This window comes from Corvus hawaiiensis, chromosome 2 (genome assembly GCF_020740725.1).
Source record: "Corvus hawaiiensis isolate bCorHaw1 chromosome 2, bCorHaw1.pri.cur, whole genome shotgun sequence".
Classification (NCBI taxonomy): Eukaryota; Metazoa; Chordata; class Aves; order Passeriformes; family Corvidae; genus Corvus; species Corvus hawaiiensis.
In genome coordinates this window covers 122983078-123118053 of record NC_063214.1, presented here as the reverse complement: position 1 = coordinate 123118053, position 134976 = coordinate 122983078, and the positions used below count along the sequence as shown (strand labels likewise).

General features: G+C 55.8%; 9 protein-coding genes across 24 annotated transcripts; 5 read left to right on the top strand and 4 right to left on the bottom strand.

Annotated features, from left to right (window-relative positions):
• Positions 1-11132: 11132 nt before the first annotated feature.
• Positions 11133-14744, bottom strand: LOC125321732. Its single transcript, XM_048294978.1, has 2 exons — positions 13949-14744; positions 11133-13810 (listed from the first exon to the last, which is right to left on the bottom strand). The coding sequence occupies exons 1-2, from the start codon at positions 14051-14053 to the stop codon at positions 13109-13111; spliced, it is 807 nt and encodes a 268-aa protein (XP_048150935.1). The 5' UTR covers positions 14054-14744; the 3' UTR covers positions 11133-13108.
• A 1954-nt stretch (positions 14745-16698) lies between these two features.
• On the bottom strand, positions 16699-35473 carry LCMT2 (leucine carboxyl methyltransferase 2). Its single transcript, XM_048293006.1, has 13 exons — positions 35203-35473; positions 33383-33464; positions 32892-33072; positions 30443-30599; positions 29817-30006; positions 29305-29412; positions 27194-27284; positions 24692-24949; positions 22433-22663; positions 21346-21443; positions 19449-19636; positions 19113-19248; positions 16699-17160 (listed from the first exon to the last, which is right to left on the bottom strand). Exons 1-13 carry the CDS (start codon positions 35370-35372, stop codon positions 16993-16995), a joined length of 2058 nt encoding a protein of 685 aa, XP_048148963.1. The 5' UTR covers positions 35373-35473; the 3' UTR covers positions 16699-16992.
• Positions 35474-53786: 18313 nt separating this feature from the next.
• DCHS1 (dachsous cadherin-related 1) lies at positions 53787-113241 on the top strand. 2 transcript variants are annotated; one of them, XR_007201216.1, is made up of 23 exons: positions 53787-54008; positions 58124-59938; positions 74083-74271; positions 74370-74601; positions 75599-75835; positions 76129-77148; positions 77529-77716; positions 82387-82483; positions 82651-82808; positions 84364-85198; positions 85451-85690; positions 86139-86264; positions 86537-86746; positions 87271-88134; positions 88610-88723; positions 89736-89947; positions 90090-90244; positions 92082-92212; positions 92678-92964; positions 93531-93669; positions 93892-98511; positions 101610-101621; positions 113230-113241. XR_007201216.1 is itself a non-coding variant. In XM_048293001.1 (21 exons), the coding sequence occupies exons 2-21, from the start codon at positions 58187-58189 to the stop codon at positions 96504-96506; spliced, it is 9801 nt and encodes a 3266-aa protein (XP_048148958.1). In that variant the 5' UTR covers positions 53787-54008; positions 58124-58186; the 3' UTR covers positions 96507-98909. The 2 variants fall into 2 exon arrangements, 1 of the variants encoding a protein (XP_048148958.1); XM_048293001.1 differs by lacking the exons at positions 101610-101621; positions 113230-113241 and having other exon boundaries at positions 93892-98909.
• On the top strand, positions 102055-107793 carry TPP1 (tripeptidyl peptidase 1). Of its 3 annotated transcripts, none has more exons than XM_048293015.1 (13): positions 102055-102149; positions 102634-102729; positions 102806-102945; positions 103019-103169; positions 103383-103504; positions 103843-104027; positions 104238-104436; positions 105665-105853; positions 105964-106036; positions 106293-106413; positions 106511-106669; positions 106740-106877; positions 107525-107793. In XM_048293015.1, exons 1-13 carry the CDS (start codon positions 102139-102141, stop codon positions 107663-107665), a joined length of 1725 nt encoding a protein of 574 aa, XP_048148972.1. In that variant the 5' UTR covers positions 102055-102138; the 3' UTR covers positions 107666-107793. The 3 variants fall into 3 exon arrangements, with proteins under 3 accessions (XP_048148972.1, XP_048148979.1, XP_048148988.1); XM_048293022.1 differs by having other exon boundaries at positions 107444-107533; XM_048293031.1 differs by lacking the exons at positions 103843-104027; positions 104238-104436.
• On the top strand, positions 107969-109665 carry TAF10 (TATA-box binding protein associated factor 10). The gene is made up of 5 exons (XM_048293053.1): positions 107969-108164; positions 108366-108517; positions 108681-108745; positions 108849-108963; positions 109503-109665. Exons 1-5 carry the CDS (start codon positions 107984-107986, stop codon positions 109590-109592), a joined length of 603 nt encoding a protein of 200 aa, XP_048149010.1. The 5' UTR covers positions 107969-107983; the 3' UTR covers positions 109593-109665.
• On the bottom strand, positions 110562-116223 carry ILK (integrin linked kinase). The gene is made up of 13 exons (XM_048293039.1): positions 116116-116223; positions 114582-114675; positions 113356-113521; positions 112953-113048; positions 112765-112861; positions 112586-112669; positions 112394-112479; positions 112039-112148; positions 111652-111779; positions 111427-111548; positions 111245-111344; positions 111038-111168; positions 110562-110806 (listed from the first exon to the last, which is right to left on the bottom strand). The coding sequence occupies exons 2-13, from the start codon at positions 114668-114670 to the stop codon at positions 110657-110659; spliced, it is 1359 nt and encodes a 452-aa protein (XP_048148996.1). The 5' UTR covers positions 114671-114675; positions 116116-116223; the 3' UTR covers positions 110562-110656.
• Positions 116224-116420: 197 nt separating this feature from the next.
• RRP8 (ribosomal RNA processing 8) lies at positions 116421-126603 on the top strand. 7 transcript variants are annotated; one of them, XM_048292881.1, is made up of 18 exons: positions 116421-116621; positions 116698-116863; positions 116942-117341; positions 117593-117722; positions 118032-118138; positions 118244-118340; positions 120598-120777; positions 121069-121404; positions 121800-121882; positions 122225-122363; positions 122680-122814; positions 122892-123015; positions 123096-123232; positions 123910-124023; positions 124624-124805; positions 124915-125140; positions 125709-125919; positions 126165-126603. In XM_048292881.1, exons 1-18 carry the CDS (start codon positions 116547-116549, stop codon positions 126431-126433), a joined length of 3111 nt encoding a protein of 1036 aa, XP_048148838.1. In that variant the 5' UTR covers positions 116421-116546; the 3' UTR covers positions 126434-126603. The 7 variants fall into 7 exon arrangements, with proteins under 7 accessions (XP_048148838.1, XP_048148830.1, XP_048148841.1 ...); XM_048292873.1 differs by having other exon boundaries at positions 120598-121404; XM_048292884.1 differs by lacking the exons at positions 124915-125140; positions 125709-125919; positions 126165-126603 and having other exon boundaries at positions 120598-121404; positions 124569-124797.
• Positions 126604-127026: 423 nt separating this feature from the next.
• Positions 127027-127998, bottom strand: TIMM10B (translocase of inner mitochondrial membrane 10B). The gene is made up of 3 exons (XM_048292997.1): positions 127871-127998; positions 127510-127605; positions 127027-127438 (listed from the first exon to the last, which is right to left on the bottom strand). The coding sequence occupies exons 1-3, from the start codon at positions 127907-127909 to the stop codon at positions 127232-127234; spliced, it is 342 nt and encodes a 113-aa protein (XP_048148954.1). The 5' UTR covers positions 127910-127998; the 3' UTR covers positions 127027-127231.
• Positions 127999-128045: 47 nt separating this feature from the next.
• ARFIP2 (ADP ribosylation factor interacting protein 2) lies at positions 128046-133780 on the top strand. 7 transcript variants are annotated; one of them, XM_048292973.1, is made up of 9 exons: positions 128046-128083; positions 129013-129120; positions 129216-129324; positions 130266-130361; positions 130904-131019; positions 131153-131374; positions 131738-131895; positions 131974-132148; positions 132522-133780. In XM_048292973.1, the coding sequence occupies exons 2-9, from the start codon at positions 129022-129024 to the stop codon at positions 132675-132677; spliced, it is 1131 nt and encodes a 376-aa protein (XP_048148930.1). In that variant the 5' UTR covers positions 128046-128083; positions 129013-129021; the 3' UTR covers positions 132678-133780. The 7 variants fall into 7 exon arrangements, with proteins under 7 accessions (XP_048148930.1, XP_048148908.1, XP_048148941.1 ...); XM_048292951.1 differs by having other exon boundaries at positions 130251-130361; XM_048292965.1 differs by lacking the exon at positions 128046-128083 and adding an exon at positions 128095-128118 and having other exon boundaries at positions 130251-130361.
• The last annotated feature ends 1196 nt before the right edge of the window (positions 133781-134976 follow it).

Sequence of the window (134976 nt, the reverse complement as noted above, 5' to 3'; positions counted from 1 at the left end):
AGGTGCTACTGACAACTGAGGCAGCGATCCGGGCCAAGGAGCGAGGGTGGATCCACGGCAGCAGAATCAAAGGACCCGTGCAGGAACCTAAGGAGTGGACTAGAACATCTAAGCCTGGGGATACCAAGGTAACTCTTAAGAGGGAACTGGGGGTTAATGCGCTGGGAAAACCCAAATGATTTAAGAGATACACCAAGAATCACACCTGACTGGGAAATAAGGCCAAGCTTATAGCAGTGGTTTCAAGTGTTGCCTGGACAAGTCCTGAGACACGTCCGATACCCTCCTTGGGGAGGAATCCTTCCACTCCAAACAGGAGGATCAGGACTATTTTGGGCTGAGGGTTCTCATATTCTGCCCTTAGCCTATGATTTATTCAAAAAGGAGGAGGAATTGCTACCTCCAACAGTGCCATACCACATACCCTGTCTAATTCATCCCATTACTGGACATGCTAGCTGGGTTAAATGTAAATGTCTAGACTGATAAAATATTGCTATTGTAGTTCACAGAAACGACACTCTCACTGCACAAAGTGTCGAACACCAAATCTATTCCCCAATCCAGGCAGAGCAAAGAACAGCTGAAACAGTAACCCTGCTTTGGGGATGGGAATTACTAGTGCCTGTTGAATGGGAGATACCTGAGGAACGGTGGGAAGCTACAATTAAGAAGTGTCAAAAGCAATTTGCCTGGAAATCAGCGAAAAGGAAGTGACGAGGAAATAGTGGGCAAGGCCCGATGCCCACTGTAGCTGCCACCAAGAAGATCACGTACCCCTGCTGTGGGCAGCAGCCCCATAGGCACGGGGGGAAGTGGAGGTATCGGCCATATGGGACCTCTGTTATTCCTTTATCTGTCACTCCTCTTTTGTCTCTGCCCTCTGGGGATACCGACACAGCCACGCCATGGGTGTTACCGAAAGCTGTACATGGAAAACACCCAGGTTCCTTTTTCATTGCACGTACCCATGTCAACAGTCTCTGTTACAACCCAGCCAAAGTAGAAAACTGGATGCAAAATGGGAAAAAGCACTGGACTGTAGAAAACCTAGGAATGAGTGGGAGCAGGTTGGGAAGTAAATGTCCAAAAGAGGAGAGGTGGGTTTGTTTCGCATCTATTGTTGGGAATAAAGTCTCAAGCTTAGTAAAAGAACAACTAGTAAATAAAGAAGCAAAGCCAGCACAACAATCTAACTCTGTATCGACCCCAGTTCAAGACATGTAGTTGAAACTCAAACAACAATTTAAAAAATGAAATCTCAAAATTGAGAAAAAAAATCTGTTTGTGGAATTAGGGGAAAGGATAGGTAAGGAGCCGAATGTAACCCACTGCTGGGTCTGTGGAGGGCCTCTGATGACAGAGGAATGGCCACGGAAAGGCAGGAGCTTGAGTCCAATAGAACTCCGTGTTTTTCACACCTCCGCGGCCGGACCTCCAGCTCCAGGACACGGACAGGATCGCGGCCGCCTCTCCCACATCCCTCAACCAGATCCAGCCTGGAACACTCACCCGGCACGAGCACAGCGCCAGCCTCTTCCACGGGGTGTCCCTCAACGGAGATTTTTCACCCACAACCGGAGACTCTTTCCTTTGACCCTCCTAAAGGCCACCAAAGACACCGCGTGGCCCCCGGGACCCCCCCGGCCCAAGTCCGGACCCCAAAAGCGCTCCCGGTTCCCGCGGCTCCTCTGCCCGGACCGAGGCCCCCTCACAGCCCCTGTGACGTCACCGCCGCGCCGCCGCCTGCCCTTGGTCGCTTCTGGCCCCGCGCATGCGCACTGCGCGCCCGGAGCAGCGCTGCTCCCGCCGCTCCCGGTGCTCCCCGTGCCCGCAGTGTTCCCGCTGCTCCCGCCGCTCCCGGTGCCCGCGGTGTTCCCGCTGCTCCTGCCGCTCCCGGTGCTCCCCGTGCCCGCGGTGTTCCCGCTGCTCCCGCCGCTCCCGGTGCCCGCGGTGTTCCCGCTGCTCCTGCCGCTCCCGGTGCTCCCCGTGCCCGCGGTGTTCCCGCTGCTCCCGCCGCTCCCGGTGCCCGCGGTGTTCCCGCTGCTCCCGCCGCTCCCGGTGCTCCCCGTGCCCGCGGTGTTCCCGCTGCTCCCGCCGCTCCCGGTGCCCGCGGTGTTCCCGCTGCTCCTGCCGCTCCCGGTGCTCCCTGTGCCCGCGGTGTTCCCGCTGCTCCCGCCGCTGCCGGTGCTCCCCATGCCCGCGGTGTTCCCGCTGCTCCCGGTGCCCGCGGTGTTCCCGCTGCTCCTGCCGCTCCCGGTGCTCCCCGTGCCCGCGGTGTTCCCGCTGCTCCCGCCGCTCCCGGTGCTCCCCGTGCCCGCGGTGTTCCCGCTGCTCCCGCCGCTCCCGGTGCTCCCCGTGCCCGCGGTGTTCCCGCTGCTCCCGCCGCTCCCGATGCTCCCCGTGCCCGCGGTGTTCCCGCTGCTCCTGCCGCTCCCCGTGCCCGCGGTGTTCCCGCTGCTCCCGCCGCTTCCGCTCGGGCAGCGCAGCCCTTCCGTGTCTGAGGCGGCGCGGCAGCTCCTGCCGAGCTTCTTCCTTCTGCTGCCCGCGCTCATTCCCGGCTTGGAAAAATCCCTTCCCGGAGCCAGCGACCTCCTCCCCGGCCTGATCCCTGCTGCTTTTCCCGGAGACAGGAACGGAAATTGTCCATTTTTGCCGTTCACTGCTGGTTCACTGGTTTTTAGTGAAAAAAACCCTTTTTCCGTGAGTCCCCAGGTGCTGCAGCGCTGGTTGTGTCCAATCCCACAGCCCAGAGCAGAGCAGTGGGACAGAGCTGAGGCAGGAACGCCTTGGAACATCCCAGGGCTGATTTAGTCTGGATTTTTTCCTCCTTCTGGAGGAGTTTCTGGGGGTATCAAGGGTCCCCTAAACTGCCTCCCTGCTCCATTATTTGATCCAGTTCATTTGGGATCACTCAGAAAATCCTGTTCCCCTCATGGCACCTGGCACCATTTGTTATCCTTGGTTCCATCTCTAGAGCAAACAGAAACTTCGAATTTAATTTAAATGAGATTCTATAACATTCAAGCATCACTTTTTACCACCTGCTCTTCCCTTTTCCTCTTCCTCACTTTTTTCTTTCCCTTTCTCTCTTCCACCTCTTTCTTTCCCTTTCCCTTCACACTCCCTTTCTCTTTCTCTTTTCCATCTCTTTCTTTCCCTGATTCCTGAATTTTTTTTGCCCCAGAATCCACAGCCCAAGCCACGTGCACACGCTGCAGATGTGAAGTGTATTTTTACTGCCAGCAAGCACCTGGGAATAAAAAAACCTCAGCCCCAAAGCTTGATGTCTAAACAGCAACACAGTTGTTCTAAACCAGCTGTCGAGAGAAACAAAACACAGCAAAAACAAAGCAGAAAGGAAGCAAAAACTTGTCACGCTGGCCGTGTTTCCGAGCGTGACAGGTTCTGCTGTGCTGGGAATGCAGCACAAAACACAAAAATCCTACTGCAACTCCTGGATCCCACAGCAGGAAGGAGATGGAGATTCCCAGTGGGAATCAGGGATGCAGGACTCGGCTGTGCTGCCATCACTCCCTCAGAATAGCCAGGTTTAGCTCATTCTGTCTGCCCAGAGAGGGGGGATTTGCCCCTGGATTCCCTGGAATGTTCCAGGCCAGGCTGGACACTGGGGCTGGGAGCAGCCCGGGACAGTGGGAGGTGTCCCTGCCCGTGGCAGGGGGCTGGCACTGGATGAGCTTTAAGGTCCTTCCAAGCCCAAATCGTTCTGTGAGTCTTAAGAGCCCTGAAATTCTCATGACAGAGGTGGAACTGCAAGAGCTTAAGGTCCCTTCCCAAAAAAACCCCATTGCACGACTCTGCAGCTTCTGGAGCCCTGGGTCCATGGAAATGCAGTTTCAGAGGAGCTCCGAGGAAATGGGTGTTTTGGGGAGAGCAGAGTGGCTGGAAGAGAGGAACAGGAACAGTCTCCTCGAGCAAGCCCTTGTGTCTCAGGGAGCGGGATCGGCTCGCTCCTAACGCACCTGGTGACTCCCAGAGCGGGGGATGGAAATGCAGCCCTGGTCCGAAAGAAACCCTGCCCGGGAAGGCGGGCTGGGATTGTGAGCTGGCTGCGGGAGCTCGCTGTTACAGCTTTTGGGTGTAAAGGTGCGCCTTTGTCTCTGTGCGAAGCACCCGGCCGTAGCGCCCTTTGTGCTGCTGTCTCCTGATTTCCTTAAGCTTTTATTAAACGGTCCCTTTTCTTCAACTTTCCTTCAAATTCTACAGAGCGAAGCTCGTTTTGGCAGCTGCGCGTGCGCGGATCCTTGTGCGTGCGCAGATGGCCGGGGGTGCGCGGATCAGTGCGCATGCGCGGGCGGGGACGCATCACCGCTGATCCCCCCGCGGGCAGGACCGCATCACAAATAGTCCCTCCTGGCGGATCACTCCGCCTGCGCATCAGCGCTGATCCCTCCGCGGGCGGGCCGCATCACCGCTGATCCCTCTGTTCTGAACGGGATTGTGATGTTGGCTTTTTTCACGTTCCATCATTGTTAGGAATGGATTGTGATGTTGGTTTTTTCACGGTCCTTAATGTGAGAGAAGCTTTGCCTGGGTTCTGTAATGTAATGCTGTAGAATGTCTGTAGTTTGGGTGCTCAGTTTGGGAAGAATGGGGGGGGGGGGGGTCTTCGCATTCCTGGAAAATCTTATCAGAAGAAAAGAACCCGAAAGCAGACGGAATGGAGCCAAGGAAAAAGATAAGACTGATAAGATGATACTCAGCAACTCCTTGGCTCTCTGCCGAAGCAGTGAGGGCACTGGGGCCTTACTAGGAGCACTGGGAGGGCACTGAGGCCATACTGGGATCACTGGGAGGGCACTGGGGCCATACTGGGAGTGCTGCAAGGGCACCGGGGCCATACTGTGAGCACTGGAGCCCATACTGGGAGCACTGTGAGGGTGCTGGGGCCTTACTGGGAGCACTGGGAGGGCGCTGGGGCCTTACTGGGAGCACCGGGGCCATACTGGGAGTGCTTGGAAGGCACTGAGGCCATACTGGGAGCACTGGGAGGGCACTGGGGCCATACTGGGAGCACCGTGGGTCCCTCAGTTCAGCTCTTTTAGTGACACGGGGCAGCGGCCACTCCTGCTGCAGTACCTTTACAATACTTCTTAGACCATTCTCAATATTTTATTCCGCTCACACTTCCCAGCCTTTCCCGTGCTGCTCTTTTTAACCAGCAGTGCTGCCCCGACGGTCTCGCGGTGCAGCTCTCTAAGTGACACAGGGCAGGGGCGGAGAGCCCTCTAGGTGCGGCTCCTCTCTGGCACTTTACCGCGTTCTATTTTATTTCATTGGCACCTCGCGCGTTGCGCCGGGCGGCTCATTCGGGGACATGCGCCGGCTCCCACAGCGCCCCGCCCGCCGCCGCTCCCCGGGGGCCTCCCCTGCTGCTCTCGGGAGATCGCACACCGCAGGCGGCCCAAGCCCCGTCTCGCCGACGGCACTCACCACTCACCACCCACCGCCCGCCGCCGCGTTCTCCCGCTCCCTACCGGCACGAAGCGGCGCTGCCGATGCCGGAGCCGATGCGCGGCTGCCACGCCGCTTTCCCCGCGCCTCAGGGCCGGCGCCTTCGGCCGCACAGGGCGGCGTCCCCGCACCCGGGCCAGCCCGCGGAGCTCCTGCCGCCGCCGCCCCCCGACTGAGGGGCCGCGACGCCGGCGCCCCCTTTTATACTCCGCACCCCCTTTTCCCGCCACTGCCGCGGTGGGCTCCCCCTGCCTCAAAACCGCCCAGAAGCGCCCGAGGCGGGATATCCCCCGCGCCGGAATCCCTCCTGTCCTGGAAAAGGGAAGCAAAAGAAAAAAAAAAAAGAACTCCGAGCTTTCCACAAATGTCCCAAAAAACGAAGCAGCTGTGAGGGGCTTCGAGCTTTGCCTGGTCCCTCAGGAAACGGCGCTTTCCATTGGCTGCCGGAGTAGCCAGGGCTCCTATTGGCTGCCGCACGCTGCAATGCTTCCGATTGGCTGCTGCCCGATCCGCAGCCCCCGGGCAGCTGCTGCTGGGGGTCTCGCCAGGCGGGCTGCAGCCGGAGCAGGACACACCGCAACGCCAGCAGGCGTCCAGCGGTGCTCGGTGTCTGTCGGCGTTTGCAGTTCAGACAGACAAATTGAATCCCAATTGCCGGCGATTTCCACCACCTGCTATTTCTCCTCTGTTTTCCTGGATGGATTTGACAGCGCTTTCTTTCTCCCCAGAGTTGGAAAGCAAAATGCTCAGCTGCCCCTTGGCCATCTCCGCTTCCTTCCACAGCTCCAGCCTTGTCCCTCTTTCTCTCCCCTTTACTTTGCACCAGGTTCTCCCTCCTCCTTTCCCAGGCAGGTCGCAGCAGAGACATTTCACCCACCGGCACCACCTGCTTCCTCTCACTCCGTCCCAGTTTGCCCACTTTGAACTACTGTAGCCGCCTGCCCGCGGAGCCGGACCCGCCGCGCGCCTGGGTAATGGTGGCGTGAATTATCGCAGGGATTATTGGGGTGGGCTGGGCCTGGCCAGGTGCCTGGTGGCAGCAAAACCGCTCTGTCCCTCTCCTCCTCACCCTGGGCAGGGAACAGAACACATCAGGAAAGACTTGAGGATCGGGAAAAGGGCCTAGACAAGTCACTCACGGGTCACTGGAGTAAGAGACACGACTGGGGGGAATAAATTGAATTTCTTGTCAAACAAATCAGAGCAAGAGAATGAGAGGTAAACCTGCAGGGGTTCAAGCCTAGGAACGAGGACTTTTTCCTCGGCAGCTCGCAGCTGCACGAGGGGGATAAAGGATCCCCCAGGGCCCCCGAGCAGCGGCTCTGCCCCCCTCAATGGGGATGTGTCCAGACCCACCGGTCCATCCCGGGCTTTGGGGGGCAAGAGTGGAGCAGGCGCTGAGCTGCTCCATGGAGCTTCCAGCCCCTGTTTGATCTGTCGGGGCGTGACACAGTCACTGCTGGGCGTCTGTCGGAGCTCGGTGTCTGTCGGAGTTTGCAATCCCGACAGATAAATTGAGTCCAAACCGGCAGCGCCAGCTCATCTTTACTGTTCTTTTTCAATTTCTTAATGAATTAAGGGAAAACTCCCTTTAGTCACCATTTCAAAGCCTTGAATCAAGGGGAAAACGGAGGTTCCCTCTCAATTTAGACCCGTAATTGATGCATAAGGAGGGTCTCCCCTAAATTTAAACCCAAATAAAAAGTGAATCAAGGGGGACTTTTGCTCAATTTAGCCTCCTAAAATGAGGGGAAATGCAGCTCCCTCTTCAATTTCCCTCAAGAAACACCATTTTGGGGTCTTTTGGACACATTTTTCCTCTATGAAGGTCCCTTCAAATGAGGGTCCCCCCTCGATGGAACTCTTATAATGGCACATAAAGAGGTTCTTCTCAAGGGAAGCCCTTTAAAACCAGAGACGGTGGTGTTTTGCCCTCAATTTTAACCTTAAGATGATGAAAACGGGGCGGTTTCCCTCAATTCAAATCCATCAAACAGCACCATAAAGGCTTCCTTCTTCCATTTAGATACGAAAATAATGGAAAACGGTGATTCCCTGCCAACTGAGATACAAAATCATGAAAACGTTGTGTGTTCCTTCAATTGAGACCCTCCAAATCGTAGATGAAGTGGGATCCTCCTAAGTTCAACCATTTAAATCCTTTTTTTTCTCGTACCCCCCCCCCCCTTTTTTTTTTTGGCGGGGGGGGCGGGGCACTGGGAGCACTTCCTCCTCCTCACTGGTCGCACTTGGGGCTGCTGCACGCTGGAGAGTGGTGGGAAGTTTCCTCCCAGTTCCCTCCCAGTGTTCCCAGTATCTCTTCCAGTGCTCCCACTGGCAAAACACTGGGGGACACTGCATGGTCTGATGATGGGGGGGTGCATTGTCGAGGATCACAGAGGAGCCCGGGGGGTCCCGGGCATCCTTGGGGGGGTTCCAGGTTCAGCAGTAGGATTTTTCTGACTATGAGTGAGCTGTGTGGCCTTTGGAGGTGTCCCTTCCTCTCCTGCTCACAACAGAGCAGCTCAGAGGTGATTTGGCTCCTGAGCGTTTCAATTTAGGCCCCCAAAGAGAGGAGGAGCTGCTGCCCACATTACACCTTACAGCTCTGCCAAGCGGCATCTAACCCTGTGTGTGCTCAGGAGGTGGGGATGCAAACCCCAAATCCCATCTCCACCTCCCTCTGCAGTCCTTTAAGGGGTTCCTCTAGTCTGGAAAACCAGTCCCATAACTACAGTAAACCCAGAGTCTCCTGAGTGAGAAACCACGTACTTGTAATTCCTCTGCAATAGCCTCATCCCACCTCCAGCAGCCCCTGGGAAGTTGCAGGCAAGAACACCTAACCTGGTAAGCAACTCCATTTCTTGGCAGATTTCCAGGGCAATGCAAAAACATTTCAAAGTATTTTTTCAAAACATCTGCTTATTGTCCTTTAATGCAAAATAGTGATTCCATACCAGTCCTAAGAAGAACAGGCCCAGAGAAGACCTTGCTCTCTACAACTCCCTGACAGGAGGGTGTAGCCAGGTGAGGATTGGCTGCTTCTCCCAGGCAACCAGGAACAGGACAAGAGGAAATGGCCTCAAGCCGCACCAGAGTTGGACAACAAGAGGACTTTCTTCCTGGAAAGGGTGGTCAGGCCTTGGCAGGGGCTGCCCAGGGAGGTTTGGAGTCCCCGTTCCTGGAGGTGTCCGAGGAACACCTGGCACTCAGTGCTCTGGGCTGGGTGACAAGGTAGGGATTGGGCACACGTTGGACTCGATGACCTTAGAGGGCTTTTCCAACCTCAGTGGTTCTATGATTCTCATTATTCCAAATTCATTTGCAAAAGCTCTCACACCTCTAGTCACACCTTAGCAGGTGTGTAGGCCCAAGCTCATACATTTGAGAGATTTACTGCCTCCAGTGGGATCTACACCGCAATTTCAGGGAGAGGCAAGACTTCAGCCGTTACGAGAGAAAACTTTGCAAAAGCATTCCCTGGAGAGACATCCTGAAGGAAGGTGTCTCCCCCTCTTCTGACCATAGAGGGAGCTGAATCTCCAGTGTTAATTCTAAAACATTCAGGCTCCGACCCCCAGAAATTCTTTTGACCTCACTTCTCAGTTCAGACCTCACACGTCAAGGAAAAAAAGCAGTGAAGATAAAATAATTAATGCTCCTGGGTACTGTTTTCCCTCTAAACTACACACAATCCCAAAGGAACTAAACCCTTAAAGAAGATGGATTGCTCTTGCTAGCATGAGAAGGAGAAATCTGACAGGGATATACTTCATCATTCTGCCAAGGCTTTGTCAAACACCTCAGCTCCTGCACTTCAGGAAATAAGAAGTGGCTTATAAGAAGTGACTTTTATGTCAGTGAGCATGTTATTATGGATTAATCTCGCACTGGAAAACAGTCTTCATACTCTACTGCATCACCCAAAGAGTTTGGAGGCTGCTGCCTAGTGAGCTCCTGAGTTGTATCTTCCTTGTCAATCTTATCAGCCCCTTGTTTGATTGTAAAAACGTAAGCAAAATGCAGCAAGCGTTGGCCCAACGGCTCAGGACTTGCATATCTCTTCCAAAGAGAGGGAGAAAAAAGAGTGTTTCTCCCAAATCACAGAGTTTAAAAGTTCATGTTATCTACATAAATTTTTAAAAGAAAAAGAGGAACAGTAAAATATCAGTTACTGTGCCAGTGGTGCTCCACTCTATTTCTGTTCTCTTCTTCCACTTGTAGCATCTCTAAGAATACTTTAAAACCAGCCAACCAACCAAAACAACAACAAAAAGCCAACGTTGAATTGAAGCTGAACAAGAAGCAATCTGGCTGCTGGCTTGTGAGCACTCCACCGCCTGAGTTCCAGTAAGGCAGTTTATCCTCTCCGCAGTTTTGAGCCAGATCCCAAAGTACTGAGCATCAGCTTTTAGCTTTTTATAAAAATTTAACTGTAAGAAAAGCTGCTGGGGAGGGCCATGCTCCAGGCACATCCATAGGATTTCACCTGTGCAGTTCTCTAAGCTGAACTTGTGTCTTTTCCTCTACCTTGCTGGGCTTGGCTCATGCATTTCTTGAGGGGAAGGCCCTGCACTGATCAAAGCATGTACTGACCTCAGATAAACAGCTTCTTTGAGCAATGCTGCAGGTACTCCCCAGCCCCTGTGAGATGCTCTCACCATCAGTCCTTGAGACTCCTTAAGAGACTCCCTGGAATCACGCCCTCGGCCACCTCCCTCCGGCAGCTCTTTGCAACAGGTGCGCCCAGGTGACCCACTGATCCCCCACCAGCAGCGTCTGCCCCCTCCTCATCCTCACTGGCGACACCTGAGGCCGCTGCACATCAGGAGGTGGAGGCTCCCCTGAGGCAAGGGGGGAGGGAAGAGGGGGGAGCAGTGTGAGAGGGGGTGGGACCACAAACCCAGGGTTGGAGCCAGAGGTGAGGGGCGGGGCCAAATGGCTTCCTAGGATGTAGATGAGGGAAGAAAGGTTTGTAGAATGGAGAAAGATCCACAGTTTTTTGTATTTTACACACACATACACTCATGATAAAAGTCACATTTTTAATAGTTAAAATATCAGTTGAAGTTACTGGCTAGTTATGGCAGTGAGCTTCATACAGCATCCCACCCTTATGGATTTTTCAGAAGAAGCAGTTTCAGGTTCTTTCATCTCCTCCAAACACTTGGGAAAGCCATTGTCGTGGGGTGACTGTATGATGCTGTATTCTCTATTGTCTGCCCTATGCCAGATATGAATCCTGTGCCTTTCTGTACCTTTAAGGGAGAGGGGGGAGAGCCGGTGGACTTCCTTCGGTGCTGTGTTCAAAACACAGATAAGCTCCGCTTCTGTAGCAGGGAAGAGAGCTACATTCCTTTTACTTTTTAGCTAGTTTTTTGTCCTGGGACTTTGGCTTCTTAATCTCTTCTGGAACTGTTCAGAACACCAGAACATCAGAACTTCACTGGGAGGCCTTTCCACAGAGGCCCGGAGGGGCCCACGCCAAACCCCAGCTCCGCAGAGGAGAAATCCACACCCTCAAAGGACTTGGAAATCTAGCCAGATTCTCTGCACAGCGAGAGGTTTTATTATTTAGCATTATTCTTTTCCCGTGCATGCATGCATTGTGTTTGTTAAATAAATAGGTTTTTTTCCTTTCGCTTTCCTCTGAGGAAAATTCTTTCTGAACCTGGTGGGGGAGGGCGGCTGTAACCTGCCTTCTATCAGAGGACATTTATTTTGGACGTTCCTCCAAATTTGTTTCAAACCGGGACACCCATTTTTAACCAAACTCCTTGGCAATTTTCTCATATAAATAAAAGCAAGCACTGGCAATGACCAACAAGTGAAAAGGAAAGCAGAATACCACAGAGACATGGTGGGATAGCTCCCATGACTAGAGCACTGGAATGGAAGGGTTTAGGCTTTTTAGGAAAGACAGGCTAGAGAGATGAGGAGGGGATGTAGCCCTCTATGGATATGGAACTCTGCCTCAGGAAGTACGAGGAGCCTGCTGAGAGCTTGTGGGTGAAGATTAAGGGGAAGGCAGGGACAGGGATATTAAGGATAACAGGAAGGGCTTCTATAGATATGTTGCAAGCAAGAGAGTAGGGATAATGTGGGCCCTCTTCAGAAGGAAACAGGAGACCTGACTACCCTGCACAAAGAGAAGACTGAGGTTCTCAAGGACTTCCGTGCCTCAGTCTTCAATGGCAAGTACTCCAGCCACACCACCCAAGTCGAGAAAGGCAAATGCAGGGACTGGGAGAATGAACACCCTGAGCCCCCTGTAGGAGAGGATCAGATTCAAGACCATCTAAGGAACCTGAATGTGCTCAAGTCCATGGGACCTGATGAGATACATCCCCAGGTCCTGCGGGAGCTGGCAGAAGAAGTTGCCAAGCCGTTATCCATCATTTTTTGAAAAATTGTGGCAGTTAGGTAAAGTCCCTGATGACTGGAAAAAGGGAAATATAACCCCCATTTTTAAAAAGGGGAAAGCAGAAGACCTGGGGAACCACTTCTACCCCGAGCAATGGTGACGGTGCTGCACAGCCCCATGGAGCTGCTTCTCCTGTCTGGCTTTACAAGGTCCTCCACTTCCATCACCCTCCTCCTCACGGGTTCCATAGGACAGCTGCTGCCCAGCTCTGGAGATTGATGGACATTTCCCAGACATTTCATGGGCAAAGGAGTGGTGAGGATGTGTTGTGATGGTGTGGGACCTGAGCAGGACATACACAACATGTAATAATAAAGGGTGGAGAACTTGCTGAGTTGGGGAGGAAGAGTTTCATTTCTTCCAGTGGGCCCATGGTTTGGATTTGTGCTGAAAAGACTGTTGATAACCCCAGGATGTTTCAATCAGTGCTGAGCATCAAGGCCTTTGCTGCTCCTCACACCACCCTGCCAGCTGGTGTTGCACAAGGAGTTGGGAGGAGACAAACTCTTCAGAAGGGCTCAGCAAAGAAGGAGAAGCAGTGGGGTAGCCCTGTATATGAGGGAATGTTCTGACTGTCTAGGAATTGACAGTGGTGATGAAAGGGTTGAGGGTTTATGGGTAAGAATCAGGGGAAGAGCAGATCTCAAAGTGGGAATCTTCCCAGACACAGAGGGAAGGCTGGTAGGCAGATTGGTAGTTCCCAGGGTCCTTCATTCTATCCTTAAAGCAGGGTGAAATGAAGTTTCCTGGATTGTCCACAGCTTTCCTTCTATGACAAAGTGACCTGCTTGGTGGGAGAGGGAAAGGCTAGGGACAGTGTTTACCTGGGCTTTTGTTAAGCCTTTGACACCGCTCCCCAAAGCATTCTTGTGGAGAAACTGGCTGCTCATGGCTTGGACAGGTCCACTGTTCACTGTAAAAAAGGGTCTGGATGGCCAGGTCCAGAGAGTGGTAGGGGACAGTTTGATTCAGCTGGTACCCAGTCACCAGTGGGGCTCCCCTGGGCAGCACTGAGACCAGTCCTGTTTCTACTGATGACTTGGAGGAGGGGACCCTCAGCCAATTTGTAGAGGACAGCAGGCTGGGTGGGAATGTGTGTATGCCAGAGGACAGGAAGCTCTACAGAGGGATCTGGAGAGGCCCAAGGACTGTCCCAGGCAGTTCCTGAAACTCCCTACTCCCCTACCCCTCTCTGACTACTCATGATTACTACACCCTTTTTCTCTTCTGGGTCCAGCACCGCCACCACCACTGAGACTTCAAGCGGATGGAGAAGCACCGGCGGCGCTGAACATAGCGTGTCTGCAAGGCTTCCAGGTGTCTCTGAAGCCGGGCAGTAAGCTGCCCCAGGAACCTTCCAGCAGCAGTGCTGGTGCTGTATTCCAGCTCCATTGAGCTGCTGCTGCTGCTGCTGCTGCTTTCCAATACAATGGGATTCATGATCACCACTAGTCTAGGGAGCAACCTGGCTATTGCCACAGATCTTCTGTGTTGCAGCATCATGGAGCTGTTGCTGCTACATTGTCTTATGTTCTTATGTTTGTCCTTTTCTATCACCTTGTTCATGTCTGGCCTCACCAACTCCACTCCAAGGCACTGGGGAGGCTCTCTGGCCCCCAGCAGCCTTGGCTTCCCCTGCACATCAGCATGGACCACCCTGGTGCTCCCCCTGCCCCATCGCCACTGGGCCAGCTGTGCCTCCAGCTCCTTGCGGTGCTCCTCGAAGAGCGCCTGGGAGTCCCGAGAGCTTCGGATGAACCTTGGGAAATGCCTCCTGGAGCTCATGGAACTGCGTGGGGTGCTGCCATGGGGCAGCTCAGTGTCTGCTGATCTCTGTGCCCTGTCCACGTTGCTCTGCCCCTCCAGCCGGCCTCTCGCTGTGCTTGGATGCTCTGAGTTCTGACGGATCCTCTGCAAGAACCACAGAGGGGTGAGACAAGAGGAGCTCCCCAGGATGCTTCACACTGTCCTGCCACGCATGCCACACCAACCCCAAACCCACATGGCCCAGCCCAGCCCAACCCACACAGCAGATCAGAGGCCGCCTACCCACAGACACTTGTCCCGTAGCATGGCAGTGACCAGGATGAGCTGCAGCACCACCATCGTGATTGCCACCAGCTCACCCATGGTGAAGATGTTGAGGAACCCCATGGCACCGTCCCTGGCAGTTCAGGTCACCAGCACAGGCTGGTGAAGATGTTCCCCAGTGACCTTCAGTGTCCCAGTGACGGGAATCCAACCCTGGTGGGGAGGCAGAGGCTGAGGCTGTTGTCTGCCAAGACACTGCCAGACTGCTGTGCCCAGCAACCACTGTCTGTTCCTGTGGGGCCCCTTTTATAGCCTGGCAGAGTCCCCTGTGTGACATCATGGGGCAGCCAGAACCCTCTTTGTGACAGTGTGGGGCAGGCAGAGCCCCCTGTGTGTCATCCTGGGGCAGTCAGAACTCCCTTTTGGGTACCTGGGAGTCCACAGGAGCCCAAGGGAGAGCCCTTGCTGCCTTGGGCACAATGACTGTCCATTCCACATTGCCCTGCTGAAACCTTCAGGATTCTTTAAGTCAGTCAGGTCGTAACAATTTCATTTGACATCAAGAATCTTGTTTTCAGTTGTTGTTGGATCTGTAATTGCTGGGAGTGGGGGGAGGTTAACTACTTCATAAAATAGAATCTCTTTTGAACAGATGATTTGTCTCGATTTCGTGAGCCTCCATGACACAAGGGCAGTGATCATGCCCCTGTGCTGGGCATTGGTGAGGTGAGACCTTGAATCCTGTATTCGGTTTTGGGTCCCACACAACAATAAAGACATTGAGGTGCTGGACTGTATCTAGAGAAGGGCAATGGAGCTGGGGAAGGGTCTTGTGTTTTAACCCCAGCTGGCAATTCAGTAAGGAAAAAAAGTGACAAAGAAACTCATAAGGTGAGATAATTTAATAAATAGAAACAAATTCCAAAAATACTGGATGAGAGAAAAGAAACAGAGAAGAAAATAAAGCAAAGTAAATGTTAACAATTTCTCTGCATCCAACAACCAATTTGCAGTCAGACTTTCATGGAATCACAGGCTGGTTTGGGTTAGAAGTACCAACCACCACCTTGCCATGGGCAGGGACACCTTCCACTGGACCAGGTTGCTCCAAGGCCCATCCAACCTGGCTATGAACACCTCCAGAGACAGGGCAGCCACAGCTTCTCCGGGGAACCTGTGCCAGGGCTTCACCACCCTCACAGCAAAGAATCTGTTCCCAATATCCCATCTAACCTTGCCCTCTGGCAGAGGGAAGCCATTCCCCCTTGTTCTGGCACCCCAGGCCCTTGTTCGAAGTCCATTTCCAGCTCTCTTGAAGTCAGGGGCTCTAAGGTCTCCCTGGAGCCTTCTCTTCCCCAGGCTGGAACATCTCCAGCTCTCTCAGCCTGTCTCCAGATCAGACAGGCTCCAGCCTTCGAGCATCTCTGTGGGGTCCTCTGGATTCATTCTAGCAGCTCCACATCCTGAAGGACCAAATGCCACCCAGAGGGACCTGGACAAGCTCAACAAGAGGGCCTGTGGGAATCTCATGAGGTTTAACAAGACCAAGTGTTTGCGCTGCATGTGGACCAGGAACACCCCCCTACATCAATCCAGGCTGGGGGATGAAGAGATCAAGAACAGCCCTGCCAAGAAGAATTTGGGGATGCTGGTGAATGAGAGCCTGGACATGCCCTGGCCCTGTGTGCTGGGCTGATCCAACAGTATGGGCAGCAGGGGAGGGGGAATTCTGCACTTCTGCCCTGCTCAGGTGAGACCAAACCTGCAGTGCTGCCTCCAGCTCTGGGGTCCCAGCACAGGAAGGATGTGGGGCTGTTCGAGCCAGTCCAGAGGAGACCCCAAGATGATCAAAAGGATGGAGCATCACTATGCTATGAGGAAAGGCTGAGGATTGGGATTGTTCAGCCTGGAGAAGCTTTGGCGTGACCTAACTGTGGCCTTGCAGGACTTGAAGGGAGCCAACAAAAAAGATGGAGAGAGGCTATTTACAAGGGCCTGGAGTGACAGGACAAGGGAGAACAGCTTCTCACTGAGACAAAACAGGTTTAGATTGGATATTGGGAAGAAATTCTTTCCTGTGAGGGTAGTGAGGCACCGGCACAGGTTGCCCCGAGAAGCTGTTGTTGCCCCATCCCTGGAAGTGTTCAAGGCCAGGTTGGATGGGGCTTGGAGAACCCTGATCTAGCGGTTTCCCTACCCATGGCAGGGGGTGGAACAGGATCATCTTTATGGTGCATTCCAACCCCAAACCACACTGCTCTTCACCTCTAAGGACTACTGCTGCCAGCTGCTTTTGAGGTACTTTATTTACAGAACACAAAGAGCTGTAAAAAAGCAAAGGCCAGTGAGGTGTTGTTCTGGGGTGACGTTATGAAGCTGCTTTATTCCTTACCCGTCCGCTCAGTGCCCAAGGACGCTGTTTCTTTACGATGGACCCGGGGGGCGGGGCCGGAGCCACGGGTCTCGGCAGGGCTCGGGAGGGGGTGTGCCGGGAGCACTGTGCTGCTTTTTGGTTTCCTTTATGTTCCAGCTAGCTGGGAAAAGGTTCTGTGGAGTTTTTTTCTTGTTCTTTTTTCCCTTTCCTTCCCCTTGCCTCACTGCCTCCCTTCCCTCCTCGCTGGTCCGGGGAGCCCGCGGGGTGGCCCCAGCTGGTCCAAGCCCGGGTGTCTGTTCCCTCTCCGGGAATTTGTTGTATTTTGAGGGTTTGGGTTTTTTTTAACCCTGTTCTACCCTGTTTTGCGTGTGTGTTAATAAACAGTTTGTTTGGGTTTTTTTTTTCCATTTTCACTTGCTGTGACCCACTTGTCTTATTGGTGGAGGAAAAGGGGAGGCCCTTTTCCCTTCGGAGGGGACACTCATTCCGGAGTGTTTTCTCCTGGAGGTTTGTCTCCAAAACCGAGACAGGTGTGAATCCCTTGCTGTAACTGTCCCTCCTGATCCCACCTTCACAAACGCATTCTGGATACAAAACCTTTGTGGAAACACTGTGCTGCTTTTGGACCTATAGTGAATAGATGTCTCCCCACAGCACAGTAGCATGGTTCAGCCCTGCTAGGTCCCACTCAGCAACTGATCAGGATGCTGCTGAGGCTCAGCGCGACAGGCTCTGGGTTCAAGTGTGTCCCAAAGGAGAAGCAGTTTCCACCACCACCAATAACCAACAACTCCTTCTCATTTGGCAGAAAGACACTGCTATGATTATGTAGCATTAATGGCCACTCCAGATGCTCCTGAAAAAGGAAAGGAGATGTTGAACATACAGGACTTCACATGGTCCACCGTACCACCCATGAATGTGGGCAAAACCAGATAGAGAATACAGGAACAAGTAACCCCTGAGGTGTACTGCTCTACTATACCCGCCCACCCACCAACTTGCAGTTCAGTGATTTTTTTTAATGAGAGAAAATGTCTTTGTACTCCCTGAATCTTAATGCTTTTCCTCCCAAGAAGGTAGCCAGTCACTTTTTGATTCAATGTAAATCTTTGGTATTCATGGCCTGTGGCAAGGAGTTCCACAGCTTACCTATGTAACTGGTAGGTTCAAAAGCCTAGAGAGTTTCACGTTAAGTCAAAACAAACAGCTCATAAGCAAAGGAAGATACCAATCAATCTGTATCCGCTTATTCAATGTAAACAAGAGAGTTATATTCTTTTAGATACAACTTCATTATCACTGCACCCATCCTCACTGCTGTCCAGCAAGGGCAGTCTATTTTATCTAAAGGATATGAGGCCACTTATAATTTCTGCTACAGACAATAATTGAAAACTAAGCTACAATTAAGCATGTTTCATGCTTTATACCCTCAGCAAAATGCTGCAAGGTCAACCAGATGCACACATCCACTATAAAAAACTGACCTGTCACAAATTCCAGTTTCACCAATGACAGGTTCAATGTATACAGTTATCAAAAGAATGTTGTTGCTTTACATAAAAGATAAATAAAAACTTGTCAAGCAACAGAAATGTTCTTATAGAATCACTGAATGGTTTGGGATGGAAGGACCTTAAAAAAGGCCACCTCACTCCACTCCCCTTGCCATGGGCAGGGACAACTTCCACTGGACCACACTGCTCCAAGCCCCATCTAACCTGGGCTTGAACATTTCTGTATGGGGCAGCCACAGCTTCTCTCGGCAGCCTTTGGCAGTGCCTCACCATACTCTTCATAAAAAATTCCTTCCATATACCTAGTTTGAAGCTACTGTCCTTTAGATGAAAACCATCACTCCTTGTCCTATCACACAGGCCCTGCTACAAAGTCTGTCCCTACCCTTCTTAAAAGCCCCCCTTTAAGTACTGAAAGAGGCTCTAAGGTCTCCGCAGAGCCCTCTCTCTCTCTCTTATGGCTGAACAACCCCAACTCTCTCAGTGCATCCTCACAGGAGATCAGCTCCAGCTCTCTGATGACCTTTGTGGCCCTTCTGTGGATTTACTCCAACAGATCCATGTCTTTCTTTTACTCCAGGTAGTATTACCTGAGATGAGAGCTACTCAGAGACGTAGACCAAGCTTTATCCAGAGTATGCCAAAACCTTGCTGTGTGACACCACCTGTATGACTGTTCTTCAGCGATTCATAGAAGAAAGCCACCAAATAGTTAAAAGTTGGAAGGGTTCTCCGAGCATCATCCAGTCCAACCACCCTGTTCAAAGCAGGCTCAACTCAAGCAGGCTTATCAGTACCTTGCCCAGTCAGGTTTCAAGTATCTCCAATAATGGAAACACGACAGCCTCTCTGAGCAATCTGGTTCAATCATCCTTACAGGAAGCTTTTATGTTACAGTGGAGTTTCCAGCATTTTCATGCTGTTTTTTTTTCTCATATTTCAGGCAGCAGCTATAGCACACTGCAGTTGCCACCAAGAAGTTCTCAATGAAATTATACCACAGACCTCCATAAACACTAACTTAGCCTCTGGTTTATCTATTCCCTTCCTCCACAGACATCCTGAAGTGACTATGCTTGCATCCACTTCAGTTCTGGTGCCCCTTGTCTGAAACAGAGCAGCTCCATGTGCTCCAGTCTTCTGCACATTCCATCTCTCCCTCTCTTAATGCTGCTATGTTCTCCGTGCTGGGTAAGAGCACTTTGGAATTAGATCCTTCTTCTATGTAAAGTTACCTCGTTCCTTCACAGGACACTGCTTACCCTGAAAGAAAACTTTCAGTACTTACCACATTAACCACATAGTCCAAGCAGAGACCAGTCATTAAGTCAATGACAGTGATGCCTGGCACAGAGGATGCATGAAACCATACTCCACCAACGAGCAGAAGCTTTCCTTCATGCACATGTGCAGTATGTGAATACCTATGAGTTCAAAATGAGATTGAACTCCATTAGCAAGGGAGGCTGGTAGACACAGGCTGAAGATTCTCTGCTGAATGCTCTGAGCAACCTGGTCTAGTTGAAGATGCCCCTATTCATGGCAGGAAGATTGGATCAGTTGGCCCTTAAGAGGTCGCTCCAAATCAAACTGTTTTATGATGCTATGAATGCCTTCTGCTTACCTTGGGACAAGAGGAGGGTGTGTCTCTATTGTCTGCCACTGAAAGCCATGTTCAAGCTCCCTCAGAAGGAAAACTGAACCCAAGGGCTGCTCAGCTGCTCCCAGACCTCCTGCGATCAGCACTCCTCCTTCCCAGCTGCAGGCACTGTGAGAGTGGCGGCTTTCTGGGACTGGACCCTCAACAGCAATCTAAAAAAAACACAAGGCTGAAGTTTGGCAAGGTAAGTGTCTGCTTAATGTCCAGGCTTTTAAATGACCTTTTCCTCTGTGATTGAGTTTTTTGACACCCAACCTTCTCCATATGTTCCTCTAGGGACTGCTAAGTGCTTCCATTTACACTATCTCTGGCCCTTAGTACATTTAATATAATCAGTCTTTAGAGGGTTTATTTCCACACATTTATTAGAGGTAACTTTATCTGTATTCTTGCATGCTGCTTTCTGCTCAAGACATACACCTGGGAACTACAAGTTTGTTTACAAACACATAGACTAATGCAGTGACCAGCAAAGCTGGTGATCAGTTGTTCAAACCACAGAGTGGGATAAAAGCTCAACTGCCGGACTAAAATCCAGACAGAAAACCTTTAGTGCAAGCACTGAAGGAAAAAAAGTGCAATCAGGCATTAAAGGAATATCACAGCAAGTAAGTGGTAGAGTTTTGAGGCCACTTGGCCCATACCTTCCCCTAAAAGAAATGAAACTGTATCTGTTATCACCTGGATGGATGGATGTTTATATAATAGTTTCCAAAAGTCTGCAGTGACAAGAATTTCTCACCTCTTTAGGCAGTCTATTGCAGACTCAGCTAGCTTCAAGATCAATAGCTTTCCTTAGTGTCCCGTTGATTCCCTGTACTACTCAAAGTTAAAATGGAGAACAATTTTTGTCTTCTCTGCAACAGTATTTTAGATATTAGAAGATTTATTTCTATCTTGAATATTCTCCAGATTCAATAGCTAGAAGTCCTTCAAAACCTTCCCCTGTGAGGTATGTGGCCTGGTCACTCTTGCTGCATACCTCTATACAGCTGTATGGCACCCTGTCCACCTCTTTTTCAGTAATCAGCTTTGGGTATTTTACAGTAGTTCTGCTGAGATAAGGAACATTGTAGAAAATAAAAGAAGCAATTCATGTGTCTACCAGATAGCATTTCTGGGTACGTATCTGAAGACACAGTGTTGGCCTCCCACAACAGTGGGATATTGCTTACTCATGTTTAGCTTGTGACCTCCTGCAACTATGCACCTCTCATCCTATAACTGTGCTATGTACAAGGTTGGGCTCAAAGAGTTATAATAAATAGGGTTACATCAGACTGGTGGCCAGTAAGGAACCAAGGGAGTAAGTCCTCTTTAGCTCAATTTCCTTTTATGATACATTCAGCAATCTAGTTGACTGAGGCAAACCAGCAGATATGGAGGTGGTTTTGATTTTAGCAAAGCTTTTTATACTGTCTCTAACAGTATCGTTCTGTAAAAATGGCCAGCACACAGCTGGACAGGTCCATGATGGGAGAGGTGAAAGAACACAGAGGCAGTATGTTCTCAGTAGCATCCAGCAACAGGGCAAGAGGCAATGGGCACAAACTGACATAGAAAAAAAATCCACTTAAACATAAAACCCCCTCATATTGTACTAACAGGGTGGTCAAGCACTGGAATAGGTTGTCCAAAGAGATTGTGGAGTCTCCATCTATGGAGATAATCCCACCTGGACAATATACTGAGCAACCTGCTCTAGTTAGACCTGTTTTAAGCAAGAGTGCTGGACTAATGACCTCCAGATGTCCCTTCCAACCTCCACTATTCTGTAGAGACTGTATTCTCCACAGAAGAATAAAAGGCTGGATGTTTAGAAGTCAGTTCTAACTCTAATCACCATGGAGTACATTCTCACCGCAGTGTAGGAGAGTTCTGGAGTGTGCAGGAAATACCAATCCCCGAGCACAGGCTCCAGAGCAGAGCGGCCACCATACACAAACAGGTACTGCTCACCTGTGGAAACAGACAACCAGGTTGTAAGAGAAGTTAGAATCTGGTATGTCACAAAAGCAAAAATTTCTGTTTGTATAGAAGGGAAGCTGACAAAAAGGGTGCAACAGTACTTTGGGTAGATGTCAAGGACATGCATTCACTGCACTATGCCCTGTCCTTTCACTGATTCAGGTAACACCAGTGTTGATCACTTTCTTCAGCTACAAAGCAGTATCAAGGCAAAAATAAGATGAAACAATACAGCCTGACGAAGACAAAACCCAATGTATTTATTAACAAAATTTTATTTACCCATTTAGTATTTGCTTTTTTTGATATAAAATTGTGACTGGAAGCTACAGTGTTAATTAAAGACTGCTCCACAAATGGAAAGTGTGCTCCAGACTAGACTAACAACTGCTTAACAATTCCCTTCTGCTCCCCTTGGAGGGTTGCTTGCCAGCTGCAGGAATGGCAACCTTAGCTTTCAGCTCCTGAATGCCACTGCTTAAGTTTTTGCCCCTTACAACCAGAGTCTTTTACTGGATCAACCTTCAGCTTGCTATTGCAGGACCTAATTCTAGAGCCGTTCATAACTACTGAGTGTTTGTCAATTGCTACTAGAAAAGTAACATTTCTTCTGAAGGACCTCTGGATAAAGAGCTAGGGATCCTACTCCCTAAAAAAATGTCCTTCAGAGAGAGCAAAACTTATTTCTGGCATGATCGAGTATGAAAAACTTCAGCCATAGATGATCTCCTAGAATCAGTCTTCCAGAACGGATTACAGCAGATTACAGCAGGTTTCAATCCTACTTGCCACTGGGGATGTAGATAGCGAAATTCAAAATTACCATATTTCAAGTGTCAAGAAGAGATCTCAAAGCCTCTTAATTTCTCTCCTACTGGCAGGCTTGAGGAGTGATCAGTATGAACTTCATGAAGTTCAACAAGGTCAAGTGCAAGATCCTGCATACCTACAGCCATTTCCACTCTTTCCAGGCTTTTTACCTTTAAATGTCATTTCAGTTGTGCTGTGTCTCCAACGTGAAGCTGCTGCTTCAGCAGCAGGCTGCAGACTTACAGGCTCCACTGAAACGTCATCTGGGTCTGAAGCATTACAAGTTTTGGGGAACTTTAGCCACAACATTCCCAAGCCTGCGCTCGATGGGGATGTTCGTCCTCCTACGACCAGGGCCAGAGTGTCTGAGAGACAAGACACAGTATGGTACAACCTCTCACCTGTGGAGATACAAAATGTCATGGTTCACATGGATGCTTTTTCCAAGAAATTTATAATAATTTTAGTTGGAAAAAACCCTTAAAGATTATCAAGTCCAACCATTCCTCCAGCACTCTCAAGGTCAAAACTACACCATGTCCCCAAGTGCCACTTTCACATGGCTTTTAAATCCTTCCAGGGATGTGGACTTCACCACTACCCTGGGTAGCCTGTGCCAGGCATGGACAACCCTTTACTTAGAGACATTTTTCTCAATATCCAACCTAAACCTCCCCTGGCATAGCTTGAAGCCATTTCCTCTTGTCCTGTCCTTTGTCCCCTGGGAGAAAAGGCCGACCTCCACCTGGCTACATACTCCTTTCAGGTAGTTGTAATGAGTGAGAAGCTTCCTCCTGAGCCTCTTTTTCTCCAGGTTGAGCCCTCCCCCCACCAGTTCCCTCAGCACTACTACAATGGGCTTACAGTAGTGGTGGATGAGGGAAGAGCAACAGATTTCATCTACCTGGACTTGTACAAAGCATTTGACACTATGCCACCCAGCAACCAGTCTCTAAACTGGAGAGACATGGATTTGACAGATGGACCATTTGGTGGATTAGGAATTGGCTGAATGGTCTCACTCAAAGAGCTGCAGTCACCAGCTCAGGGTCCAAGTGGAGACCAGTAATGAGTGCTGCTCTTCAGGTCTCCAGAGGGACCAGCACTACTTAATACCTTTGTAGGTGACACAGACAGTGGGATCGAGGGCACCCCCAGCACATTTGCCAATGACAAGGAGCTGTCTGGTGTGGTCATGCGCTGCAGGGAAAGGGAGGGGCATCCAGAGGGATCTGGACAGGAGAGGTGGGACTGTGCCAACCTCATGGAGTTCAGCAGGACCAAGGGCCAGGTCCTGCACCTAAACTGAGGCAATCCCAGCACAAATACAGACTGGTCAGAGAATCAAAAAGCAGCTCTGGGGAGAAGGACTTGGGGGCGTTTGTGGACAAGTTCAGTATGACTCAGCAGTACATGCTCACAGCACAAAAGTCAGCCATGTCCAAGGCTGCATCAAAAGACGTGTGGCCAGCACGTCAACGGAGATGATTCTCACCCTCTAAGCTGTTTTTCTGAGACCCCACCTGGAGTTCTGCATCCAGGTCTGGTGCCCCCAGCACAATAAAGACATGGAGCTGTTGAAAAAAGTTCAGTCTACTAGCTTGATCACAGGGCTGAAGCCCCTCTGTTCTGGAGCCAGGCTGAGAGAGTCTGGGCTGTCAGCCTGGAGAAGTAAAGGCTCCAGGGAGATCTCAGAGCCCCTTCCAGTGTCTAAAAGGGCTCCAAGAGAGCTGGAGAGGGACTTTGGAAAAGGGCCTGGAGTGACAGGACAAGGGGAACGGCTTCCCACTGCCAGAGGGCAGGGTTAGATGGGATATTGGGAACAAATTCTTCTCTGTGAAGGTGGTGAGGCCCTGACACAGTTTGCCCAGAGAAGTGGCTGCCCCATCCCTAGAAGTGTTCTACACCACGCTCTGATAAACCTGGTCTACTGGAAGGTGTCCCTGTCCATGGCAGAGGGTTGGAGTTAGAGGATCTTTAAAGTCCCTTCCAACCCAAACCATTTTATGATTCTATGACTCCAGCCCCTCAATGTCCCTCTTTCTGTGAGAGACCCAGAACTGGACAAGGCACTCGAGGTGTCTCTGCAGTGCCCAGCAGACAGGGACAATCACTGCCCTGGGCCTGTGGCCACACTAGACTGGTAGCAGCCAGGGGCCATTTGCCTTCTTGCCCACCTGGGCTCATGTTCAGCCACTGTCAAACAGAACCCCCAGGTCCTTTTCCAGCTTTCCAGTCACTCTGCCCCCAGCCTGGGGCGCTGCATGGAGCTGTGGTGACCAAAGGGCAGGATCCGGCATTTAGCAACCAGAACCTTCAGATCTCTGTGACTGCCAGCATCACTGTGCCATGACATCACTTTTTCACTAGACTTTCCTTCACTTTTAGCACAAAGATACCTTGTACTTGCCATCAGTATGGGAACTCACCCCATCTTTTATCAGGAATATTCTGTGTCACACAGACAGCTTTCCAGTAGCCTGCAAGCTTACTCAGCACATGGAAATTTCTCATGCGGCAGTGTTGTCCATTCTCCTCCCCAAAGCCTCCCGTGGTAAGAATCACGCCGGGTTTTATAAGAACGGAGTGGTGACCGTAACGTCTCAGGCCAGGACTTCCTGAGAGCCTTGCACATACTGCTGCAGGGACACTCCCAGCCATCCCAACAGGACCAGCATGACGAGGAACTGTAAGCCAAAGAGAACCAAAGAACTTATGCACAAATACAAACCAAGGACTACATTTTAAGTAAGAGATTAAGCACGCCATCTTTTCAAGATGACCATTCATCTTTTCAAGAAGAAAAAAACTGAGAAGTAAGTTGACAGTGCACACAGATAATCTGAAATGCCCTAGAAATCAGGATGTAATGGTTAAAACTACTACTTTACCAACTGTAACTTCTACCCTGCTCACTCAGCTCCTGGCAATTCTGAGACTGCTTTCATGAGGTGGACCTAAGACTGGCCAAGAGACTGCAGTGTCCTAAACTGCTGCAGCAAGATATAAACCACTGCACTACCTTCAAAAGGACCACCTGTCTGATTAAGACCATATCTGGCTACACAAACAACACAGAACAGCAGAAAAAGGAGAAACACCTGGAAGCTGATTTCAAAGTTTCTTGCCAGACTTTGATCCTATCTTCACAGACGCACTGAAATAACATTCTGAAGCATGATAAATAATCTGTTAATTTGAATGGTCCTACTATAGGACAGTATTTCCAGTTATCTAAATATTTTCTCTCTAAATATTGTATCTCTTAGCATGAAACAAACTTTTAGCACAGGACTCTGGCTCACCTACACACTGTACACATTGTTTTCTTTTAATCAGTTTGGAATCTGCACCTTCTGTTTAAATCAAGGTCTTTATTCTTGTGTTGTAAGAGATGATGAGGTGCAGGAGGAGCACACCTTCTTTGGAATCTGCACCTTCTGTTTAAATCAAGGTCTTTATTCTTGTGTTGTAAGAGATGATGAGGTGCAGGAGGAGCAGCTTGCAGTCCATTTTTTGTATGCCATAATCAGAAAAATTTCCTGTACTGATCGTTGCTTTGTACAAGACCCTACTTTATCATTTGATGAAGTAAGAAATTTCATCTCTTTGGGCTTAAATGTCTTTTTACAGACTGATCATTTAAAGACGGAGGAGTTTTTTCATGTCACAAAATATACTTACCACGATTTCTTTGGAAGATTTAGGACTTGCACTCTCTTGAACTGGAACCCAAGTCTGTCTGAGAGGATAACTGGGGCATTTATTGCTATTAGAGACATACATTTTGCATTCCCAGTAAAAAATATCTAAGCATGGACAATTTACCAGACTTTGAAGGCTTTTGCTATCAGTTTTGAATACAACAGAGACAGCAGCAGAAAGACCCTATTCCTGTCTCTAACGAATCAAATGTCTTCACTGTAATAAAAACCATGAAGCAAATGTCAGATTGTTTTTCTTAATTTAAGGACAGATACTACACCTTTAGGAGCCTTCAAGGATTTAACTTAAGGACCAGCAGCAATCACACAGTACATTAAACCACACCCGCATTCATTTAGCTTCAATTTCACTACATTTTCAAATGCAGCTAAGACACAACACATGGATTCAATGGCCATCCCGCCCTATCCTTTTTCAGCTGCTTTTCTTGCTCCCTAGAACACAGATTTCAACTTTCTCTTGAAGCTAGAACTACTTGTGGTGCTGTACTGTGATAGTAGATGATGTACTGAAGATAGATAGATGATGTACTGAAGACTAGTGGTATAAAACAGGTTATAAATAACCTTCTGCTTTCTATGCTGAAAAAGGAAACAAACAGACAAAACCAGGAATTTCTTGGACTGCTACTGCCACCAAATAATTTTTATCTCAGAAACACAATCTTGGTTTTGCCTTTTCCCCAGCTGTACCACTTTTCTCCCATCTAAAAGAAGTGACATACAGATTTAAATACTACAGGTACAATTGCACCCACAAGGGATAACAAAGCAAAGCACAGCTTCATGACAGACTTCCGAGTGGTCTGCTGGACAGGGCAGTAAAGAAAACTGAACAACCTTTTTGGAGCTGGAAGGAGAGAGTGGTTCAGAGAGCCATGTACGGAGGCAACCAGGAATAAATTTGAAAGGGAGATCCCAAAAACAGGAGGGTAGGCTGGCATTGCAGCCATGCACTGGAGGAGCTCATGTATGAAAAAATGACAAGCTGTTCAGACTGGGAGGTTCAATAAACTGAAAGAATGGAAGTGATCAGAACCACAGCTCTGGCCTTGCTTTAGACAGCAGAACCATTGTGGAGGAGTGAAGAAAGCTACCAGACAGCAGCACCCCATCCGCCCCTCCCAGGGTTTCAATGTCTCCTAAAACCTTTCAGAGAAGCCTGCATGAGATAAAAGAACACTGTGAAAACTACTTGGTGTGTACCTGTCATACTGGGTAACAACGGAGTCCAGGAAGGTTCCATCCCCTTTGATGCAGCCAACACAAAGTAATGAGAACATTTCAGATGCCATTCCTGTAGCAAGCCCAAAGGAAAAAACAAATAAACAAACAAACAAACCAAGAAAGGAAGACCCAAACAAAAAAACAATCCCCCTCAAAATCTAAGAGCAAACAGCAGAAACAGCCAGGGTGACCAAATCAAATACCAACCCAGCCTAGCACTGTTTCCAGCAATGGTCAAAATCAGAGGGGTGAATCAGAGAAAGAACAGGTGGGTAAACACCTTGCTCACTCCACCTTTCAAAAATTTACAGCCCAGGGATCTTCAAGAAGTTTTGTATTGTGTCTTTGTATTGAACAATCCTTGATGGATTTTTCATCCATGAACCTATCCAGTTGCTCTTTGAACTCACAAAAACTTTTAATGTGTCCAACATGCATCCCATAGCTTAACTATATGTTGCATGCGAAGGTTTTTCTTTTTGGAATCAACTTCCCTTTATGCTTCTCAGTTCTGCTCACAAAAAAGAGTGAGATCTTTATACCAGAGGGATTAAGGTTTCTTAAAGTTCATGGAATATAAGTGATTCCAAAGAAATCACAAATGTTCAGAGGTGCAACATGGTCCGTGCTGGACAATAATACATAATTTTCAGTCTGGCCTTGGAATCATTCTGAGGCAGAAGCACAAGCAAAAGGAACGTACAGGAAGCCAGTAGCAACGAGAGTTCACCCTGGCGTTTATGGACGTTAGGGAATTGAGCGTGTTCATTCCCATGCTAGGATATACTCAGCCAACTACGTGATTAGCAAGCATAAACACGAATTTAGGCACAAGAACTCATGTTATCAGCTTCACTGCCCCAACCCATATTAGAAGTAAAAAGCATCTTTTGAAAAGTGACATCCACAAATTAATGTAAATACTGAAAATGGAAGAATCCACTATTAGTCCCTAAGCAAATTACTCTAAAAATTGGTCTCCCTCCACACTGGGTGTCTATTTTACATTTCTTATCTAATTTGACCAAGCTTGTTTCCAATAAGACCTGGACCTTACTTAATCTTTCTCTCAGAGGCTAATTGTAGAGCTCTCTGTTATCACATCGTTTACTCCTGTGCACATTTCCAGCTCGGACTCATGCACATTAACCTCCTCTGTCTTCACCAAGTCTTTACCTTCTCACTATATGAGCAATGGCCTACAACAATTCTACCAGACATTTCTAAACCACTTAGCAAATCTGCCAGCACTTTCAGTCACCACTTTTGCATTCATATAGCAGAGCAGCTCCTACCATGTTGGCAAAATAAATTCAAGCACATTAAATTGTTTTCATACTACAGCTATTAGATTTCTAGAATTATAAACAGAGAACCATAAAATCAAACGGGAAACTTCTAGTAAGTATTCCACAGGATATTTAGCTCAAAGTTACTCACTATCTTGCACTTATCTTCACTTTTAGACTTCAAATAGTTGGAAATGTTGCCAGCAGTTAACATAAAAATGGCAAAGAATAGAGTCATAGTTGAATTTCAATCATTAATACAGGAATGGCTGTATAAAGTCAGACAAAAAAAAAATCAGAAATTAGTAACCTGTATCCAACAGTGACAAACAATGGAGTAGTCTATGGAAATGGAAGAGAGCAGGACAAGTGCATTTGCTTTCCCCAGGAATGCTCTCAACCAACTGCAGTCAGGAGCAGCACATCAGGAGTACATTTATGTATTCAGTAATCCTTCATGGACTTCTCTTTCATTAAAGTAATTGTCCCTTGAATCCATGCCAACTTTTACCATGTACAACTTCTTTTATACTACCAAGTAGTTTGCTATGACAAGCCTGTTTCCTTGAGAGACTGGAAGGAACACGCAGCTTTTCTAAGATCAAGGAGAGACTTCTTCCCATGCTGCTTCACCATGAGCTCCCCATGGCCTCTGTGTAAACTAAGCTGATCCAAGGTCCTTTCTGCCTCCATGAATACATGTGCCTCAGCAGCTCTGTACAGAATTGCAACTATAAGAAATTGCGGATACCTTATGATATCAAAGCCAGGTCCCTGATCTTCAGAATAAAGGAGGGTTACCTCATACTCATCAAAAGGCTCCAGAGTCTGCACTCTTTGCTGCTCATCTTCTGGAATACAACAGGTGAAAAACTCATTCATATCCATGACACTGCAGTCAGTCCAGCCCTAAAAGACAAATCCCTCAAAGTCATCACCTCTGGAAAGATAGAAACTCACTTCCCACAGGAAAACAAAGACCCTAAATTAAACACCTGCATAAGCCACTAAGACTGTCTAGATAAAGCAAGAGCAGCCCAAAAACTGGTGAAAATAGATCTCTCATCTGTAAAGTTCTTAAAAACTTAATTTAGTGCATCAAAAGTCACAGAGGAACCCATTAAGCCCACATGAGACAGTAGGGTGCAAGCCAATTGGAAGCACCTTCTAATGATGAGTCATGCTACCAGAAAAGGCAGTACCTCAGCCCTGTTTGCTTCAGGCTTCAGCCCATAACTGACCAAACACTTGGTGTTCCAATCTTCCTCAGATGAATCATGCTTCATGCATGCCCTTGAGCTGCAGGTGCGTACCTTTCCCAGAAAGCGCCTCTGCTGTGCCTCACAGTCAGGGTACTGTGCCAGGGAGCGCAGCGCACAGTTCAGCTGGCTGAAATGCTGCTGCATGACACATCCAAAAGGGTCCTCTGGGTGCACCTGCTCATACACCAGGAAGCATGCCTGAGGGAAATGCTCTGCTGCCCACTGAATCAAGGCATCTGACCTGTTGGGAGATTGTGCATAAGAAATTAAATTGAGGGCACACCCATCACAGGACAGATGCAGTGTATCTTCCTGCAACACCATAAAGGTGCTATTAAGGCATTCTGACAAGTGGCAATACACAAATGAGAGTGCTGTGCTGGGCACTCATGAACGTCTCCTCCCCATCTGCACACACAATCCAGGTCATGAGAAGAACAAAAACCTTAAAAATTGCTCATTTCAGATTTTCCTTCTTTTTTTCCTTCCTTTTAGGCTATCGTGTGGACATCAATTACATCATCATAATGATGATGTAAGGAGCTATTTGGGACTCCACAGAATTCCCAAGGCTTTAGTTTCAAGAGAACACATCTCCCAGCCCAAGGTGATGTACTCAGAAAGAAGCTCGTTGTTTTCCCTTTACCACCTGGGTAAGAGAGGAGAACCCAGCTGACCTGGTGTTCTCCATGTAGGTGAGCACCACCTCTGCGATGAAGAGGGTAGGGATTTCATTGTTCAGTCCCGCTTCCTCCAGGGTTCTCTCCAGCTCAGACAGCTCTGATAAATCCACTCCCAGTAATTTATAATCCTCTCCAGAAAAGGTAATGGCTGCTGGGAGACAAAAATGATACAACCTCACTATGGTGCTGCTGCAATACTGAGACCAAAAGGGACAAACATGAAAATCAAACCCACAGGCAATCACTCACAAGGCTACATCCATCAACTATATTTCTCTGAAACAGGTACAAGAAAATCCCCATCATTAAATAACCCATGAACGGATAGTGCTATGTGATCCATTAACTGCAAATCTAAAACTCCATTACTCCTAATGCAAATTTCACCTACAGATTTCTCATAGAATTACGAAAAATAATATAATTCTCATAGAACTACACTTACTATAACAAGAAAACTTTATTATATTTACTTTAAGAGAATTTTTTAGAACCACTGTAATTCAAAATCAAACCTAAAGGGCTCTTATTTATACACCTTTCACTTTAGGCTAAGAAAGCACCCTTGCTTTGGTATAATTTCAATGGTTTCCCTCACAATCAGAAAACTGTTCTCAGGTTTCTTAGGCTTGGTTTGTTTGTTTGTTAAACAGATTTCATTTCTGTATAATGGTACTGAGTCCTGAAACTGCACATGCTAGCTCTTGGCAAACACCAGGACCTGACTCACAGATCACCATCCTCAGAAATAAGTTCCAGTTTATGATCTGTAAGTATTATTATACCTCTGTACCCCATCAGAATATGGTAAGCTATGGCCTGTTGACCTTTTCAGCCAAAACCACATCATTAACAAAGCAAACTGTAAAGTACCTTTAGAAATCACCTACTCTGTCTCTGCAACCCAACAACTGTATCTGTCCTGAGGACAGTTAACCTACACTGTTCTCAAAGTACACTTCTGGAGCCAAAAAATGGCCTTTTGCAGAAGCCCATCAGAGTGTTCCCTTCTACTTTCTTCTAACTTGTCCATCCATTCCTTCCTGACCTCTGGACACAGGGAATAGGGTAATTCCAACTATCCGACACCTTCCCTTGAGTACTTGAAGATTCTTGGTATGGACAGAGTTCCTTGCCACAGGTCTCTGCCAATATTAAAAATGTGAATGGATTTAGGAAGAAAATGAAAAAGTTCATGGAAGAGCTACTCACTAAGACCTGGAAGTCAGGAACTCACACTCTATAGCTGTCTTCCATCTGTATTTAAATTGATTAATACCATCTAAATGCTGTGGTTTACATATGTCCCTACTGCATTTCATTCCATGTTTTCCAGACCATCCGTGTACTACGTCAAACTCCTACTCTCATTCATCTTATTGCAAGTCCCCATGTTTCCTGCAGGTTTATGACATTTCACCTTCTACAGCATTATCATCTAGAGCATTACAGGAAATCCTGGAGGAAAACAGATGCAGGAGAAACCTCTAGTGATCCAGATACTTTACATTCCTCCTTTTGCCCCTTAGCATTCAGCTTGCACAATATTCTGCAGTAGTTTCACAAGGCTCATTTTCTCCTGCCTTGGAGGGCAAAAAAAAAGTCAGGAAACAGAATGACTAATGTTTTACTACAGTCAAGATACTTAAGAGTCAAACCTTCTCTCTTACCCATCAAGGCCATAAATCATTGTATAATTTAGGGTGAAAGGGACATTTGAAAGTACTCTTGTACAAATACTTCCTCATGGCAATTATCTGTATCAGGTTGCTCAAAGCTTTGTCCAGTCAAGCTCTATCTCCAAGGCTGAAGATTCCATCCGCTTTCTAGGCAATCTGTTCCCATTTTTAACTACTCATGTGGTGCAACCTCCTCCCCAACATTTTCATTATACATCACCAGAATTTCCTTTTTTTTTTTTGCAACTTTCAACCATTGTCCCTTGACTATTTGTTTTATGCCTTCAAGAAAAGTGTGGCTCTGTCTTTTCTAACCTCTCTCAATAGGTAAGCTGAAGACTGCTGTTAAGACTCACCTCCCTCCCAAACTCCTCCCCATAAGGCTGAACAAACCCAGTTCTCTCAGCCTCCCCTCCTATATCACCTGCTCCATCACTTCATCATCCTCATCACCTCCCACTGGACATGCTACAGTTTGCCACTGTTTTTGGACCAGTGAACTCAAAGCTGGACACACCCTTTCAGAATTTGTAACAGAAAAAACCTGACTTTGGTTTGGTATAATCAGCTCCTGACAAATCCTGGCTTCTTGTTATCTCCCAATGCTTACAAATGATTTGTTTCAACTTTTTCATAAAATGAACGTGCTTTTTATCTACAATTTCATAGTCCCCCTACCATAATTTGTAACTTTTTTAAGGCTAAAGCTATGTTTACTTCTTCTAAACATTTTGTACAAAAGAAATCTTCCATGAATGCCATACCTAATCCTTCCCCTCCAGTGTCTCCCACCAGTGCTGACAACTCTTTCATTCTTTTGATCAGAGTGGCTTTTTGGCATGCCACATTTGGGAAGTCTACCTCATATACCACAGTGTGGCGCAGAAGACCCACATCCTTCAAACGGAAGTATAAGGAATCAAAACCAGCACCTAAAGATAGGATCTGCAGAGAAAGCATCAGAAAAAGTTATACTCAACTCTAGCAGCATCTTGAGCATCTAGGTGCGAAAAATATTAAATATCATCTGTAGAGTGACAAAATCAGGCAACCTCCTGCAAGAGGCAGAGGATATTGCCCCCTCCCAGATACTTCTGCCAAAGTGACACATGGACAGCCACAGTACTGACAGTCAGATTTCTGTGCCCTGATGGGAATGGATCTGAACAGATGCCAGTGCGAGTTACTGCCCAGATGCCAGAAAGACTTTACACACATTTAGTGGGAAATGCCAGTAGCCCCAGATAAAATGCACCTGTGTCCTGGGTAGGCTTTGTGTCTTCAGCAGGAAGTCCTGAACACAGTGATCTACAGCACGGGCACGGATGTAATAACCCCTGTAGGAACAAATTCAGTTGTAATCACTGTCCAGGGACTCGATTTCTCCAGCACTGGCAACTTTCATTTAAAAAAAATAAAGATCTTTTCCTCTCAGCTTCTACCCAACAACTCCCTGTTTATAGACCTGCACTGGGAGATGATTTTGTCATCTCTAGAGCTTGCTAATAAATACAGATCTCCTGCACTCAGTGCGCACATTACCCATCAGGACTATGGGTAACCCAGACAAAATGTGCAGATATCCTAGCTGGACCTGTTCTGTTTTGCATAAGTAAATATTTGCTGACTGAAAATGTATGAATCCAGACAGCAAGGATGCTCCCCTACAATGCAGATGGTTGATACCTGAGTTCCTGCCCCAAATCATATGCTGCAACAACAGAATTAATGACTGTGTGCTAATGTAGCGAGAAGGGAAGAAAAAAGGGAAGAAAAGCAAAGTTAGGAGAGGAATTCCGTTCTTTGGTTTTTGAATGAACAGAACTAAGTCAGTCTAACTCCTGGAAAGCATTTACCATTTCCGCAGTCTGGCATGGATTGCTGCCTCTTGTTTCTTGGCATTCTCTTTCAGTTAGTTTCATCCTCTATCCACCTGGCTATATCCCAGCTCCTATCACCCCTTTAACAAGCATGTTATCATCTTCATGCCTCATGGGGACAAAGTTTTCACCTGACAGTCTAAGATGTCCCAAAATTGATGACAGTGTTGATAAATGCAATACACAACCCTCCCTGTGAATTCAGCTTGGCATGCCAATGTTGTGTGACAAGCCAATGCAGGTTTCCTGATGAGCCACACTCATCTTCATAGGCCTGCAAGCTTCTGCTTGAACACCACTGTTTGATTTTCCCCTGAATGCAACTCCTTTGGCAATTCACAGTCATTTGGATTGCATTAAACTAGTCACCTCGAATTATGTAAATTCCAAAACGACATCAGCCTAGAGCCCTCTGCAAACACACATTAAAACATGCTTGTGTCATACAAAGCTCTGGAGAAGTCCTCCTGGTCAGACACCACTGATTCAAAACATATTGCTTCCCAGAGCCACCAAATACCTTATGGAAATTGTAACATTCTGGGGAATTAATGAAAAAACTATCGATGTTATTACATTAACAGTATGTTTTCAAATATTAATTAGTTTTCAGCAGCATTAAACACTGAAGTTAGGAACCAGTCTGGTGGCACATTTTACTCAGGACAAAGCATTCAGTTTTGGTCCAGAAGCCATGTAACATTATACTAACAGCCTAACAAGGTTACACGACTGTGAGACAGTGCACTGCACGTTGCCACTCTGCCACTCTGCGTAGTTTGCTTAAAATATGTTTGAGAATCTGTGCCTTGCACAACTGACAGCTCTGAGCATGGGGATTTGTGGTGGAAGGAACCTTAAGCTACTCTCGTTCCACCCCTCTGCCATGGGTGCTCCAAGCACCACGTTGCTCCAAGCCTCGTCAAACCTGGCCTTGGAAACTTCCAAAGAGGAAGCAGCCACAACTTCTCTGGGCAACCCGAGAGCCACGGCCTCGCCACCCTCACAGGGAAGATCTCCTTCCTAATACGTAACCTAAACCTACTCTCTTTCAGCTTGAAGCCATTCCTCCCCCTGTCCTGTCACTCCTGGCCCCCCGCAGTCCGAGATACCCTCCCACGCCCCCGGGGGACCGGGGGCACCGGGGCTCAGCAGCCGGAGCAGCGAAAGGTCCGGCGCAGTGCCCGCTCCTCACCGGTGGATAAGCGGCGCTCGCCGCCGCCGCCGCCGCCCCGCCAGAAGCCGCAGGAACCGGTCCTGGATGTAGCCCCGCGCTGCCGCCGAGCACTTGCTGACGGCGCTGCTGCCGCCGGTGCCCTGGATCTGCCGGGACAATGACACGGCGCTGCCGCTTCCGACCAACATCGTGTCCCGAGAAGTGCACAGGGCGCCCGGCGCGGGAGGGCGGGGCCGGGCAGCGCCAAGAGGGCTCCGAGGGGAGGGGACGGCAGTGCCCGCCGCCGACGAATCCCCCTCCGTCCCAGTCTCCGCTTCCCCTCGCTCTCCAAAGCAGCTGGGCCGAGGCTTCCCGGGCCGTTCCCCGCGCACTTGGGGCCCGGGATTCGCTCACAGTCCGGGGTTCGCTCACGGCTCAGGGGTCACTCACGGCCCGGGGGTCACTCGCGGTGCCGACGGCCCATCCCGCGCACGCCGCGCCGACCGGAAGTGGGAGCCCCGCGCCGGACGCAGAGCGCGCGGAGCGCGCGCCCCCTCGCGGGCCTGCCCCGCCACTGCCGGCGCCGCCGCGGGAGCCTCGAGCGCAGCCGCCCGTCGGGAGCGCCACGGAGGGGAGGGGGGGGAGGAGGAGGAGGAGGAGGAGGAGGAGCCGCCCGTCGGGAGCCTCACGGAGGGGAGGAGGAGGAGCCGCCCGTCGGGAGCGCCCGGAGCGCGGCGGCGGCCCCGGCGGGGGGAGCGGGCTCAGGGCTCTGTCCCGGGGTGCGCTGTTCCGTACAGCGCTCCGTGCGGGGCTCTGTGCTCTTTAGGACTTTTACTGGGAGTTATAGAGGAGCCGTGGTAGTCTGAGCTATGTGAGATGCCATGGGTGTTGCACGTGCTGTTCTATTCAGTGTCTCTACACATCTTGCAATCCACAAATTAGTGTATTTCACTTTAAGTTACAATCTCAGAATGTCAGTTTTAAAGAGAATGGTCAGTATGTATATTTATAAGTGGGACTATAAAGCTCAGTCCTCAGCCCAGTGCTCTACTTAATCAACAACCACATGAAAGTGTTTCTCTGACCTGTATTTTATTAGTGTTGCCTTCCAGGTGATTCCTGGCAGATTCTGAGGTAGCCAGCACAGCGACCACAGTTACAGCACGGGATGCAGAACAATACGGGAGCTCCCGTATTTCTGTTTGTATTCAAGATGTATGTTCAGCTTCTGCAGGCATGAAGGCTTCCCTTTGTTTCAAGTTCCCTTTTCTTAACTGTTCATCATTTTGTTGATCTTGTCGTAGTTCTGGGATCTGGAAATTATATTTTGCTTTAGTTGCAGGTTAAAACTTACAGGGAATGCTAGCCTGCCCTGCTGGCCCTTCAGAACCTGCGGGATTTCCAATTACACTGGCAGCCTGAAAGTTGTGGTGGAATAAAATGCATGGCACCAAGTTGGGGAATGGCCACTGAGGTCAGTGCCTCCGGCCATCCCAGGAAGTCCTTTCAGTCATATGTTTCTATATGCATAACAATCTTCTCTGCAAACTCTGAGATGACACTGAAACATGAACTGGGCATCTTGGCTTTAATACAGACCCAAATTGTTTTGAGGGGGTAGGGGCAGAGCAGGCTGGGAGGTTACTTTCCTGTCCTTAGTACAAGGTACCACATTTGCACTCCAGGAAGGGAGTGGAGGTCAGATTTCCAGGGTAAGGGATGAGAAGGCAGTGTGCAGCCCTTCTTGGGTCTGTGAGCGTCCGATCCTTAGCTGTCACAGATACAAAATCCTGTAATTGCTCACAACTTCAGCAGGCTTTCATGTGAAAGCAGATGGGATTTTCTATGTCCTTCTCAGTTTGGAAGGGTGTTTTGGAGCCTGATTGCTGTCACAGCTAGAAATCTCCTCCAGATTTCTTGTTGTATGTCCCACTCCTCTAAGGATTCCCCAGGGCTCCACGTGACATTCAAAGCATGTGAGGAATGTGCAGCTCACCCCAAATAACAGAAAACACGTAGCAGAGCAGCACGGGGGCTCCATGCCTCTCCCACCCGCACTGGGTTGAGAGGGGGAGGTACGTAATGAAAAGCACTTGCTGCAGCAGCTATCTATAGTCCGTTGTGTTTGGGAGGGGGCCCTGCCTGCCTGACCTCAGAGTTGACGTTAGAGAACCCCAAATGAGGAACAGGGAGTGCTCCAGAGAGAGGCACAGCCAGGCTACCCAGCCTGGGAGGGGACACACCAGCACCACTGAAGGAGAGGGGAGATACAATGGGAGGTATTGTCCCCATAGATGGGTACTCTGTATCCACAGGATTAAGACTCTTCAGTTCCAGGTGAACCAAGGAAGTCTGAGTCTCTCTGTGGGCTGACTCACCAACACAAGATGGGTACTTCTGATCCTCTGTAAGCATTTTCCCTTAGGTGTTCTGCTTTCTTAACCACTTGGGTGCAAGCTGAAGGTTATCAGTGATTATCAGCATGGTGTCTGTATCAACTTGCACCTGGGAAGCAGTTGCAGATCTGTATTTTGCTAAGCAGAAGGGCTGTGCCTTGAAAAGATTGCTACCTAAAATACTTGGTTCTAGCATTACCGATACTGTCCTGTTGCTCCCTGTTACTGCAAGAGTAGAGGGCTGGATTCATCTGCCATTCTAGGACAATGTAGTAAGAATTTGATCTGGGAGAACATATGGTTTGAGCCTCAGATCTCAATCATTTTATTGTAACGTAATATCACAGAGAGGCCTCAGTGATAGGGCAAGACCTTGTCAGGCGAAGGACGGTGCAGGAAAATACAAACAACACAACTCGTAAGTTATGCGCCTGTAAGCCGTGAGTGTACAACATAAATACTGCACAAAATACCTCTGTGTCATCAAAAAGGCTGTGATTAGTAAGATACAGTCACAGGATCACAGAATAGTTTAGGTTAGAGGAGACTTTTAAGGACCATCTAGTCCACCCCTCTGCCGTGGGCAAGGACATCTTTCACTAGACCCAGTTGCTTAAAACCCCATCCAACCTGGCCTTGATCACTGAATGCAATCACAGGAACCTGGTCACGGGAGACTTGCTTCCTGGTAATTGTTAAGAATGTAAACATCTCCTAAAAACACCATTACTGTCAAAGAAAATACTGTGATTTTCTCATTCTTTGATGTTCATTGGAATCTTATCTCCATCAAAAAGAGTGATGGAAAGGAATTTTAGAAGATACCCTTAGATATAATGGCAGTCATGTCAGAAGTGGAGAGAAGAAACAATCATCCTCTGTCTTGTCACAGAAGTTAGGAAGTGCAGGAAACAGTTGTGAGGACTTTCAAAAGTGGTTTCTTTTATTGCCTTGTGGAGACTGCAGTAGAGAAGGGGGAAGGGAGATATGGATGTGCTAAAATACTAGCCTGGAGGGATAAGTTCTGCAATGGTATTATAATGGACGTAGATTTGTGAATCAACAGTTGAGGAGATGTAGCAAACAAGAATGTTGAAAGTGGGGTTTTTGTTCTTTTGTTTTGCAGAGAACTTGGACTAGAGGATCTGGGGGAAGTACCAGTGTGCTGATATTTGTAGGATGAAAATGACATGTCTTGTGAAATTGTTCGATACTACAGTATCAGCTCTGGACAGAATAGTGGAAGGGTTGGCCACACGTTGTCAGAGGGAATGATGACTGCCATTAACTCTACAGCCAACGTACATTTTTGAGAAATGTAATTTATGCCTATTTGAAATACCACCAGTGGAGGTATGTTGATATCCCAGGATATTTTGCTTCCCTGTTTTATTTTTACACTATATTGTGGTCTTTTAAAATCTATGTGTTAATAATTTAGAACTTCTTAAAAGTTGTGTTATCCTTTTCATGTCAAAGGACAAGAGCTTGACTTTAGGCACTGCTAGAATCAGCAGTTTTGGAAAAATTACTAGAACTTTGATGTCTTCTCCTTGCAGGAGGACACTCATAAGCTCCATATCAAGGGATGCCGACCTCCACCTGCCTTCCATTTGCTCAGTGGGAGCACTCTTCATCTCCTCACCTACCCCAGAGCTCCTGTGCTGCCTGCTGCTTTCCCTATTTTAAGGACACATTACCAAATGTATCTGTTACATTTACATTCAGTGATTCTCTGCGTTTTGTGAATAAACATGGATTGTATTCGTGGCGTGGTACTCCTGATAAACTGACACTGCATGTGCTGCTATGTTACATGTGCTGTTCAGAGACCTTGAAACACTGCCTCAATTTACTTTTGCTCTCTGAGCAGGCCGAGCTCCAGTTTGAGTTATTGTACAGTGTAGATTTTTTTCAGAGAGTTACGAGCAAGACAGGAGCCTTTAACTTCCTCTGAGGGAAGTTAAAGTTCCAAAAGTAACCTTTATGCCTGTGTTTAGGGACCTGGTGTTTGGGGTGCTGTTCCTGCAGCTGCTTTGATCAGCAGACTCGAGCCTCTCAGAGCTCCATTTGTATTTGAGACGTAAAGACCTTGCCTTGTTCTTCTCTTCAAATGTACAAATTACACACTATTTCACAGTTTCTTTGGTGACTTGAAAGCTTTCAAAAATCTGGCTGTTATATTGTTTCCTCCTCACCTCTGTCTCAATTCCCTGTAAAATGGGGATGAGACCAAATTTCATACCTCCAAGGGAAAAAGCATGAAGGAACAAAAAGGTTTTTTTGACACATTGGAGTGAAGTAAGGAATGTCTGTGAGACATTTGTCAGTACTACATGAAGAGCTGATTAAACACTGAGCAGTAATTAATCAACTTTTGACTTAAACTCTGTTGCTGATTTTCCAGTGGATGATTGTCAGCAGTAGGGCTGTTTCTAGGAGAGAGCCACAGAACAGTTCACGGCTGCAGATTGGTGTCTGTGTCCTAGAAAGCAGGAATTAAAGGAATTAGTGACTGCATTAGGTGACCAACAAAGCAGAGGTTCCACTTTAACGAAACAGGTAGACCAAAAGGTGTTTTGAAGCGTGTATGAAAAAGAGAATAGAATAGAATAGAATAGAATAAAACAATTGAAAGAGACCAATAATCATCTAGTCAACTGCAAGAAGGATTGGCATTACTTATGTATATTTCATTAGTATAGTGATTACTGGCACAATGTCAGTGTTCTGGAATCAGCATTTCAAACCCCTCTTGGTTACGAGTCAAAAGGAGCTGTGGTTTGAGGTTTCCCCTGTATTCAGAGGTTGAGGGCACAGAGTGTCTTCAGTTGTAAAATGGTTGTAAAATTGACTAAATAGTATGGATCTACAACAAGACTTTCAGAAAACAAAGTCCAATCTGTATTTTGACTGTGAGCAGATTTTGTCAAGCTCCCAGCTACGATGCCTCTATTCTACTGGCAGATGACATTATTTCTTAACAATTTCCTGATGTTTCAAGGATCACCAGTATTGTAATGGTTGTCAGCAGATGTAGTGCTGCTTTCCCCAAGTTAGAATTCCCCGTCCACATGAAATCACCAGAATCACATATACCAATTTATTCCCGGGAGGCTTAGATGAACAGGACTAGCAAAGGGAAAGTCCCTCTTCAGTGTTCTGACTCCCAGTTCTGCAGCATCTCATTCTCTCTGATTCATCCTGCTGTTATTTCTGCTTCCAGGCACTCCTAACCTGACACAGACATCTAGTCAGTCTTCAGAGAGTCTCTGGTCTATGAATTTGGCCTTAAAGGATCTGAGCTACAATGTCATCACTTTGGGGCCCCACACATAGATGGCAAAGGAGGAAACAATATAAATTGTGCTGGCCCCTGCTTTCTTGTGGTGAGATCTGTAGTTGCCAGAAACTTCCAGCCTTTTTTCTGGGCCGGGAATGGGTTTTATAATGGGGAGGAAGGCACTTTCTATTCTGAGTGGAGAAAGCAGCACCAAGGAAGGTTTTAATTTTCTGCCACCAGTGCAGAGCAGACAGTTTCCTGGCAGTTGCAGGGGTTGATAAAGTGCAGTCCCGATCCAGTCTGTCACAGGGAGGAAGACTGCAGGGAGGAAGCACGTGGTTATCCTGTGGGAAAGGGTCCTTGCTGGAGTGATGCCTAAAGATTTTTGCTTTTTATATATTTTTCATAAATTTGTAGCTTTGTAGACTGTCAATACATAGTTATAACTTCTAGTACTTTTCCTGCCCTCTCCTATAGTTTAACAAACCCAATACATTTTTGAAATTCTGTTTAGTCTTAATTTTTATGCCTTCCCCTGCAGTCATGCTCTTTTCCTCTGGTACAGTCCAGCACCTTGAGGTCCTACTATGCCAGTTGTCTGCTTAGTATTTTTCAAATGCTTTAAGGAAAGGTTCTTGTTTATGTGCCATTCTTACTTTTCTTATTCCTGCTGTCTTGCTGATGCTGTTTCTCAGTCTTGTTATCCTCTGTTAGTGGTTCTCATTGCCTTTGCTAGATCCTTTCTCTGCCTTGTTTTTGTTTTCCTGTGGTAAGTATAAATTTTAATTCTGCATCCATTTGCAAGAGCTGCTGCTTCCTTCTGTCCCCCTTAATTTGATTGATATTTCCTTCCATCTTTTTTGCTTATTCAACTGGTCATGTTGCTGATTTTAGTATCACCTTGCTTTCTCCTGCTGTTTCTGAAATGCACTTTGTAAGAAATGCATCTGTCTCTGGCATCTTCATGGTCTCCCTGTCTATGTCCTGAGTCCTTTAGAGGCTTCAATGCCTTTATTTGACATTTCTCAGGTCTAAATTGATAACTTATGTTGTTTGAACAGAGTCAGGTGCCAGGGGAGTGCTGCACTGCTGCTTTTCCATCGCTGCCTTTCCCTCTACCCTGCTTCCTTTCATCTTCTCTTCAGAGCAGTGCTGTGTTCAGCTTTTTGGTGTTGCTGTCACCAGATCCACCCTGCCAGCCTTTCTTTTTTCAGTTTCTGGCTCTTTCTCTTTTTCTGCTCAGCCATGGCTCACACTCTTCGTGCTCTGATGTTCTCTACCCTTGATTAATTTTCTCCTTCTCTTCCATTACAATCTAAACCCTGAAAGTCCTCGGCCTTTAAAGACTTCTAAGATCTTCTTCACCTCTTGCCCTGGTTCCTTCCACTTTCACTTTGCCATCTTCCTAATTTAAATGGGAAGGTTCAATGTTTGGCTTATTTCCTTGTCCTTCATTTCAGGTGAATTTGACCTGTTTTAGCTCATTCCTCAAACTCTTTCCTCCTGTTTTCAGTTGTTTCTTTGTAAGGGCTCTCTGCTTCCTCCCAAAGGAAAGGAACAGGAAATAACCTCTTCTTTCCCTTTGCCTTGTTTCATTCCTCTCTTTCTTCTCCCCATCACTAATGCAAAAATTTCTTACCTATTCTGTTATTGTAATCCCAAATAACACACTCTGAGGATTTCAAGTGCAGCATTTCGAAGAATTTATGTGACTAATCATTTGCTTTAGAAGGGAAGGTGAAGTTTGTATGTGGTGTTTTTATAACAAATAGTGACTTTGCAGCATAGTGGGCTCTGTATCACAGCCTCCAAGGCTACAGGCTACAGCGAGAGTGAGCATAAAAGCTGTGATGCACAAAATCACTCAGGCACAAAGTAAGTGCTGTGAGATGTGCTAATTTTCTGTAAATAACAGTTAACTCTTATGTTTTGCTTCTTTATTTGAGAAATAAAGAATCAATTTATACAAATAAAACAGAAGACCTGCAGTTGTGTGTAATATAGGTGAAGGATAATGTTTCTCAGAAGTACAGAGTTCTAAAAGCTGCATATTGTTCATTCTGTCCCGGGGCTGTGAGAGAGGATGCTGAAGCTGCTGTAGGTTCCAGGGTTTCTTAGGTGAGTGATGTTGAATATGTAGCCTTCCTAAGTGCAGATCTGGACACTGGATGGAACAGACCTAAATCACTTCCTTGTAGGAGGCTATTGGGTTACTTGAGCATGATTTTCTCTTCATAAATCACAGAATATTCTGAGCTGGAAAGGACCCACAAGGATCACCAAGTCCACCTCTTAAGCGAATGGTCCATACAGAGATTGAACCCACAACCCTGGCCTTATTAGCACTGTGCTCTAACCAATGGAACTAAAATCTTTGCTAATTACTCCCAGTCACCTTTGTGCCTTCTTGTGTCTGGAAATGCTTTTCAGGAAGGTTTGCTCCATCACCTTTCTAGGGACAGAGATGAGGCTGATAGCCTGTAGTTCCCTGGATCTTCCTTTCTGCCCTTCTGGAATATAGGAGTGATATTTACTTTCTTCCAGCTGTCGGGAACCTCCCTTCATCACCATGCTCTCTCTAAGAAAATCATGAGTGGCCTCAAAGTGATGTTACCCAGCTCCCTCACCACCCATGGGTGCATCCTTTCAGGTCTCTGCTAAAAGTGGTCCCTATCTCAGTCTGCTCCACTGAAGGCATACATTTCCTGCTCTTGAGCTTCCCTTTGGTCTCAAGAGGCCTGCAGTCCCTGAAGGCTGCTGTTCTGTGTCCGTCATCACCGGGGTGCTCGTCCCATTTGGTTGTGGGTCCATGTTTTCCTTAGTTTTCCTGTTGCTACAGACATATCTGTAGAAGCCTCTCTTATTGCACTTCACATCTCTTGCCATATTTGACTCCATGTGGGCTTTGGTTTTCCCTACCCCTTTACTGCTTGCTTGGATAACATCTTTCTATTCCTCCTGAATTACCTGTCCTTTCTCTCATCTCACAGCACCTCTCAATGGCCTGGGTTATTTCTGGATATTTAAGACTCATTAAATTGTCTCATAAAGCAAATTTCCTTCTTTCTCCTGCATCAGTTATGGCCCTTAAGGTTATGTAAAACAGGATCAGCCAAGTAGCGATTTGTAGCCTGATTCTGTTGTTGGAGGAGCAACAGGGCTGGGATTTAACCTGGAGGTCTGAATAACTTTTAAAGTCAATGGTAGGCTCATATGTGCACTTTCAACCTATGGGATGTTTTGGGATTGTGACTTGGATTAGATCATGTGATGTCACCTAATGGTCACATGTTTGTCAAATTATGTGCATCATGGCAGTTTAAACTGCAAGGTAACAATCTATTTTTTGTTTTTTTAAATAGCTCAAACACGATACGTTTAGCAGGCATACTGGTCAGTGTCTGGGACTCGTAAGCAATGCTATGCCACAGGTAACTGGTATTCATGAGATCAGGATTGTGTCAGACATAAACTCCCACAAGATGGAGCTGTACCATACCAGTTCATTCTGCCTTCCTCTGGGCTGGTCTCTGTGTGTGTGTGTGTGAGTGTGTGAGTGATCCTCTCCACAGACAACTCCCCATGCCTATTTGTGGTATCTTATATATGCACATAGCATATTCTGCACAGACTGTCTGGTCAGAGTGGCACTGCTCCCATTTGCTGCTGGCATCTGCAGTCCAGGGTATTTGTGGGATGTCGTTGCATCCCAGTGCGCAAGAGTTGTGGATGATAAACATGGTTTGTCAGGGGGGAAAAAGAAGATCACCCCATCTGCATTTTTTTCCGGGAGGAATCATCAGATCTTACTTCAGACCTGCCACTCCATGACAGACCAGAGCTTGAACCAAAGCCTAAGCACAGAGAAATTTAGTGCAAGTGAGCAATTCCTGGAGAGTACCCTCATGCCTGCAGACTGCTCCCGAGCCCCTGCTGCTGGGCAGAAGAGTCCAATGGAGTTGGCAACATGTGGGTGAGATTTGACTCTGCTGATCTCAGAGCCTTTCCTTCCTGAACAAACATTTTCCATTCTGAAATAATCACCTCACTATATATAGAAAACTCCTCCAAAGCAAAAGCCATGTTCTTTAGGAAGGGATAATCCTCAAATTGTTTTCTTCCTTTCACCAGAATTAGCAGGTCCTTTGCTATCGGGCTTGTACCTGTTTGTGAACACTGCTGACCAAAGGCATGTGTCACCTCATGCAGAAATAACCTGGATTTCCCCTGCAGCCCCTGAGCCCCCCGCCCCCCGTCCGTGGATTCCGAGGCTGTGTCTGTAATCACAATCCACAGCATTTCGGAAACCACCCCCCCATCTTGCTTCCTCCCAGCTGATTTTCAGGGGAACAGAAGGAGACTTGTTTGCTACCAGGGAGGAAGTCCAGGCCTTAGCAAGCAGCTTTCTAAGAGGCGCCGGTGAGAGCGGTGTGCTTCAGGCAGCGTTCACTCGCAGAACTGCTGCCAAATGAGGTCACCCCGCTGCAAACGTGCATGAAGAGATTTCAGAGGAGCAGAATGGAAGAAGCCAGTACAGGAAGCAGAGCAGTCAGTAGCACAGTCAACTCACCCTCAGGAAATGTTGATTTCAGTTTTGTCTTGGCTCACAGACGAACATATATTAGACGGTTTCCTTCTCATCATCATCTCATTCCCTTTTCTCACACAACGATTCCTTGGTTTGACACAGCTCAGCCATCTCTTTGGGAAGGGTTTCATGGGGCAGGCAGCACACAGGTTCAGAGGGCAGTTCAGACACCAGGACTGGATGACACTGTTCATGTCATTTGGGAATCACAAAGCTCACAGAAGCTCTGGGACAGACTCTACCTCTTGAGAAGGGCCATAGACTTGTAGAACTGGAGAATATCAGGTTGGAAGTGATCTCAGGGATCATCTGGTGCAAGTTTTCTGGGCGAAAGCATGGTCCATATGAGCTGGCCCAGCAGTCTTATTAGCTAAGATGTACAACTTTGACTGCTAGGAATCTGTTATGCCTTTTTCATGGTTATTCTAGTGATTAATTCCTCTGTCCACTGAACTACTGCTCTTTCCTTTCCGTTTGCATAACTTCAGTTCAACAGCATTGCTCCTGTTACACCTTTATTTGCTAGATTGAAACATTATTATTATTGAAACAATTAAAAATTTTCATTCTTAGAGATCCTTAGAAATCATTACTTTTTAAAAATCTTTCTAAAGGTCTTCACATGGAACCTTGTTCCTTGGATCCCGACTCATGACTCTTTGGCCACTTTGAGTTTTTTACAGTCTTTATAAATACTGAACATTAAGTTTGCATCACTAAAGCTACAGTAACAGAATTTTCCTGTTGTTCTGTGTCCTTCTGTTTAATCAGTTTATATTTACTTGACGATCATTAGTCAAGATAATAAAAACATTGTCAGAAATTTAAAAATTATTAATATTCCTTGGTAGGAAGTTTATCTGCTTAGTAGGAATAATATACTGGACTGAGAAAAACAGTCTATATGGTTTGGTTGATAGGCACCTGTAGGTTGAATATGAATCAGCTGAGGGCATACTGTAAAAACAAAATAACATCATATGAGATGGTATAAACAGGAATATGATTTGCAGGATGCATGAACTAACATTTCTGGCTCTGTTTTGCTGTGATCAGGCCCACAGCCACAGTACTAGTCAGTGCACCTCAGAGAATGTAGACAAATCCATGAAAAGTCCAGAGGAGACAATTAGAGGTTCAGAAAATGCAATATGGAAAGATCAAATGCTTTGGACAACTTAGTTTAGAGAAGAGTGAAAAGATACGAGGACCACCTTGATTTGTAAAGGACAGTTCCAAAGAGAACAATCTACTTCCAGTGTTGGTGACAGGTAGTACAGGAAATAACAAGTTTAAACAATAGTAAAGAAAATTTAGCACTGAATAGATTGACTGGCAGGTTTATGAAATCTTCATTATGGGTGGACTTTTAGAACTAGCTAGGTACACATTTGCTAAGTATGGCAGGTGCTCCTGGATTCAACCAGAGTCTCTTTGAGGTGAGGGAATGAATCATCTGACAGCCCTAGATCTTTCTTCTTCTGTTTAAAACCTGTCTCTACTATGCTGTTCAGAAAATACCTGCAGACAATATAACTGCCATCTCACTTGTAGCCTTATCCTTCCATGTTCTTTGTTGTATCTACCGAAAAATTTTGTCTTCTGTGTATGATTATGTTATTGCTCCACTTGAAGTTTCAACATTTAGATGCTGCTATAACTTAAGATACTACCAAATGAGCTGTTTGAGATGTCTCATGCTGAATTTCAAGACAGCTGCTAGTTGGGAATGCAAAGAATTCCAAAATCAAGTGCAAGTCCAGGGCTGGGAGAGTTGAAATTATGAGCAGTGGGACTTCCAGTGTGAACCATGCAGGGTGTAATGTAATCTCAAGACAAGAGGTAGCATGGAGCAATATTTTAAACCCAACTATTTTGCAGGTCTTACTGTGCTAGATAATTTCTGTATAAAAGGAGGAAAGGTTGACAACCAAGTGTTCAGGGCATTTAGGACTGTGCAAGAGGAAGCCTTGGAAAATAGACTGCTATAATGAGAAAAAAAGGGAAGCAAGTGGAGGTGATAGTTGAGTTCATCCATGATGTAGCCAAAGCTGGCCACTGCTCAATCCAGCTGCTTCAACACTGCCAGAGCTTCACCAAATTTGCAAGAATGTAAATGTTCTCATCAACAAGTTGAATTCTACCTGCTCTATCCTAAAAGCATCCGTCACATGCAGCCCAGGGAGACGACCTTACATTCAGGGCTTCAGACTACTCAAGAACAGCCCCTATGGCACAGAAATATGCCTGTTATGAGAACTTTGTGTGACAGGAGCTCTGTGTCCATCCAGACAAGCAAGGAATGCAGAAGAACTCTTGCACTGTGGCATTCAAAGCTCTCCAGTTGGGTTAGATCCAGAAGCAGCTCAGAAGAGCATTTCCTCTTGTCCTGGCTGTGAATACAGAGATGCACAGCTGAGGTACCAGCTCCATTTGTAGATGAAATGATCCTGCAGCTTTTTCTCTATTCATGGATTAAATGCATTCTCTTTCATGGTTTTCAAGGGAATTCTAAATGGCAGAGGCAAACTTGGGATCTCACATGAAAAAGACTTTCTCCTGTCTTAGGGAGAGCTGCCCCCTCACTTTCCCTCCAGCCCCAGCCATGTATGTTCCTAGCAGGTGCCTTATTTTATTTTTAACCTCCATTCTACATGGAGGAAACCTTTGCTTGCTGCAAACATCCGGGAATCAGAGCCTAAGCACATCCTAGAAGGATTTCCTGTTTGGGACTTTGGAGCCAGACTTCAGCCTGCACAAGCAGAAGCCTCTGAGCAGCGACCTCAGTCCTGCCATGCTATGGGCCAGGTGATTCCTGTCTGCTTCGGGAGCAAGTTGCCATCTAGCAGGAAGGTGCCAAACTGCCCAACTGCTTCCCACCTGTTAGGGATGAGGATGGGAACATGAAAAGTCCAGTCTGGGTAGGGATGTACTTGACTCTGGGTTCAGGGTGAGTGTGGTGGCAGAACAGCATCATGAGGGGTGGTATCATGGCATCCCACTGTGTTTGCCTGCAGCTCTTGGAGCATGCAGAGGGTGTGCTTTCTGTGCTCATCTCAGCTGAGCTTGGGCCACTATGGGTTCCAGTTTGCCATATTTTATCACCTCCTACATTGTTTCAATTCTAGGAGTTCACCAAAGCACTGATTAAATACTACTACCAGTAATGGTCTGCCCTGAGTAAGCAAATAGCGTATTTCTGCTCTTGCTTCTGTGTTGTAGTTGCTCTCACAAAGCACAGCTCAACATCTTTCTACAGTCCACATATGCACATCAGAATGACTGTGCAAAGCCTCTCCAAATGTCCAAGCACATAGTATAAGTCTGTTCTCCCCTCTCTTGCAAAGTTACTCCCAGAATATCTAGTAAACTAGAATCTACTTGGAGACCAAAAGGAATCCACTAATTTCCATCTTTGAGTAGAAAGAACACTTGAGAACCAATTGCAAGTCTGAGAGGAGGGTTGTTTGATGATCAGGGGTAATGCCATGGGACTGAGGAATAAGAAACTCATTGGTACTGAAGGAAGGACCAAAGGGAATGACCTAGGAAAATGCAGATTGCTTGCAGTAGTGTAAAGGATTCAAAGCAGATTTTAAAGGGAAGTTATAATTTGAAAGCATGGTAATAATGTGTGCTCTTCATAAATTACTTGGATGCAGGAATGGAAGGGATACTAAGCAAGTTTGATGTTAATATAAAACTGGGAGGAGCTGTTGACTCCCTCTAAGGCGGGGAGGCCTTGCAGAGAGACCTGGACAAATTAGAGGACAGGACAATCACCAACCAGATGAAGTTCAACAAGGGAAAGTGCCAGGTTCTGCACCTGGAATGGGGCATCCTGGATGTACACACAGACTGGGGAATGAGATACAGGAAAGCAGAGCCATGGAAGGAGACCTGGGGGTCTTGGTCAGAGGAAAGCTGACTATGAGTCAGCAGTGCCCCGGCAGCCTGGATGGCCAACCATGTCCTGGGGGCATCAGGCACATGGCCGGCCAGGCCAGGTAGGGAATTGTCCCACTCTGCTCTGCACTGGGACGGTCTCACCTTGAATATTGTGTGCAGTTTTGGTCACTGCAATATAAGAAAGATATTAGAGACCATCCAAACGAGGGCAAAAGATGGTAAAGGGCCTTGAGAGGAAGCCATGTGAGGAGCAGCTGAGGGCACTTTGTCTGTTCAGTTGGAGAACAGACCTCAAGAAGAGACCTCAAAGCTGCCTACAACTTCCTCATGAGGGGAGGAGGAGGGGAAGATACTGATCTCTGTGGTGACCAGTGACAGGAGCCAAGGGAATGGCCTGAAGTTGTGTCAGGGGAGGTTTAGGTTGGATGTTACAAAAAGATGATGGTTGGGCACTGGAACCCAGGGCAGTGGTCACAGCACCAAGCCTAACAGCAGCTTCAAGGAGCATTTGGATAATACTCTCAGGCACATGGTGTGACTCTAAGGGATGGTGCTTTGCAAGCCCAGCAGTTGGTCTTTGATGATCCTTGTGGATGCTTTCCAACTCAGCATATTCTGTGATTCTGTGATTTTGCCAAATTATGCCAGAACAGCACATCAGACACCTTGATAAGTGGCTTTTTTGGGGCCAGGATCAACCTTTCAGTTGATCAGATTATTTGAACTGCAGTGCTACAGTAACATATGAGAAATTATTTATTCAACTGAAGAAGACAGATATTAATATGAAAACTCTAAGATGATGAGGACTGGCAAAAAAAAAAAAGAACAGTAAATTAGGAATTTGATGCTTGAGGAAATGCACAGCCTTTTCAAGGTCAGTTTTAGAGCTCATCTATTTCAATTTTTTTCATTTAAGATCTCAGAAAAAAAAAGTACATGGATAAGGTAGCTCAGTGACACAGAGTCAAGAGGTATTGTGAGTATAGAGGGTGACTGGAACATCTTAAAAGCAAAATGCTATTATTAAGGAGTAGCATAACAGAAATGGAATGAAATTCATCAGTTCATAGTAGACAGTCCTGTGGTTAACAGGGGTGTCCAGAATTGCACAATCCAACCTCTTATGTGAAGACAATCAACAATACCAGATCAGATCAGGCTTGGAAACTTGCAAGGGGATGAGATTCACTGCTCTGTGAGTAGCTTTTTCCAGTGCTATACTACTCTCCTGGTGAAAAAACTTTCCCTAATCTTCACTCTGAATCTCTGAAGTGTGGTCATTGTTATTGTGCTCTTGTCTGCATTTGGTTCCATCATCTTTGTAATCTGTCCTTCAGGTAGCAGCAGGATGCTGTTAAACAGCCCTACTGCTTAAGCATCACCAGACCAAGAGAGCCCAGCTTCTTCAGTGTCTTGTTATAAATTGATCAGATGTCCCAGACCACTACCTATCTCCTAGAGTTTTTCAATATCCCTCATGAACGGGGAGACACAAAAAGGTACAGAGAATTCCAGATTTGGCTTCACTATATCCCAGTTCAAGGGGGATGATTATTTCCCTTGATCTGCTGCTGACCATTCTCCTATTGTACTGCAGGAAGTTGTTTGCCTGATTTGTAATGAGAGCATCCTATTGACTCTTCATTCCATGCTCACCCCTACCCTCATGTTCCTTTCAGCAGGACTGCAAGTTAGCCAGATGGTTCCCAACCTGTAGCAATTTTGGCGTTATTCTGATGCAGATGCAGAACTTTGTACTTCTCCTTATTGAACTTCATGAGGTTTCTACTAATTCCTTTCTGTGAGTTTCTAGAGACCTCTTTGGACTAAAGTGCAACATATCAGTGACCCCTTCTAGTGTCATCTTCAGACTTGTACTCCATGTCATCACAGAGTATCAACAAAGACACCAAACAATACTGGCTCCCAAATCAATGCTTGGTATATTTTGTTGGCTGCTAGGCACCAACACTGTATTGAGTCATTGATCACTACCCTCACAGCCCAGAGGTGCAACCAGTCTTCAGCCCGCCTAATGCTCCATTCACTCAGACCATATGTCCTCAGACTATGAACTAAAATTCTGTGGGAGCACCTCTCAAGGCTGTTGAGGCACTTTGCATCTCTTGCTTTCCCCTCATCCATACAGCCAGTCATTTTGTCAGAGAAGTTAACTGGGCTGCTCAAGCATGATTTGTGCTTGCTAAATCTATGCTGACTATTCCTGATTGCCTCCTTGTTCTCCATATAGTCAGATACGGATTCTGAGACAATGCAGTCCATGAGTTTTCCAGGTATGGTGATGATCTTGACAAACTGGTGGCTCTCTGAGTTCCTTATTCCCTTTCTTAAAGGTGAGTGTAATGTTTGAATAATAGAATCATACGGATTGGTTGGAAGGAACCTTTAAGGGTCACCTACTCCAACTCCCCTGCAACGAACAGGGACATCTTCAGGTGGATCAGAGCCCCGTCCAACCTGACATTGAGTGTTTCCCCACCCCCACCATAAACATTTCTTCCTTATACCTAGTCTGAATCTACTGTGTTTTTTTTAAAACCATCACCCCTTGTCCTGTCATTACAGGCCCTGCTAAAAAGTCTGTCCCCATCTTTGTCATAATCCCCCTTTAAGTTCTGGAAGGGTCTCTAAGATCTCCCCAGAGCCCACTCTCTCCAGGCTGAACAACCCCAACTCTTTCAGTGTGTCCTCACAGGAGAGGTGCTTCAGATCTCTGGTAATTTTTGGGGCTCTTCTCTGAATCACCCCAACAGGTCTGTGTCTATCCTGTACTGAGGACTCCAGAGCTGGGAGCAGTGCTCCAGGTGGGGTCTTTCAGAAGTGGAGCAGAGGGGAAGAATTATTGCCCTGGTCCTGCTGGCCATACTATTGGTGACAGAAGCCAGGTGCCCTTGGCCTTCTTGCCCACCCAGGCACATGCTGTCTCATGTTTAGCCACTGTCAACCAGCATCCCGAGGTCCTTTTCCAGCTTTCCAGCCACTCTGTTCCCAGCCTGGAGTGCTGCCCGGGGTTGTGGTGATCCAAATCCAGGACCCAGCACTTGGCCTTGTTGAACGTCATACATCAGCTGATCAGCCCATCAATCCAGCCTGTCCAGATCCCTCTGCAGAGCCTTCCTATGCTCCAACAGATCAACGATCCTGCCCAACATGGCTGAACACATCAGCCTTCTCCTCGTCCCTTGTTACCAGTTTGCCAGTCATGTTTATTGGCAGGGTACACTGTCTTTGACATTTCTTTTCTGGATGACATACCTGTAGAAACTCTTTTTATTTTTCTTTGCATTTCTCTCCAAGGTCAGCTCCAGTTGTGTCTTGGACTTCCTCACAATTTCCCTACATAGCTGGGCAAGGTCCCTGTACTCCTCTTGGGATACCTGTTCCTGTTTCTACTCTCTGTGCATTTCCATCTTGCTCTTTAGTTTGACCAGCAGGTCCTGACTCAGCCATGCCAGTCTCTCGCCTTCCTTGCCTGATTTCTTACACGTGGCGATTGATAGCTGTTGTACTCTACACAAAATGTTATCAAAGGTCTGTCAGAGAAATAAGAGACGTGATAGCTAAGTCAAAGCCAAAGTTGTTAAAACTGGAACAGGCACAAGATTGTAAGGACCATCTGACCATCTCAGAGCACACTGAGCCATGTCCTTCAGTAGAAGATCTTAGCAACAGACGCTAGTCAACAGCAGTTTCTCCACTAAGAAACCAAAGAAGGTCCAGCAGTGGTTATTGGCCTAGAGGCTGCGTGGCTCCAACAGACACAGACACTGCTGAGACCTGTCTTAGAGCAGGGAAAAGCTGCCTCGGTGGCCAAGCCGAGCTGAGGAGCCAGTTGGTGGAGGAGATGCCTGGACAGTCATCAGAGTCTTGTTTTTTTCCCTGGCATAGACTGGTGGAGGCCCAGTCCCTTGTAGCACAGGCACATTGGGTGAGCATCTCCCAGTCTGGACCTTAGGAGCCCTGATGTGAGTCAAGGTGCTGGCAGGTCAGGGGTACTTGAGCTCTGGGTTATGTGCTGAAGAAGCAACTGCGGTAGAGAGGAAAGTATGGCCTGTGATCAATGTCCCCACATGCCCCCAGTGTCGCCACAGCCTCATTTCATCCCCTGCCCAGCCCTCTCCCTGCCCGGTCCCGTCCCACTCCTGCTCCTGCCAACCCCTTTCTCGGGCTCCCGGCGCCCACCGCTTCCTTCCATCTTTCTGTACCCCGGGTCCAGCCTTTTCTCCCTCTCCGTGCCGATCCTGCTCCCCGACCCCTTAGTGCCCGGCCACACCGGCCCACCGCCCGCACCCCCGCCCGCCCGGGGCCGCCTCGAGGCCGCGCTCCGCCGGCGCGCTCCGGTGCAGGGCGGGGAGGGGGGCGGCGGAGGGAGCGGGGGGCTGAGGGCGGCGCTGGGTCGGGTTTCAGCAGGAGCCTTCGCGCCGAGCCAGCGCCGAGCCAACGCCGACCGGCCGCCGAGCGCTCCGCAGGGCTACAGCCGCACCGGGGCGGCCGCGGCACCGGGGGAGCACCGGAGCGCTCGGGGCACTGGAGCGGCCGGTGGTACCGGAGCGACCGTGGCGCCGGAGCAGCGGGGAGGCTGCGGGACGTCGTGGAGGGGCCGGACCCTGCGGGATGTGAACGCCGCCGGCACGGGACGCGCAGTGTAAGTCCTAGCGCCGGGGACTGGCCCTAGCTCGCCCCCGCCCGTTGTCCCGCGCGGTGGCATCGTCGCACGGTGGAACCGGACCGGGACCGGCACCAGGCGCTTTGTTCTGCCTCCGCCGCGGAGACAATGGAGCTGGGGGGGGGGGGGGGGGGGGGGGGGAAGGGGGGGACGCGCCCGAGGCGGCGCAACACCGCGGAGCCGCGGCCGGACCGGGCTCGCTGCCGGCTGCCGGGCGGGACGGGACACGGGACGGGACTGGGCGCTCACGGTGCCGCTGCAGGGCAGACCCGCCGAGGGAAGGGCGCTCAGCGGAACCGTGGAGGCGCTGGGCGGGGGCTGCGGGCCCGGGCGGAGCGGGGAGCGGGGCTGGCAGAACGCCGGCACCGAGGCCGCCCGGTGCGGGACGTCCGGGAGCGCCAGGGACAGGGACAGGAGCGGCAGCGGACGGTGGGCCCGGCGGCTGGGGAGCCCCGGGAGCCCGGAGCTCCGGGGGAGAGCGAGCCTCGACAGCCGGGGGCTCCAGTGTACAGGGAGCAGGCGAGGCCCCGCAGCGTCTTGGCGATGGGCACAATCTGGCAGGGGCCGATGCAGCGCGGGGATGTCCCGAGACGGGGACTGTGGGAATTGGCTCCGGCGCGAAAAAATTTCATTAGACTTTCCTTTGTGGGAGATGCGTTCTGAGAGACACGAGAGCCCGCGGGGAGCTCCAGTACGGCACAAAAATGGGGGATTCACAAGGATGCAGTGGGGCTTAACTGCATCCGCAGGAAAGGACTGCCACCGCCATTCTGACTGCTCGGAGCCCGTATCAGAGGGTCATGAGGCTGTGTGGCCGGGCTGGTAGCGAGCAGAAGAGTGCCGGTCCTGAAAGCCCAGGTGGGAGATGGGAGATGGTAGGAGAGCCAGGAGGCCCGGAGGTGGCTGTAGACAGTGGTAGGCTGAGTAGAGGCTGGAAGCGAGTTGTTAGCCCAAGGCTGCACTGCAGGCAAGTCAGGGCTGTGCATGGTTCCGAGGGCAGATCATCGGAAACTAGAGAGAGAGAATCTGTGTGAATGTACAGGAGGAAAGCATATTCGAGGTCAGTGAGTGGTACTCAGCAAAGAGGGCTTCCTCTTCTGGACTGGAGTCTCAAAAACATCATTACATGAGTCATGGCCTCTCATGTCAGACCGACCTAGGATATGGCATCAGCAGCATCTGCAGCTTTCATGGAGCCTTTGCACAGCAAGCACTCTGACATCTGTTTGTGGCATGCACAGTGGGTGCCGTCTTTCCAGCTCCTCTGCTGGGGCTGCTCTGAGCCCACTTCCCCTCTCTCGTGGCTGATACAAGGCACAAACTGCCACTGGCAGGCAGGCAAGGGTGAACACAGTGGTGCCAATGTTATTCCATATATTTTTTCTTTCGAAATGTCACACATCTGCTAAGTGTAGGCTGGGCTCCCCTGGTGCCCCAGCCTGTCAGCCCTAGGCTTAGATGGATGTTGCAGCTCGCTCCATTTTAGCTGCCCTTCCTGTCAACCTCCTCACCATGGCTGTGGACCTCAAGGACCTATGTGAAGAGATTCTCATCCTGGCAGTTTTCTTCAGAGAGTCCTGCTGCCGTTCTTCACAAGGGATCTCGGTGCCCGGTGGTGGGAGGGACAGAAAGGCAGCGGGGCAGTCTGGCTCACGTTACATGGACTGGCCAAGCCAGCCCCTGCACTGAGCTTTCTGCTAACTGAAAGCAGCTGTTCAGATTTCGTGACTCTGCATCCACTGAGGTCACTGCTGTTTCCCTCTGACCCAAGCCTGCAGACCTCATTGTAACGGGGACTGCTGGTACCAAGGTGGCTTCTGCCCACCTCTGGCTGGTGCAGTCTAGTAGCTGTTCAGTTGCACCTCTTGCTGAAAGATAGGCTTGCTGTGAAACTACTCAATTGCATCCGGGGACGATAGAAATAAAAAAGTTTATACAGGCTTTCATCACCAGTTTTCCAGCCCAGGGACCCTAATTTTTGTTCCCTGATTTTGCTAGTGCTCTCAGCTGCTCGTCACGCTCCCCAGATTCGCTTTTCAAGTTTCTCTCCTCCCCGTCAGCAGCCCACAAAGCCTTACTGGCTTCTCAAGAGCAGCATTACTAATCGAACCAGGTGGGCTTTTCCCCATGTCTATGCCCTGATCTCTTCCAGACACTACCCAAGAACTGTTAGCTTCATCCTGTCCTTAGTCACTGAGGTTGCCCCAGGGAATCCTGGCCCTCTACCTGCTTTACTACACTTTATTTTTTTTTTGTCTAAGCTCCTGCCAAGGCTTTAAACCCTCTGCCCTGTCCCTTCCCATGACCTGAGCAGCTGGAGCACCATTGGAATGGTGCAGTCTCATCACAGAAGCTACCTTGGACCCCATTCCCCCAGCACTGCATGTTCTGGGGGTAGGCAGTTACTCCTCTGTCTGGGGAATTAGAACTAGCTCCTACAGAGAGACAGACCTGCCTAGGACTACTGAGTTAGTGCAGATTCCCAAATCGCAGCCCACAAAAGTATCTTCTTTTGACTTTTGGTCTTAGGGTATTGTGAGGGTTCTTACTTGCTGGGTGCAAGAAGAGCATGTGCATTTACCTCAGAATGTATGGACAGGCCTGAGACCGGATGCCCACTGAAGTAAACACTTCTTTATGAGTAGAAAATACTTTTGAATGATTTTGTTTCTGTCACTAACCCAGGATTTCCACTGGAAAAAAAAAATCTAGACAGCAGATCTGAGGTAGGAAAGAGGACCCAAGAATACCATCCCATGTTCCCTGGAAAGGGTTAACACTGTCGTGGGGTTTTTTGGTCAAGAGCTGATATTCTTAGTCCCCAAACTAGGCACTGCCAGCCACCTCCATCCCCCAAGACAGGGAGGTTCTTGCTCCTGCATCTGACATGAGCGGCTCCTGAGTGTGGTTATGGGACCAGCAGCAAATGCTTTCAAGAGAGTCCAAGTGTGAGCTCATGCTGCCGCCATCCTTGCAGACCACGAAGCCTCGTTCGCTGGGGCTGAGCGAGTGCTGGGGTTGGTGTTCTTCAGCAGCTTCTTGGCCGCTGGGTTATTCTGGCTGTTATCAGGAGGGGTGGGCAGTGCAGGGGGCTGGCAGCCTGTGGGCACAGGGAGTGTGTCCGGCATATCTGCCGTGTCCGGCTGCAGTGCTGCAGGAGCTATGGCTGGCTGTGCGTCCCTCCCCCACTGCTGCAATGAAATGCAGTTACGGGGGAAAGGGAGGGAAGGAGCCGGAGCCAGCAAGGAGCAGCGAGAAGGAGACAAAGGAGGGGAGTGAGCAGCGGAGGGTGTGGGACGGAGCAGCTGGCAGCTCAGAGGGAGTCGCTGCGTTCCTACTGCACTGCCACCACCCTCCATGGTACCAGCTTGGGGCACCCACAGATCTCCGTGCCAGCCCAAACAATGAGCATGGTCTGATTTTATCCTGGGCATTCCCAGCTGTGGGCACATCCTTTGCAAAACATCCTATTTGATTTGTTGTTCACTGGAAGCCCACTCCAGTTCTGTGCTCCCTCCTAGGGACACCAGATTTGCACTTCATGGGTTTTTGGCACCTTTATCCCTGTGGTCTTGAAAGGCACACTGCTGGGGAGAAAGGGGTGGGGGCTAGGGTCTCAACCAGTCACTTGCTGAGCTATCTCATAATTTGAGACCAGCTCTTTTCAGGGTGGAGAGGTGCAAGGCTGCTGTTTGCCCAAAAACCTCTGTCCTCTTGCAGACAGGCTCTGAACCTCACAGGAAGAATTCGGCTGTTAAAGACACAGGAGCATGCTGCCCTGGGGCAGCTGGTGCCACTGTTGCCAGGCAGGCAGTGGCTGGAAAGAGCACTTGAGGATGTAGGAAGCACCTAGGTGACAGGGTTCTAGCTGCTCACCTCGGTGCACTGTCAGGTGTGACCTGCTGGGCTGACTCCAAGTGCTGTCCCAGGCCTTTGCTCTGGGCAATCTCTGACATTGTCACATTCGCTTCTTGTGAGGGACTGGTGATACACAGTGATTGGGCAGCAGGCACCTGGCAGGCCTTCTCTCTCCAGGCTTTTTTTTGTTCTTCCTTTGCTCCCTCTTAACCAGTATCCTCTGGTCTGCATTCCAGGCAGGATTAAAGTGAACTCTGCAAAGGAGATCAAGCCACCCTCTGCTCTGCTGGTTGCCAGCCATGGAGCAAATGAAGAGGTCAACAATGCTTCTGCTGGAGCTGCTTATTCTTGGGGGCCTGAGAGCAGGGATGGGCTCTGCTGTCCTGGGCACCCTGGATCTACAAATAGATGAGGAGCAGCCAGCTGGCACCATCATTGGGGACATCAGTGCTGGCCTACCCCCTGAAACTAGTGCCTACATGTATTTCATCTCAGCACAGGAGGGCAGTGGCGTCTCCACTGACTTGGGGATAGATGAGAATACTGGGATCATCAAAACAGCTCGTGTCCTGGACCGGGAGACTCGGGACCACTACAGCTTCATTGCTGTCACCCCGGAGGGCATCACAGTAGAAGTGAACATCCAAGTGAATGACATCAATGATCATGCCCCAGCCTTTCCCAAACAGCACAGCACCTTTCAGATCCCAGAGCACACACCCATTGGCAGCAGGTTTCCCTTGGACCCAGCCTTTGATGCTGACAGTGGCCTCCTGAACACACAAGGCTATATGATTAAGGGAGGGAATGTGGGGCAGGCCTTCCGCCTGGAAACGCGTCGAGGACCCAATGGGGTCCTATATTTGGACCTGGTGGTCAGCAATGTTCTGGATCGGGAGAACCGTTCGTCATACTCACTGCTGTTGGAAGCCTACGATGGTGGTTCTCCTCCCCGGAGCACCCAGATGACACTGGATGTGTCCATTCAGGACATCAATGACAATGCTCCCAGCTTCAACCAGAGCCGCTATCATACACTCATTTCAGAGAATCTGAAACCTGGCAGCAGCATCCTGCAGGTCTTTGCCTCTGACGCAGACGAAGGTGTCAATGGGGATGTGATTTATGAGATCAACCGACGGCAGAGCGATCCTGACCAGTACTTCACCATTGACGCCCGGACTGGGGTCATCAAGCTCAACAAGGGTCTGGACTATGAAGTGAGGAAGGTGCATGAGCTGGTGGTGCAGGCAAGGGATAAGGCTGTCCATCCTGAGGTCACCACAGCCTTTGTCACTATCCATGTGCGTGACTACAATGACAACCAGCCCACCATGACTATCATCTTTCTGAGTGAGGATGGCTCCCCACAGATCTCAGAGGGAGCTCAGCCTGGACAGTATGTGGCACGCATTTCTGTTTCCGATCCAGACTATGGAGAGTACTCCAATGTCAATGTCACACTGGAGGGAGGAGACGGCAAGTTTGCCCTCACTACCAAGGACAACATCATCTATCTGATCTGTGTGGACCAACTTCTGGATCGGGAAGAAAGAGACTCCTATGATCTGCGGGTGACAGCTACTGACTCAGGAACACCCCCGCTCCGGGCAGAATCGGCCTTTGTGCTGCAGGTGATGGATGTTAATGACAATCCCCCGCTCTTCGACCAGCAGGAGTACAAGCAGAGCATCCCTGAGGTGGTGTACCCAGGCAGCTTTGTCCTGCAGGTGACAGCTCGTGACAAGGACCAGGGTCCCAACGGAGAGGTGCAGTACAGCATCCTGCATGGCCGTGACACCCACTCTAGCTGGTTTACCATTGACCCTGCCACTGGCATCATCACCACTGCTGCCCCACTGGATTATGAGAAGGACCCTCAGCCTCAGTTCACTGTGCTGGCCACAGACCGGGGAACCCCTGCCCTCTCTTCCTCAGCTGTGGTGCACGTGGCCTTGCAGGATGTCAACGACAATGAGCCGGTGTTCAGGAGTAACTTCTACAATGTGTCCCTGAAGGAGAACACCCCTGTTGGGACCTGCTTCTTGCAAGTAGGTACAGGTATTGAGGCCTGAGCTTGTGGGGGGCACGGCCAGGGCTGTGAGCAGCTTGGGGTGGGAGACCTGCCACTGCAGGGTGCTTGGTGCAGGTGTCATGGCTTTGATGGGCAGCGTTTGCAGCAGGAATGCTGGAGCAGAGATCCCCACACTTGGTGTGAGTCTGGAATGGGGCCAAGTCATGTACACCCTTTCTGTGTGCAAGGAGTGAGCAATGCCACTGACATCGGCCACACTGCAAGGCTGCCCATCGTGCAGAACACAGTGTGGGCCTCTCTTGAGGTGGGTCCTGCTGTGCGAGGCCTTGCTTGCATCAGTGTGGAGCTGCCTTGCAGCCGGGACACTCAAAACGGAGTTCAGGAACATGATACTGCCTCTGGGAAGCTGCCTGTAGCCAGGCTTCAAACTTCCCTCTCCCCCTGTGTGGTCATTAGCCCAAGTTCATCAGTGTTGGTAAAGCTGGCTGTGGTCATTAGCATTAATTATGCTAATGAGTTAATGAGCTGAGACACTACTGCTGCACCAGCCTTTATGTGGCAAGAGGTTGCAGCTGGAGTGAGAGAGCTGCTGGGCCTCCAAAGCTCTGTGACCCTTTGATGAGCTAGCGATGCCATTTGGATTCTGTGTGTTCTGTGTTCCCTGTGTTTGGTGTTTCTGTCCTGAAGCCCTGGTTCCTGGGGACAGGTGATGCCAGCTGCCTGAGTTGGGATGAGGGCAGGTGTTGGGGTGCAGTGAGACACTGCCAACCATTGCAGCATCCAGGCTATCCGCTGGGACAAGCCCCAGTGGCACTGGGGGCACTTCTTTGCTGGAGGTGTGGGGCACGGGGATGTCTGGCTGGGACCATGAGAAGCTTTGGTGCCAGGCTGGCGAGAGGTGCCCAAGGGGCCAGGAAGAGCAGGAATTCTGGGGTCCATAGGACAAGGCCAGAGGAGGTCCCATGACTTGGCCAGGAAAAAGGGTCTCTAGGTCAACCTGGAGGAAAATTTGGAGCTGGCAAGAAAGAACGGCTTATGGGTGCCCTGTGGGTACACTGCAGGGGCATGGGGGGTTTGAGTGTGGGCTGGGGAGGGTGGGCTGTGCAGTGTGTGTGTGGGTACATGCAGGTGACTGACGGTGTGGGGTGGGAGTGCTGGAGAGGGGCTGCTTGGGGAATCAGTGCAGGGAATGGGGTAGGACTGTGGCCGGAAGGAGGAACTGGGTGGGAGCAAGGGCCAGGTGTGGAATAGAGAAGGCATGTGGGGCAGGGGCAAGTGTAGGATGGCATAGATCAGGGGGCTTGGGGACGGGTTAAGGTAGGATTAGGGGGAAGTCTGGGCAGAAGAAGTGAGTGGGAGATGAGAAAGATGCAGGTCAGGGGAGATTTGGGTTTGGTGTATGCAGGGCAACGCTACACACTGTCCCGGTCTGAGGTGAGTAGGGATGGGGCAGGGCTGGGGACAGAGATGGGGAAGGGGTCAGGGGTGGGTTCAGGGACAGGGTCAGAGCAGAGATGCTGTGTGTCCTTGCGTGAGCGTGGGTGTGCAGGGGCGTCTGGGTTGCACAGCCCCCGAAGGGAGGCCCCCCTCTTTCCTTGTCCGTGCCTTCCTGCTTAGTGCTGCTCGCCGTGTGGGAAGGCGTTCTGGAAATGCAATCGGAGATGGCAGCTGGGCTCCTGACTGCGAGTGCGAGGCCAGGCTGGAGGGAGAGCGCACCCTGCAGAGGAGCTGGGGCTGTGGGGCTGTGGGGCACACCCAGAAGAGAGTCCAGTGCGTGGCTGCCTGGCTCTGGCAGGGGCCAGCCTGGCTCTGCGCTGTGCAGGGGACAGGGCTGGCCTGGTGGCTGGTAGTGACCAAGGCTTGGCTACATTTCGATGTCTTGGCTTAGTCCTTGTGTTTCGTTTGGAAGCAGCGTGTCTGGGCTGAGCGCAGGTAAGTCCCGCGCGGCCTCGGCGCAAAGCAAACAGCTCACACATCTGCTGCTGCTTCCTCTGAGCCGGGAAATGTGAGAGGATGGGAAAGGAGGCTGGCCAGGCCGATGGCTTGATCGAGGACGCAGCAGGAGCCAGCCGAGACTGGGAGCTGGGCAGAGCCAGGTCAGGGAGCCCTGGGCTTGGAGCACAGCTGCCTGGCATGACCACCCTGTTGCCTCAAGGAGGAAGGCTCCAGAGGTGCTGCCAGGCCTCACGGTGGCCAGTGCCCAGCACTGTCCCCCCACAAGGTTGCCCATGTCAGGTGTGCTGCCCCCAGAGCCCTTTTGTGCCTTTGCTCCTGCTTGACTCCATCTCTCTATGGCTTCCAGGCATTGGGGCTCACCCTGCCTCGGGATGGTAAAGCATCTCTGTTGAGGTCTGGGTTTTGTCCAGACCCACACAATGGTCACGAGAGCTCAGGTCATGGGCAGGCCCTGCCAGATGATGTACAGGACACAGGACAATCACCTAGGTCAGCACAGAACTCAGTGGGTTCACTTCTCTGTCGGTCAGAGAAAAGCCTGGGAGGACCAGGTCTATTTTCAGACAGTGATGTCTGCTCTCCATGGGCAGGACAGAAAGGTGAGGAAGGAAGGAGTCCCTGCGAGTGAGCAGGAGAGACCTGAAGAATCGTTACAGATCCCCTGCTCCCTTGTAGACTCTGTTCTGTCTGCTGGGTCAGTCTTTGTGTCTGGGTACGAACAGGGATGAACAGGCATGAGCGGAGCAGGTTGTTGGCCTGAGCTTCCAAGAAAGAAAAAGGAACTCATAACATCTTCTCTGTTTATTACTCGTGTTTACTGTGGGCCAGGTCCCACAGTAGCAGACTGAGCATGAAGCAAGGGAAATTGCAAATTCACTGTTCAAATCTGAGATGAGAAAGAAACACCGGCGGAGACAGAGCCTAGGGTACCAGTGAACACGAGACCAGCAGAAAATGGAGCAGAAGACAGTCCCCAGCTGGCTGCCTTGCTCCTCTCTGCTGCCATGAGCTGATGATGCAGAAGCTTTAGGGCACTGGACCACATTCCAATGCTGTGGTCTGTGATGTGAAGCACTGCTCTGGTATAAATTCACCCTGCTAGTTTAAATTTGTTTTAAAAATTTGACTGTGTACCAGCATACTGCATGTATGGTCAGATAGTGTTTTTCTGGGACTTTCTGACTTTTCATGCTAAATCAAGTATTGTCTGTGCTCTGGCAGAGAGAACTGTGAACCCTGTGTGGTGAGCATGGGCTGACTGAACAGCAACCTGAATGACATGGAATGGTGGATTATTGATTCTTGCATAGATCCAGTATTGATGATTTTGGAACCAGGGTTTACATACTCTCTTTGCACCCATACACACAAATGTTGGGGAACATCAGAAATGAAAAGCTGACCAGCAATGCACCTAATGTAGAGTCTCCGTGGTTTTGAGGACAAGTCTGATGAGGTTTTGGTTCTGATTTGTGATTCCATGGGACATTCATGGGCAGTGCTGCATGCATAGCACTGGGACAACCCCATGGGCTGTGCCCCAGGGAGGAAGATTTGCATGAAGAGCTGTAGGCTACACCAGGCCACATACACTACATTACCAAGAGAGAGTCTGGAGGGCTAATCCTGATGCCTTGGTTGTGCTGCCAAAGGGGCAGCTGTGAGGGGACATGGAGCAGTATAAGGACTAATGCTCACCAGCTGCAGTCAAGGAAAGTGGTAGGAGGAAGGGGAGCATTGCTGCCTGCATTTGTGTTCTTAGGGCAAGGGATTTAGCATCAACCTATTTTCAGACCTTTGCACAACATAGAACAGGCCTCCCCCTCCTTAGAAACAAGAAGGCAAGCTTTCCAAAGCGAAATGGGGAGACGCCTGTGAGTGTGCTGGGGAGCGGAACGAGGGGAGGGATAGCATCCCAGTCCTGAGGAGCAGGCTGCCATGTAGAAGGATCTAGGGGTACACAGGAGTGTGGTCATGGGGGAGATGCTGGTACATGGGGAGGTTGTGGGGGGAGGTGAGTGCTGTTGTTACCGCCAGAAGAGCTGCATTTGTTCCAAATTCCTGTGAAAGTTATTTCCTTGCGCTGCCAGCAGCCTCCTCCTGGGCTTGGCACAGCAGCCAGCGCCATGATTAATTCAAGTAGCATTTCCCCTGGAGCTGCAGCAGCTTTTCCACTGCAGCTGAGAGGCCCCAGCCCCTCGTGCTCTTCTCCCCCCATCCTCTGCTCCTCCTCCCAACCCCCTCGAACAGCTCCCTCCTTCCTCCATGCAATCCCCAGCCCCCTCACAGCTGCCCCTTTTCCCTTACCTCTGCTTCAGCTCTAGGCCCCTCAGAACTCCTCTTTCTATCACTGCCCTTGCTCACACAGCTCCCTCCTCCATGCCTACCCACAGACTCACCCATGCATGCTGCCCTCTGAAGGGCCAGTCCTCCTGCCCCCCTTCCTATGGCCCCAGCCACCAGCATGCCCCCCCTCCCCCAGTTTCTGCTCCCTCTTGTTCTCCCCACACCCCTTGGTCAGTGCCAGCTGCAGTTGTCTTCTCCTCCAGGACCCTTGCCACTGTGACTCAGGACAGCTCTCCTCCACCTGCATAGCCCTTGGGACATGGCAGCCTCTGCCTGCTCCCTGTGGAATCCCAGAATGGTTTAGGTGGGAAGGGATCATTCAGTTCCAACCCCCTGCCATGGGCAGGGACACCTCCCACTGTCCCAGGCTGCTCCCAGCCCCAATGTCCAGCCTGGCCTTGGACTCTGCCAGGGATCCAGGGGCAGCCACAGCTTCTCTGGGCACCCTGTGCCAGGGCCTGCCCACCCTCACAGGATGAACTTCTTTCCAATATGCCATCTAATCCTGCCCTCCATCAGTCGGAAGCCATTCTCCCTTGTTCTGTCAGTCCAGGCCCTTGCCCAAAGTCCTTCTCCAGCTCTCTTGGAGCCCCTTTAAGCCCTGGAAGGGGGTCTAAGTTTTCCCTGGAGCCTTTTCTTCTCAAGATTGAACACCCCCATCTCTCCCAGCCTGTTTCCAGAGCAGCTCCGTGTCCTCCTGATGTTGGGGGCCCCATCCCTGCCTTGCTCCCTAGGCTCACCCTGCCTGGCATGCTCAATCTTGTGCTGACCCCAGCCAAGTCTCTCCTGCACATCTCACTGATCTACATCCCATCTTGCTGCACAGACCTTCTCTGAGAACTCCCTGCCTGAGCTCCACATGGCTGAAACCCAGCCCCACACCCTGGTTTGGGGTCATTCTGGCTTCAGTGCCCCCCAGGGCCCTGCCATTTCTGCCCTGTGCTGTGGCTGCCCCCTTCAAACCCCCCACCTTGAGCACTCTTCCCTGCATAGCCCAGCTTCCCAGCCCTGCTCTGCTCCAGGATTCCCTGCCCTTTCTGCTTCTCAGCTTCCAAGTCCCATTCAGCTCCTGCACCTTCCATTGGGCTTCCTGTGCCCGGTAGCTCCTGGCTGCAGATGCCATTTCACCAGTGAGGACACCTAGGTTCCCAAGTAGGAGCCTCATTCCTTGTCCCTCTGTGCCTTAGTCTGTCCCTGTGCTTGGAGGCCCCTGGGCTCCCAGAAGGGTGCTATGCACTCCCAGGCTCCCTCACCTCTTGTCCAGCCCCACCATCCACATCCTGCCTCCCTGCCAGTGTCTGTGGTTAGCCCACATCCCCTCATCCTCGGAACTGAAGGCTTTACCCCATCTCAGAGCAGTACTGGAGGCCATTGGCAGCCCCTGCTCCCCATGCCCAGCTGCACGTGTTTCTGGCAGCCCTGTGTCTGTCAGAGAATCACAGAAGGGTGGAAAGGGCCCTTAAAGCCCATCTTGTTCCACTCCCTGCCATGGGCAAAGACACCTTCCACTAGACCAGGTTGCTCCAAGCCCTGTCCAACCTGGCCTTGAACACTTGGGGGATGGGGCAGTCACAGTCCTCTAGGCAGTGTGGAGGCCTTGGCTGTGGGACCACCAGCCAGACTCCTGCCTGTGTCTGGGGCATTGGGGATCCAGCTGTGTGAGCCAGCAGTGCTGGCAGCTGCCCTGGGGCTCCCTGGACAGGGGGCTCCGGCAGCCATGGGCTCTGACCCTCGCCTTGGCCACGTGTGCTGGACTGTTGCTGGGCCAAACCCTGACCCTGCTCCCTCCCCTGAGACCCGAGTGTGCTGGAGGCTGAGACAAAGCCCTGGAGCCAGGAATGGCTCCTGAAATAGCCGAGTGGCCGCTCCCCGGCCGCTTTTAGCTGGTCAGTGGCTGTGCCAGGGCTGGGAGGGCAGGACGCCTGGCACGCACTCAGGCGCAGGGAGCCGTGCGTGGGATCGCTGACCACACTGGCGCCAGCCTCCCCTCCTCTCCCACCAAGAGCCGTCACTCAGAGGGGCGGGAGCCCCAGAGCCAGATGTTTGCCAAAGCCACAGCATAACATGTGTGCAGCAGAGCCCCAGCCATGGCCAGGCTCCAGATGAGTTCCCTGCCTGCTGACTGCGCTGGCTGGAGTAGGGAGGATGGCCGAGGAATGGAGGCCCGAGCTGCTGAGCAGTGCTCCATCACTTTACAGCACTGTGGGCTGGGCAGGGGTACACAGGTCAGCAGGAGGGCTGTGAAGGCAAGAGGTGTGTGCGAGGGGCTCTGGTGATATGCTTGAGATGGGTCTATGGGAAGGGGCAGCTTTGACTCCCACGGGCGATACAGCTGAGGACCTTGGCGTGGGGCTGTACTTCATGCATCCCCATCTCCGGGAAATGTAAGGTCTGTCGTGCCTTGGCTCCGCTTGTCCCTCCTGTCTTGCTGGGGAACTGGGAGGAGGGTGTGAAATAGCAAGGCCTCGATGCCCGTCACGGCCCTCCCAGGTCTCTGTTCAGTGGGGAGAGGCACACTGGGCCAGGACCCCTTTTCCTTTTCAAAGTCTGGTGCTCTTGTTTCTTGCTGCCTAACCCTGAGTCATCTTGCTGTTCTCCTTTGTTGTCCTCTTCTGCTCTGTGGTGGCCACAGCACTCCCACCACATGCTCTTCTGCCCAGCTGCAAGGCACTCCAGCAAAGCCTTCTCACCACACCTGCAGGGAAGGAGGGGCAGGTAGTGGATGCTGCTGCCCGGTGTGGTCAAGGCTGCTGTGCAGGGACAGGGAAGCAGATCAGCTCTCTGGGAACAATTTGAGCTAAATTGGCTAACTGGGATGTTCAGGAGAGTCTTTGGCTGGAGATCACACAATGGTTGAGTTTGGAAAGGACCTCTTGAGATAATCTAGTATGCACAAGCAGCACCATCCAGAGTTGATTGTCCAGGACATCCCCACTTCCCTGGGCAACCTCATAAAGGAGAAGTGCTTCCTGATCTTCAGAGGGACTCTCCTGTGTTCCAGTGTGTGGCCATGTCCTCTGATCCTGACACTGGGCACAACTGGGAAGAGCCTGGATCCATCCTCTTGTTGCCCTCTCCCGTATGGATTATACCCCTTCTCCAGGATGAACCATCCCTGTTCCCTCAGTCTTTCCTCACAGGAGAGGTGCTCCAGTCCCTTCATCATCTTTGTGGCCCTTCACCAGACTCTCTCCAGTATGGCCATCTCTCTCCTGTATTGGGGAGCCAGGGCTCCAGCTGTGGCCTCACCACTGCTGAGGAGAGGGGCAGGATCCTCTCCCTGACCTGCTGGCCACACTCATCCTGATGCTGCCCGGGATACCATTATGTTTTCTTGCAGCAAGGGCACATTGCTAGCTCATCTTCAAATTGGCACCCAAGAGGACCTCTTCTGCTAAGCTGCTCTCCCGTGGTATGGCCCTCAGCATATACTGGTGCAGGGGATTGTTCCTTTCCCGAGGCACAACTTTGCACTTTCCCTTATTGAACTTTAGGAGGCCTCTTGTCCATCCCTCCAGCCTCTAAAGGTTGCTCTAGATACAGCATGACCCTCTGGCATATCAGCCACTCCTCCCAATCTGGGGTCATCAGCAAGCATCCTGAGGGTACACACTGCACCATCAACCAGGTCGTTAATGAAGAGGCCAAACAGGACTGGACGCAGGATTGACCCCTGGGGTACATTGCTAGCTACTGGCCTCCAAGTAGACATTGTGCCCCTGATCACCACTCTCTGGACAGGAGCTGCTCAGCTGGTTTTCAGCTGAATGAGGATCTTACGGGGGAGAGTGTCAAAGAACTTAGTGCACTTCAGGTTGAGAATATCCACTCCTTTTCTGTCATCCACCAGCCCAGTCTTTTATCAAGTGGATCAAGCATGACTTGTCCTTAGGGGAAGCCGTGCTCACCACTCCTGATGATTTTCTTGTCCTTCCCATGCATAAAAATGGTTTCCAGGATTAGCTGCTCCATCAGTTTTCCAGGAATCAAGGTGAGGCTGATTGTTCTGTAGTTTCCTGGGTCCTTTTTCTTACTCTTGAAGATAGGAAATAGATTGACCTTCCCACGGTCTTCAGGTGTTGCAGTGAACCATGGTTCAGCTGGACCAGGGGACTGAAAGGTCCAGTGGTTTGATGCTTCTACAGCCCAAAGCCTTAATAGAACACCCAAAAAGCTGTGAAAAATACATAAATCTGTGCCTTACCAGCGGCCCCAGCTCTCCCTTCCCCATATTTCTCATACCTGGCCGCTTTTCCAGAGAGATCTAGGTTATTCGGCAGATAATTGGTTTCTGTTACTCCTCCCCACCTACCCCTTCCCCATTTGCTGTAATCCCTTCTCCCTGCCTTTGTAACACCCCCTGGTTGATGTATCATTGGGTACTGTGTGTTTTCCACGCCCGTTCTGTCGTACAAAACTGCCCTGCAAGCCACCTGGCTTGGTCTTTTCTTCGTGGCTTTTGCTATGCTCCAATAAATCCCCTACCCCCCACGAAGGAGTCCCTCTGCTTTATCCGACCTCCTTCATGTGCACTAGCCATCGGGGTGCGAGGCGAGCCCTAGCTGGGGATTCACCCGTTCTCCCGCGCACCATGACCAGTCTCCATCCAGCCCCCACCCGGGGCAGGCAGGAGTTTGCTCAGTGCCAGGACAGAGAGCTGGCCCGAACGGCGCTGTAGCATTCAGGCACTTCCCAAGCACTATGATTGAGCAGAGATTATTGTGAGGGGCCTGGCAGTGTTGTCTTTCACCCTGGTCTCTGAGACCTGAGATTCCTGAAGACCTGCCTTACTAGTGGAGAGTAAGGGAAAGAGGGCATTAAGTACCCTAGTCTTTGACATGTGCTGTGTCACCAGGTCCCTAGTCTCCTTCAGCTGTGGGCCTACATTTTACCCAGCATTCCTTTTGTCACCCATGTACTTATAGAAGCCCTTCTTGTTGACTTTGACATCCCTTGCCAGATTCAAATCCAGTTGGGAATTGGATGCCAACAGCTGCATTCCCATGTAATTACACTGATCAGTGAGTGATTTCAGCAGAAGTGTTCCCCAGATGTGTTGCCCAAACCCTGCCATGGTAGCAGCTTCTTCTACACCTCTCAACGAAGTCATCAAAACACAGCATTGGGGTCATCCCCTGGGTTCCTTCACGTATCTTCTGGCCTCAAGGGCACATGCCTGTTCATTTGCATCCATTATCTGACAGAAAGGATGTATTTCCTCTGTCACTTTCATCCAGATCCTTTCCCTTGTCATGGCCCCCAGGCAGAGCACTGGTCATGAACCTCTGCCCTGGAGCCTGTCTTCCAACCTGTCTTTGACCCACCTGATTTCCCAGCCCTCCACACTGTAACATCCTGCCTTGAATATGAGGGTTGTGGGAGAAGGTGTCAAAATCCTTCCTAAAGTCAAGGCAATTGTCACCCACAGCTGTCAGCCCTTTGACCCCAGATCCCATCACTCCACCACAGAGAGCAAACAGGATGGTCAATCCACGATGGCTCTTCCCTTCCAGGATCTTTCATGTGACCTAATACATACTACAAGACCCACCCCATGATTCTCCCAGGCCCCAAAGTGTGGCTGACAAGAATGTAGACCCTTAGATGATCCTTTTGGCCTTTGTTGAAGGTGAGGCGTGGTATTTGCTTTCCTCCAGCTGTCAGGGATCTCCCCTGATCTGCACCATGTGTGAAGAGCAGCCCTACAAATCCATTTCTGTCAGCATCCATTGATGCAGCCTGTTGAGTCCCATGGATTCACGTGGATCAGTCTCTCTAAAGAAAACGGACTCTATCTTCACCCCTTTCTGGTAGCTCTCTGAACGCCTCTGAACAGCGTGTAGGCGTGGGAGGCTGGCAGAGACCAAGGTGGAGGAGGCACTGGGTGTTCCAGTCTTACCTGAGCCTGCTGCTGCTAAATCACTGACCACACTCAGAAATGGGCCCTTCTTCAGCCCTTTACTACCAGCGCAGTGGTAGAGGCTCTTCTTGGCACACTCAGGCTTGAACTTTGACTTTGCTGACATGCTCCTGACATGCCTGGCAATGTTTGTAGATTCCTACTATGTATCTTGCCTTCGTGCCCATCTCAAAGAATTGTGGAATGGTTTGGGTTGGAAGGGACCTTAAAGATCTTCTCGTTCCACCCCCCTGCCATGAGCAGGGACACCTTCCACTAGACCAGGTTATTCCAAGCTCTGTCCAGCCTGGCCTTGAACACTTCCAGGGATGGGGCAGTCACAGCCTCTCTGGGCAACCCAAGAGCCAGGGCCTCCCCACCCTCACAGGGAAGAGCTTCTTCCCAATATCCAATCTAAACCTACCCTCTGTCAGTGAGAAGCCGTTCTCCTTTGTCCTGTCTTTCCAGACCCTTATAAATAGCCTCTCTCAGTCTTTCTTGTCAGCTCCCTTCAGGTCCTGGAAGGCCACAGTTAGGTCACTCCAAAGCTTCTCTTCTCCAGGCTGAACAATCCCAGTTCTCTTAGCATACACCACCTTTTGCATGGCAGCTTAGCCCTGAGGCCCCTGCTTACCCCAGGCCATCTGCTGACGTCTCTGTGTTTTCCTGAGCACTGGGATGGACTGTTCTGGAGTGTGCTGTCCTGAAGGCTTGCCAGCTCTCCTGAGCTGCCTTGGTCTTCAGTGCTGCCTCCCACGAGATCCCTTTCATCAACCAGTTCCCTGTGAAAGCTGAAGTCTGTCTTGCAGTCCAGGGTCTGTACTCTGCTTCTCTTCTTCCTCACTCCTTTTAGGATCCTGAATCTACTACTTCATGGCCACTGCAGTCACAGCTACTGCCAGCTGCCACATCCCCAGTTAGTACTCCGTTCTAGTGAACAGCAGGTCCAGCTGCATGCCATCCCTGCATGGCAGGGACATTGCAAGTCTTGGGGGAGACCAGGGGTCTGTGATCCTGGTTTCCTCAGGTACTGCTGCCTCCTTGGCAGCTTCAAGTCAGGAGTCTCCTGGCAGAGCATTGATGTCCTTGTGCTTAAATGCTTTAGTGGCTGTGCAGACCCTGTTCAGAAGTCAGAGGTGAGAGTGAGAGGGTGATAGGGCCGCCATTCAGGCTCAGAGGCCTGGCTCCTGCTCCCACATATTCGAGCAGCAGGACTGGCACAGCCCCAGTGGAGAGCTTCCTGGGCAGTTCCAGAGGCAGCTTGACCCTGTTTCCCTCTATTTTTCAGGCAAACATCAGGAGTCTCATGAGTGAGCTGCAGTAAAGCCAGCTGTGAATCCAAGATTTGGGGCAGATGCTAAATACAGAGCCTGGGGCTGCCCCGCATTAGCTTCTAGCAAAGTTCCTGGAAAAATATCCATGCTTGGTTTAAAAATTTCCACAAGTGGTGAACTCACTGCAGGCCTTAATGAGCCCTTTTGGTGGCTAATTGCCCTCATAGCTAAAAATGTGTCCCTGTCCCAGACTGCGTGTACTCTGAGTCTGCAGCAGCACATGCCAGCTGAAATGAGGTGGTTGCCATACCTGGTGACTGGTGGACCCCTGTGATGTCTCTCAGGAGTCCCTAGGAGGCATCACCCAACTGCAGTGGAGATCCTGCTGTCCCTGGGACTCTCCAGGCCCTGCTGAGCCTGGGCCACCCACAGGCAGTCAGCCAGCCCCATCCCATGGGATTCACACATGGGATATCAGCAGTCTGCAGGCAGGGAGCTGGGACTGGGGGTGCACCAGCCGCAGCCCCCCTCCCTCTGCACACAGTGGCAGAGCACAGAGCAAAGTGTCCAGTGGCCCCAAACTCAGCCAGCACTGTTACCTGGTCCAGCAGATGTTTGATGTTCCTGTGGCTTTTCTCTAGGCACCAGTTTAGCATCACTGATCCAAGGGAGACAAGGCAGACAAGGGCTCCAGTTGTGGTTGCACCAGTGATGTGACCTCTCTTAAGACCCCGTGTAGGCTCATATGGGCAGAGTTTTGTGTTGGACCGGTGGTCCACAGATGGTCCCACCACAGGATGGGGAGATGAAGCACTAGATACATGGGATACCTTGTCCTGGCTGCACAGCCAGGGCTGGTTCTGATACCAGACTGCTGGCTCCACCAGTTATCTTGCTGGAAGCTGGCTCTGGGTACCAGGAAGCTGCCAGGGAGATGGTGCTGCACTACGCATTAGTGAGAGCTCCCCTGTTCCTAAAACCTGACCCAGGGCTTGTGGCAGGAAGCTGGATATTCCCCCTTTGGGTACTCCCAAGGTTAGCACCCATCAGAAGATGGTTACAGTGGGGAAGCGAGGCTCTTCTGGAAGCATCAGAGCCCCTGGCCTAAGGAGCCTGAAGCTACTATTTTACTCTGCAGCAGAGCGTGTTGCTGTACAGCGATTAAAGCAGCTGACGTGCATTTTGGGTAATTTTCAGAGTGAGAAGTAGTTCATTTTGAAGGAAAGAAAAGTCTTAGTTTACCATATAGTACCTATTCCAGTCACTGTGGCAGCTGATCAGTTTCATATGCGTTTCCGTCTGCAGTGGTGGAGAAGGCTGGCAGCTGATCCAAGGAATAGCAGAGGCACACCAGGGTGTGGGTACAGGGCTGTATCCTGGGCATGGCAGAGGCACATTGGGGTGTGGGTACAGGCTGTACCCCAGTAATGACAGCCAACATGGACCCAGTGTACTGGTAACCTGCATATGAGCTCCAGTGATGTCAGTGAAGTCAGATTTGTACTCTCTGCTGAGCAGTTCCCCAGGAAGATGGGCTGGGGCAGTGGGGAGGGAGGCGGTGAGCTCTGAGTGGCAGATGGGTCCAGTTTCCCAAAGTGCCTCCTGACCCAGTTCTGTCACAGCACCTGTGTTTCCAAGTGCTCTGCAGCTGGAGTGGGGAGGGGGGATCCTGTTCCATGGTGCTTCTTCTGGCAGCTGCTGCCGGGTTGGGGAGCAGATCCTCTGCACAGGAGCTTAGTGCTCACTGGAGATGTAGTCTCGGTTTCTCCCTGAGGCAGCCCCTCAGACCACAGGCAGCAGGGCTGGTGGGGGTGTCTCAGGTGCTGCCTCCCCTTCCTGGTCGGGACAGGGTGGTCCCATCCCTGCCCAGTTGACTGTTCCCTCCGGGCCCAGCTGTTCTGTGTCCCCTTACCCTTGTTCCTCCATCCCTGATGACCGGGCTTGCAGCCCCCAGCCGGGCCCTCTACTTGGCGCGCGCGTGGCGTTCCTGCACTCCTCGTGCGGGAGCCGAGGCCCCATGGCTGCTGCGGGGAGGAGCTGTGGCTGACGAGGCCTGAACTCCACTTCACCCGGGCCTGGCCCAGCTGCCTTCCCCCAGCTCTGTCCCCCGGCTTTGTTCTCCATGGAGCTCCCAGCTGGTGGAGGAGCTGTGGGCAGGGATGTGGAGTCAGGAGTTGGTTTCTGCTGACCTGAGCTCTGTAGGAGCCCAAGGAGGAGCTGGGGAGGGCAAGCAGGGAACAGCATTCATCCTGCTACGTCTGTCACAGAGGGTGCAGTTCTTGTGCTACAAGCAACGTCAGACTGGACTGTCACAGAGCAGTGCCACCCTCCATCCTCTTGCCCGGTGTCTGGGACTGCTAGACACAGAGCTCTGAGAGCAGGACAGAGCCAGGGCCACAGTGACAGGACTTTCTTCCTGTCCCATCCTGAGTGTCTTTGCAGAAAAGAAGGAACAGAGGTGCAGGGGCTGCTGCTGCTGCGGTGCTGCATGTTCTGCAGAAGAAGCAGTGGCTGGTCTGGGACAAGAGCCACAGTTGCTGTCACACTGCGTCATGGTGGCCAGCTGTGAGGATGGTGTGGCGACTGTGGCTGTGGAGTAGAGGGTGGCACTGGGGTGGGGTGGGGGTGCTGGGCTGGGTCTGGCTGGTGGTCTGTTCTGTTCAGATAGTGCCTTCCCTCACACAGGTGACAGCCACAGACGCAGACAGTGGCGCATTTGGCTCCCTTTCCTACTCCATTGGCTCTGGCATTGGCAGTGTTGTCCCCACACAGTTCAGCATTGACAAGCACTCAGGGCAGCTATGCACGGTGCAGCCCCTGGACCGCGACGAGGGCACATCTGCCTACGACTTCACCATCACTGCTGTGGATGGGGTGAGTGCTAGTGAGGCCACGTATGCAGTGTGGCTGACTCAGCACTGTGCAGGGGATGCTGCTGTCCTTGCACTGTCTCTGATCTGGTTCCTCCTCAGGGCGGCCTGAACTCCATGGTGTACGTGAAGGTGTTCCTGGAGGACACAAATGACAACCGGCCAGTGTTTTACCCGCTGGAGTACGCTGCCAGCATCAGCACACAGAGCATGCCAGGGACAGCTGTGCTGCGTGTCACTGCCCATGACAAGGACGAGGGGCTGAATGGGAGAGTGACGTACCGCATCGTCCTGGGAAACTCGCCCCCGCTCTTCTCCCTGAACAAGGACACAGGTGAGAAGTGGCAGGCAGCCAGAGCAGGCAGCAGTTGGAGCACTTTGATGTGGGAGGTGTCAAAACCAGCCTGAGTATCACTGCTTGGCCACCCGAGCAGTGCAGTCTGTCTCCAGCGTACATCTGTTCCTCTCCCTGCCGCATCTTTCCCTGCTGAACTTCCGTAGCCTCTGGTAACCAACCCCTTCCCTGACTTTTTCTTTCTGCTCCATGTTCTGTTCTTCATTTGTCCTGTCTTCCTTCCTCTCCCTATTCCCCATCCCTGACTCACTGTGCCCTTCCTCTTGTGTGCTGACGCTTTGCCCCATCAGGCTGTATCCTGCTTCATTTCTTGTCCCGGCCAGTCCCCTCTTCTCCAGCTCAGTTAACTCTCCTCTATAACTCTGTCACTCTCGATCCCACTGTTCTCATTGGCTGCATCTGTTTGAAGCCAGAGCACTTTCTTCTGGGGAAGTGGGTGCATGGGTGCATGGTGCCAGGGGCTCTCAGCAGGACAGAAAGGTGCACTGGGAGACCTGCACACCGGTTCTCAAGTTCCCAGCAGGTGACTGGAATGAGACAAGCCCTACCAGCCCTCCCAATGCAGGGCTACCTCCTTTGTAGGGCCTATCGATTATGGTCCTACACTTCTACATCCCCTTGCGGAGCCTCCCTGCCAGCCCAGGGCCCACTTGCTGTGTTATGACACTCATCCTGTGCCCCAGATTGGACGCCCTTTCCCCTCCTTTCCCTCTCCCAAGACCTGTCTTCTGACTCATGTCCCACAGCCTGTGCCACTGCTTAGCTCAGAGTTGGGTGTAAGATTAAGCAGGGAGGATTTGGGGAGGCTTTCCTGGGAGAGCTCCACTCATTCACTCCAGCTTCTCCACGGTGGGCTCCCACTGTGATGCACATTGCTTCCTGCCCCTTCTGGTCTGTCTTTTCCAGCTTATGGTTTGGCCTGTCCCCTGGTGCCAGGGGTGCAGCACAATGCCACATCAATGACTTTCTTCCTCAGGTATCATCTCTCTGTCATGGTCTCTGAGTGGCAAAGCCAACACCTTGGTGCAGCTGGTGATCTCTGCTCAGGATGGGGGGGGCCTGCACGCACAGCCAAATGCCCGGGTAAACATCAGCATCGTGGAGGGCACAGTCTCACCCCCTGTCTTTGAGCAAGCTCAGTACTTCTTCACTGTGCCCGAGGACGTGCCACAGGGTGCCAGTGTGGGGGCTGTCCAGGCCCAGAACCCACCAGGTATGGGCTTGTCCCTTTTGCATGTTGCCACTTTCCCTGTCCCCATATCATCCTTGAGGTCCAGCACCCACCACACTTCCTCAGGGAGTGGCCCTGCTCTGAGAGCTCCACACACTCACATCTGAATGTGCACCCTGCGATTGTCACCCAACTCAGCACCTGTGCCTACACAAGTGTGTATGCACACCTGTGCCTCTGTGCACATGGGCCCCAGTGCTGCTGGACACCTTGGGCCACAGCTTCCCGACCATGGGGCTGAGGGAGTGAGCTGGATTGCAACTTCTTGTCCACAGGTCATGCTGATGACATCTTCTATTCCATCTCCTCGGGGGATCCTCATGGCTACTTCTCCATCGACTCGGCCTCAGGGCAGCTCCGCACCAGCCTGCCTCTGGATCACGAGTCCCAGTCAGTTCTCATCCTGGATGTCCAGGCCCGGAGCGGTTCACCTCCCGCCTACAGCAACACACGTGTGAAGATCTCTGTATCAGATGTGAATGACAATGTGCCAGCATTCCCAACTCCCTCCGACTCCATCTTGCTGCCAGAGGCCACAGAACCTGGGACTACAGTCTACACTGTGCAGGCCGAGGACCGTGACAGTGGTGCCAATGGACAGGTGACCTTTGAGCTGGTGTCGGGGGGTGAGGGCACCTTTGTTGTGGAGCGTGCCTCAGGGGCAGTGAGGCTCCTTGGGGCCCTGCAGTATGAGGCCAGCTCAGCCTACAGCCTGGCCATAATGGCCCGGGACAGTGGCATTCCTCAGCTCAGCTCCACCTTCACGCTGCTGGTGCACGTGCAAGCCGAGGACGACAACGGACCCATTTTTGACACTCTCACCTACCGTGTGGAGGTGCAGGAGGGTGTTCCCGTCTCCACCCGCTTCCTTCAGGTGAGGGCCCTGGCACACGATGTGGAATCCACGGCCCTCACCTACCACCTGCGTGCAGATGGGGACGCTGCCAGCTTCGGCATCGTGCCTGAGAGTGGCTGGCTATACGTCAAGAGTGCCTTGGACCGGGAGACACGGGACTTGTATGTGCTGACGGTGCTGGCCTCGGTGGGAGGCACCGGGGCTGCGGCGGACACACGGAAAACTGGCACCAGCACCGTGCGGATCAGCATCACTGATGAGAATGACAACAGCCCTCGGCTGAGCGAGGAGCGGTACTTCTTCACCGTGCCTGAGAATCAGGTTCCTGGCAGCAGTGTGGGAAGGGTGATGGCAAGCGACCGGGACGCAGGGCAGAACAGCCGGCTCACCTACCGCCTGCTCCAGCACGATCCCAACTTCCTTATCCACACACAGACAGGTGAGAGACTCCTGGCTTCCTAGGTGGGGCCAGCTGGTGAGAAAGCCCAGGGTGGGGCAGCAGTGATGGCAGCCCGGCCAATGCAGCAACAGAATGTTCACCTTACCGCCCCTGCAGTGCTGGGCTCCAGCAGCACACCTGAATCACACAGCTGAGCACAGGCTCTGCTCTAAGGCAGCTTGTGGGCTGAGCTGTGTCCCCACTGATCTGTGTCCCTCATTTGTGCCTGCCCCATCCTTGGAAGTATTCAAGGCCATGTTGGATGGGGCTTGGAGCAACCTGGTCTAGTGGAAGGTGTCTTTGCCCATGGCAGCAGGGTGGAACAAGATAGGCTTGAAGGTCCCTTCCCATCCAAACCCTTCTGGGATTCTCCCTCACAGGAGAGGTCAGCACCAAGCACAGCTTGGATCGGGAGCAGCAGTCCAGCTTCCAGCTCCTGGTGATTGTGCAGGATGGGGGAGCACCGCCCCGCAGTGCCACCGGAACCATCTATGTCACGGTGCTGGATGAGAATGACAACGCTCCTGCTTTCCTCCATGTGGGCAGTGGTCAGGAGCTACCTGTGCAGGTAGGGGTGCAGGCTAGAGCACCAATGAGGCAGGGGCCTGATGGCCTCTGCATGTGGGGGCAGGTGGTACTGCTGGGGAAAAGGGGGTGGGCAGGGGGACCCAGGAGAGTTTTAGAGTGGGAGATGAGCAGGCATGAGTCGGATCTGTGCAGCAGCCAGGATAGTCTGGTAAATTTGAGATTTGGTAGGATGGGCATGTCCTTGGGCAATGCAGGTATCCCAGTGCACAGAGCAGGCAGGGCCTCTGGAGGGCTCTGGCACAATCAGGACTGGCCAGCGGGCAGAAGCTCTTGGCTCACATGTCCATGTAGGGAGGCACAGCAAAAGGAGCCCTGAACCTGACCCAGGTTCAAAGAAGAGCCAGGGTAGACAACTGTGAGCAGGGAGACACAGGAGGCCATGACCTTCTAGGTCTGGGGATTTTTGGTACAGCCACTTGTCTTTCTGGGAGGTCAAGAAAGCATTGTCCAGCTGGGCTTGGCACGCACGAGAGTTTTCTGTGACTCTACAGTGTCTGCCAGCCAAGCTTTCCCTCAGCACTCTGGTGGCAGCAGTCACCGGGCACTGCATGTGCTGCAGACCCAGCTACATGGGTACTGCTCAGGAGAATTGGGTGAGGACCAGCCCCCCACCCACCTGCCTCTGCTCAGCTGTGTCCCTGAGAGCATCATGAGTGGCGAGGGCTCGTGGGAGCCAGCTGAGGGGCGCTGGCAGCAGCAGAACACAATGGGCAGCCAGGCCCTGGCCTCATCTGCTCGGCACAGAGCAGGGACAGCTTGCAGCTGGATGGCCGTGCCCACTCTGCGTCCATTGCTGCACATCAGGCTGTGTGCTCAAAGCCCCTTGCTCTGGGTTGGGTCAGAAACATCACAATGGTGACAGCCACTCTCTGTCACACGTCCTGCCTGAGCTGTGCACCCCAGACAGGTCAGAGCCGACAGGACTGTGTTGGTAGCCAGCTGGGTGACACAAGATCTGGGGACACTCTGCAGCTCCAGCCAGGCCTTCCCTGCTCATTGCCTCTTCCCTTCCCATTCTAGGGTACAGTCATCCCTTGCCCAGTCATCTTCGTGCATGCCCTGCTCTGCTGGCAAAGCTGCTGGCAGGGCTTGGCCTGGGTGAGCACATCTCCAAGACCCTAGAGGAGGCAAAGGGGGCACAGTTAGTCTTGCCCTCTCTCTGAGCAAGGCTCTGGGACCAGAGCAGGCCCGGGACCAGCCAGCCATGGCATGGCTGAGGGTGCACTGGATGGGCTCTGCGATGTGGCATTGCTCGCACCTGGCATCTGTTGTGAGCCCTGCTCCTGTGCGGGGACACCTGTGACACACTGCATGGCAGGATCTGCAGCTGATCCCAGTGTTTGGGGGCACAAAGTGCTGCGAGTGCCCTGCTAGAGCTTGGGAGGGCTCTGCCCTTACAAAGAGACCATGAAAGCAGATGCATCCTTCAGGGGACAGGGCAAGGCTGAGATGGGTTCAGAGCTCTGAGGGCAGGTAAATGCTGCAGCAGCTCTGAGCAAACACCTGCTTGGGCCCTTTGGTTTGGGCACTTCGGTTTGCAGGTGTTGGAAACAGAGATACAGAAGGGTGAAGCGCCGTAACAGCCCACTGCTAGCCATGTTTTGGATGTAGAAGATAGACTTGGAGGAAGAAGTGAAAACTGGATGATAACACAAAGCTCCATGATTTCTTGCAGACATTCTCAGTGCAGCGTTCATGTCAGTGTTCATCAGGCAAAGCAGAGGAGGGTTCCGTGTCGGTACCTTCCAGCATCAGCTGTGGGGCTCTGAGATGAAACACACTGGTGATAATGCTGGCAGGACCAGGGGTGTTTGCAAAGGGTCTGCAGTAATGGATCCTCCCAGGGAATGATTGGTAGGAGAGGGGAGAGAGAGCGAAGGGAAGGAAGAGGGTGCCTGTTTTCACAGAGGGGGTGCCCCTGGTGCTGGTATTTTGCTGTATCCTCTCAAAGATGTGGTGGTTGATGTCACTGGTCTATTTAAAGCATTCAAGGTGAGGGCTGCCTGTGAAGACCTGTAAAAGGATCATGTTTCACTGTTGAGTCAGGGAAGAAGATGGGAGATGAAATCACTGCTGCTAAGCAAGTTGCTGGAAAGCAACACGGATGGCACTTACACAGTGGTGGGCTCTGAACTGGCTGCTTCTGTTTGGGGAGAAGCCTAGAGCTTTGTGAAAGTGCCACACCAGGCTCAGCGCGGGCAAAAAAGCAAATCAAATGCTGAGTTTAATTAGAAAAGAAACAGAATGAAAGAAAATATCATCACCCAGATGATATTTGGGTGATCAGCTCATCATCAGCTCAGATTCTGCCCACGTTCTCTGTCCGGTTCCATTCTCTAAGTGAGCAGAAGTGCTAGAAACCATTCAGAAAAAGATGTTATTGGGATCTCTGGCAGATAATGGTTCCAAGCAGAAAGAAAACATTCTTTGACATGGACAAAGCTGCAGGAATATCACACATGTGTGCACAGAGTCATGGGGAAATGAGGAGTTGCTTTTTTCATAACACAAAACCGGGCAGCTCCATAAGAACTGACCAGGCAGCAGGTTTAAAATAAACACAGGCAGCACTTCTTCATGCAGAATGTAATTAAATTGTGAAATCATTGCCCAGAGTTGCATGGGTTCAAAACTAGATGAATTCATGGAAAGAAAAAAGTCCATCAAAGGCTGATGAACACAAATATGATCTGTGGCTCGGGAAGTGTCTGAGCCACAGCGGGCTGGGAGCCGGGGAAGTTCACAGGAGGATTGTTCCATATGTACCATGTTTCTCACATTTCTGTATATCCACTGCCAACCCCTGCCAGAGCTGTGCTTGTGGCCAGAATGGCTCTGTGAGCTTGGGACCAGGCTGGTGTTTGCAGCAACCTTCAGGCAGGGTGGGCAGACCCAAATGTGCCCATGTGGCCACTGTCTTACCAGTTTGCAGAGGCAAGCCCACTGCTATTGCTGTTTATTCCTGTTTGTGTGACTGAAGTGGCATTTGTACGTGGGGCTGTGTGGGTGTTGCTCATGTAACTCCTCTGACATGTCTGCTTTTCTCAAAGGGGTCTGATTGCTCATGGAAGGGGAGAGTGTCCCTGCCTGCTGAGCAGGAGCCACTCAAGTCTGGGTTGAGGGCAGTGGGGGCAGACCCTGCCCCGGCCTGTGGTGGGGAGAGGTTGGAAGGGGCCTCTGAATCGTGGCCCCACGTAGAGGTGTCCACGCAGACCCTCCTTTCATCAAGGGCCAGGCTGTATTTAGGTCTGTGCCTCCATCACTGCTGTGAAAGGCTGTTCCAGATTCCTTGATCTGGTACTAGAAAACATCTCTTCATTTCCAGCCTAAACTAATTTCTGACCATTTTATACTCATTTGTTCTTGTGCCAATATTGTGTTTTTGCTTAAAAAGCTGTCCTCTCTCTCTGGAATTTCCCTCCCTCTCCCAGTGTTTACAGAGCACAGTCCCAGCACTGCCTATCCTGGCTGAACGAGTCCAGCTCCTCTGGTCTCCCCTCCCGGGGCTTCAGCACAGTGCCAGCAGCTTGGGCAACAGCTCTGGCCCTCACCTCCACCTGGAAACCTGCATCTTCTTCTCCAGAATCCTGCTTGGATTCCTCTTGTCCCTTTCTAAATGCATTAAGTGTTCAGATCACTCTGCACAGCTGGGTCTGGGAGGGTGGTCTCTTCCACAGGATGTGCTGGTTGGATGGGAATGCAAGGTCTGTCCCCTTGAGGTGGGAATTTGGCATCTGCTGGGGTGGAAAGAACAGCAGAGCCTGTGCTGAGTGGGAGTCCTGTTCCACCAAAGAGTACATGCTGGAGGGGGCAGGACTGCAGCAGGGAGGGGATGTTTGCTGAGGATGATTCCAAAACCTGACAGGTGCTGCGGGACAGTGATGGGGAGGCATCCAGTTCCATAGCTATCCAGAAAAGGTGTTTGTGTGCCATGCTCTATTGTGTAGTCTCTGTGGCAAAGGAGGTAGCTCCCCTCAGGACATGAGGTTACCTGAGCACATGTAATTGATGTCTCAATGGTCTTGTGCTGCACTGGCATAAAATGGGGGTCTAAAGTACCTACAGATAGGTGGTGCTACCCAGGAACAAAGGAGAGAAGGGAAAAGCCCCAAGTTGAGGTACCTGAGCCCCAGAAGGTCTGCCAGATGCACTTCCAGAGGTGGCAAACCTCCCTGGCTAACTGTGGGAACTGAGAAGATCCCTGGCTGTGGCCGGGGAGGCTGGCTCTGGGCTGTCAAGGGCTCACACATTGGCCGTTTGCAGCTGAAGGGGTCTGTTGGGGCAGAAAGAACCAGGGCTGTTGTGGAGCCTTGCACTTACCTACCTGCAGAGGCTCCATGTGTAACACAGGTGAAGCAGTGCCCTCCCACAGCCCTTCAGTGTGCCCCCACCCTGCCGAGTGTGTTGTTAAATGGGGCAGAAGGAGAGGAGGGCTGGTGAGGCAGAACCTCCCCTGGCCAATTGCTGTGGGCTGCTCCATGTTCCCAGCCTCAGGCACAGCTTGTGGGTCCTGCCTGCCAGGGGTCTGTGCTGTGGGTGAGGTGCAGGGCTGGTGCAAGACAGTGCAGACCTCATGCCATGCTTGGGGGGCTGTGGGGTGATCTTAGAGGTTCCCTGTGCCACTCAACTGCTCCCTGGGCCTTGCTGCAGGTGCTGGAAGAGAAGCCATCAGGACTCCTGGTCGCCTCCCTGCAGGCCAAGGACCCCGACGAGGGGGAGAATGGGACCATCATCTACTCACTGATAGGTACGAGCTCCAGAACTGGCAAAGCAATGCTGCTCTGCCTTGCAGCCATCACCTCGGCGGATGGGTGCCCACTGCCTGGGATCCCCACACCCACTCCCCTTCCTTCCCACCCTCTCCTGCCCTCCCTCCTCCATGCTTCTCCCAACAGTGTTTCCCTCCCTCTGCAGGAGCCTGGGCAGAGCGTTTCACTCTGCACATGGCTACCGGAGAGCTGCGGACAGCCACAGTTCTGCGCCGGACTGAGCGTGCCGAGTACATCTTCACTGTGACAGCCAGTGACCGTGGCACAGTGCCTCGCAGCACATCAGCCATCGTTCGTGTCCAGGTACCCCAGCTCCTCCTGTTCCTGCACCCCAGCTCCTCCTGTCCCTGTACCATCTACCCCTCACTTGCCTCTTGGAAGACACCATCCAGCTCCTTGGCAGCCTTTCTCCCCACCTCTGCATCCTCTACCACCTTCATCCCTGGGCACCCTCTGCTCCTGCTCAGCTGTTGATCCAGCCCTAAAATCTGCATGGAGAACCTGGGATGGGAAGGGATAGGTCTGTCTGCCCCTGCACGTGTCCTCATTTCCAAAGTGGCCAATTGCAGTTCTGCCTTCTCCAGCCTTAGTCAGCCGACCCTGTCCTAGATACCCTGTGCAGGGAAGACATCAGAGGTTCCCTGCACGAAGACTTCCACTCTTCCCAGCATCTAATGAAACCAGTGTTCTGACCTGCAGCATGTCCCTCATGTCTGTGTCACTTTGGTACTCCCTGCCTGGTACTGCCCAGACAGCTACATCCTTTCTCTGCTGTTATTAATGAGCTTCCTTTTGCAGCAGAGGCTCTGGTTGCCCCCATCAAGGCACTCCCACAGAACATCATTTCACATCTTCTCGTCCCTGTCCTTGCAGTTGCCGAGGCCATTTGACTGTCCTTGCTGTGCCATCTCCACCAGCCCTGCCCATTCCTCCCTTGAGCTAGCTGGTCTCTCAGTCCTTTCTGTCACACAGCCGTCCCCACTCTGTGCCTTTCCCCAGCTAGTGTGGGAGGTCCAGAGATGAGTTCTAGCCCAGGTGGGTGTGATAAACCGCATCCCCTTGAGGAGTGGAGCCGGGTGTTAGCTCGCCACATCTGCCTTCAGCCGCCAGCTTGTTTTGTACCATTTCCTTTTTACACCATGTCTGTAACTGTTCTTGTAATCAGAGCTGTTCTGCAGCCTCCAGAGCACTGAGGCCAGGCTGGCCATCCCCATCATGCTGGTTTGCATCCCTGTAATAGATATTTGTTTGACAGTCACTGGGTTTGATCCCCTCTGGGCTGACAGGTTTGTTGTTACTCCCGTTTTCCTCAGCTCTTTGACAGTAATGTGCTTCTTCAGCGGGTTTTCCCTTCAGATCATACTGTGGTGGCCTTTACAGCATCCTGTCTCCCATCTGCGAGTGCACCTCACCCCCAAATTAACTTCAGTATCTTTAACAAAACTAGTGATAGTATTTATTTATCTTGGGGTCATACTGGGTTCTCTTCCTGTGCCTCCTATCAGGATGAGCGTGACCTATCTTCTTACCCATTCATGCTTATGTTTGCAGAATTGTTTCTGCTGCTGTCTGTTGGCTTTGCAGTATCTGACCCAGTCACAGACCCAAGGAGTGGCTGAGGGAAGGTACCTGTGAAGGTCACCTTCTCCAGCCCCCTGCTCAAATGGGATTGTCCAGGTGACTTTTGGCTGTCTCCAAGGCTGGAGACTCCACCACCTGTGGGCAGCTTGTGCCAGGGCTCAGGCACCCTCACAGTGAAAAGTGTATTCTGAGGACCAGAGGGACCCTCCTGTGTTGCAGTGTGTGCCCTGGCACACAGCCCCCTGTGCGTGCCCCTGACTCCTTCCTCTCCTCACAGGTGTTGCCATCCTCCCGTGTGCTGCCACGGCCTGATGCCACCGTGTTGACCCTGCATCCTCTCGAGGGGGTCAAGCCAGGGTCTGTGATTGGTTCAGTGGCCCCTCTGGATGCCCTTGCACAAGGACAACTGACCTACACGGTAGTAGGAGGTGGTGGGGATGGCACCTTTGTGGTTGATAGTATGACAGGGGAGATTTATGCTGCCCGTGAGCTGGACTATGAAGCTGGGGCACGGCACGTGCTCCAGGTGAGTGCCGAGGACACGCAGCATGGCTATCCCTCCAGCCGGCTGGTGCTGGTCCAGATCCACGTGCAGGACTGCAATGACCAGGCACCCACCTTCCCCGAAGACCCCATTACCATTGTGGTGCCTGAGAATGCCCAGGCTGGCTCCTCCATCTTCACCTTCCAGGCGCTGGATGGGGATGGAGTGGGCCCCAACAGTCAGGTGCGCTATGCTCTGCTGCACCTGGAGCCGCCCGGAGCCCCCTTCCAGCTCGACAGCCGCTCAGGGCAGCTGACCCTGCGCCAGGGCCTCGACCGGGAGGCTGCTGCCTCCTTCCTGCTGGTAGTGGAGGCCACAGACCAGGCCCGCAATGTCAGCCAGCGCCGCTCAGCTGCCGTCACAGCCCGTGTGTTTGTGACCGATGAGAACGACAATGTGCCCGTCTTCCTCTCCCCGGCCACCGTCAGCGTCATGGAGGACCAGCCCACAGGCTTTGTGGCACTGCATGTGGTGGCCCAGGACAGCGACTTGGGAGAGAACGGACGTGTGAGCTACTCCTTGCGAGCAGGCAACAGTGATGGCCGCTTCCACCTCAACCCCAGCACTGGTGAGGGCGGGGAGGGTGCAGGGGTGGTGTCAGGGGTACGCGGTGCACAGGAGGAGAGTGTGGGCTGGGGAGCCTGGAGGAGCGAGACTGGGGGTGTGGGGAGGCCCAAGCACAGCAGCTGGTCGGCACAGTGCTGCTGTCTCCTGAGACCTGTCTGTCCCAGCACACCCCAGGGCCTGCAGCCACATAGTAGTCCCAAGGTATAAGCCCCAGTGCCACTGGTCCCAGCTTGCCCCTATCCTGTGTCCACAGGTGCACTGTCCATTGTGCGGGCCCTGAACCGGGAGGAGGTGGCACAGCACAACCTGACGGTGGTGGCCACAGACCATGGCTTCCCACGCCTCTCCGCCACACAGCTGCTGTCCGTGCTGGTGCTGGACGTCAATGATGAGGCTCCTGCCTTTGAGAAACCTGAGTATGAAGCCCACATCATGGAGAACCTTCCGGCTGGTAGCCCAGTGCTGCAGGTGCTGGCCACGGACCGGGATCTGGGTGAGGATGCAGGCGAGGGTGAGCTGCCCAGTTCAGTCAGGGCCTATCTGGAGATGCAGTCCCAGGTCTGGGCATACCCTGCTCCTTTCTGCTGGTCTGGAGAGCCTGGCTGACCAGAGGGAAGGATCAGCACCTGGCCTGGAGGTGGGAGATGGGCTGAATCCTGGGAGAGGGTGGGAATGGAACAAGGACTGTGGTTCCTTCTGGTCCTCTGGCCCGTGGCCTTTGTTCTGTGGGGTCTCCTTGGCCCATCTGGCCTCCCACCAGCTGGCTTAGGCTGGGACCCCCCCTTCCCCCCCGCACCTCTGCCACCAGGGAGCGAGCCCACCATCTCACACAACCCATGAGCCCCAGGTGAGAGCTGGGAGCAAGGAGGTGCAGGGCTGGGAGCCAAATGAGGCACTGGGGCTGCTGCTAGGCTGCTCTCGGACCACCTTCGTCCCCGCAGGTGCCAATGGACAGGTGTCCTATGGGGGTCTCTCTGGGGGGCCGTTCTCCATCCACCCACAGACGGGGCTCATTGTCACCACGCGTCCCCTGGACCGGGAGGAGCAGGAGCAGCATGTGCTGACAGGTATGCAGGGGGAGGCAGCAGGCAGGGGGTTGGTGGGGGTAGGCAGGGGCTTCCTGCTGCTGGGGCGAGGAGTGTTGCAGAGAGGGAAGGCCATGGGGAGGGGGGAGGGGCTGTGGGGCACAGCAGGGCTGTGGGGTGGTTTGGGGGTGCAGGAATGCCAATGCTCTCATGCCTGGCTGCCCCGGTGGGTGCCTGGGCGTTGGCATACACCCGCTGTGGCCGTAGCTCGCAGTCGTCAGGGCAGCCTCTGCTGCTCTCACTGTGTCCTGCAGTCTACGCGCGGGACGCCGGCCTGCCGCCCAGTCTCACCAAGGCCACGGTGCGGGTCACCGTGGGGGACGACAATGACCATGCACCACACCTGGAGAGCGAGTCCTGCTCCGTGGAGGTTCCTGAGAACCAGAGTCGTGTGGCACTCTACACCCTGCGGGCCACTGATCCTGATGGTGGAGAGAACGGACGCTTGGAATACCGGGTGGCAGGTGAGATGGATGCACTGGGAGTGCTGGGCTGGGCAAGGACTTGTCCCTGAGCTTCCCTGGATCTGGGGACATCACCTGCAGCAGTCCCGTTCCACCTCAGTTCTCTCCTGCTCCAAACTGCATGGCATTGCTGCCACCTCTCAGCTCTCTGCCCCCAGTAAAGAGCACCCTAAGATCCAGACAGGCTGCACTGTTCGTTCCCCAGGCTTGTGTCTGGTTCCCCAGGCTTAGACCAGTTCCACACCTCTTCTGGCTGCTCTGACCTGTTGATTCACAGATTGCCAAGTCAGATTTTCACTGTATCCTGTCACATGCTGTCTGGCGACTCCCCGTGGCTGCAGCACTGGCCTGTGAGTGGTTAGAGTCAGTTCTTCACATGGAGCTGACCCAAGGAGGTTTGCTCCCACTAGGGCTCACTCTACCCACCCTGCCAGACCCCGTGGTGATGGGCTTCATGTTCTCCAGGGCCTTTCTCATTCCAGTTACAGGCATGCTGCCTTGTTATTCCCCCTCTTCTCTTTTAGGTGGAGACCCTGGGCAGGATTTCAGCCTAGACCCCGTCTCTGGTGTCCTCTCCACTGCACACGCCCTTGACCGAGAGCAAATTGCTTCCTACAGCCTCATTGTAGTGGTGCAGGACCACGGCTCCCCCCCACGCAGTGCCACTATGTCGGTGACTGTGCAGGTGTTGGACCTCAATGACAATGCACCTGGTTTTGCTCAGGCCACCTACATGGTGGAGGTGCCAGAGGACTTGCCAGTCGGTGACCTGGTGCTGCAGCTGGTGGCCGAAGACCCAGATGAGGGCACCAATGGGCAGGTCTCCTACTACCTGGGCAATGAGTCGCTGGGCATGTTCCAGGTGGAGCCACAGAGTGGGCGCATCCGGAGTGCCCAGGCACTGGACCGGGAGCGCCAGCCCACCTACAGCTTCCTGGCCATGGCGGTGGACTCGGCACCGTGGGAGCCCAAGAGCACGGCTGTGCGTGTCACTGTCATGGTGCGAGATGTCAACGACCACGTTCCGGCCTTCCTGCACAGCCCACTCTCCGTCAACCTGTCCCGCCACACGCCGCTCAAGCAGGTGGTGGCCACCATGAGGGCTGAGGACAGGGACGCAGGTGCAAATGCCTCCATCCTGTACCGCTTTGCCACGCCCAGCTCTGCCTTTGCAATCAACTCCTACACGGGGGACATTCAGCTGCTGCAGCCCCTTGGCTCACTCAGCCAGCGCCAGCGGACGCTCTTCGTGCTGGCCACCGACCTGGGGCAGCCAGCGCTCTCCTCCACAGGGGTAGTGGTGATCCATGTGCAGGAGGAGCCGTACCAGGGGCTGCGCTTTCCCCGCAGCACCAGTGATGTGGCCCTGGCCGAAAATGCCACCCCAGGTACCCAATGGCAGTGACCAGAAAGTGCTGTGATGGAATGGGATAGGGCACGAGGGGAAGTGGGAGCAGCGCTGTGGGGAACTCAGACCAGGGGGCACTATGGGGTCTGGGGAAGTCCTTTTATGCTTTGGGAAGACCCAAGGAACTGCAGGGTCTGAGTGGTGCCCGGGCTGGTCAGGGTGGTGTCCCTCTGGGCTGGCCTCAGTGGGTTCAGATCACTGTAGGCAGCCACAGGTGTCCAAATGCTGCCAGAAGGTCTCCGGGGTCACAGTGAGACCACAGAGGAGCCATGGACAGGCACCATGACTCCAGGCTCCCAGCCCAACATTACCATGAGATCTTCAGTCCCCTGTCAGCAGTGTCCTCAGGCAGACTGGTGGTCCTGTGGTACAGCACATGCTGCCATGCATCACCCTGACCCTTTGCCACGTGCCCCAAGGCTCCACTGTCCCTTCATACCCTTTCGCTCTCCCAGGCACTGAGGTGGCGAGTGTCCAGGCCATGCACACGGGGGGCTCCTCGGGGCGCATCACCTACAGCATCATCAGTGGCAACGAGAGGAACACCTTCCTGATCCAGCCCAACTCAGGTACAGCTCCAGGAACACTTGGGGAGCTCTGCTCACACCTGCTCAAGTGCTCGGGGCCCCCAGGGCACAGGAACACCATCCACACTCTGTACCAGTTAGTTGAGAGGTGTTAGTACTGGAATGTGGACGCTGCCCTGTCACTGACCAGCACCTGCTAGCACTGCTCCCAGTGCAGTTGTGGTCCCCCATAATTAGACATTTTCCCAAAACCTCAGAGGGCAGGGTTAGATGGGATTTTGGGAAGACATTCTTCCCTGTGAGGGTGGTGAGGCTCTGGCACAGGTTGCCCAGAGCAGCTGTGGCTGCCCCATCCCTGGAAGTGTCCAAGGCCAGGCTGGACAGGGCTTTGAGCAACCTGGGATAGGGGAAGGTGTCCCTACGTGCCCATAGAAATGTTGTCAGTTAGTTAATAGATCCTGCTGGCTGCCCTCCTCCTTCTTGGGTGGGACAGCAGCACCTTGTCGCTCCAGCAGCCTAGCTGCCCGTGGCTCAGGTGAGTGGCAGTGGCTATCTGTCCTCAGAGCACTTGCAAGGCTCTGACTGGACTCAAAGCTGCAGTGAGGTGACCCTGGCTTGGAGCTGGATGAGCTTATGTCATGGTAGGAGCAGCTCTTTCTGCTGCACACCTTCGGGAGAGCCTCCAGGTGGGAGGACTGTCGCATGCTGTAACATCAGCAGGAGCCGCCTGTCCCCAGCAAGGTGTGGGTGTCCTCACTCAGGTCAGCTCTTGAGAATGATGAGAAGCTGGCAGTGTGGGGAGGGCTTGGAAGAGCTCAGTGTGTGTCCTGTCCACCTGAGAATGGGTGGATGGGTGGAGAGAGGGATGGGTGAGCAGAGGGAGAGATGGGTGGGTGGATGGGTGGATGGATGAATGGATGAATGAACGGAGGGATGGATGCATGGATGGATGGATGGACGGATGGAGGGATGAGTGGATGGAGGGATGGATGGATGGATGGATGGATGGATATGCTGGTACATTGCTCCCCCCTTCTTGCTGTCCTCCTTCCAGGTGCCATCTCAGTGCAGGACTCCAGTAGCCTGGATTTCGAGGCCAGCCCCCGGCTGCGCCTGGTGATCCAGGCAGAGACCACGGCTTCCTTTGGCTTTATGGCCATAAACCTCAACCTCCAGGATGTGAACGACAACCTGCCCCGCTTCCAGCTGCAGAACTATGTGGCGTTCATCTGGGAGTCACAGAGCTATGACTCACCTGTCATCCAGGTATGGCCGGGGCACAAACAGGGACACCCGAGCCCTAGCCTGGCTGGAGTTATGGGATGGGGGCTGCATGGGCCTGGGGTTGGCACTAGCACACAAGTCCTGCCTCAGGGGCTCCACAGCTGAATCTCATGTGGCTTTGCAGGTACTGGCAGATGACCTGGACCAGGGAGCAAATGGGCAGGTGACTTATGCCATCAACCAGTCCCTGCCAATGCCGGGCTTGTACCACATTGACCCTCAGACTGGCACCATTACCACTGCTGCCATCCTGGACAGAGAGATCTGGTCCCAGACCCGGTGAGTGCAGCCAGGCTAGGGAATGCTGGGACAGGGACAGAGTTGTGGAGCACAGCCCAGGAGCATGGGGAGCACTGTTCTTGGTGCCCCCAAAGCTGTCCCAGCCTGTCTGTGAAATGGCTCTATCAAGCAACACTGCTGAGGGTCAGTGGGAGTGAAGGACACAGGAGGCAGATGGCCAAGATGAGCCCACGCACAGCTCAGTCGGGTCTCCATGGAGCTGAGGAGCTTGTGAGAGGGCCCTAGGTTCATCCATTCCCCTTCCTGCCTCCTTAATCCGCACTGCATCTGCTCAATTACTTCCACCTCCAAGCATAGGATCCTTGTGTCCTGCCACATGGCTCCAGACCCCTGCACTAACCTGAGCATGTCCCCCACATGTCCCCCTGCATCCAGACAGGCCTTCTGGGCCCCTCACCATGTGTGCACGCTCTGGACATATCCATCCACTCTAGCCACACGTATGTGAAATGCTGGCAAACACCCAACCATGAATCTGAGGCTTCTCCTGCCCTTTCCCCCACACCTTGCTCAGGTGTGGTCCCCCAGTCTGTGTTCTCCCTCTCCACATGTGCCCCCATGGCTTTGGGTTCCTCTGCTCTGTTCCCCAGTGTGGGGAGTCTGGGGTATTCCTTCCACCCACACACCCCTCGCCATTCCAGAGAGGCTCCAAGTGTTTCCCTTCAGCCAGAGAACCCCAGACACCTGCCTGCACCCTGCAAGGTGCTCTGCCTGCACCCACACACCTTCTAGACTTCAACACATGCCTTAGGTGTGCAAAAACCTGCTGCCCTGCCCCACCATGCTCTCCATGTACCACACACACTGCCCCACTGTTATGAATGGATGATGTGGGTTTAGATAAGTCCCTGCCTTTTGCCCAGGCCTCTGGCAGCAGGCAGTAGCTTTGTTGAGGTGGCCAGCACCCCAAGACCCACTCTCGTTCACAAGTTCTTTAATAATGGCCAATTCGGTCGATTATAGAATGAATTATTTCTTTAATAGACACAAAACTAACAGACATAAGACTTAAAACAGATTATTACCACACAGGACTAAGGACAAAAAGAGGACAAGTAGTATTATACATGCGGGGTTAAAGATACCATTAATTTTACATCTAGAGAAGAAATAATATAACTTAGGATCCAATGTTTCTTACCATCCAATTCCTGATGGAGCACACATCGAAATCCTTTCCCTCAATTCCCGGGAAAGTAACCACAGAACATGTGTCCAGACTCCAGGGAGAAGTCTTGCACACTTTCAGTGCGTGTGTGTAGAGGGCTTCTGCCTCTGTGGTAATCTGTAGTACTTATGTAGTGTAAGAACAGGCCTTTTGGTCACCTCTGTTTATCTCTCCCCACATCTCTTAAGCTGGCAGACCTTTTGGTGCCAGGAGATGATACCTGCTGGGCCTTGCCCACCTGGGTTGTCTCTCCTGTCTGCACCAGCCGCCTGTGGTGGGGAGAGGGGTGATATGCCCTGCCACACCCACACATGCTCTCCAAACCACAGAACCATTGAGGTTGGAAAAGAGGTTATTGAGTCCAACCTGTGACTGATCACCATCTTGTCAACAAGACTAGAGCACTGAGTGCCACAACCAGTCTTTTCTTAAACACCTCCGGAGAAGGTGCTGCACAGATCCATCACCCCAGACTCTGAGCTGCTGTGCGGTTTCCCCACCACGTGCACACGTTCCAGCCCCGTGCACACCTGCAGTTCATGTCCCAGGTGCAATGCAGGTGTGCAGTGCATGTCCCAGGAACTGTACACAGGTGAGGTGCTCCCTCACATGTGTGGGCACACATCTGACCCTCATGCCTGCCCACAGCTTGGTGGTGACAGCGATGGACCGAGGAACACCACCGCTCATGGGCTCGGCCACGCTGACCGTGGTGGTGATGGATGTCAATGACAACAGCCCTACTATCCCGGTCCCCTGGGAGATTCGTGTCCCTGAGAGTGAGTGCCGTAGCACTGAGGGCCAGAACTGGGGTACAGTGGGCACCATGGGGTGGGGAGGAGCCCACAGGGAGGCCAGGCCAGTCCCTGCAAGGGGCTGGGTCACATTGGCCCGCTGAAGCCCCCCAAGCCCTCCAGCATGACCTCTGTGGTGCTGCTGTGTCCTGAGGGAGGAACCTGAATTACCAACCCAACCCCAGCCCCTGCCTCATGTCCAGGGTTCTGGCTGCAGACACCTGCCCTGCCTGCTCACAGTCCTCAGCCAGTGTGCCCTGTGCCCGTGCAAACCTCCACCTGTCCTGCCAAGCCCCCGAGACCTTCCTTTTCCCCCCGGCATCTCCCTCTCCCATGGCATCTTCCCCTCTTCCCGGTGCTCAGGCTCTGGACTGAACTGGTTTTCCACCAGCTGAGCCAGGTATGCTGGGCAGGGATGGGTCTGCTCACTCACATCTCTGCTCCCCACAGACACACTGCTGGGCACCCAGATAGCCCAGCTGACTGGGAACGATGTGGACTCGGGCCCTGCGCTCTCCTACACGCTGCTGCTGGAGGGGGACGCAGCAGACACCTTCGGGGTGCTGCGCTATGGTGGCCACATTGCCCTGACAGGGCCACTGGACCATGAACAGCGCAACCGCTACACCCTCACACTGCGCGCCTCTGACACACGCCATGAGACTGAGGCCAACCTCACCGTCCTTGTGGAGGATGTGAACGACAATGTGCCCACCTTCACCCAGGTTTTCTATCAGGTACATGCACCAGGTGTGCCAGGCAGCAGGGGCCATCCCACACAAGCCCTCTGCAGCTCCTGCCTGCCTCCCCTGCCCTTACAAGGCACAGAGGATGGGTCTGAGCCCCTTCTGGTCTCACTTTCTGACCCATATCTACATCCTGACATCCCTCATGCTGTCACTGTGGCATAGAAGGAGTTGAAACCAGGCAGGTGACCCTGGGACCAGCCCCTGCAAGGGGCACAGCTGGATGCAGAGGGTCCAGCTGAAATGGATGAGCACAGTGGGAAGGCCAGAGGGGGTGGGAAATGGGCCACAGCCCAGACAAATGTTTGTGGCGAGACATGGGCAGGTCCCTGTTGAAGGCTGGCTTGGGCAGTGTGTGCTGCAGCTCTGGAACTTGGGCAAGGGGCTGGGGAGCCCCAGGAATGCTTGAAGGGTCTGGGAGCACAAGCCCCTTGCCTGTGAGAGGCTGGACGACCTTGGCTATGGCTGCCTGGCCAGCCCCAGACTCCCATCCCAGCACTGCTGGGGGCTCTGCCAGGGGGAAACCAGATGCTGACTGGAGTTTCCTTCTCTTCCAGGTGCTGCTGCCAGAGCACACACCTGCTGGTAGTGTCATCCTCACTGTGAGCGCAACTGACCCCGACTCAGGGAGCAATGGGGACATCACCTTCCGCCTGGCTGTGCCCAGCCCTGATGTTGCCATCGACCCCAGCAATGGTGCGTGGGCTTGGTGCTCTGTGGGCCTCTCTCATGGGTCAATTTAAGGGTGCCTGTGGAGGGGAGTGCTCCCGTGCTGGCCCTGTTTAAGCCCTCACCAGGTCACTTTCTGGTGTACCTGGTGAGGCAGACACAGCAGGGTGACCATCAAATGCCCCTCCAGCTGATACCCTTCCCAGCTCCCACTGGTTCCCATGCTGACCCTGGCTTTGTGCTCCACAGGGACCCTCTTCACCACCCGGCAGGTGGAGTTCAATGTCAGCCAGCCCACCCTGGACCTGGTGGTGGAGGCCCGCGACCACGGCTCTCCCAGCCTCTCATCCTGGGCCACAGTGCAACTCCAGGTCCTGGATGTTAATGACCACAGTCCCCGCTTCCAGGAGCCATGCTACAATGCCAGTGTTCCCGAGGACCTGCGCCCAGGCACCACTGTGCTAACGCTGGAGGCAGGTGACGCCGACCTCTCCCGGGAGAATGCTGGCTTTGACTACACCATCGTCAGTGGGAATGGCGGCAATGCCTTCCAGGTGGAGAGCCGGGTGGCCTGGGCTGGGGGACAGCTCCGCACGCAGGGAGCCCTGGTGCTTGTGGAGTCCCTGGACTTTGAGTCCATCCCGGTGTACAACTTGACCGTGGCAGCCTCAGACCGGGGCCTGCCGCAACGCAGTGCCACCGTGCCTGTGCTCATCACTGTGCAGGACGTCAATGACAACCCGCCCGTGTTCACCCGGGCCGAGTACCGTGCAGCAGTGAGCGAGGCTGCGCTGCCTGGCACCGAGCTGCTGCGCGTGGCAGCCCACGATGCCGACTCAGGGCCGCGTGGCCGCATTCACTACACCATCAGCTCAGGTGACCAGCATGGGCTGTTCCAGCTGCACGAGAGCACAGGGGCCCTGAGCCTGGCACGGCCACTGGATCGGGAAGTCCAGGCACTGCACACACTGGTGGTGCGGGCCACAGACACACCAGGTGGGCACTTTGCGCTGGTCCCCGTGGCCATTGAGGTGAAGGACATCAACGACAATAAGCCATACTTCCCAGTGGAGGTGCTGAGCGCCAGCATCCGGGAGAACTTGCCACCTGGCACACTGGTCACCACGCTGCGTGCCATCGATGCCGACACCGGCACCTTTGGGGAGCTGCGGTACATGGTGCTGGAGCAGGCAGTGGGGGACCCTACCATGGGGGACGGCCGGGACGCCTTTGCTGTCAATGGGAGCTCTGGGGAGCTGCGCTCCCGCCTCACCTTTGACTATGAGCGGGCCAAAGCCTTCCAGCTCCTGGTTCGGGCCACCGACGCTGGCAACGCCTCGGCCACTGTGACTGTGCGGGTGCTGGTGACGGGGGAAGATGAGTATGATCCCATCTTCCTGAGCTCCTCCTTCAACTTCGAGGTGCCTGAGGGCGCGCGCAAAGGGCAGAGCATTGGGCGGGTGCTGGCCACGGATGAGGATGAGGGGGCTGACGGTGTTGTGCTGTATACCCTGGCAAAGCCGTCACCATACTTCGCCATCAACCAGACCACAGGCTTCATCTACCTGCGTGTGGACAGCCAGCCCCAAGCCGGCGCTGGGCGCGCCAAGAGGGAGCCACGGGAGATGAGCCTGGAGGTGCAGGCACGCAGTCCCCTGCCTGCTTCCCGTGTGGCCTCTGCGCAGGTCACCATTGACATCACACACACCTCCTTTGGCCTGGCAGCCGACCTCAACCTACTGCTGGTGGCTGTGGCCGCCTCGCTGGGCGTCGTGGTGGTGCTGGCCGCCGTGGCCATCGTGCTGGCGCTGGTGCGCTCCCGACAGCGCCGGGGCCACAAGAAGGCAGAGGGGGAGGGGGCACTGGCCCACGCACAGAGTGGGTCCTTGCAGAAGCTGGGCCGTGAGGAGCCAGCACTGCCTGGGGCTGAGCACATCTACCACCAGGCACTGCCAGGGTATGGGACTGAGCCGGCAGGGCCCTACACCCGGGGCGGCTCACTGGACCCCTCGCATTCCAGTGGCCGTGGCTCTGCTGAAGCCGCTGAGGATGACGAGATACGGATGATCAATGAGTACCCACGCGTGGCCAGCATCACAGCCTCCATGCAGGAGCACATCGCTGCGCGCGGCCCTGACTCTGGCATCCAGCAGGATGCCGACCAACTTTCCGACATCTCCTGTGAGCCAGCTGCGCTGGAGAGCACCCAGTGGTTCAAGAGCAAGAAGGGCTCTGGGCTGCTGCTGCCAGGGCCACCCCTGCAGCTGTACCATGAGGACGGTGGGGGCAGCGCCTTCCTGGGCGTCCGCTGCGGCCTCAGTGTCTCCTCACAGCCCCAGGACTACGCCTTCCCAGAGGACGGCAAGCCCTCCGTGGAGGGCTCGCTCACCGCCATTGTGGCCAGCGACGAGGAGCTCCGTGGCAGCTACAACTGGGATTACCTGCTGAACTGGTGTCCCCAGTTTCAGCCACTGGCCAGTGTCTTCACGGAGATCGCCCGCCTCAAGGATGAGAGCTCCCTGCGCAAACCCTTCCCAGCCAAGCCCAAAGCAGAGCCCAAGCCCCGCATCGACCCCCCGCCCCTCATCACCTCGGTGGCCCATCCAGGTGCCAAGTCTGTGCCCCCCAAGCCACCACCAGGCAGGACCTTCCCGCACCCATCCTCCCTGCGCCGCTCGCCCATCAGCCACGAGGGTTCCATTTCGTCCTCCGCCATGTCGCCCAGCTTCTCCCCATCGCTGTCCCCGCTGGCCGCCCGCTCCCCCGTGGTCTCGCCCTTCGGCATCTCGCAGGGGCCATCCACCTCCACCATCAGCGCTGAGCACTCGCTGGAGCCCCCTGAGGAGGCCGAGCTCAGGATTTAGAGCTGGGCCCCTGGACTCCTCTGCCCCAGCCCGCTGCCATGGCGCCAGAGCGGGGCCCGGCCCAGGGCTGCTAAAATGGGTGCTCATCCCGCTCCCAGTGCTGTGCCAGGCCTGGGCCCCCAGGGTCTGCAGGTGTCCTTGGGGGCTGGGGCCCCTGTCCCTCCCCACAGTCTGGCAGACCCTGTGCTGGCTGGTGCCCTATGGACTGCTGACCCCAGTGCTGGCACCCCGGGGTGATGGTCCACGTGCTGCTTGCAGTGGCTCAGTTTGGCGCTGGGCAGGATGGTGCTTCACGGTACTTGGTGCTCCGGGAGTGGCTGGGAGCTGAGGGGTGCTGGGCCAGGGACTGCAGGCCCAGACCCTGCCCTACCCAGCTCCGGGGGCCATGTGGCCGCCTGGGTGCAGGAGGACCTTGAGCCTTCCCTAGGGACCCTAGGAGCTCCCAGGGCAAGGGAATGATGACCCATGGCTGGGGATGATGTCCCAGGGCAGGGAGCGATGCTCAGGGCACACATGCTGCCTGCCCATCAGCGTCTACTCCCTGCGGGGATGAACCTGCCCCCTGACAGGGAGGGGACACTCACCGAGCTGGCTGCAGCAAAAGGCAGCAATGCCTGCATCTCGCTGCTTGTCTGTGGCTGGGCGGGGACAGGAGAGCCTTTGAGGTCTCTACAGCCCTTTCACTACCCACTGATGCAGGTGACACTTCCAGGGAATCTCCTGCCCAGAGCTTCAGGATGGTTCCTGTGGTCCTGGGAGGGAGGCGCATGTCATGCTCGGCATGGGAGCCCCGTTCCTGGGACCACGTACCTCTCTGGGCAGGGGTCCCAGGCAGGGACAGTGCCCAGGCACGGGCAGCACAATGGGGCTGGCAGAGCTGTGTGAGAGCTGACGAGGACAGCCCAGCCTCAGGAGCAGTGGTGATGGCTGCTGTGACCCGCACCCACCCCAGGCCCAGCAGGCAGCCTGCAGCTGCAGGGGCACAGGTGGGAGGGGGTACCCCAAAAAGCCACATGGCCCAGCATGTTCTCTTATAGCCACAGTGTGGACAAGGGGCATCTGGCCTTCCCAGACTGCATGACTGCTCCCCAGGACCATCTGGGCCACCTCCAGAACATGGTCAAGGTGCCAGAATCCCCTGCCCCTGGCCCCAGCCCTCTGTACAGGGCTGCTCTGCAACCCCATGATGCATGTTGTGAGCCCAGACAGAGCCCCTGCAGTGGAGCCGGTCCCCATCTCCTCCCAGCACTGTGCACAGCCAGCCACACAGGCAGCGTCACACTCACAGCACCCTTAGCCCGCACCAGAGCTCTTCCTGAGCCCACGGCTGCTCACAGGGAGCAGCCCTGCATCGTGGGCCCTGGGAGTGTGACCCTGGGTTCTGCCACTGTAGCCCTGGTGCTCCCGGAGGCTGCGATCCCCACATGGCCATGGGTGCAGAGCGAGGGCTGGAACAGCATGGGGTACCCCACAGCAGCCCTGAATGCCCAGTCTGGTCATGAGTGTATTTGGGGGTCAGGGAGGACACCCCATGCCTGAGCAGGGCCAGGGGGAAGCTCGTTCCCATCACTTTCCCCAGACCCAGCACGTCTGCAGTGTGGCTGCAGCCCCAGCCCCAAAGGTGTTGTCACAGCAGACAAATGCACCACTTCTGCCCGTCCCCCCCACTTCCCATGAAGAGCCATCTGTGGCTGCAGCTCCATCTGTTATAGCCAGCCCCTCATCCCCCTTGTGCCATGGGGTCCTGGCGGGTCCTGGCACATGCCAGTGGGTCCCAGGTGCTGTCCTGAGCACAGGGCAGTGACAGGGGACAGGGATCTCCTGTGCAACAGTGACGGAGACCCCCAAGGGGACACAGGGCCATGGCCACTCTGCCAGAGACCCACAGGGACCTGAGATGCCCTGGCATAGGGACAGCCCCATCCCCTCTCTGTCCTGCTCACAAGCACTGTGGGAACACATTGTGCTCCCCGGGCCCCGTGGGGGAACTCTGGGGGTGCCCTGTGTCCCCCAGCTCTGTGGGGGCACTCTAGGGCTACCCAGTGCCCCCCAGTCCCATGCTGGGGTGCCCCATGCCCCCTGGCCCTGTGCTGCCCAGGCTGCCCACACAGCCCAGCTCCACTGCACATCTGGGATGGGGACACAGATGGGTCACCCTGCACGCCACAGGAAGGGTCAGACACACGCACCCTGCTTTGGGCTGGGGTCACTGAGCCCCCAGTTATTTATTTTTACACATTGTACTACAATTCCTGTTTTTACTCGTTTGTACCTTTTGTATTGTGTCTCGTGGTGCTGCATGTACCAGCGCTGCCCACGGCCACGCAGGGGCCACCCGGTGCAGCCTGAACCCAAGTGCCAATGTCTCAAAAAATGCCTTAATAAACCACACGTTTGTACAGACACAGCCCCATCCCTGCTGTCGTGGGCTCATGCCAGGCTGGCACCATGTCCCCATGGGACTGATGGGGGGGGCAGGGGGAGGGAGACTGGACCTGCACCACGGGGGGCTCACATGGGCCTGGCCAGGCCCTGGCACCCACATCCATGGCTGCATCCTGTCAAGTTCTTTCCCTGAGAGGCCAGCGAAGCTGCAGCAGGACCATGGCCCTGGGCTGTCCAGCAGCGAGGCTGAGCATGTGTCCATGCAGGCATACATGCAAGCACAGCTGTGGAAGATGTCTCCACATGTGCACACAGCTGGTCCCACATGCCACAGGCAACCCCCTCCCATCCCACTACCCTCGCTCTGGTGAGGGCTGTGGGCAGGGCTGTGCAGGGACCCAGAGCTGCAGCAGCCACACTTGGACACGCCGTCTGCCCAGCAGATACCTCACATTCCCAGCATCCCCACTGAGGACACCGGACATACAAGTTCCCCAAGCCATGGCCTCAGCACAGCCAGCAGCACACACAGACACACACTGGGGATCCCAGTGCTCCTATCAGTCTGCCCAGTAGCTTTGGTTCTGCATATCTATGTTGGGCGACACAGACATACACACAGGGTCCTTCGCTGATCTCAAAACGCTGTGACCTGATGCCATACATCCCCCCCTCACCAGACCGTGCCCCCCACCAGCCCTGGGAAACAGGCACAGAGTCTGAGAACCAGGAGCAGCTGTGCAGCTGGCAGGTGTTGGATGTGGCCAGACCCATGCAGTGACCATCAGCCACCTACATGTGATCAGCCACTTCCATCCTGCCTTCCCTTCTGTCCCATTTTTTGTTGCTCCCCAAACCACCCTGTTTCTGTCCTCAGCTCTCAGTTTCCAACACCCCATAGCGAGACCTGCACAGCCCCAACCTGTTCTGCATAGCCCCCCAACACATGCCCAACCCTACTGCCAGCACCCTGGGACCAGGGGAGCAGCTCCTGTCCCTGCCTCGGACAGGGCTCCTCACACTGCAGGGGTAAGCATAAGCCAGCACAGCGGGGGCAGAGAGGGGGAAAGGATCACCCCTCTTCCTGATGGTGTTCCTGGGGTCCCCTCTGCTCCTTCATCTCCCAACCCGACCCCTTCCAGCTCCCTGCTGGGGCACACTGGGCATGTGGAGACCAGCACGCTGCCCTCAGTGCCACTGCCCTCTGGTGTTCTTGGCCTCTGGAAAATCCAACTGCCCACAGCAGGGACTTGCATCAGCCCGTGTGCAGGAACAGCACACGAGTGTGTCCGGGCGAGTGGGGCTCCAGCCAGGGTGCCGCAGCCACTCCAGGAGACATCAAGGCTCCCTGACCTCCCAGGCACCAGACCAGCAGCAGATGCTCATTAACACGATTAACTCTGCCCGGCCACCTTAGTCCCAGCTGTCCAGACAGATCCAGGACATCATCCCCTGCAAATCCCATCCCACTTAAAGAGTCCATCCCCAAACTGGACATGGGGCATGTCTAACCCAAACAGCCCCCAAGCCTCTGGCTAGGGCTAGGGTGGTTGGTTCCCCCTCTGTCTGTGGCCAGGAGGAGGCCAGGGCTGCCAGGCCAGGGCAGCTGGTGGGGCTGGGGGAGCAGGAACACAGACAGCTCTGGCACGGCTCCAGTGCAGGGGATGCAGCAGCCAGGCCAGGCAGGTGGTTTTCCTATTGCCTGCCTCTTCCCTGCAGAAGCAAGAAAACAGCTGGGAACTGCTGGAGCCGTGGAATGTGTCGTGTGACTGGGGTTGTCACCGATACTGCAGGAAAAACAAAAAAACTCTCCAACAACATTTTTAGTGTTAGAGAATCAAGGCGTTACTTTATTCTAGCCAGGATGTTGCTCTGGCCAGGATGTGCAACTGAAATAATTTCATCCACGCATGGCCCGGGTTGTGCAGAGAAAATCATTCCATGACACATGAATTTTACTCGATTTTTCACATATTTTATACAGTCAAAACACATAGAAATTCATTGGTTCAATGTTCACTCGTCCCAAGTTGTGCAGTTCTTAGTATCCCTACTGGATACGGATTTCTTTGCCTCTGATGCTAATTAGGTTCTCATTCTTACCTCTTTTCCCAGACCATGCGAGGGGTGATGTCTGGAGTTGATGGTTGTTAATGGTCGTTATCTTTTGTGTAGCTTCTGTGCTACTCCCAGTCTGTTGAGATGTTAAGCTCATCAGACCTCGCCTGATGAAACAGTCCCCTGAAAGGAAACTTCAATTCCCTTCCCCCGGGGCAAAGGCGAACAAAACTGACTGAAGTTACATTAAAAAAAATTTTAACTTTGTGTAATTTCAACAGGCTGGGCCAGAGATGGGGCCAATGCCAGCTATCCTCACTCCACAGCTGTGATCCCCGCGAGCTGAGTTCTGGCGTGGGACGGAGCTTCGTGGAGACGTGCCGAGGAGCTGCAGGGCCTGCGCCAGCTGCCCGTGGGCTGCTCCAGTGGCCTGGTGGGGCAAACAGAGCTCACACCACGTGTCCCGTGGCCCTTCCAACCCACGGCCGAGCGAGAACACGTGCACGTGCTCCTCCTAGCCCTCTGCAGCCTTGTCCCCCGACAGACCGAGATCTCCGTGCCCCGGCCCGGCCCCCGCCCCCGCGGTGTGCAGGGCAGCAGGGCCGGGCCGTGGCGCTCCGGACATGCGGGACGGGGCCGTGCTGACCCGGGCTCCCACAGTCTCCACGGCCCGTGCCCAGCCTCTGCCCCATCCAGCCCGGGCCCCTCCTGCATGGCACCCCTTTCCCCTCGCCCGAGCCGGGACCCGACCAGGACCCCCAGCCTTACAAGGACTCTGCCTCCCGCCCCCAGCACGGACCCCTGGTCCCCTCGCAGCCCGGGAGCCCGACAAGGACCCTCGGATGAATGCCGTGTCCGAGGCATCCCGCCGCGGGAACATGTCCGCATGGCGCCTGGAGCCGCCCGAGAGAGGGGCGGGAACGGGGGCGGGGGCGGCCAGGACCGTGTCTGAGCCGCCGACGAGCAGGGACTCCCCGCCGGGACCGTGCCTGAAGCCCGCCCAGCCCCGCCGAGTGGCCGAGGGGGGCAGCTGGTGCCGAGCCCGGAGCTCTGGGCCCGAATCCCGGCCCGATCCCGCCCCGTGCTCCCGGCCCCGCCCATCACGTGACGTGCGGTCACGTGGGCGCTGTTTTGGTGTCCCCACGTGCCCGAGGGTCACGCGCGCACACGTCACCGGCGGCGCGGCGGGATGGCGCGCGGGTAACCGGCACCGGGCGGGCACCGAGCGGGCACCGGGCGGGGCTCCGCGGCCCCGGAGCGCTCCCCGCTGGCGGTGGGGGTAACGGGGACGGGAGTGCTTTCCGGCCCCGGGGTGATGGGGACCGGGGGGGTCCGACGAGGCTCCCGGATGATGGGGGCTCAGGGTGTCCGATGGGGCTCCCAGGTGACGGTGCCAACGGGGACCGGGGGGTCAGGCGGGGCTCCCCGGTGATGAGGGCTCGCGGGTTAGGTGCGGTTCCCCAATGACAGGGTAATAGAGTCAGACGGGCTCCCCGGCGGTGGGACTCGGGGAATTCAGGCGGGGCTCCCCAGATCCGGGGTAATGGGGAGTCAGACGGGCTCTCCCGTCACGGGGTCTCGAGGGGTTCAGGCGGGGCTCCCTGGGGACAGGGGCTCGGGGGTCAGTCCCCGGTCAGTCCCGGTTCCCCACGGCTGTGCCAGTGCTCCCCTGAGCCCGTTGCAGGTGTTGGGGGATCCCCGCCATGCTGGCGCTGTGTGTGGCCGCCTGGAGCTGCGCCACGGGGCTGGCGCTGGAGCTGGAGCGGGACCAGCCGTTCCGGTAGGTGCGGGGCGGTGGGCCGGGCCGGGCCGGGCCGGGGTGCCGGTGCTGCCCCCGCTCACCGCCCACCGTCCAGCGTGCCCCCTGGCTGGGCCCATGCTGGCCGTGTGGATCCTGGGTACCCAGTGCAGCTGACCTTCGCCCTGCGGCAGCGCGGCACTGTCCAGCTCACCCGCCTTGTCGAGGCTGTCTCGGACCCTCAGTCCCCACAATACGGTAACGGCCGCGTGCCTGAGCCCCCACAACCCCTGGGGCCTGTGAGGGGATCTAACCCCTCTGTGCCTCCCAGGGCAGTACCTGTCCCTGGAGCAGGTGAGGGACTTGGTCCAGCCTTCTCCAGCCACGCTGATGACAGTGCTGAAGTGGCTGCAAGGCCATGGTGTAGAGGACTGCCGGAGTGTCACCACCCTTGACTTCCTGGAGTGTTATCTGCCCGTAAGGTGAGCCCTAAGGGCTGGAACTGGCTCTGGTGGCCCTGTGGTGGCTGTCCCTGTGTCTCGCTACTGTCCTGCCCTGTGGTGGCTGCTCCTGTGTCCTGGTCCCGTCCCATTCCGTAGTGGCTATCCCTCTTTCCCAGCCCTGTCCCATCCCTTGATGGCCGTCCCTGTGTCCTAGTCCTGTCCCATCCCACAGTGGCTGTCCCTGTGTTGCAGCACGGCTGAGCGCCTGCTCCCTGGGGCAGAGTTTCACCGGTACGTGCAGGGCCAGCGCAGCCTGGTGCGGTCCCCACTGCCCTACAGTGTCCCTGCAGAGCTCGCAGAGCACCTGGACTTTGGTATGTCCCACCTGGGGGGAGTGAGTGAGGCTGCGGAGCTCAGGTGCAGCTGCTTCTGGGGGGACAAACCTCCCTCCTGCAGATCCCTGTTACATGGAGTCCAGTGACTGTCCCACAAAAAGTCCAGGGGGTGCCAAGCTGAGGCCATGGCTCAGCTGTGGGAAGGCTGAGGAGGCTCTTTCCTTAGGCTGGGGCTGCAGGGCTGGGCTCTCCAAGCCCCGCTGTTGGCCTGCCCATGTAGATGTGGGGACGGTGATGGAGAGCCCAAGGGCTGTGTCCTGCCTTCGTGGGGCTCTGCGCCCTGATGGCTTCTCTCATTTCACTGGGCTCTGCTGCAGTGGGTGGGATGCACCGGTTCCCCACGGAGCGCGTGGCAGGCAGCAGAGCCGGGGCCAGGAAGGACCCGCGGTTGACAAGAGTGTTGTTCCACCTGGGCGTGACACCGGCCGTCCTGCGCCAGAGATACAACATGACAGGGAGGGACGTGGGGCTCCTGCCCAACAACAGCCAGGCCTGTGCACAGGTAACAACTGCCCGGGTCAGAGGCCTGTGTGCTGTGGCAGTCCTAGGGATTGGTGCTGTTCTGGGAATCCTGGGACAGCTGGGTGTCCCTCAGTGGCTGCTGGGAGTACCTGGTGTAGCACAGACCCGTGCTGGGCAACTTTCTAGGTCAGGATCAAAATGTTACCTTGTTTTTTCAAGAGAAAACAATCTGTCCCTGTGTGTCCCACAGTTTCTCGAGCAGTACTTCCACCAAGCTGACCTGGCTGAGTTCATGCAGCTCTTTGGCAGTGGCTTTGCCCACCGCACACAGGTGGACCGGGTGGTGGGGCACCAGGGCCATGGCAGAGCTGGGCTGGAGGCCAGCCTGGACGTGGAGTACATCATGAGCACAGGCGCCAATGTCTCCACCTGGGTCTTCAGCAATGCAGGTACTGGGGAAGAGCCCCGAGGGGCAGGGGGAACACCTGGAGAGGGAAGGGGAGCACCCAGAGGGAGGAGGGGAGTGCCTGGAGGGGTGAGGAGAGTGCCCAGAGCAGGGAAGGGAACGCTTGGAGGTGTGAGGGGAAGGGCTGGAACAGGAGAGGGGGGTGCTCGGAGGAGCAAGGGGAGAGCTTGCAGGGCTGTGCAGACAGCTGGCTGTAGTACAGCCCCAGGTGCTTTCCCAGCTGCTGTGAGAGTGCACCGTGTGCTCCCCAAGTCAGAGCCAGCACTGGATTCCCAAGTCCTAGGGACATCACTCCTAGTTTGTGTAGTGACTTTGAACCGTGCGAACCTTCAACATCCAGAGTGTCCTGAAGCAGGGATTTCATTGCTGGCACTGTGCAGAGCAGCTGGGAGCTCAGCTCCCATGAAGGAGGGCATAGCCCTCCTCCCATAGGATTTTCTAGCCTTGCTGGAGTTGAGCCCCCACCCACGCGTCTCCCAATGGAGAGGATGAGGGAGAGTGAGGGAATTTGGGAAAACAAATTGCCAAACAGCCTGCACAAACATGATCAGGGCATGGTGCTGGGGGCAGTGTCCCTGTCCCAGATTGGGAACTGGCTGAGCAGGTGAGTGCCAATGGCTCTGTCCCTGATGGTGACAGTGGCAGCAGCCCAGAGCTGCCCTTCCCTCCACCCCCACACGGTTACTAGTGTGGGAAGGGTGCAGGGACAGTGACATGGGTGACCGAGAGTGAGTGGGGGTGGCTGGGACTCTGCTCCCCTCCCAGTGAAGAGGACTGGGGGGCAGGGAGGGACCTGGACAAGTGCAGGTGGAATGTGTGGAGGTGGCACATGCACCACTGTGCTGGGACCTACTGCCAGAGGAGGAGCTGAGGCCCCGCTGAGTCCACAAGTGCCCACGTGGCTGCAGCCCTGGGGCAGAGTCTTTGAGAGGGGCGTGAGTGTAGCCCCCTGTCCCGGGATAAGGATGACCCTCTTGCCAACCCCATGGGCTGAGCTGAAGCTTGGTGTCATCCAATGTGAGGAGCCCCGGAATGAGCTCACGGAGCTCCAGGCAGGACGTGCTGTGACTCCATGGCCCATAGGAAGGAACACATGGGGCTGTACTGCATAGGAAGGTGCTGGTGCTGACGAGGCAGGACCCCTCGCGCTGTCCCCCACCCCTGGTGTTGGAGGAGCTATCCCTCATGTCCCTGCCCCGATGTCCTCGCAGGGCGCCATGAGAGCCAGGAGCCCTTCCTGGCCTGGCTGCTGCTGCTCAGCAACATGTCTGCGCTGCCCTGGGTGCATTCGGTGAGCTATGGGGATGACGAGGACAGCCTGTCCTACGCCTACATGGAGCGCGTCAACACCGAGTTCATGAAGGCGGCGGCCCGTGGCCTCACCATCCTGTTTGCCTCAGGTGTGGGCAGGGCCTGGCATGGTGGAGCCTGAGCACCAAGCGCCAAGTGGGGCTGTGGAAGGGGTGGCTGGAAGGCCGTGATCCCCTGTCATCTGTTTGTGTGCCGGCAGGTGATGAAGGTGCTGGGTGCCGGCGGGTGCACAGTGGGAACCACACGTTCCGGCCCAGCTTCCCAGCCTCCAGGTGGGTGAAGGAGGGAGCTGGGTGCACACAAACCTGTGGGGCACTGCTGGCCCTGGCCCTGGTGGGGTCTGAGCCCCTGGAAGGTCACCTGAGGGTCCTCACCAGCATGCTTACAGACCCCAGAGCTGCAGGCTGCGCAGCTCCTGCGGGTTTGTTGGGTTTGTGGGGCAAGGTTGTGGTAGCAGAGGGGGCTGTTGGTGGCTGCTGAGGCCCAGGCAGCTGTGTGCCCACCTGCAGTGTCCCCCTGTTTCCCCAGCCCCTATGTCACCACTGTGGGTGGCACGTCCTTCAAGAACCCCTTCCTGGTGACAGAGGAGGTGACGGATTACATCAGTGGGGGTGGCTTCAGCAACGTCTTCCCCATGCCCGAGTACCAGGTGAGGGGCACCTGCGCTGCCAGGCTGGGGGCTGCAGAGGTTAGAGTTAGAGGGGACAGTGGACTTTGGGGATAACCATGGGCCGTGCCATCCCCAGGCCGCTGCTGTCGGGCATTTCCTGCACTCAGCCTCGAAGCTGCCACCCAGCTCCTACTTCAACAGCAGCGGCCGCGCTTACCCTGACCTGGCTGCGCTCTCCGACAACTACTGGGTGGTGACAAACCGCATCCCATTGCCCTGGGTGTCAGGGACCTCGGTAAGGAGCTCGTCCCCTGCTGCCCTTCGGGATGGTGGGGGTCCTGGGCTGAGAGGCTGTGCCCACGCAGGCGTCCACACCGGTGGTGGCAGGCATGGTGGCACTGATTAACGACCGGCGCCTGCAACGGGGGCTGGCACCCCTTGGCTTCCTCAACCCTGCGCTCTACCAGCTGCAGAAGCAAGGGCTTGGTGATGCATTCTACGACGTGAGTGGGGCAGGGAATGGGGGCTGCAGGGGCTATACTGGGGGCTGAGGGGACTGTGGGTGTCCTGAAGTGTTGGACTGAGGCCTGGGGCTGGGAAGGCCATGGGTGTTCCAGGGGCTGAGGGGTTGTCCTGGGGCTCCTGCTCCCAGAGCTGTGCCTGGGGAGGGGCCAGCACTGTCCTGCTGGGGAGCAGGAGAGACTCCCTATGGCTTTCCCATGGGAGGAGTGTCCTGAGGTTCCCCTTGACCTTCCCATGGGAGTGGTGTCCTGGGGGGTCCCCATGGACTCCTGTGAGCTTTGTGGGGCAGGTCCCCTTGTGTGGCTGGGGCAGCGGTGTCCAGTGACTGCAGAGGTCCTGGGGTCCAGCTGAACATGCTGTCCCACATTGCCAGTGTCCTGAGGGGATCCTGGACAGGGGCGGCCTATGCCATGGGGGGCATTGTGGGGGTCCCCGTGTCGGATGTCTGGTGGTCCCTGTGCCCCGGGGATTCCGACTCAGGGATGCCAGGGGCGGCTGTCTCGGGGGCTGCGGGCAGGGTCCCTGTGCCCATGGTATCCCTGTCCAGGGTGGTCCCTGTGCCCCGGAGGTCGCTGTCTCGGGACTGCGGGCGGTCCCTGAGCCCCCGCGCTGAGGCCGGTCCCCGCAGGTGATCCAGGGCTGCCACCTGTCTTGCCTGGACGGCACCGTGCAGGGCCAGGGCTTCTGCGCCAGCCCCGCCTGGGACCCCGTCACCGGCTGGGGCACCCCCAACTTCCCGCGATTGCTGCGGGCACTAGGGCCGCGCTGACCAGGACGCCGAGAGCGGACGCCGGGAGCGGACGCCGGGAGCGGACACCGGGAGCGGACACCGGGACACGGCGGAGCTGGGCCGGGGCGGGGCCGCGGGGGGCGGGGCCAATAAACGCGTCAAGCCCCGCCCCGCCTCTCTGTGCCAGCGCCTCCGCCAGGGGGCGCGCGGGGCGATGAGCGTCGGAGGGCGGGGCGGGGGCGGGGCGGGGCCCAGGCGGGCCAATGGGCCGGCGCGAGGGGCGGGGCTGGGGGGCGGCGGGGCCAATAGCGTGGCTCGGCGCGCGCAGGCGCGGAGCTGAGGCTGGGGCCGCGGACCATGAGCGGCAGCGCCGATCCCGACCCCGCGCCCGCGGCCCCGGCGGCCCCACCAGGCCCCACCGAGGGCAGCAAGCCCAGCCCGGCCGCTGTGGGCAGCGCCGGGCCCGGGGCCGCGCCAGCTGCGGGGGGCGGCGCGGCGCGGGCCACCGAGGGCTGTGCTGCCGGCGGGAGGGGGCCCGGTGAGTCGAGATGGGGGGCGGCGGGGGACGGGCCCCGCGCACGGGGGGTCCCGCGGGACGCCCTGAGCCGCCCTGGCCGGGGGGAGCGGCGTCCGGTGACTGCGGGTTTCCCGGGGTCCTACTGAATGCGCTGTCCCGCTTTGCCGGTGTCGGTGGGGCCGGGCGTGCCGGGCTCCTGGGACTGATCGTGCTGCCCCGCAGTGCCGGTGTCCGCGGCCGTGGCCGCCCCCCCGGACGGGGCCATGTCCAACGGCGTGTACGTGCCGCCCGCGGCCAACGGCGACGTGAAGCCCGTGGTGTCCACCACGCCGCTCGTGGACTTCCTCATGCAGCTGGAGGACTACACGCCCACGGTACCGACACACGGGGCGGCTCCTGTGGGACGGGACGGGACGGGACGGGACACGGGGCAGGGCCCACGGTACTGGGATACGGGGCGGCTCCTGTGCGACGGGATGCAGGATACGGAAACGCTCCCACGGGGCCGTGGAGCTGTTCCAACTCTTCCTTTCCCAGATCCCGGACGCCGTCACAGGGTATTACCTGAACCGGGCAGGGTTTGAGGCCTCGGACCCACGCATGTGAGTGGCCGCAGGGTGGGGGGAGTCGCAGGAACCCTGTGGGGGTCCGGCAGAGGGGCCCACAGACCCCCGTGGCCTCGACGACATGGCCTCTGTCCCGCAGAATCCGCCTGATCTCGCTGGCGGCACAGAAGTTCATTTCAGACATCGCCAATGACGCGCTGCAGCACTGCAAAATGAAGGGCACGGCCTCGGGCAGCTCCCGCAGCAAGAGCAAGGTGAGGGCGCTGAGGGAACCGGGGAACATCCTCTCTGGGGATGGGGCTGCGCCTGCAGCTACTGAGTGCAGGAACACTGAGGTGCAGAAATCCCAAAACCCGCCAGGCTTATGGTGGGTCCCTTCAGGTGGGGAGGGGCTGGAGAGGACACAGGGGACACAAGGGGGGCAGTGAGCTTGTGGACACACTTTGGTGCACCCCAGGCGTGGGGGAGCAGCTGTCCCTGGCAGCCCATTCCACCCCACTCTGGCAGCGGCCGCTGCTCTCAGCTTGGGGAGGAGCTGGAGTGGGGGTGGGCGGTCCTGGGGACCCTCCTAGTGCCATATCTGGGGTTCAGGGGCTCCGCAAGGCCGATGGGATTTGGTGCTAGGTGTCTGGGGACGTCTTGAGGGCACAGAGCAACAGAATGTGGGGAGCTGGGAATGCTCTAATGCCACCTAGCAGCTCCTTTGGTAGCAGGACATGGCTGTCCTTGCACCTTGGGGGGTCCCACACCCCCAGGTTGTCCCTGCTGTGACCATCTGCCCCGTGTCCCCCAGGACAAGAAGTACACACTGACCATGGAGGACCTGACACCAGCGCTGGCCGAATACGGCATCAACGTGAAGAAGCCGCATTACTTCACGTAGAGCACGGGGGAGCTTGGGCAGTTTGTAGGGGCTGTGTCGGTGCCATTAAACACCTAGGAGGGTTTTGTGGGAAGGCAGCCTTGCTCCTATGCCTGTGTCCACACATGCTGGCCCTGATCCTCCACAGGGGGGCTGTCACACTCACCCCCCTCTGCTGGTCACAGGGGGCTCAGTGCTCCTGACAGTGCTGGAGCAGAGTGGGGTTGGGGGGACAGGAATTACCCAGGAATTACTCTTCCTCCTTCTCCTTCCCTAAACTGCCCCTTATCTCCCACAGAGAATGCCCTGGGGGCTGCACAGGCAGCACTACAAATGGAGCCAGGGATGGGACCCTGACCCACCCCTCCTGCACCGGGCACCTCCCGAGGGGGCCCTGTGCCCATCTACCTGCGCCGGGCGCCAGAGGGTTGCTGTGGGTGCTGATTTGTGCCCAGGGCTCTGTGGGCTGCAGGGCAGCCCCCTATCAATCCAGCCCCACCCTCAGTCCTAGACAGCCCCTGTGAGTCCCAGACCCCCAATCGCTTCAGCCGCTCTCCCACCGTCCAACTCCCCCCCCTTTTCCCGCCCTGAACCCCAGCAACTGGTTCCATACCAAATGTTTATTTGGTTGCCAGTGGCCATTCTGGGACCAGAGGGAAGTGGCCAGTGAAGCGCAAAGCGGGGGCAGTGCTGGGCACCACAGGGGGCCTCTCCTGGCCTGCCCCTTCCCCCCCAGCCTTGGGGGGTTGAGTCCTGGGTTGGGCTGTGCCCAGCAAGGGGGACAGGGGGCCTCACAGCCCCATCCCCCAGCAGCAGGGCCAGGCCACATGCCGTGCCCTGGGTAGGGGGGCTGCACTGGATTGGGGGCTGCCCAGAGGCTGGGTTATGGCTACCCTGGTGAGGGGCTACCCTGGGTGGGGGTCCGGAGCTTGCAGAGCTCCAGCACAGGCAGTGCCATCTGTACCGTGTGTCCGTGGCTGGCTCAGGGTGAGAGGTGTCCTCTGCTTGCCCCGTCTCTAGGGCTAAAGGCACTTGGGGGTGGTGGGGGGCGCAAGGCAGCACTGGAGAAGGGAGGCACCTCCCCTCTACTTCTCCTGCATCTTCTCCAGGATGGGCACGATCATATCGAACTTGGGGCGCTTGGCTGGGTCCTCGTTCATGCAGATCTTCATCAGCTTGCAGATGTGGGGGGAGATGCCAGGGGGGATGGTGGGACGTAGCCCCTCCAGTGCTACCTGCAAGCAAGAAGAGGGGCCAGAGTCAGGATTAGGGCCCTGCTCCCACAGGCAGGGACACCCTCCACCTGCCCAGGTGGTTCCACACCCTGTCCAGCCTGGCGTTGAATATTTCCAGGGATGGAGCAGCCAAAGTTCTCCAGGCAACCTGTGGCCTCACCACCCTCAGTGGCCAGAACTTCTCCCCTAACTCTGACCCAGATCACTTCCTTTGCCCCCCCACCCCCTCACCTTCATACCAATCTCCATGTTGGACAGGTCAGCGAAGGGCACCTCACGTGTCACCAGCTCCCACAGCAGCACTGCGAAGCTCCACATGTCAGCTGAGCGCCGGTTGATCTCCTCTGGTTTCTTCTGCAGGGCTGGGGGATGGCTGGGGGCTGAGTGGGACTGGGGGTGAGGGGGCCAGTCTGGGGGGGCTGGGAACTGGGCACTCACCTTCAGGAGCCACCCAGGCCGGGGCATACATCCGCCCCGGGCACTGGAAGGAGAACTTGACATCAGCCATGCTGATTCGTGCCGTCATGTCCTCGTCAATCTGGGCAGAGTGGGCAGTCAGCAGGAGCCCCCCTGTCCTGAGAGCCCCCCTGCCGTGGGAGAGGGGCTGTGCCCCCACTCACCATGACGCTGCGGCTGTTGAGGTGGTGGCGTGGGATGAGGGGCTCCAGCGTGTGCAGGAAGGCCATGCCCCGCGCGATATCGAACGCAAACTTCACCGCCTGCATCTGGTCCACCACAAAATCTGGGAAGGGGGTAACAGGGGGTCAACCCACCCTAAGCCCACCTCAGGGCTGTGGCTGGAGAGCCTCCTGCTGCCCCCAAAACCACCGTTCCCCAGCACTCACTGGTCCCCTCGTGCAGGACGTTGTACAGGGAGCCGTAGGGCATCCAGTGGCTGATGACGATGGGGTGGGGAGCTGGAGGGGCCTGGCAGGCGCCCAGCACCGGCAGCACATTGGGGTGGGAAAAGATCCTGCAAGACAAGTGACAGCCCTGAGAACAGGGAGAGGCTGCCTGCACCCCCTCGCCTGCCCTCTGCCATCCTCCAGGGCCTCCCAGCCCTTGGCCACCACCCTGGAGCATTCTTGGCCCCACAGAGCCGGGAGGCTCCTGCATGCCCTATACCCTGAGAGCTGTCATTGCCCCAAGAAGGTGTCAGGGTGGCCCTGGCCATATGCTGGTAGGGATCCCAGGCACATGCCGGGGTGGCTCCAGGCAGGTGCAGCACTCACCGCAGTTTTGGGTACTCCTCGTTGAAGTCCCGGCTCTTTCGCGTCGTCCAGTCCCGGATTTTCAGCATTTTGATTACAATGTCATTGCCCTGCCAGCGCCCCTTCCACAGCTGGAGAAGGAGCAGGGACACAGGCACCGTGAAAGCGGTGCAGAGTCCCTAGCATCCCCAGGCCCCCGCGTGGGCCTCTGGAGCCCATGGGACCAAGGGTTCACAATGAGAGGGAGCCCCTTGAGCTGGGCAGGAGCCCCCTCCCTGCACCTGGCCATGGGACTCCTGAACAGCTGTGCCCAGCAGGGCCAGGACACGGTGGTCTGCACAGGTACAGCACGCACCTGGGGGCAAGAGGGACCCACCTCTCCCGACTGGTTCTCGTTCAGTTTCTGGCTCAGGCTCAGCTGTTTGAAGTCAATCCCAGCAAGTTTGTTCAGGGTCCCATTCCCTAGAGTAGAAGGGGGATGAATGCCCATGGCTGCTGGATCCAGGAAGCAGCGCCAACAGGGCAGGGGGGGACCCATGGCACCCCCCAAGGAACCCCCAGTCCTTACTGGGCCGGGTGCGGGTCGTGCCCTTCCAGAACGTGTCCTTGTAGGGGATCTTGGTGAGGCTCTGGCCCAGCTTCTCAGCACGCTCTGCAGAGGGAGGAGGAGGAGGAGGGTGGCATCCAGAGCCTGCTGTGGCTGGCTGGAGGCTGTGTCAGTTATGGGGTCCTGGGAGACCCTCATACCTTTCAGGACCTCTTGCAGTGGTGTTTTGGCCTTGTCTGTGGGGGTCTCACCATATTTGTTAGCAATGCTGACCAGGGCGCCGCTGCCTACCAGGTCCTGTGGGAGCAGAGAGCGAGGACTGTGGTTTGTGATCTCCCCTCAGCCCCCTTCCCACCTCACCCTCCCTGCTGCCCATGCTCCCACTCACCTCAGCCACCTGCTCATGTCCCCAGAAGCAGGCATAGTGCAGCGGTGTGTTCCCGTGCTCATTCACCGCATTGATGTCTGCTTTGAACTGCATCAGCTAGGGACAGGGGACAGTCCCTGTGAGCCCAGGACTCTCCCTGTAAGCCCAGGCAAGATCCCCATCCTCCTTGTGCCTTGTCCTGGGGGATGCAGGGGCAGCATGCTGGGAGCTGTAGGGAGGGGGCCAAGCTGGTGTGGGGCTCAGAGGGATTTGGAGGGAGTTTGTGAGAAGTGGGGAGCTCAGAGGCACTGGGGGGATGCCAGGTGTTCCTGACAGGTGATGAGGGGAACAAGTCTCACAAGGGTAGTGTGGGGGGCTACACAGGAGGTGGGAAAGGGCAGGTGCTGGCACAGAGGACAGGTACCTTCTGCACGATGTCACGGTGGCCATGGCTGGCAGCCAGGTGCAGTGGGGTGTCATCCCCCCGGTTCATGACATTGATGCGAGCCCCCCGCATGATGAGCATGTCCACCACATTTGAACGGCCCTCGCGGCAGGCCCAGTGCAGGGGGCTGAACCCATGGTCGTCCCTGCAGGATGGCAGGGGCCTCTGCTCAACTGTAGCCCCCTGGCCCAGGCACCACTGGCATCATCCTCAAAACACCAGCCGTGGGGGCCAAGGGACCGGGTTGAACATCCATCCCACTCCCACCCCTACCAGGGCCCCACCAGCCCAGGCCAAATCCTGTCTCCTCCAAGGCTGAATCACAGCTGGATCTTGTCCCCATCCCCCCACTCCGTGGCCAAGTAAGGGAGGAGGTGGCAGCCGGGCCTTAAATGGAGATCAGGAACTGGCGGAGGGGCTGCTGCAGCCCTGGCTTCCCTCCAGCCCAGACTCCCCATATTCCTGGTCCCGCTTCAGCCCCCTGGCACAGCAGACCCCATCTGCCCCCACCATGGCCCTGCAGGCAGGGGTACCTGGCACAGAACAGTCCCTTGGGCACCTTCTGTGGGTCTGGGAGAGAGCTCCATGTGCCTGGGACCCCCAGGAGGGGCAAGGAGGCACAACCAAGGGAGGCCATTTGTCTGGAGCATGTCCAGAATGCCACGGCCATGGCCTGGCTGGGGTCATGGTACAGGGTCAAGCTGTGCCAGCTGCACATACTGCAGGCAGATGCAACAAGCCCTATGCCCGGCCCAAACATGGCTGCTGAATGGCTGTGAGCACATCTTGGACTTCACAGTCCTGCAAGACCCCTGGCATGGGCTGTGGGGAGCAGACACTCGGGCACACAGAGTGCCCCCCACAACTCCCAGCCCCAGTGGTCCCAGCCGTGTGCCCACGCATCTGCCATGGTGCTCCCCAGAGAGGGGATGGGGGCACAAGGATATGGTCAGTGGACACAGCTGCCACCATGGGGACAGGGGAGGTACCCCCAGCCCAGCTGAGCCCTAGCTGTGGCTGTGAGGAAGTGGCCAGAGGATGTTCAGCCTCGTGCCTCAGCGATGCGGTAACTTCCTCCAGTGGGGAGGAGCTGTGTCCTGCCGTCTGCCCCCTGCCTTTCCATGGAGAGCAGCGGAAACCAGCCTCCAGCACAGCCCCCCGAGCCCTGCACAGCCTCCTCCACCGCCCAGCCCAGCCCCACTCACCCCTGGTTGAGGTCGTTCTCGGTGTTGTCCAGCCACAGCCGCACGGCCACCGCGTTGCCCTCCCGGCACTGTGTGAAGATGTCGTCCATGGTGGCTGCGGGAGGGGAGGTGGGTAAGGACATGGGGACCCCTGACCCCTCGGTTGGGAGGTCCCTGGAACAGCAAGTACAGGAGCCTCCTGGCCCCCTCCTTGTCCCCTCCCGCCCCATCCCTGCAGCTCTCCAGGAAGCCGCAGGCAGGCTTAGGTCCGGGCTGGAGCTGGACTGGCGGCACAAGGGGAAGAACCTGGGTGACTCCAGCGGGGCCGTGGCTGCCTTCAGGAAGCCAGGCTGGCAACCCCGGGCTTATCACCAGGCACAGGCTGTGCCCACAGCTCCGGGGGGGAGTGAGACTGGGGGAGCTCAGCACCCTCAAGATGGGATCCCGCAGATCTGGTGGGGGAATGGGGCTGGGGGAGCTCAGCATCCCCAGCATGGGATCCTGCAGCCCCATGACCCTCCTGACCCACTTGGCTGTGCCTGGCATGGCACCATGCTCAGAAACTGGGACCCCAAAGCCTCGTGCACTCTCCTAGAATCCATGGGCACCCCAGCTCAGAGCCAGGCATAGAGCACCCTCCTGCTCCCCATGTTCCCCTGAGCCCCCGGCTGTGAGCGTGGGACCCCCTGCCTGGGGGTCTATGGTGTTGAGCAGGGACATGGAGTGAGTCTCACAGTGTGGGAACGGAGACAGATAGACTATGACATGCCCGACATGCACCCACTGGGGCTCAAATCTGCCGCTGGAGGATCCCCCAGGATCTGATGCCCACCCAGACACGCTGGAACCCCCACTAGCTGCCAGCGCCTGCTGCTACCCCTCAGGACTCTGCCTGCACCCCTTGCCCCCGGCAGCTCCAGAGGGGTGGGATGCAGAGCCCTGGACTCTTGCCAGGGTCTCACAGGCCCCACAATGGCCCCAGCACATCCATGGCAGCATTGGCCCTGTCCCGGTTCCAGAACACCCACGGCCCCGGGTGAGATTTATCCCCCAGCCATATGCGGACACCTCAGGAAAAGGGGTCCCCAGGACATCCCACAGCGGTCCCGGCCCTGTGGGACCTCACACCGCAGTAATGACACCCCATCATGGGGACGCCCCACCCTGTCCCCTGCTCGGCCCGGGACTGCGCCCTCCTGTCACCCACCGGCCCCGACCCAGTCCCGCGGGGCTGCCAGGATCGACCAGCCCCAGCCCTGCCAGGATCGCCAAGCGCCCACCTCGGCCCTGCTCAGCACCCGGGGCAGGGGACGGGATGTGCAGACACAGTCTCCCCGTGTTACCCCAAACCAGCTGCTACGGCCCCGCTCTGCCCTGCGGCCCGATCAGTCCGTCCCCTTCAGCCCTCCCCCCATCCCCCCCCGTACCCCCAGCCCTTCCCTGCGCCCCCCACCCCTCCCGTGCAGCTCCCCCACCCGGCCCCGCCTCCGGTAGGTCCGTCTCCGGCCCAGCCCCGCTTCGGGTCGTCCGCAGCCGCACTCGCGGCCTCCCCAACCTGTCCCTGCTCGGTCCCGGTGCCGGTGCCGTCCCACCGTTACCGGGTGCGTGTCCCGGCGGCTCCGCAGGGCGGCGGCTGCGGCGAGCGCGGGGCAGCGCGGGGGCTCCGCCCCGACACGGCGCCCCCTGCCGGCCGGAACCCGCCCTGGCCACGGCTCCGCCACACGGCACCGGGCGGGGCACGGGGCGGGGGCACCGGGCGGGGCCATCGTCTGAGAACGTGGTTATGCGGGGTGGTGGCGGGGCTATGGGGCGTGCCAAGTTGACTGGGGCGCGGTTATCCTGCCGGGGGCGGGGCGGGGCGGCCGCGGCACCGCCCGTGCAGACGAGGCCCCCGTCCGGTCCTCCGGCCGCGAGGTGGCGCTGTTCCCGCGGCGCTTCCCGAGCGGGAGCACGTGGGTCCCGGTACCGACCGAGGATCCCAGCTCCATGTTCGCGGAGCAGGGCTGGAACGATGCAGTGGAGCCGCTGCCCCGCGGCGCCCCCGAGTGCCCGGGTCGACCGGTAAGCGAGTGGCGCGGGGGCGGCGGGCCGGGCCAGTCCCGGGCGCGCGGAAGTGACCGGCCCCCACTCTCCACAGGGGCCAACGACGGGGAAGAGACGGCTGCCCGGGACCGGCCGGGACGGCGAGGCGGTGCGGAAGCGGCCCCGGAAGCGGAAGAAGGCCGGCGGGCCGCGGGCCGCGGTGGGGGAGCTCCCGGCCGGTCCCGACGAGCCCCGGGAGATTGGGCAGCACCCGGACATAGGTACCGGGACGGCTCCAGGGCTCGGCGGGCCGGAGGGAGCGGCCTCCGCGCCCTGACCCCCCCTCTTGATGCCCTCAGATGGCCCGGCTGAGCCGGCGGGGGAGTCCGGGAAGCCGGCGGGGCTGAGCCGGAGGCAGCGGCGGAACCGGCAGAAGCGGCAGCGGGAGCCGCTGGCGGGGTCGGACGGGGAGCGGGGCTCGGGGCCGGGCCCCCCGGATCCGCCGGGCCCCACGGAGGCTCCTCCGGAGCCCCGCTCGGGCCGCTCGGCTGCGCTCCGCGCGCGAATGGAGGAGCGGCTGCTCGGCGCCCGGTTCCGGTACCTGAATCAGCAGCTCTACACCGGCAGCAGCGGGGACGCGGCGCGGCTCTTTCGCGCCGACCCTGCCGCTTTCCACCTGTACCACCGGGGCTTCGAGCGGCAGGTGCGGCGCTGGCCCGAGCGCCCCGTGCAGCGCATCGTGCGCTACCTGCGCCGCCGGTGAGCGGGAGGGCGAGGGCTGAGGGGGAGTATGGACCGGAGGGCCGGTGAGCGGGGGCCAGGGGCTGAGCGGAGAGCCGGCGGATGGACCGGGGAGGGCCTGGGGGGCGCGGGGCCAGGGGATGGCCGGGGGGCCTGTGAATGGCGGGGCTGAGGGGTGAGCGGTGGGGCCGGGGGATGAGCGGGGGACCGTGGGCCGGGGAGGCAAGGCGCCGGGCCAGGCCGCTCTGATCCCGTTACCCTTGCCCCAGGCCAGCGTCGCTAGTGGTGGCGGATTTCGGGTGTGGGGACTGCACGCTGGCCGCCAGTGTCAGGAACCAGGTGCACTGCTTCGACCTGGTGCCGCTGAGCCCACGGGTCACCGTCTGTGACATGGCCAAGGTACTGGGGGCACCCCCGGGGCAGGGAGTGGGTGCTGCTGGGCAGGCTGCAGGGGTGCAGGTGGGGGGACGGTGACCCGAGGGTCCCGTGCGGGAGGGGCAGCACGGGTGTGTCTATTCAAAAACTGGGTGTGCGCTTTGGGCACCCAGAGATGGGGCACGGCTGAATCCACAATCCTGGGGAGTCTGGGGGTGCTGTCCAGCCCCATCTACATCACCATCCTCCTCCTCCCGCTCCCGGGGGTGTGCAGAGGGGCTTCCAGGCCGTTTCATCATCCTCCTTTTCCCGGGGTGTTCCCGGGGTGGGCAGGTGCCACTGGCGGCTGAGTCGGTGGATGTGGCCGTGTTCTGCCTGGCGCTGATGGGCACCAACCTGCAGGAGATCCTAGGAGAGGCCAACCGTGTGCTCAAGCTCGGGTAGGCAGAGATTGTGGGGCAGTGGGGGATTGGGGGAGGAGCAGGGATGCTGAGCAGTGTCCTGGGGGTGCCTGGGTGCCCTGCTCAGAGCTCGAGTGACTGCAGGGGGACCCTGATGGTGGCCGAGGTGGCCAGCCGCTTCGAGGACACCCGTGCCTTCCTGAAGGCCATGACGCAGCTGGGCTTCAGGACCGTCTCCAAGGTGCGTCGCCAGGTGTGCCCTCAGGTGTGCCTAGGGCTGGGCACTGGGTGCACCAGGAACCAGGGAGCCCAGGGAAGGAGCAGAAGGAGGGGGGGGTGTATTGTGGCCCAGCCTGGTGTGCAGCAGACATGGGGCTGGTAAAAGTAGATGGGGGTGGAAGGGATTGGTACCTGGGGGACTGCAGATGGGAGAACGAGGGGACCAGTATGCACAGGGGTGGAGTCCCGGGGGAAGGTTTGGAGGTCCCGTGGACCGTGGGGGTGCACTGTGGCCGTTTCGGATGGGGGTTGGATGGGGTGCTGGCATCTGGGAGGGGATAAGGGGGGCCTGGGGCACACTGGGATTGTAGTGCGGGGCCTGGAGGTGGGCATGTAGCCCAGGACGGGGCTGGGGATCCCGGGGCCGGAGGGAATTGGGGTATGGGGTTGATGATGGGTGTTGGGCGTTTAGAGGAGTACACTGGGGGTCAGGAGGCCGGGGTACTCAGGCCCACAAGGGCTTCGGAACCAGCAGCTGGGGGAAGGAGGGCCTTGGGCACAATGGAGTCTGGAAGGAAGAAGGGGGGACCCGGAGTTCACTGAGGCCGCGGTGTCGGGCCGGTGGTGAGTGGAGCTGGAGGGGGCTGGGGGTTCCGGGGTGCCGGTAACGGAGTTGGCTGTTCCTGCGCCCTCAGGACCTCTCCAGCTCCTACTTTTACCTGTTGGAGTTCGCCAAGACGGGCCCGGCCCGGCCCGGCGCCGCTCCCGGGTTGCGCCTGCGGCCGTGCCTGTACAAGCGGCGGTGACCGGGAGGGGCGGGGCCGGCGCGCGGCGGAGGGGGCGGGGCCAACCGGGCGGCCTCGCGCCCGCAGCCAATAAAGCCGCTGTTCCCTCACTTTTGCGTGCGCGTGTGGGGGGCGGGGCCGCGCATGCGCAGTGCTGTCGGGCCTGCGCGGGGCAGCGCCCGGAGCCGGTACCGGGATGTCGGGGCCAGGCGGGCCGGGCCCCGCCGGGGCCAAGCTGGACATCAACCGCGCCGGCGTGGCCGAGCTGGAGGGTGCCCTCAGCGGCATCGGCCGTCGCCGCGCCCGCGGAATCGTCCGCAAGAGAGAGGTGCGGGGGGGCGGCGGGGACGACACCCCGCGCTGAGCGACCCGGGCCCGGGACCCCGGGGTGGGGGTGGCCGTGGCGGTGTCGGCCCCGGGGTGGGGGCCAGGGAGCGAGTGCGGGGGCGACGGTGCCGTTTCCGTCCCGGTAGCCGGGGCAGGCGGGGCCGGGCCGGGATCCCCGAGTCCCGCCCCGTGCCCGTGGGGCCGGGGTAGCGCAGCCGCCGCCGGTGCCGCCGTTCCTCGCTGCCGGGTCCAGGCAGCGCCCCGGGCCGGAGCGGGGAGCCGGGGGAGCGCAGGTTCCGGCGGGACGGGCACCGCGCCCCGACCACCTCCGTCACCGGCGATGATGGGGGGGGAAGTGCTTGCCGGGAGATCCTGCGGCGGCCGGTGACACGGCCGGGAGCAGTGGGAGCGGCACCGCGGGCCCCAGCCCCGGCAGATACGGGCGGGTCAGCGGCAGCCCTGCCCTGATGCTACGGGGATGGGCAGCGCCGCGGCCGGGCGAGGCAGGGCTGGGAGCGCTTGGCGTGTTTTGGGCTGGAAAAGGAGAGGTGAAGGGATGGATGTCCAAATGCTCGGGACACGTATGCTGGGAACACCGGGAGGCGGGAGGGCAGAAACCGGTGATGCAAAGGGAGGGTGGTTTGGAGCAGGGCCTGTCCGGGGCGGTGGTGCTATTGCAGCCCTTTGTGGGGAGCAGCAGCAGCGCCGTAGATCGAACCCTGCCGAGTCAGAAGGGCCAGTCGGGCCCTTCCCGGGCCCGGGGGCTGCGCTGGTTCTTCGCCGGCTCCTGCCCCGGGACAGCCCGGCCCCGCCAGGCTCCTCCCATGGCAGGCGCTCCGGGAGCCCGTGCAGGGGTGATGGGAGGCAGCTGATCCCAGGTCGGGGCTGGGCAGTGCTTGGCCCGAGGTCCCGCGGGACGGTGGGTGCCTAGCACATGTGTGTGTCTGCGTGTGTCCGGTTGTTCCCCTGCTCTGGAACTGCAGCTTCACTTCCCATTCTGGCACTGCTCATCTGGGGGGCACAGTGCTCCTACCCCAGTTGGCACTTTTGGGTTGCTGCCTCCCTTTCACAGTGCTGTGACTCTTCCCTGCGGGGCTGCTTGGGCAGGGGGCTCTGTGGGAGCAGGAGGGATTCTGTTCTGGGCAGGGCTGACTTCCCTCCGCGCAGGAGCTGAAGGGCTTCACTTGCTTGGATGACCTGCTGCACGTCAAGGGCATTACCACGCGCATCCTGGAGCTCAACAGCCAGCGCATGACGTGCCGGCGGCGCCCGGGCCCCGAGGGGCCCCCACGGGCCAGCCCCACTCCCTTGGGGGACAGTGAGGACCACAGGGCACCTGCAGCACAGGTAAATGCAGAAGGGTCCCTGCTGCCAGGTGCAGGGATAAGGGAGGAGGTTTGGCTCTGGGGGAGCTCAGGGGAACCTCACTGGATTCTGGAGGAGCTTATGGTTGTGGGTCTGGGGGTTCTCCACCCTGCAACCCCCCACAGTGCTGTTGAGTGGAGCCCCTGTGCTCCAGGGCCATGGCTCTCACTGGCAGCCATCCAGCAGCACTCCCAGCCCCCACCCCTCTCCTGGTCTCCAGCAGCCCAAGGCTGGTGTGGAGCCAGCCCTGCCCCCTGCCTGTTCCCTGCTCAGGTGGTGGCTGAAGAGGAGGAAGAGGAGGAGGAGGAAGAGGAAGCGCCAGGGCCCTGGGAGCCAGAGCCACCCTGGAAGGGTACCCCCAGGTCCGGAGCAGACCCTGATGGTTCTGGGGGGCAGGGACCACAGGAGCCTCCCAGGTCCACCAGGGAGCAGGAGGAGGAGGAGGAGGAAGAAGAGGAGGAGGAGGAGGAGGAGGAGGAAGGGAGCTGCTGCAGCGAGGAGGGGGAAGACAGCAGCAATGTATACCTGTACTACACCCTGGGAGAGCGCTGGATCGACTACCTGCAGCGCACTGGGGATGGGGGGCTGCTGCGGCACCTGCGCCCCAAGGTGACCGGGGGGCCAGGGACTGCTGAAGCACTCAGGGCACCTGCAGGAGTGGGAAGGGGGGCTGGGGGTTCTGTGATGCCTGTCTGCTGGGGCTGGGGAAAGAGATGCTGCCCCAGTCCCCTGTGCAAACCCCTGCCCTGCATGGGGGTCCTTGGTCATAGGGTGGGGGAAGGAGGTGCTGCCCCAGTCCCCAGCGCTGCCTGGCCCTGGTGCAGCCCCCTGCCCTGCATGGGGATGCCTTGTTGCCATATGGACTCTGAAGGGGGAAAGCAGGAGCAGGTGGGGATCTGCCCCGTAGCTCTGGGCAGGGGGCCACAGGGATCAGCTCTGGGAAGGGAGTCTGCAGGGGTCTGCCTGGGTTTGTCCCAGCCACTCCAACCTGCTGTGTCCCACAGATGAAGCGGAAGTCAGAGAACGGGCCGGACGGCCGGGCCTTGTCCCCCGGGAAGAAGCTGTGCAAGGGCTCTGACTATGGCAGGTGAGGGGTGGGGGGGCTCTGACTGCAGCAGGTGAAGGGGGTTCTGTGTGCTGGGACAACACATACCTCCTGCTGCCCACCCCAGGAGGATGATGGAGCCACCTGGGTCAAGCAGGGGTTGGCCCAGGTGAGATCCAGCCCTGACCAGTTGCCTGTCTGCTGAGCAGGCTGGGCTGGATGTGAGCAAGGGGTCAACAGGGTGGGAGCAAAGAGAAGGGGTCAGTGGGGTGGAGCTCCCAGTGGCGGGAACCAGTTCCTAGGGCCTCTGTCAGTGTGGCCTGGAGCAGGGCTGATGTGTGCCACCTGTGCTACAGCCTCACCTGTGCCTGGTCTTTCTCCCAGGACACTGGGTCCCTGCACACCCAGCCCCACCACCACCTTTGGGGACCTGCGTAACGCCAAGGTGGGGCAGGCCCGGCGCCGTCGCATCCCCTCGGTGGCCCCCCCACCTGAGCTGCAGGACTGGCTCCGCACCTTCCAGGTACAGCTCACCTGGTGGCTCCAGGCAGCCTGGGTGTGATGGGAGGGACACAAGCCTAAGGGATCCCTGCTATGGGCAGGAGTTGGGCCCACGGTGGATTTTGGGTAGTTTTGCTTGTGTGAGAAAACACAGAGGAGGTTTCAGACCTGGCCAGGGGTGGTCACCTGTCACACAGCATCTGTGATCCACCTCCTGTGATGCACCAAGCTCCCACCTGCCTCGGGCTCCTGGCCTGGGGCAAGAGCCCTGGCTGCCAGGGCTGTGGCTGGGCTGGCTGGGGACACAGAGCCAGGGGTCACTGGGGGTCCCCCTGCAGCGCTGGAGCGGCCCTGAGAAGCTGCTGGCCCTGGATGAGCTCATTGACCGCTGCGAGCCGGCGCAGATCAAGTACATGATGCAGGTCATCGAGCCCCAGTTCCAGCGGGACTTCATCTCCCTGCTGCCCAAGGAGGTGAGTGGAGTTGGGGCCTGGCCTGACCTGACTTGACCCCTCTGGTGACCCCTCTGTGACCCTTCTCCCCCCTGCAGCTGGCCCTGTACGTTTTGTCTTTCCTGGAGCCACGGGACCTGCTCCGTGCTGCCCAGACCTGCCGCTACTGGAGGGTCCTGGCCGAGGACAATCTGCTCTGGAGGGAGAAGTGCCGTGAGGAAGGTGAGGGCCCTCCTGGCTGGGGGCTGGGGGGCCACCTCAGGCTTGACCCAGGTAAGGCACCACTGTGTTGTCCCCTGCAGGGATCGAGGAGCCTCTACACCTGCGGAAGCGACGCCTGCTCAGCCCTGGATTCATGTACAGCCCCTGGAAATTCGCCTTCCTGCGCCAGCACCGCATCGACATGAACTGGCGTAGTGGAGAGCTGCGGCCCCCCAAGGTTGGTCTGTGTGTCCCAGCAGGGACAGACTCTGGGGAGCTGTGGTCCCCAAGGTGGGCCTGGGAATGTCCCTGCCAGCGGTGGACCCTGGAGAGCTGAGGGGTTGGTGAGGGTTCCTCCGGGGACAGACCATACAGACTGGTATGGGGAAGCTGGTGCAGGATCTGCCACAGGGAGCAGATCCAGCTTGCTCAGGGCAGTGGGGCAGCAGAAATGGGGTCCCCTGGGCCTGGAGAAAGGGGGTCCCTCCCCTTGCCCCTTTCCAAGGCCCCATGCAGGGCTGCAGCCAGCCCCAGCACCCAGGGAAGGTGCAGCCTCACAGGGCTCAGCCATGTTCTGTGCAGGGTCCCAGAACCCTGGTGATCTCTCCCTGGGGATCCCTCCTGCCCCTGGGCAGAGTCTCCACCACCCCTTCTCTTGCTCCTGCAGGCCTTGGGTTCCTGAGCCCCCACTCCCTGTTCCCCAGTAGCCCCCTGCCCCTGTGCAACAGCTGCCAAACACACCACACACCCCAGCTCTGCTGCCCTGCAGAAGCATCAGGGGGTGCAGGTGATTTGGGGACCCATCTGCCTTTCCTCCCCACAGCTCCTGCTGCCTTCCCACCGCTTGTTGTGTTGGGGTGTCCTGCAGGCTGGGGGGGTCCACACTGCCCCCCACACACCCCTGTGCTCCCACAGGTACTGAAGGGCCATGACGACCATGTGATCACCTGCCTGCAGTTCTGCGGGAATCGCATCGTAAGCGGCTCTGATGACAACACGCTCAAAGTGTGGTCAGCTGTCACAGGGGAGGTGAGTGTCACTGTCACCAGGGAGGCGAGTGTGGCACTGTCACTGGCACCGCAGAGGTCTGGGGCAGGGACCACCTCCCTGTGCTGGGTACAAGTGAGGCCACACCCTCACCCCCGGGCTCAGTTTGGGCCCTTTATGACAAGGACATGGAGTTGTGCGGCTCCTCTGTGCTGTTCCAGGGGTGGGGAGGTGTTGCTGTAGTCCGCAGGGATGGCGCAAAGAACGACACAGAATTCAAGTCCAGGATAAATGGCATTATTTAATTAATTATCACCTTGTTTATATAACTTGGTTCACAATAGAGAAATGACATTATTGGGTGCTTGACCGTACACCTCCCAGAGTGATTGGCTGAATGCTACGATGCCTGTTTGAAAATATTTTCTTTAGTGTGGAAAACAAGACTATTCATAACAAGTTTGCACCTGTGAGATAAAGTCTTGGTTTACAAAAATCTCTACACTGTTTACAGCTAGCTTGCGTGAGAAAGGAGACTTTCCAAGCAGCTGTAAAAAGCAGGAAAATTTCTCTGCTAACCTTTTCAGCATCTGCAGGGAGGTGTGAGAGGCTCACCTGTCCCTCGTGTCCTGTTCCCCACAGTGTGTGCAGACGCTGGTGGGCCACACCGGCGGGGTTTGGTCCTCCCAGATGAGGGACAGTGTTGTCATCAGTGGCTCCACTGACCGCACGCTCAAGGTGTGGAACGCTGATAGCGGCGAGTGCGTGCACACACTGTACGGACACACATCGACCGTGCGCTGCATGCACCTGCATGGCAACAGGTATGGGGCTGAGGGGTGCTGTGTGAGGGGGGGGATATCCACAGGGGCTGAGGTTTGTTACCCCCGGGCTGCCCTGGCAGCTGGGCCCCAGGTGTTCTTTCACCTGCAGGGTGGTGAGTGGCTCCCGGGACGCCACACTGCGGCTCTGGGACATCGAGACGGGGCAGTGCCTGCACGTGCTGATGGGGCACGTGGCAGCCGTACGCTGTGTCCAGTATGATGGCAACAAGGTGGTCAGTGGTGCCTATGACTACACGGTCAAGGTGTGGGACCCTGAGAGCGAGAGCTGCACCCATACACTGCAGGGGCACACCAACCGCGTCTACTCACTGCAGGTACAGCCTGCACACGTCCCCTCCTGCTGCCTTGCCCCTCTCCGGCTCCCCTGCCCTCCCTACTCCCCAGCAGGTACAACCTGCCTTCCTGCTGGCTTGCCCTATTGCTGTCCTGCCTTCCAGTCAAGGGGCACAAGCTCTGCCAAAGGTCCCACATGTGCTGTAGGGACAAATGGGCTATGTCTGTGTCATGCAGGGTCCTGTGTGCTTTGCAGGGACATGTGGGCCATGTCTGTGCCCTGAAGGGATGTATCTGCCATGCAAGGACACACGGACCATGTTTGTGTCCTGTGGGGACAGTCTCTGCCCCCCTGACCCGACTTCCCACACACACATATGCTGTGGACACAAACGCTCCTCCATGCCCCTTCCCTGGAGCATTTCCACAGCCCAAAAAGCCAAGAGGTGTGTGAGCCCACGTCGCAGCTGCTGAACTGGAGTCTCTGGTGGTGGTGCTGGAACTGGGGGTGCTGCATCCCAAACCAGTGGATACCAGAGCTGTGGGCTGCACCCAAACCAGGGGACACTCCTGGCCTCGATGCTGAGCTGAACCCCTTCTTTCTGGCAGTTTGATGGGACACACATCGTGAGTGGGTCCCTGGACACATCAATCCGCGTGTGGGATGTGGAGAGTGGGAACTGCCTGCACACACTCATGGGGCACCAGTCGCTCACCAGTGGGATGGAGCTGCGAGACAACATCCTCGTGTCCGGCAACGCTGACTCCACTGTCAAGATCTGGGACATCAAGACGGGGCAGTGCCTGCAGACACTGCAGGGTGAGAAGGGATTCCTCACCCTTGGGCAGTAGGGAATCCCTGCCATCAGGGGGCTGGGAAGGGGCAGCTCTCTCCCTTGGGGGATGGGAGGGAGCAGGGGTGGCTCCAAGCTGCCAGATGTGTCTGGACAGAGTGGTGGATGTCCCTGAGGAGCCGGGGCTGGGTGGCTTTGAGCTGCCAGATGTGGCAGGACCCCTGTCACACAGCAGTAGGTGCACCTGGGGCTCACCGATGTCTCCCCATAGGTCCCAGCAAGCACCAGAGCGCTGTCACCTGCCTGCAGTTCAGCTCCAAGTTCGTGGTGACCAGCTCGGACGATGGCACAGTGAAGCTGTGGGACCTGAAGACAGGGGAGTTTGTGCGAAACCTTGTGGCCCTGGAGAGTGGGGGCTCGGGGGGGGTCGTGTGGCGCATCCGTGCCTCCAACACAAAACTCGTGTGCGCCGTGGGCAGCCGCAACGGCACTGAGGAGACCAAGCTGCTGGTGCTGGACTTTGATGTGGACCTTAAGTGACCCCGGCCAGCCCGGGGGTCCCGCGGGAGGGGTGGCCCCGGCGCAGGCGCTGGCCCCCGCGGGCAGGACAGAGGGGAGGCCGGGCCGGGCCTTATTTATATGCGCGGGAGTGCCCGGCCGGGCCTGCAGGAGCATGTTTTGTACACGGAATATATCAATTTATTTCTGTACTGGGGCTAGTGCTTGCCTGCCCCAAGCCCTGAGCGCTGTCCTGGGCCCACAGCTCACACCCTCTGACCAGGGGCAGCAGAGGGGAGAGAAGAGGCCAGGCTCTCCCAGGTGCCACAGGGACCAGCTCTCCTTGCACACACATGCCCTTAGCTGCTGGGCAGTGGCCTGGCAGCCCCCGACACCTGCCCCCTCACACTGCCCCATCTGAGTGCCTGCTCTGCACCAGCCATTTGTAGTGAGAATGTTCTGGGCCCCCCAGTGTCCCGGTGGGCACAGGGGTCCTGCGGGGAGGCATTCGTCTCACATTTGGGGGAATTCCCTGGATTCCCAGTTGTGCCACAGGCTCCCCCCAGCACACCCCTGCCTCAACAGGGAGCAGGGGCCAGGGCTCTGGTGCCCTCCCTGCATGTCCCACTAAGCCATTCCTGTAAAGATGTTTTATTTGGACTAACAATCCACTTCCCAGAAATCCGCAACCAGGAGGGCTGGGGGGGTTTTCCTCCCGTTCCTGCGCCTCACAGCCCCTGTGCCCTGCAGCGCCCAGCCGCTGCTGGGGGCTCCCGGGGCCAAGGGCACGGGTGGTGCCGGTCGCGTCCAGCTGCCGTGGGAGGCTGTGCCCGGGTGCTGCTACGTGCTGGCAAGGGGAGCGTCTGGCGAGGGCTCGGCGGGGCCCGGGGCCGGGTCTGGGGAGGCCGGGAGTCCGGGCAGCTGCGCTGCTGTCCCGTGCTCGGCTGCACGACGCTGCAGCAGTGCCGGCACCAGTCCCACGTAGGCGCCCATGAGGCGGTGGTTGGCACGGACCAGCCTCGCGGCGCAGCTGTCCAGGCACGACTCCTGCGGGAGAGGTGGGACGGGGTCAGGGGGCGAGGGGCCACTCGACCCCCAGGCTCCCGCGCCCAGCTCACCTCGCGGCCCGTGAGCAGCCGGTAGTTGAGGTTGCAGACACAGTGGCGGAAGCAGAGCTCGGTCATGCGGTTGTAGACCAGCAGGAAGTCCCGCAGCTGGGGGGCAGGCGGGGGTCACACCGGGGGGAGCCGGTCCGCGATCCCCGAAACGCACCGTGCCCCCCACCGTGCCCTACGGCCCGCCCGAGACGTCCAGGTCCCTTCCAGGCCCCACCGGTTCTCCTGCGAACCCGGGACCTGGAGATCCCACACCCGCAGCCCTTGGGACACACCGGGACCCGCCACCAAACCGGCAGCCCCGGCACCACTCAGGAAGGCCTCGCGGGACACCCCGCTCCCCCCGCACGGCCCAACCGCTCACGCTGCGGAGCTGCTGCCGGTTCTCGGCCGCCGGGTCCATCCCGGGCCCGGGCTCGGGCCCGGTCCCTCCGCGCTCGGCGGGTGGTCTCCAGCGACGCCACTTCCGTCCGGCTCAGCGATTACGCCACTTCCGGGACACAACGCCACTTCCGGCGCGTCCGGGCCGAGGCGGAGCGGGAGCGGCGCGGGGGGGCCCGGCGGGGCCGGGGCGCAGGTGGGGCCGGGGGTGGGCCGGGTAGGCTGGACAGGGTGAGCGGCCGCGGGGCCGGTGGACTGGGGCCGGGAGAGCCCCGGGAGCCAGGCTGGGGCAGCCGTCGCCCGCTCGGGCCGGTTCCGCCAGGAGCAGCCACCGGGGGTTCCCTCGGAGATCGGTCCCGCCGCGGGCCCTGCCGTGCGTGGCTGCGAAAGGGTCCGTTCCAACGCTGCCCCCCGCCCCGCCTCAGAGGCTGCGGGGGCTGCGGGGCCGTTCTCCGGCGGGGATGGCGCTGGGCGGTGACGGCCTCTGCCCGCAGGGTTCGACCCCAGAGTTGGGCCGGGCCGTGTCCCTGCCGGGGAGGGGACAGGTCACAGGTAACGGGTTCTCGGGAGCCCGCCCCAGGCCCCGCCTGCCCTGGAATGTGCCCGGACCGGTCAGGGCGCAGCGGCCCCCCCGCCGCTCCCCGGCGGCTGCGGACGTGGCTCCTGGCGCCCTCCTGCCGGGGCCGCGCTGGGCGCTGCTAGCGCCGGTGTCCTAGGGCAGGGTCTGCGGGACACGGGGATTCCCGGCGGGGTTTGTGAGAGGGGCGCGGAGCGCGGCCCAAGGGGCCGGGGAAACCGGGAGCCCTGGGCACGATGGGGTGGGAGCCGCAGTGGGGCCGGGGCTGAGGCTGGGGTTGGGGTCGGCGCCTCCGGGATGTGCCACCCTACGGGTCCGTTCTGGGAGCCACGGGTGTCCCGAGAGACGGCCGAGCCGGGCTGGGCAGCGGCTGCAGGAGGCGCTGGGCGGGGGCAGAGTCTGCTCCGTGCCAGCAGGTGCCGATGTGGGCCCCTCCCCCCACCTGTAACCCTCCTGCTGTCCCCTTCTGCCAGGGCCCCGCGGGTACTGGCTGGTGACCCCGGCCTGGGGGTGGTCCTGGCCCCAGCACCTCATTTGTGTCCCTGCAGGCCCTGAGGATGTCGGACGGGATCCTGAGCAAGGCAGCCACCATGGAGATCCCCATCAGCAGCAACGGGGACACCAGCAGCCTGCCCGAGGACGATGGCCTGGAGCAGGTCTGTGGGGCCAGGGACCCGAGGGGAGTGTTTGGGGTCGTACCAGGGCTGTGCTGTCTGTGCATCTCAGCCCCTTGTGCTCCTCTGCCCCCCAGGACCTGCAGCAGGTGATGGTGTCGGGCCCCAACCTGAATGAGACCAGCATCGTGTCAGGTGGCTACGGGGGCACAGCCGAGGGCATCATCCCCACCGGCACCATCAAAGGTAGTGGGGCTGGGCTGGGAGGGAATGGGGATCATCACAGAAGGAAGGGGCTCAGCTCCCCTCCTTGCCCTCCACTTATGACACAAGGCTCTGCCGTGGCCCAGCCAAAGTGTCTCCTGGGGGGAGCTCTGTTCCCGCTCGGCTCGGGTCCTGTGCAGAGGCAACGTGTGGGGTGTGTGCTGATGGCACAGGAGGGGCTGCTGCCCCCAGCCCCGCTCTCCCTGGGCTGGGTTGCTCCTCTATCACAGGGTGGGATCTCTGCTGGGGAATCCTCATCCCCTTGCTCAGGACATCCCAATGGGATTCTGAGTCCCTCCTCTGGTGGAGGATCCCAGCTCTGTCCCAGTCCATATGCAGCCGGAGCTCTGGAGTGTGCTGGGGATGGAGGGGCAGGCAGGGGGCCCCAAGCCCACTCCCTGCTGACCTCTTCTCACTGTCCCAGTCAGATCAGGCCACAGCAGGACCAGTTGGGCTCTGCACTCTGGGAGACCTGGCACCACTGTCCTTGTTCGTGCAGATCTCTCCCTGAGGGTCCCCCTGGGGTAGTCCCTGTGCCCACAGGGCTTGAGGAGGGTCCATGTGGGCAGAGGGGGTGAGCGCGCGTGTGTGTGCGCTTCCCCGGAGCACCGCCGCTGCTACCCCGTGTCCCCACTTCCCCGTGACGCCAGGCCTACCCAGCTCTTGGGGTGCAGGGATTCCTGCATACGGGCCAGAGGGGGGGTTCCCTGGGGTGGGGAGTCCGTCTGTGTGGCTCTGGCCATGTCTCTGGGTTCCAACGCTCACCTGCTGCCGTCGCTCTCCCGCTGCCACCCGTCCACGCACTCGTCCCTGTCCCCTGCCCCCCGTCCCCTCTGCCCTGGCCACCCCACTGTCCCATGCCCTGTGCCCCCTATCCTGTCCTGCCCCACCCTGCTCGGCTCCCGCAGCCCCCCCATTTCCAGGCTCTCTTGTCCACCCTCACCCACCCCGAGGACCGTCGGTGCCCCCCAGCGCGCCTGCTGCCCGTAGGATGGCCCGCCCGGCCGCTGCTCCCGCAGGTACTGCGCCCCTCACTCCACCTCAGGGCATCCCTTGGGTCTGGGAGCCCTGGGCCTCCCTAGGGACATTGGTAAGAGCCCCCATGGCAGCTGTGTCATGGATAGAGTCCAGTCCTGGTGCTGATCCTTGTGCTGGGACAGAGGACAGCACTGGGGGCTCAGAGGTGGGTCCTGGCCAGGGCGCCCACCGTGCCCCTGGAGCCCACCTGAGGGTCCCCCAGTGCTGCTGGGTGCTGTTCCCCCTGTATCTGGCCTGGTGAGGGTGGTCACCAGGATGGGGCAGGGCCTGGGCCCTGCTGTGCAAGCAGACATGGCTGGGCTGGGGTCTGTGCCCCTGTGTGAGTTCCTCAGGGCAGGAGCAGGGTCCCCACCATGATGCCTGTGAGCCCAGTGCTGGGCATGTGCTCAGAGCTGGGGATGCTGCTGTGGAAACAACAGCTCCAGGCTGAGGGCTCTGGAGGCTGGCGTTGCCCAGTCCCCTGTGGCTGCTGCCCTCCTGGAGCTGGTGCCAGGTCCTGTCCCCATCCCTGTCCCTGTGCCAGGCCCCGGGCTGCACCCACCACCCCCCGGACCCCCCCCTGGCGGAGAGGAGGTTGTGCGTGGCATTGCCGTCGAGAAGTTTGACATCGTCAAGAAGTGGGGGATCAACACCTACAAGGTGAGGGGTGAGGGGATCCCAGGGTGGGGGGACACCAGCCGGCCTTCCTGACCCCGTCCCACAAGCAGCTGCTCTCGGAGCAGTTCGGGGGCTCACACATGCCTTGGGGGGCCCCCATTTCCCCCTCCTGCAGTGCACCAAGCAGCTGCTCTCGGAGCGGTTCGGACGGGGGTCCCGCACGGTGGACCTGGAGCTGGAGACTCAGATTGAGCTGCTGCGTGAAACCAAGCGCAAGTATGAGAGCGTCCTGCATCTGGCACGGGCACTCACGGCCCACCTCTACAGCCTCGTGCAGACCCAGCATGCCCTGGGGGATGCCTTTGCCGACCTCAGCCAGAAATCCCCTGAGCTCCAGGTGTGCCAGGGCTAGGGGGACACCGGAGTGAGGGCAGGGACACCTGGGCACCAGGGCTGGAGGGGATGGGGAGTGCCAGGACTTGGAGGGGACACCTGGACACTAGGGCTGGGGGCGGCAGGGGTAGCTGGGGCCTGACGCTAGGGCTTGTGGGCGATCAGGACTTGGGGAGTCACACGTGGACACCAGGGCAGGAGCAGCATCTGCACGGGACTGAATGCGCATGCTGGTGCTGGGCTTGGTGGTTCTGGGTCTTGGTTGGGCTCAGTGGTCTCAGGGGGCTTTTCCCCCAGCACCCTTGATGGAGGGGAGTGGGGCCGTGATCCACGACCCCTCACCTCTGCCCCATCCCTCTGTCCCCAGGAGGAGTTTGGGTACAATGCGGAGACGCAGAAGCTGCTGTGCAAGAACGGGGAGACGCTGCTGGGTGCTGTCAACTTCTTTGTGTCCAGCATCAACACGCTGGTCAACAAGACCATGGAGGACACGCTTATGACAGTCAAGCAGTATGAGACGGCGAGGTGGGACAGGGAGCTCAGGGGGGCTCGGGTGCTGGGGAGGTCTGGAGGCGGGTCACCAATGCCAGGGATCCTCTGCAGGTTGGAGTATGACGCGTACCGCACGGACCTGGAGGAGCTGAGTATGGGCCCACGCGATGCCGGTGCTGTGAGCCGCCTGGACGCAGCCCAGAGCCAGTTCCAGAGCCACAAGGACAAGTATGAGAAACTGCGGGCAGACGTGGCCATCAAGCTCAAATTTTTGGAGGAGAACAAGGTGAGTGCAGGGATGTGAGGTGTGGAGATTGGAGGGGTGGGGTGGGGATGGGGGGCACAGGAATGGGGGATGCAAGACAGAGGTGGGGGGTGCAGAGATGGGGTACGTGAGGAGGGGGCGTTGGGGACAGGGATGGGGGATGTGGGATGGGGATGGGAAGTGCAGGGACAGGAGGCACAGGGATGGGGTTCCTGCAGGGATTTGACAGCCATGTTGGATTTGTCACTCAAGGACATGAATCAGGGGTGGGATGGGCAGTGTGCGGGGGGAGCGGTGGCTCTCGCGGGGTCTCAGAGGGCTTTCCAACCCCTCTTCTGTGCTGCTGGAGTGGGGTCAGGCCCCCCCCAATTGTGTTCCCCTTCCCTCCCCCCAGATCAAGGTGATGCACAAGCAACTGCTGCTGTTCCACAACGCCATCTCTGCGTACTTTGCTGGGAACCAGCAGCAGCTTGAGCAGACCCTCAAGCAGTTCAACATCAAGCTCAAGACCCCTGGCGCCGAGAAACCCTCCTGGCTGGAGGAGCAGTGAGCCCCCCGTGCCCCCCCAGATGGAGGAGCCCCACCATGGGGCACACATGGACCTCAGTTGTGGCCGGGGGCTTGTGGGGCCACAGCCCAGGCCCGGCCTTGGATGGGGGGGCCATCAGGTGTGGGGAGCTGCCAGTGGGCTGGGGCCCCCCCATCCCACAGCCCCTCCTCAGGGCAGGGCGCAGCAGCTCCTCAGCACAGACCCCACACAGCAGACAGCTGGAGCCCCCCCTTCCCCTGGCACTCCTAAGGGGCTGGGGATACCCCCCTCGCTGGGCTGCTCCCCCCGGACACCCCACTCACCTTGGGGTAAGCCAGGACCCTCCAGTGTCCCCCCTCTGCCTCCCCGGGGCAGGATGAGGGTGCACCCCTCCCAGGCCCCCTGCCTACTTCCCCCCAGGGAGACCCCTGCCCTGTGGCACTGTGGAGCTGGGTGGGGGCAGCACCGGAACAGCCAGGTCCCCCCTGTGTCAGGGGGAGCTGTGGGGCCTCCCCCCTGCACTTGGCACCCGGGGGGCTCCTGCTCTACCCTCCAGTGCCAGGGACAGCCTGGCTCCCTCTAGGCCATTCACGGGTGTTTCCAGGGTGGCCACTCTTGCACTCCTGGTTCATGGGGGGGCTGCACCCCCCAAAGAGCCCCCTGCTTCCCTGGGGCTGTGGCAGCCTGGGCTGGGCTGGTGAGGGGTGCCTGTGCCTTGCTGCTAGTGGCAGGGGGGAGTTGCTGGCCAGGCACAGGTCCCCTGGGAGAGGACAGGGGAGCTCCAAGCAGGGACCAAATGTCAGCGGAGGCACAGGGGGGTGCACGTGGGTCCATGCACGTCCGTGTGCGGACACATGTGTGTCCTGGGACTGGGGCACATGTGCTGCACGTGGCGGGCTGGGGTCCCGCCCAGGGTTCACCCCCACCCCACGAGGGGCCCCCTGCCCACCCCCGCACTTGGGCACTTTCTCCTGAGACAAAACTGTTGTTTTTTCTTGCTCATTAATTTAACCCATAATTTAATGTCGGGATCCGACTTCCCCCTGCCCCGCCCTGGTGACGGTCTGACCCCCCCCCAACCCCCTGACTTCTGTCAAACCCTGAATAAATGGTACGGATCAGTGTGTGTGGGGCTATGGCCGGGACAAGGAGGGGCTGCACCCTGCGGGCTGGGGCTGCCAGGCCAGGTGAGACAGGGGCATGAGCCCCAAAACAGTGAAGACTCCGTGATGGAGCCCTAGGGCAGGGGGGACTGGCTTCTGCTTGTGGGGGCCCCAGGCTTGGAACGAGCTGGAGCATGGGAGAGATGGCTCTGGGGGGCGACCAAGGGGCTTGGGGGGCCCTGCTCACTTGTGTCTGGTGAGGGGGGCCGCCCCTTGCTCCGACCCCGTGGCACCAGCATGAGCCACGACCAGGTGGGAGTAAATGGGGACGGGATGGGGATGGGGGGCCCTGCAGGAGGAAGGTGGGTGGGATCAGCCTGGGGTTCCTGGTACCATCAACGTCGTCCCACTGGTGGCACTGAGGGCTCAGGGGTTCCATAGGAAAGATTCCCCAGACCAGGCACTGGGGCCAGTGCCATCTGAGGCCCTCCTGCATCTCCCTTCAACCTTTTACCACTCCAGCTGCTGTTCCCCTGGGACCCTTGGACACCTCCCAGGACACTGACTGGCCCCTGGGACACTCCCTTCAGAAAACCCCAGGAGATTCCCAACCCCCTGAACGTTCTTCCAGGACACTTCGCCCTGGAACACTGAAACCCTCCCATGGAGTCCTGCCACTCCCCAGACATGGATGTGGGCGATCCCTGACTGCACTGCGCTACGGGAGTCGGGTGGGTTGTCACCCTGTTCCCCAGCAGGGAGTCTCCAGCACCTGCTCTGTCCCCACAGGCCCATCCACCAGGCCGTGTGGGATATTGGGGAAGGGCCAGGGGGTCTCTGCAGGGCTGAGGAGCCACTGGAGGTGAGGGTGGAGGGGAGCCCACTTGATCCTCCTGTGCCACAGATGTCCCAGCACTTGATCCCTGCTGTGCTCTAGGTGCCTCTGGGACATGCTGAGCCTCAGCGCTTTCTGCTGCTTCTGGTGGTGCCTGGCTGGGAGTGGAAGGTCCTGGGGATGGGTCCTGTGTTCCAGGGCCAGTCAGCCCTATCACCCTCGCGGTCGTCCTTGCTCCGGGGGGACTGTGCTGGCTGCACCACCAGGTCTGGCCTGGCTGCAGAACCTTCCAGACACTGGGGCCAAGGTGGTGGGTCACAGGACCGTGCTGGGGCCCCGCACGTGGATGGGGACAGATTTCCTCGGGGGCTGGTTCACGGCA

What these genes read in the sequence shown, in the direction of transcription:
- TIMM10B (XM_048292997.1), bottom strand. Translation starts at nt 127,909, where the DNA reads ATGGACCCGGCGGCCGAGAACCGGCAGCAGCTCCGCAGC. An exon ending in ACCGGCAGCAGCTCCGCAGC is followed by an intron (nt 127,606 to 127,870) that starts GTGAGCGGTTGG and finishes CCTGCCCCCCAG; the next exon opens with CTGCGGGACTTCCTGCTGGT. An exon ending in GGCTGCTCACGGGCCGCGAG is followed by an intron (nt 127,439 to 127,509) that starts GTGAGCTGGGCG and finishes CCTCTCCCGCAG; the next exon opens with GAGTCGTGCCTGGACAGCTG.
- ARFIP2 (XM_048292951.1), top strand. Translation starts at nt 129,022, where the DNA reads ATGTCGGACGGGATCCTGAGCAAGGCAGCCACCATGGAGATCCCCATC. An exon ending in CCCGGCCGCTGCTCCCGCAG is followed by an intron (nt 130,362 to 130,903) that starts GTACTGCGCCCC and finishes TCCCTGTGCCAG; the next exon opens with GCCCCGGGCTGCACCCACCA. An exon ending in AAGCAGTATGAGACGGCGAG is followed by an intron (nt 131,896 to 131,973) that starts GTGGGACAGGGA and finishes GATCCTCTGCAG; the next exon opens with GTTGGAGTATGACGCGTACC.
- RRP8 (XM_048292873.1), top strand. Translation starts at nt 116,547, where the DNA reads ATGTTCGCGGAGCAGGGCTGGAACGATGCAGTGGAGCCGCTGCCCCGC. An exon ending in ACTGGCTCCGCACCTTCCAG is followed by an intron (nt 122,364 to 122,679) that starts GTACAGCTCACC and finishes GTCCCCCTGCAG; the next exon opens with CGCTGGAGCGGCCCTGAGAA. An exon ending in ATGCACCTGCATGGCAACAG is followed by an intron (nt 124,806 to 124,914) that starts GTATGGGGCTGA and finishes TTTCACCTGCAG; the next exon opens with GGTGGTGAGTGGCTCCCGGG.
- LOC125321732 (XM_048294978.1), bottom strand. Translation starts at nt 14,053, where the DNA reads ATGGGGTTCCTCAACATCTTCACCATGGGTGAGCTGGTGGCAATCACG. An exon ending in TACGGGACAAGTGTCTGTGG is followed by an intron (nt 13,811 to 13,948) that starts GTAGGCGGCCTC and finishes TGGTTCTTGCAG; the next exon opens with AGGATCCGTCAGAACTCAGA.
- TPP1 (XM_048293015.1), top strand. An exon ending in CCCTCAGTCCCCACAATACG is followed by an intron (nt 102,946 to 103,018) that starts GTAACGGCCGCG and finishes TGTGCCTCCCAG; the next exon opens with GGCAGTACCTGTCCCTGGAG. An exon ending in GAGTGTTATCTGCCCGTAAG is followed by an intron (nt 103,170 to 103,382) that starts GTGAGCCCTAAG and finishes CCTGTGTTGCAG; the next exon opens with CACGGCTGAGCGCCTGCTCC.
- DCHS1 (XM_048293001.1), top strand. Translation starts at nt 58,187, where the DNA reads ATGGAGCAAATGAAGAGGTCAACAATGCTTCTGCTGGAGCTGCTTATT. An exon ending in GTCAGGAGCTACCTGTGCAG is followed by an intron (nt 77,717 to 82,386) that starts GTAGGGGTGCAG and finishes GCCTTGCTGCAG; the next exon opens with GTGCTGGAAGAGAAGCCATC. An exon ending in TCACCCAGGTTTTCTATCAG is followed by an intron (nt 92,965 to 93,530) that starts GTACATGCACCA and finishes CTTCTCTTCCAG; the next exon opens with GTGCTGCTGCCAGAGCACAC.
- TAF10 (XM_048293053.1), top strand. Translation starts at nt 107,984, where the DNA reads ATGAGCGGCAGCGCCGATCCCGACCCCGCGCCCGCGGCCCCGGCGGCC. An exon ending in TGCCGGCGGGAGGGGGCCCG is followed by an intron (nt 108,165 to 108,365) that starts GTGAGTCGAGAT and finishes GCTGCCCCGCAG; the next exon opens with TGCCGGTGTCCGCGGCCGTG. An exon ending in GCTCCCGCAGCAAGAGCAAG is followed by an intron (nt 108,964 to 109,502) that starts GTGAGGGCGCTG and finishes CGTGTCCCCCAG; the next exon opens with GACAAGAAGTACACACTGAC.
- LCMT2 (XM_048293006.1), bottom strand. Translation starts at nt 35,372, where the DNA reads ATGTTGGTCGGAAGCGGCAGCGCCGTGTCATTGTCCCGGCAGATCCAG. An exon ending in AAAGCCTACCCAGGACACAG is followed by an intron (nt 33,073 to 33,382) that starts GTGCATTTTATC and finishes CTTTCTCTGCAG; the next exon opens with ATCCTATCTTTAGGTGCTGG. An exon ending in AGAGGCGCTTTCTGGGAAAG is followed by an intron (nt 29,413 to 29,816) that starts GTACGCACCTGC and finishes TTTGTCTTTTAG; the next exon opens with GGCTGGACTGACTGCAGTGT.
- ILK (XM_048293039.1), bottom strand. Translation starts at nt 114,670, where the DNA reads ATGGACGACATCTTCACACAGTGCCGGGAGGGCAACGCGGTGGCCGTG. An exon ending in GAGAACGACCTCAACCAGGG is followed by an intron (nt 113,522 to 114,581) that starts GTGAGTGGGGCT and finishes GCCATCCTGCAG; the next exon opens with GGACGACCATGGGTTCAGCC. An exon ending in GACATGAGCAGGTGGCTGAG is followed by an intron (nt 112,862 to 112,952) that starts GTGAGTGGGAGC and finishes CTGCTCCCACAG; the next exon opens with GACCTGGTAGGCAGCGGCGC.